The sequence below is a fragment of the Pelodiscus sinensis genome, chromosome 16 (genome assembly GCF_052426305.1).
Source record: "Pelodiscus sinensis isolate ZL-2025 chromosome 16, ASM5242630v1, whole genome shotgun sequence".
Classification (NCBI taxonomy): domain Eukaryota; kingdom Metazoa; phylum Chordata; order Testudines; family Trionychidae; genus Pelodiscus; species Pelodiscus sinensis.
Window position 1 is genome coordinate 27,632,452 of NC_143067.1, and position 137,150 is coordinate 27,769,601.

The following is a 137,150-nucleotide window of genomic DNA, read 5'->3' on the forward strand; positions in this document are numbered from 1 at the left end:
TGGGGAGCAACCTGTAACTCGGGGGTCCTTGGTCAAATGACCCTGCACTTGGATCACTAGTGCTACTCTGCCTCCTATGAGAAAGATTTCCAAGCAAAGGACCCATTCAGATTTTAGAGCACTTAGAAAGGTTAAGTTGTAAAGCTTATAAAATGGTGGGAGTATAGGAAACCCTCTGCTGTTTTTCTGTAATTTGCCGTTCCTGGTGGGTGGTTTGTGGAGTTGTGGGCCTCTAGGGGAAGGAAACCCCAAGGCTAGAGCCTGTTGCTGGGGAGCTGAAAAAGAGAAGGAGGATGCTGAGGCAGGAGGATGATAAAGGCTGCCCCTCCCCCTACCCCTCAGTCTACAACCTGGTGGCAAAGACCCCCTCTCACACACAGAGTGCTAGGAGGGGAGAAAGGGCTGTGGATGTGGGGTGCTGGGTGACACCAGCTTTGGGCTACAGGTAAGGGGACCTGATGAAGACTGGCTGTGGTACTCCCCTGGGGAATGGGCCCTCTGTACTGGTGGAGGACCAGGCCTCACAGCTGGAGAGAGATTTTGATGCAAAATCCTGTTTCCATTAACTCAGTAGGAATTAAAGAGAAGGCACGTTCTTTTGTCACAGTTTCAGCTAGTGCTCTGCCCAAAAAGCTCTCTTGGCTTTTTGTCAGGGTTTCACTGCAAGTGCTTCTCCTGGGCTTTCTGGCTGCTTCTCTCTATTTCTGCTCTCCTACACACACATCCAGTCAACCTGTGTTTGTATTCAACCCACGGTGAAACCCTTCCAAGCACAGAGCTCAGCTTCTGGCCATGCTCACCCATGACTGCATTTCAGTTCTCTTGCTGCAAAAAGCTTAACTGCGACAGTACTTATATTTGTTCTGAATGAAGGGTATCTAACACCACCAGGAGCTTTAACAAGGTTTTACCCACCTATGTTATAGCACTGGCTGCAGGAAAGCCAATTTATATGGCATAGGCCACATGTAACTTATGTGCTGGTTTTGCTCAACTCTTTTGTTGCCAAGACTAAAATACATCTTGTCAGAGAACATGCTGAACTTTAACTGGTGAAACAGGAGTCAGGTCTGAAAGCTGTGCATGCTTGGAACCTTCTGCGGCTGCTTACAACAAATAGATTTACCACACGCTTCTGTTTAAATCTAGCCTCCTCCACCATATTGTTAAATGATGGCAAAGCACTGATTTTTTCCTACCCCTCTCTTCAAGAATGCGCCTCCATTTCCACACTATCCTCTCTCACTGGACAACAGACTTGATTTCTGAAGGCAGCTCATCAGATTCAGAGCATGGCTGTCAACAATGGAGACATAAATCACCATCACAATTTCCTAAGGCTGCGGGGTCAATCCTCCAGTAGTGAGTGGTCTCTTGGTGTGTTCACTCAGACATTTTGCTAGCTGTACAAAGTGTTACTTACAACAATCTATTAAGTTATGAAAACTTCCAGCACCGCTGTAAACCTCTGTGGAAAGTCCTTCTCTAGCCCATGAATAATGATTTCAGTTTTTATGCATTTCAGTGTTAACGGGGTCTTAACTTGCACAGGGACACAAAAGTTAAAGGTCACATGATCCACACAAATTTTAAAACTATCAAAGTGTGAGAATAGATGGGAAAGAATGAGTTTAGGAAATTCATTATGCAAATATGAAATGTAGTCACACAAAGTACCTTTAAGACTTGGATATGATACACATAGAAATACAGTTGCAGAGGTGAGAGTCAAGTACTGTACCGAAACAACTCAGAGCCACATTATGCATTCAGATCTTAATAAAAAATTAGAATCAAATTGCCACATTACCTTCACATTGGCGTAAATCACGTCTATTCATGTCAAAATTAATGCAAGAAGGTAAAGGGGAGCACCTAGTTTATGGTTTTCTTTTATTTGCTTTGGAGATACCAAAGAAAAGATTAAAATATGCCCAAATGAAGCTAATTTTTGATGCAGCTTACAAAATTAGATGAATTTGAACTCTGTTTGGGAATATTTGGCCAAAATTCCAGTATTGGCAATAAGAAAATGTTATGTCAAGCTAATTAAAATTCTACTCATACTAATAGTAATACATTCTAGAATGTCACTATTAAAACAGATTCATTTAGAATCATGGAGGAAAAACTATACTTACAGAAGAAAATTAGAAAGTCTATTTTACACACTAATAGGTTGCTGTCAACTGAATGGAAAGGTAACTACTGTTCCTACCCTCTGCCTTCCAAGATGCTTTTATATTTTTTAATTGTGATGTTTTATTAGCCTTGTGAAAGCTCCTACTGTTGAAGGAATGTTAATAAGGGACTGGCCAAATCCCTGCAGGCACTTGAAGTATGTATTGGAGAAAACTACCTCTAAGAAACGTTACACCATGGGGAATCCACTTTCATTCTGAATACTGACTTTTTGGAGGTGGAATCGGGGAAAGGGTAGAACTGGCATAACGTCGACAGAACTCAGCAGTTTTGTCGACGCTGGTAAACCTCATTTTACAAGGCATAACGCCTTCTGTCAACAGAGTTCTGTTGACAGAAGGTGTTATTGCATGTCGGGTTGTGTCTAGACTACAGGGTTTTGTCGACAAAGCAGCTTGCTTTGTCGACAGAACTGAATGTAGTCTAGACGCTCTTTGTCGACAGAAGCTTTGTCGACAGTATCTGTCGACAAAACTTCTGTCGACAAAACCCTGTAGTCTAGACGTACCCAAAATGTAAGGCTGGAGGGGACCTCCAGAAGTCAAATTCTGCTCCATGTGCTATGGCAGGACCAGTTAACCACATGTGTTAACTACTTACATGAAAAGATCTGCACCATCCTGCATTTTCCTGTGATTCTGTAAGTACCTTTCCCAGACTTGACAGAGAGCTCTATGTGGCTCTAAGGCCAGGCCTACACTGGTAGATGTAAAGTGCTGGTAGCTACAGCTCACGTAAGGGAGTGCAGCAGCAAAAACAGTTTTGCGTGTCCACACTGTCAGATGTCAGCACATTAGCATGGCCACACTCATGGCACTTGCAGTGCCTTTGGGCGTGGTGCATTCTGGGCATCTATCCCACCTCTTCCTCTTCTGCCACAGAAGTTTGCAAGGAGGCGCAGGGCATCCTGGTCTTGTCCCAATGCCCCGTGGTGCATCCTTTCACATTCCAGCAACCTCTGTGCTTCTGACCACATTTGGCGCCATCTTACGTGCTTGGCAGGCATTAGGACTGCAGACTGACATTCTGAGTCCCACACTATCAAGCCAAAATGGCCACGTTACAGAGGTCCATTGTTAACACTAGACAGAGCACTGCCCAAACCCTTTGGAACACTTGCACCATCCACATACCCAGCACTGTCCAGGAGTGAGCGTAGATAACATACAGGAACCCACAATGGTGAGTCACCTCTAGAGCAGCAGGGGCATCCCTTGGTGCAGCCGGGCAGGGATTCTCATTCATGCTGAGGAGCAGGGATTTTCATTCGTACATGGCAGTACTCTGCTCTGGGAATGGGGGAGCATTGCAGGAGCCGGACCAAAAGTTAGTAATGGCCACTCATTTCCACAGGCTGTGTTCACCCTGGAAGACATTTTGCTGCTTAGGGTGAGCAGGGAAGCAAAGTGGGTCTTTTACTGGATTGCGGTTTCTTTCCGGGACCACATGTGGCTTGTCTTTGTGCAGCAGTGATTAACGCCCACCCCTCCCAGACAGCACTGTGGCAAATGAATGTCAGCCTTCAGGGGGCAAATACCACGTTTGCTTTGCCAGCTAATTTGAGCAGAAGGGCTGCACAGCAGCTGCATGACACTTTCAGTGAGGTCTGTGAGGGAGATTATCAAGATAGGAGAGATTGCATCAAAGGTCTGTTCACCATCTGACTGATCTTCTGCTGGTAGCAGCATCACACAGAACCAAGGCCAAGTCTCTAGTGGCAAGCCACTGCACAATAAATCAGATGCCAGCACTGTAGCTTTCATGGTGTCCACTTTGGCAAGGCACTTAGTGCACACTAGCTCCACAGTTAGTGTGCTCTAGGGAAAACACCTCTGTGAGAAGGGTAGAGTTTGCTGTGTTCTGAGTGTGCTGAGGTGCCAGTGTAGACACCATGGCATAATGTTGCATCCTGATTGGCTTCCAGAATCCTTCCCACAATGCCTGTTCTGGCCTCTCTGGTCAACTCTTTGAACTCTACTGCTCTGCTCAGATGACCAACCTGGTAACCAAGATCCACCTTTATGTTCTTTTGAAATTTGTAAGTTCCCTTCCTGTTTGCTTAGTGACATGTGGTGTTTTCTTAGTGCATCCAGCTGACTATACCTGCTCCATGCACCAGGAGATCCGCAGCTTAGACCCAGGCTAAGGTTCTAGATTTCGTTAGTATTTTGGGGGAGGATGCTGTGCTTCCAACTATGCTCCAGCTGTCAGAATTATGATATCTATGGGCACATGAAAGGGGCCATGACCAGGATTCACAAAAGCTGCAAAATGCCTACTGCAAGGTGCGGGAAGCAAGCCACCCCTCTAGTACTGTGCTCACAACCTGCAGGTACTTGGAAGACCTCCACTACAAAGACCCCCCATTGTACTCAGAGCCTAGGTAGTCAGATGCCAACATTGGAATGTGCATGGCCGTCTATCATCCCTCTGAAGTACATAGAATCACAGAACACTAGAACTGGAAGGGACCTTGAGAGATCATCAAGTCCAGTCCCCTGCCCTCACAGCAAGACCCAATAACGTCTAGACCATCCCTGACAGATGTCTATCCAACCGGCTTTTAAATGTCTCCAGTAATGTCTCCATAACCTCTCTAGGCAACTTATTCCAGTGTTTAACCACCCTGACAGGTAGGAAGTTTTTCCTAATGTCCAACCTAAACCTCCCTTGCTGCAGTTTAAGCCCATTGCTTCTTGTCCTATCCTCAGAGTCCAAGGAGAACAATTTTTTTTCCCTTCTTGTGACACCCTTTTAGATACTTGAAAACTGCTATTGTGTCTCCTCTCAGTCTTCTCTTTTCTAAACTAACAAGCCCAATTTTTTCAGTCTTCCCTCATAGCTCATGTTCTCCTTTAATCATTTTTATTGCTCTTCTCTGACCTTCTCCAATTTCTCCACACACCAGGAGCTCCCCTGCTCCTCACGTCCATCAACACAAGTCCAGTGGTCAATTTTCCCACTCCAAAATGATTGGTGACAGAGCAAAAGCTGTCTGGAGTAGCCAGCTTCCACAGTGAGGTCATCACGTTCTTCTCCACTGGCAGGGCAGCTCTCATTCAGATATCCTTGCCCTGCAGGGTGGGAGCGAGCTCAGCACATAGTCCCATGAAAGTGGCTTTCCTCATCCGAAAGTTCTACAGCCTCTGCTCCTCATCCCAGCTGTGCCTGACAATGTGATACCATCACCCAGTGCTTGTTTCCCAAGTCCAAAAAGACGTACTACTGTGGTCAGCACCTCCGTGAATGCCACAAGAAATCTCGTGTCATTTGAATGCTGCTCTTGAGATCTATCAGCATCTGATCTGTTCCTGCACACAGAAGCAGAGCACACAGCACACAAGCCATTGAAAGATGGTACTATATGTGGATGAAAGCAAAGGAGTTGCTAGGACCTGAAGTAATGCACTATGGGGCATTTGGATAGGACCCAGGATGCCCATGTCTCCCCACAAATCTCTGTAGCAGAAGAGAGAGCTCGGTGAGATAGCGGCCCAGGATGCATCACTCCAAAAGATACTGCAAGTGCCACAAATGAGCTCATGCTAATGCGCTGGTGGCTGACAGGATGGATACCCAATAGTGTTTTTCTGTTGCGCTTCATCAGCAGTGCTGTAACTGCCAGCACTTTACATCTGCCACTGTAGACATGGCCCAAGCCTTCTTTCTGTAACCCAGCCACTTCCTGAGGCCCAGCTCACTTACCAGGCACACCCTCTGAAGACTGAGAGTGGCTCGCCTTATTAGGGGTATAAAACACCTCCTGACTGAAAGCCTCTAAGATGCCAAGTCGTCCTCTGGCTCTGGGCCTCTCTCCCCCTCAGCACAGCCGGGTACAACTTTCTCCTCCTGTCTCGATCCAGTGTCAGATGGCCCCTGAGGTATCCATGGGTATGGCTACACTACAGCACTAATTCAAACTAACTTAATTCGAATTAGTTAATTTGAACTAAGCTAATTCGAATTAGCGCATCTAGACCCAAAAACTAATTTGAATTAGCGTTTTGCTAATTCGAACTAGCGCGTCCACACTGATTGGACGCTGGGTCACATTTAAGGGCAGCTGAAACCAGTTCTGGCAGGGCATCAGGTCAGTAGTTGCTTTGTGTGGCTGCTGTCTGAGGCTATCTGAGGCTCGTGCTTAAAGGGACCCCCCTGGACAGCGGATTCTCAGCTTTTCCGCTTGCTTGCCTACCTCACCGAGGGACAGCAAAGAGTTTTTCTCTCTGACTGCCTGTGTCGGTGCTTCCTATTGGAGACGCCACCGTAGTTGGCACCATGGAGCCAGAGCTCACCCTGGGCATACTGCTCCAGTTTTTGGACTTGCTGCTGCAAGCCTGCCAGCAATGGATGAAGGCTGCTTTGTACCACCTGGTGCACGTCAGCCCCTTGCCTCTCCCCCTGGCCTCCCCGGGGGTTGTGGAGGAGTGGCAGCAGCGCCTGGATGCCAGCGTGCCCCGCTGCATCCTGCGTCTGAACACCAGCAGCGACTGGTGTGACCTCATCGTCCTGGAGCACTGGGGAGACCAACAGTGGACCCAGAACTTCAGGATGAAGAAGGACACCTTCCTGGAGCTCTGTGAGTGGCTTGCCCCTGCTCTGCGGTGACGGTACACTCACATGAGGCCCACCATCCCCCTCCAGAAGTGTGTGGCCATCGCCCTGTGGAAGCTTTCCACACCGGACAGCTACCGATCCGTCGGGACCCGGTTTGGCGTGGGGAGATCCACCATCAGAGCAGTGCTCATGCAGGTATGACACCCACCGGCCCCTGGGCCGGTGGAGAGATGGGCTGCAAGGAGGGGATGGGCCGCTCCAGGGAAAACGGGGGGGAGGCGGGAGGAGGCGAAAGTGCCCCACACGGGAGGGTTCGGTCTGTCCCGGCCGTACGACATGCCTCCAATGGGGGTTGCTTCCAGGAGTGGGGTGTGGGGCAGTGCCAGGGAACGAACACTTCCAGCGACCTGGGTGCCCCAGAGATTCACAGTTTGCTGTATCTCTCTACAGGTGGTCAAGGCCATCAACCGGGTGCTGTGCCACAGGGTGGTCTGCCTCGCCGACCCGGACACGGTCATTCAGGGGTTCGACACCCTTGGCTTCCCCAAGTGCGGAGGGGCCATCGACGGGACGCACATCCCCATCCCATGCCCCGGAACACCAGGCCTCCCAGTACATCAACCATACTTCTCCATCCTCCCAGTACATCATCCATACTTCTCCCAGTACTTCTCCATCCTCCTGCAGGCCGTGTGTGACCTGGACATTAATGTGGGCTGGTCCGGCAAGGCACACTACGCCAGGGTGTTCCAGAACTCCTCCGTGTGCCAGAGGCTGCAGGCCGGGACCTCCTTCCCCGACTGCCACATCAGGGTTGGGGACGTGAATATGCCCATCTGCCTGGTGGGGGATACGGCCTACCCCCTACAGCCCTGGCTGATGAAGCCGTACACAGGGCACCTCAACCCCTCCCGGCAGGCCTTCAATGCCAGGCTCACCAGGGCCCGCATCGTGGTCGAAGGGGCCTTCGGATGCCTGAAAGCCTGATTTCGATGCCTCCTCACCCACCTCGACCTTGCCGAGCACAATATCCCTCCCGTGGTAGCAGCATGTTGTGTGCTGCACAATTTATGTGAGCGGGGGTGGGGGGGTGGGGGAGGCTTTCCTGCCAGCCTGGATGGCTTAGGCTGAGTGCATGGCTGCCCAGTGCGTGCAGCCCCACACCGCCGTTGTCCAGGAGGCCCAGCTGGAGGCCGTCTAGATCCGGGAAGCCCTGCGGGAGAGCTTAACAACCCTTCCTAATGTAAAATAAACACACCTGTTTTGCCAACAAAAATCTCTCTTTATTGTACATAACTGGGGTGGGGGAGGGAGAAGTGAGGGTGTGAGAGGGGAGGGGGAAACCTGGGAGGAGGGAGCTGGAAGGGGGCGGAAGGGGAGGAAGGGAAGGGAATGCTCAGGGTTGGGGGTCCTGCTGGCTCTCCAGTGTTGCAGCACTGCGGGTGCGAGGGCATCGGGGGGAGTGGGTGTGGAGGGTGGGGCAGGAGGGACGGGGGTGCGGAGGAAGCGGGAGAGGGAGCAGGGGTAGAAGGAGGAGCAAGAGCTGGGGTGGCCGTAGGGGCTGGAGCAGGAGGAGGCAGGAACCTGTCCATCAGGGTCTGGAGGTGACCTCTGAGGGCACGGCTCTGCTCCTCCAGCATCTTCAAGCTCCACTGCTGCAGCCGCAGGTCCTCCCGGACCCAGTGCTCCTGGATGCGGATCTGGTGCTCCAGTAGCCACAGGTGCCGCCGCTAGTAGTCCTCCAGATTCCTGGCACGCCTGCTGGCCCGGGTGCGGGTGGCTGTTGCAGGCAGGGTGGTGTGCCCTGCAGTCCCAGGTGCTGCGGCTGTGGTGAAACAAGAGCAGTGGTCAGTTCTCCCTGGGGATAAGGTGGGTGAAACCCAGCCCCCCTCTGCAAGGCGAGGTTGGCGTGTGGGGAACGGGCCAGTGCCCCTGCATGACACCCAGCTGCTGCTCCATGGTGGGCAAGGCCCAGGCGCATGGTCTCTGGGCTCCCTCTCCCCCCACTTCCCCCATACACATAGGGGGAGCATGATGGCACTCACATGTGGAGCCCTCCCCGGCCTTGGACGACACAGCCGATGTACCCTGTGGGGTGCTTCTGGGGTCCTGGGTAAGCTCCCTGCAGGTTCCTGTCTCTCAGCGTCCTCCTCCTCCATGTCCAGGATGGGTCCCTCTGCTCCGGAGTCGATCACCACCCGGGGGCATGCACTGCGTCAGTCCCCAGGTTGTGGTCCAGGGCCTCATAATGGGGGCATGCCTGCAGGTCAGCCCCTAGCTTAATTTTGCAGCAGACCTGCTCCCGGGTCCGCATGTGGCCTCTGGTGGCCAGGCTGTCAGCCATGCGGCTGTAGACAACCGCATTCTTGTGACTAGTGCGGAGATCGTGGATGTTGGAGGCCTCCCCCCAAACCTCGATGAGGACCACGATCTCCGCACTAGACAGGTGGGCGCCCGCCTCTTGCAGCCCCGGGCAGGCTCCCAGGAGCCGGCAGCCTGGTCCCGGGAAGAGGCAGAGGGCTGGGTGGCAGCGGGTGGCTGGTTCATGCTGTGCCAGGTGCAGGGTCTGCTGGCTGGGTGCTGGCAGGCTTGCAACTGGAACAAGCACTGTAGCCAGACCGTGCCCCTTTAAGGGCTCCAGGGCTGGGAGGGGAGCAGAAGAGTTTCCCTGGTGGTGCCCAGAGTGGCCACCAGGGAAAGCTGGGGAGGGCTAGCCTCCCAGTAGTTCGAATTAAGTAGCTTCACAGCCCTTAATTCAAACTACTTTATTCGAACTAGGCGTTAGTCCTCGTAGAATGAGATTTACCTAGTTCGAATTAAGCGCTCCGTTGCTTGCAGTTTGCATGAATAGACGCTTTGAAAGTTAATTCGAACTAACGGCTTTTAGTTTGAATTAACTTTGTAGTGTAGACATAGTTCCATAGGAGTCTTCAGAGAGGGAGTGGGTATATCATGCAATGCTTTGTAGTAGTGCCTTCTGGTCATTGGTGCAGCTGTAACTGCCACCATGTGGAGCTGAACCTGGGACCTCTGGAGCTTAGTGAAGGAGCCTCTACCATTCTGACCTAAAAGCTAGGTCTCTTGGGGTATGTCTACGCTACAAAGTTAATTCGAACTAATGGACGTTAGTTCGAATGAACTTTGATAGGTGCTACACTAGCGCTCCCCTAGTTCGAACTTAATTCGAACTAGCGGAGCACTTAGTTCGAACTAGGTAAACCTCATTCCACGAGGATTAAGCCTAGTTCGAACTTACTAGTTCGAATTAAGGGGTGTGTAGCCCCTTAATTCGAACTAGTGGGAGGCTAGACCTCCCCAACTTTCCCTGGTGGCCACTCTGGCCAACACCAGGGAAACTCTATTGCCCCCCTCCCGTCCCCAGACCCCTTAAAGGGGCACGGGCTGGCTATAGTGCCCGTGCCATGTGCAAGCCTGCCAGCACCCAGCCAGCAGACCCTGCACCTGGCATGGCTCGAGCCACCCACCCGATGCCCCCCAGCCCTCCCCCTCTTCCCGGGACCAGGCTGGCGGCTCCCGGGAGCTTGCCGGGGCCTTACAATGTCTATCTCAAGTTCATGGATACTCCTAGTCTGTCACAATTTGTCATGTAAACCCTTATCTTTGTCACAGTTTGCCTTGTAGACTTCTCCACTCCACATTCTCATGTGCCTTTGTTTTGTAAAACTTACTTCTAGCACTCCTGGGGTGAACAGAAGTCTCAGAGTACTTCTGCTGAGACTTTGATATGTTAAAGAATAACAATCAACAACTGAACTGTCTAAGCATTCTGTATATAGGATACCTGAATCTGTCTCTCAGTGCTGCTTTCACTCTTGGTGTGACAGCCTGCATACATGCATCATAAAGTTTTTCCTTCTAGATTCCTCTCCTGCCTCACTGATTTGACCTCCGGCCTCGGACCCTTCTGGGGGCTCTGTACCCCAGGGGAGCGAGATTTCCCCCTCAAACCTCCTGTCCTGAGCCTCTTACATCCCCACACTCCTGCATCCCCACATCCTCAGTCTTCTGCCACAACATTCCTCCACCATCCACACATCACAAATCTGTGTCCTGAGCCCATCATAATCACAAACTTCTTGCCCTGAGTCCCTCACATATCCAGCCCAAACTCCTGCACTCTCACATCCACAAGCCCTGGCTTGCTCAGCACCCCAACCTTCCACCTGAACCCAACACTCCCCAGCCTAGAGCCCCCTCCCTGAGTCAACAGCCCCTTCTCCTGCATCCAAATTCCCTCCCAGAGCTTGTACTTCTCACCCCTTCCCACACCCAAATCCCTCATTCCCACCCCACACCTCACTCTCACTAGGTTGAGACAAGTATAAGGGCTGGGTATAGCAAGTGATGGAGAGGAGGGGAACAGAGCAGATGAGGCCTCACAGAAAGGAGATGGGGGGGGGGTCTTGGGGAAGGAATGTGAAATTCATGAATTGGTGGGTCCCTCTCTCCTCCCCCCCCCCTTTTTTGCTTGACAAACCTAGGGGTTCCTTGACATTTTGAAAAGCTGAAAAGGGTTCCTCAGCCAAATAAAATTGGGACACACTGCTGTAGTAAATGACAAGCATGGGCTTTCAAAGACTTGTTACAGCCTTTAAGCTTTAAAAACATTAAGCTTTTTGTGCACTTATGCAAGTCCCTTCAAGTGCCATTATGATAGAATCAGGTTTAGAGTTACATTACAGTTGTCTGAGCTTTCCTAGTTATTTCCAGAGGTGGTGTATTTTCAATTACATTAGGTGGAGCTTAATTTCCACTGACAAGGAAATTGAAGTGGAACTCCTATCAGCATTCAGAGGCATTGCAGAAGATGTGTTCTCCCCAAACAGGAGGCAAAGGTGGGCTTTCTAGTTTGTGTATTCTGAGAAACAGCTTTATGCTTCTTTCAGAGATTTGTTTTGATGCTCACACTCCTCCATCTTTCAAACAAGACACAAATACAGCTGAATTGAGAGAACCCAGGGGAAAAAATGTGTAGAAAAAAGTGATCATGAAGGAAAGTAAGAAATTGCAGAGACATTCTCTTCAATTCAGAATTAAAATTATATAAGCATTGTGATAGTGTCCAAGAAATGCACTGGTCACATCACATCAAAAACTGTAATTTCACCATAAGACTTGTGCATCCTTTCTAATTGCTCCTTAGACTATTTTCCTGATTCACTTCTTGCTTCTTTGTATGCTTCCACATCTTACACGTGGAATAGTTCGTTCTAGAAGTCAATAGCACCTCCCTAATCCTTCACAATTCTTTTTTTTTTTTTTTTTTTTTGCAAAGTCTTCCTAAATAGGTTTCCTAACCTACCAAAATGCCATGTGTTAATTCATCCTGAATATCATATTTGTCGAGTACTTTTCTGTTGTGTCCCACAAAGCACTGTCAACAGCTATAGCTTCTACACATATAGAACAGACTACTTTTTGCAAAGTGGAGACATCAGTTCACTGGCCTGTCTTAGGAGAAATATACTGTGAGAATGAAAACACCATTAACACATAAGGATGTCAGATGCAGGGCATTTGTTTATTGGAGAACCTTCATCAAGCTCGTAGTAGCAATGGTCATTAAACAGTTACTTCACATGACCTGTTCTGACAAGGTTACAAAAAAACCCACATGGATTCCACAATCAGAAATGCCACAGTACCACAATATTCCCCATATGTTAAAGAGGTACTTTACAATTTGCTGAATGACTATAACAGTCATGAAGATACACTAAAACCTTGTGGAAATAAGTTTCATATAAATATGCAAACAGGGAAATAAAAAAGTGAACTAAAACCTCTTAGTTGCTAAACTAATTTCTGCATGACATTGCCTCTTCAATTTTGTTAGGATTCGTAGTTTAAATAATACAAAGAAATAGATTTTAAACTTTCCTAGCCTGTTCTCCTAAGGACACTTATCTTTATGTGACACAAAATTATAATACACAGTATGTTGTCAAAACAAATATTAGGTAATTTTTTAGACAGATTTGCCCTTTACCCAAACACATCCCAAAATAAACTATCTAATAATATAGTTTCAGCAGCAATGTCTAACATGGTATTTAAAAAAACCGCACTGGCAAGTCAGATTAAAAGAATATTGCACATTGTCTATACTGCTGTTCTGAGAACCTTTACAAACCAATAATACTGGCTTCCAGCAACTACAGAATGGTGGTTGCATATCAAGTGAGTGTGTTTGACACCCAGGTAAAATTCTCTATGTTACTTGTAACTATTTACGTTATTATACAAATCCTACATAGACTTTTTAACCAAACATAGGTCAATGATTTTAAAAACATAACCCTTTGGATACATGGTAACAGGTATCAGTCTCATTGCAGTTAAATGACTAGTTCCCTTAACCCAGTTTTACTTTATTGCTCTAAGATGGTTTTTAAAAACCAAAGTTGTGTGCAGCCTAATATTGCAGCCCTAGAATAAAGGCAGAACTATTCCTACTTTCATGGTAGAATTCACTGGTTTCCCTCTCCACCCCATCCTCATTAAGTTCTTCAGTTCTAAACTTCACTTCGACCACTGAACTGTAAGTCCAAAAATGCTAAACTGACGTCAGTAAACCCCTTCTGTGTATATATAAGAATTTTCTTCCAAAGGGTTTTCTTCAAGCAACATTAAATCCCTGATGTAGGTTGTAAACAAGTTTACTAAACACATTATATCCAGTCACATAAGGCAGCAGCAGCTTAAAAATCTAGAAGGTGATTTAAGATTGAGGTTTTTTTACATGAAGGCAGACAGAGGTTTTGTTCAGTGGCAGAGCACCCAAATCCAAGAGGACTTTTAAGGCAAAGAGGATTTGATGGTCATCTGGGTTGCTTTTATTCCAAGTCAAGGAAAGGGAAAGCAGCATCTTACATAGAGATTTTGCACAGTCTAGGATTGTTCACCCAGATATCATCAAGAAGCTTCTGTATCATCATTTTAGTGATAGTTTCCTGTAGGATAAGCTACCATCAGAGAGACCTTGGGGTAAAGCTCACTTTCAACAATACCCTCCAAGAATGTTATTTGACCAGAAGCCCTTCCAAGCATGCCTGCTTGAAGTAACCCTTTAAATCACAAGTTTCAGCATGATTCATTGAAGCTTTTAGTATGGAAGCTAAAAAACCCCACAGAGTATAACTTCTTACACAAGATGCTTTTCAAAAGGGACGATCTAAAATAAAATGTACGTTATTGCATTTCTGTTTCTCTTAGTCTCATTAAAAGCCCAATCTTTGCAGGCACATCACCCATATTAGAAAGTTTGATCTGGAGGCCCATCATCTGAATGAACTTGAGCCTATGTGAGTATGTTTCGCCGCACATACACATTTGGCTCACATTCCACTGGGCCCTCTGTTCAGACTTTACTCAGATCATCACTTTTTTAGATGGTCATCTGTCAAAACACCTGGCAGTGTACGAGTGGTGGCCACTGAAATAGCTGCTGCCGTAGGCCATGGAGATGCAATGTCTAGGTTCTGTTGCTATAGCCACCTGCATTGTGATAGGTGCCTGGAGGGGAAGAGTCTGCACAGCAGATTGAAGGCTGGCCTGCAGAGCTGAATAAGAATGCAGTGAGCTGCTAACACTCCCAGAAAGCAGGCTGCTGGGCCTGTGAGCCTGCAAGGAGTCACGGTAAGCAGAACACAAATCCTGCACTGGAGACTGGAACTGGGAAAGGGTAGCTGAGTGCTGGGCTAGTGGGTGATAACTGGATTGTTGAAACAGGACCTGAGTCGTGGTTTGGTGGTCCATACTTTCCACTTCTTGCTGCTGCAATGTCACTTGCTTTTTCATCTTGCTGGCTTCTTTGACATCATTCTCATAATATCTATAGAAAACAAAAATTAAAGCACAGTTTTGTCAAGCAAATGTAAGCTACTAGAACTGGTCTAAATATATGAGGAGTTTCTAGAAATTGATTTTCAACTGTTTCCTTGACAGGCTGTTCCTACACTGTCAGTAGGAGTTATCCTGAATGCAGGATTTGGGCAATGGTAGCATGCATTGATCAGAGATAAGACTTATCATAATCAATAATGTTCATACGTCACCTGTCTTGGTGTGATCTGTAAGCACTAAGTAGATAGAAATGGTCAATTTATTCTAAGGGTCACTCTGCACTGTTAACACATTTAGTGGGCACCTTGCTATATTGGTCTACAGCATGAAGAGATCTTTTAGAACATGCAGCCATATTGTGTAGCAAGGCCTCATAATTGCATAATATCAGTAAAGGGAATACTGTCCGGTCTCTGCTAGCAGGAGTTGCCTGTGTCCACATAAGTTGTGTAGTAATAGACCGGGGGTCAGCAACCTATGGCTCACAAGCCAAATATGGCTCTTTTGGAACTCAAGCCCAGCCCCCTTCTTACTCCTCCCACAGCAGGCAAAACACCCCCCGCTGGCCAGACTGGGCCCCCAGGAAGCCTCCCCTGCTTGCTGTGTGCCATGCAGAAAAGCAGCTGCGTGGCCGTTTGTTTTCCACACGCAGTGAGCAGGGAAGGGAGGGGGATGCTCCCGCCCCCAGCACAAGCTCTTTGGCCAGTTTTGGTCAATGGCAACTGTGGGAACCACAAATCACCACTCCTCTCAGGCTCTTAGTCACAGAGTACATGGCCAGGCAGCCTGTGGGGGCAAGGCTGGCTCCTGCCAGAGAAATTAGATGAGCTGCAAGTCTCACTGGTAAGTGTCCCGGCTAAAACCTGCCTCTGGCAGGCCAGTCTCCCCCTCCCCCAGTTTTCTGCCCCTCCCCCACATAATGCAAACCCTCTGCCCCCCTCCTGAGCCCATGCCCCTCCCAGACACTGCACTGCAATCCCCTGCCCTGGGTCACCCTCACAATCCAAACCCCTGGCCAGACACCCATCAGCACCCTGCCCCTTTCCCATGGCCAGACACCCAGGAACACCCTGCTTCTGCCTCCTCCCCCTGGCCAGACACCCACCTACACCCTGCCCCTTCCCTGGTGAGACACCTATTCCTAGTTTGTTCCTGCACCCTATCACCCACCCAGATTCTACACCCCATCCCTATCCCGCTCACTGGCAGCTATCTCACATACTGGGCCCCTCATTTTTGGCCCCACCCCAGAGCTTGGGGAGAGGGGCACAAAATCCACTAACCCTGGAACCCCAGAAGAGTTAACTTGGCCTGAAACCTTGAACCTCAATCCTACCTGCCCTTCTCCCCTTCCCCACCATGAGGCTGGAGTACCAGGGGAGTAAGGGTATCTCAGCTGGGGACCATACCAATGATGGTTTGAGGTTCCCGGAGGAGTTGTTTTTTTGCTTCTCACTTGTATGGTCCCCAACTGATTTTTCTATAGGGCAGTGGCTCCTAACCCAAAAAAGCTTCCCCACCCGTGCCACAAATAAAGACAATGTTGAAAGCTTTTGTGTTGGACATAATATTTTACTTTATTTAAAAATAAAGGTTGGCCAGCAAGCCCCCAATTGGGGCTTAGCCCCCATCTGGCTGCAGCATCATAACACTCCTGTACCCCCAAACGCCCCATCCCAGAGCCCATCATACCCCCACATCTCCAAACTCCTGCACCCCCACCTCCCCAGTCTCCTGCCATAACACTCCTGCACCACCCATATACCCCAGACTAACAAGATGGTTTATTAGATGATGAGCTTTCGTGGGCCAGACCCACTTCCATCATCTAATAAACCATCTTGTTAGTCTTTAAAGTGCTACGTTGTCCTGCATTTTGCTTCAACTACCCCAGACTAACACGGCTACATTTCTATCACTATACCCCAGACCTGTGCCTTGAGCCCATCATACATCCAGCCCCTCTGCCCTGAACCCCTCATACACTCCAATCCAACAACTCCTGCACCTCCATATCCCCAGCCCCCACAAGATTGACAGAAAACAACCTAACTGCATTGCATGAAGCTGGATTTGACCAGTTATGATATAAACTTCAAAGAATTGTGCTAAAAGATGCAACAGCAGAAGTCCCATTAAATAAAATCTGAGAGTGCAAGATTTCATTTGTTCTATTGTTAACCATTATGCCAATTATCAATAATATTAAGTTAGATATTTTCACTCATGCAAATGAGCATTCTTACACAGCTCTTTGTTGACCACTTGTTCTGAATTTTGATGTCATTTGGCTCTTTGGTTTGAAAAGGTTGCCAACCCCTGTGATAGATCATGACAGTGGCCCAGAGGACACAAGACAAACAATATCCTCTACTGGAGAGAGAGTGAGAAGAACAGTTCTGGAATGTCTCTGTTGTAAGGGGAATATCACTATCACTTTACAGTATTACTTCATACACTAAAAGCGTTATAACATCACAAAGGATGGATTACTACTTCCACAAAACTATAGGGGGAGCCAAATTTTGTATGGCCTACCTACTCAATTGCCTGAATAATTGCATAGTTGAGGTAATGGATTCACATACTGTACTACCATTGCACCAATATTTACAAAGATTACCCCAATCCCCAACTCTACTGATATGGATTGAGATGTACTGATCTCATGTGATCTCGATTACGGCTAATCAAAATGCCACTTGGAGTCTTTACAGCTCTACTTTTCTGGAGAACAGAAAGTCTACTAAGAGTTTGAGAAATTGGTTACTTTGGTCCAGCAGTCTTACATTAGCATCATTTCGATACACTGGGCAAGATGCTCCCAGGAATAACATGTTAGCAGCTGGAGCTGTGTGGTCCAGGAGGGAGAAATCTGCATACAGATGCGCGATGCACACACACAAGCAGCAGCAATCAGAGATGGTCGAAAGCTGAGGAAAGCGTAATCTAAAGAAATTAAAAAAAAATACTTTGACCTATCGCCATTCACTATAATGAATTCTACTCACTTTGTCCATATGCAGCGAGTTGGACAAAGTTACATGGACAAATGCCCACAGAGTTGGACAGTTAAGTCTCCATCTTTGATACATAGGCCTCAGGTTTGCATCTGATGTCCAGCAAATACCTTCTGAAAACAGGATAGAACATTTCAGACCATGACACGTTTGTGGATTTATACCTCTGCAAGACATTCTCATCTGTTCCATATCATGCAAGTTGAGCACATTCATTGACTCCTTATCAAGTTTTCTATGAAGGGTCCCAACTGCAACAAGGTTGGGCCACTTAACTTTAACCAACTTTTTCAAGAATCAAAAATACACCATAGTTCAAATCTTGCATCAGTCAAGACAGTAAGCCTCTTTGGCTTTTTAACAGCTATCCAAAATATCTCTCTCTCTCAAAGGAAAAATCCACAACCCCTTATTAGGGGCATCACAGAAGTTCTAGGACTGAATCATTCCAATCTAGTTTTAGATGCTTGCAAAGAGGGCCATATAGACTCTTCTAAGTAGTGCTGCCAGATGCTTTCAGAAAAAATACTGAGACCCCGAGAGTTGTTAATCAAAACAAAAACAAAACAAACATACAAAACCACCCCACTACTGGGCCCCTTTAAAAAAATGTGTGAGAGGCTTTTTGGCCCTAACAGGCTGCCAGCGGCCTCCCACCATCTTGCCTTCTTGTGCCGGGCCAGACAGCTCCCCTGCGAAACCTGGTAAGCACTAGGATTGCCAGGCTGCCTCCGTATTGAACCGGACAGCCTGAGATTTTCACCTCCTGGCCAGGAAAAAATCAGAAAGTACCGGACATTTCAGGTGTTGGGTATTTTTTGAATTTTTTTACCTGATAGGAAGTGAAAATACTGAACTGTTCAGTTCAGTACTGGACACCTTACAACCCTACTTTTAAGGGAAAGGTTCTTCCCTCAAAAGTGCCTTTGATAATATATGCCATTTGCAGTTGGTAGCAATACTGAGGAAAGATACTGCTCTTTGGCCTGGCCTGTTCTGTGACAGTTTTAAAAGCCTTTATTTGCCTTGGATTTTTGCTACTAGCCCACTGGAAAACCACATATTAAAGCTGAACATACCCAACCTCGCACAGTTGGCCCGAGAGATTACCTTGCACTGAGAAATCAAGGAAATAGTAAGCATATTTCTCCATGAAAGCTTTGACTTTGCCCAGGGATGTGATAGGCCAGCCATTGTGAAGGTCGTTCTCACCCACAGAGGCGAAGAGGTAGTAGTCGATGTAGTGTGCTGGAGTTGGCAGGCACAGATTCCAGTTGAAACTTTCCAAGAGAAGCAATTCCATCTTGAGCAGGTCTTTCTTGTTTAGCACCATGTTCACGTTGTACAGGTAAACCAAGTTATTTAACTGCTCCAGTTTGGGAACACGAGCCTCCTTTTCTTCAAATTTGCCTAAAAAAAATTAAAGGTGGATTTCAAAACTGACTCAAAAATTCAAGCCCAAGGTCACCAAGATGCAAAGGATCCTGGCACTAGTTGTACACTAGCAAGCCTGTAGAATTCACAGATCCATCATGCAGCACGGGGAACAGCTAGCCAGAGTTTTGTGGATTTGAACACAAAAGTAATTGGGGAAGGGGGTAAGCAGACTTTCAAGGGGATGTGCAAACACGGTTTGATCTATCTGTACAAGACAAAGTTGTGCAGTGCTAGTACACCAGTGAACTATGAGTTCCAGAAGTTAAGGCAGGAAGTGAGGTCTGATAAGAGTCTTGCCTTCTGAATAAAAGATATCTTTCAAATTGAAGCTTTCTTGTCTTTAAGAGCTACTTTAATATGCCAAACACCAACTCTAGATACATGCAAATGGAGGAGACCCATACAACTTAGAACAATAGCAGCAAACTTGATAGTATGGGTACATACTTGATTATGAAGTTGTGTCTTACCTTAAAAACGTAGGGCATGTTTACACTACCAGTAGTGGTGGCACTAAAGATTGAGCTCTTCAACTCTTAGGAGAGCATCACTGCCACCCTCTCATGAGGTAAAATTCCTAGGCACTGTCTGGATGGGAGGCAGGAGGATGGTCCCGAATGAGACAGTACAGGAACTTAGCCAAGCACCATCCCCCGAGGATAAAACACAGTTGAGACAATTGCTAGGAATTTTGGGGTTTTGGAGGAAACATGTACCTGGCTTTGCGGTCATAGCTCGACCATTGTACAATTTGCTTAGAAAACATGCTAGATGGGAGTGGGGTCCTAACCATGAGGAAGCTATGAAACAGCTCATAAACGAAATACACACTTATCAGTCCATGGGCCCCATACACCCTAATGCCCCATTCCATTTGTACCTTACCGTGGGAAATACAGGAATGTCCCATGCCTTATGGCAGGAAAGTGAAACTGTACCCCGTCGTCCTATACAGTTTGGCTCAAAGTCATGGCAGGGGTCACAGTCAAATTACTTGCCTTATGAAAAGGTGCTTCTGGCAGCCTACACAGCCCTAAGGGAAACAGAGGAGCTAACCCAAGCTCAAACCATAACCCTACACACTCCTCTTCCAATCATTAAGCCCATACTAGAGGGAAAGGAATTGCCACCACGCATAGCTCAGAAAATGACTGTACAGAGATGGGCACTTTATTTGCACCACAGGGTAGGTGGGGCAGATACTGCACAAAACCCCACCATGATTAAGGAGTCCCTGTGGAGGGTAGGAATGCCTGAGGAATACCATCAGCCCCCACAGCAATCTCCTATTAAGGATGCAGCCCCATTTAACCCGTCACAACCCGAGGGAGTATGGTTCACAGATGGCAGTGCCAAACTAGTGAAAGGAAAGTGGACAGGGAAGGCCGCTGCTGTATCAGCAGACACATCTGCTACACCCCTGACCACAAACATAGAGGGATCAGCCCAGCTTGCAGAGCTGGCAGCAATTAAACTTGCTTGTGCGGCAGGCGCTAGAACCATCTATACTGACTCCTATGCTGTATGGGCTGGAGCCACTCAGTGGATAACTAACTGGAAAAATAATAACTGGGAAATAGGAGGAAAGCCTGTTTGGGGAGTAGAATATTGGAAGTGGATATACCAGCATGCAACCCAACATGCACTGAGCATAGGCCATGTGGCAGCTCACCAAAAGAATAACACCCCGACTGCACGGCTGAATAACCTGGCAGATGCAGTAGCACAGATCTCTGCTGTTCAGGTGGATTGGAACCGCCTGTACATTTGGCTACATGAAACCTTGGGACACACAGGAAGTGATGAACTAGTACGGCAGGCACATGCCAGGGGGTGGCCTATTACCCACAAACAAGCCAGAGATTTGGTCCAAGCTTGCACCCTGTGTGCTGAGCTCAGGAAACATATAACAGAAGGACAACGGTTTGCCAGACTGGGGGTATGTCTACACTACCCCGCTAGTTCGAACTAGCGGGGTAATGTATGCATACCGCACTTGCTAATGAAGCCCGGGATTTGAATTTCCCGGGCTTCATTAGCATAAGCGGGGAGCCGCCATTTTTAAATCCCCGCTGCTTCGAACCCCGTGTAGCGCGGCTACACGGGGCTCGAACTAGGTAGTTCGGACTAGGGTCCTATTCCGAACTACCGTTACTCCTCGTGAAACGAGGAGTACCGGTAGTTCGGAATAGGCACCCTAGTCCGAACTACCTAGTTCGAGCCCCGTGTAGCCGCGCTACACGGGGTTCGAAGCAGCGGGGATTTAAAAATGGCGGCTCCCCGCTTATGCTAATGAAGCCCGGGAAATTCAAATCCCGGGCTTCATTAGCAAGTGCGGTATGCATACATTACCCCGCTAGTTCGAACTAGCGGGGTAGTGTAGACATACCCTGAGAGATGGAAAGGTACTATGGGCAACTTGGCAAGTAGATTATATTGGTCCACTACCCACCAGTAAGCAAGGGTGGAAGTACGTTTTAACTGGAGTAGAAGTTATTTCAGGAATTGGGTTTGCTTACCCAACTCGAGTGGCAACAGGATTATCTACAGTCATGGGACTAAACCGCTTAATAGCCCTTGTCCCAACGCCCCAAGAAATCCAGTCCGACAACGGCTCACATTTTAAAAACAAGCTGGTAAATGAGTGGGCCCTCCGCAATGGAGTCCAGTGGACTTTCCACCTCCCGTATCGACCCCAGTCTAATGGCATAGTCGAACGCTGGAATGGACTGTTAAAATCCCACCTGAGGCCTACGGATGGCAAATGGGGAAACAGACTGGATACTGTGGTGCAGAGATTAAACAACCGGCAGACCCCTACGGGCAGTCCACTCCACAAGGGATTCTTCCCTACAGGGAGAACCCCTCCTAGCCCCACTGTACCACTCAAGGATCCTAAATATGCACCTGGAGACACTGTGGTAATCAAGCACCCCAGCTTGGGGACACAAACACGTGTACTACACTCCTACAAGGGAAAAGGAGTCTGGACCACTGCCGATGCTGAGCTAACACCAATAACCATTACTGAGGCTTGGATCGTATCCAAGACCGGCTGACCTTATGTTTTATTCCAGGAAACTGAGGCAATGATCCCGGACAGTGCTCCAGCAGAATGGACCCTTCCCAATGCTGACTTGAATCCAGGAAGCTGCTATGAACTTGTTGTATATACATCACTCCTTGCTGTGACACTTGCGACTGCCATTGCTAGCCATAGACTGAACTTTGTGAGAAACCCTAAGCTGAAGCAAGATGTGGTACTCCGACTTGCCATGGTTTCCATCCTCATCTCAACTGTTGCTGCTACACCAGAACATCTGCTCAAAGGTGCCATTCAAGCCATCGCCTCCGCTGCTGGGGCCACGAACTGTTGGATGTGCACCTTGCTCAATTCATCCACTGGACTAGGAATCGAGTTCATCCCTCTCAGCCCAAATGACTGGTGGAACAAGAGTGATGTTTTCCGATGGGGGCTGGTATGGTTTGACGACAGCGACCACCACACTCCTAAAAATGACTCTCGGGGGGAACTCAGGGGGTGGCAAGGAAAGTGGCAACAGACGGTATGGGGTGAGCCAATAGAATATGTAACTGGAATCTCCACAGACATGTACCCCATTTGTTTCGAGAATAAGGAAGGCAGTGGACCTCAACTAGGTAGTTTTGAGGACCACCAATGCACCCACATTGCAACTTTTAATAAAGGATCAGGGGCCTGGGATATGTATTCACATCAGGATAGCCACACCCACCAAGACACCCTAAACTGCTGGGGGAACATTCTCAATGTCTCCCTTGGCCACAGACTTTTGTTTGGCATTAGCAATGCCGCCATTATCCCCCTAAACTTTAGTCAATACCCAGAAAGTAAGACCTGGCATAATAATTCCCTCTTCATAGTCCCTAGCACTGGATACATTTATAACCCTACACTGGTGAAAAGCAATAGCCTGCTGCCTGGCCAGTGTGCTAAGGCAAATCTTTTTCGACCAGACCAGATCCTACAGGACCTATTAATTGCCCTCCAGTGCTCCATCACTAACAACAGCTACTGTGCTGCATATCATGCCCCCAAAGAAAAGCCCCTGGGGAAGGGATGGTACAAGGGACCATATTCCCCTATCCTTAACAAGGAACCTGGACTATTTTTCATTTGTGGGGAAAAGGCCTATAAATACCTGCCAGTAGGCTGGACAGGACGGTGCTCCCTGGGACACACTGTGCCCGGAGGACTAACAGTACACCCACACATCACGGCTCCAGGTATTACCAACCTCGGATCCAGGAGGAAATTCACCCTAAACCCTCTCATAGAACACCCCTCAGGTTTTCACGCATTTGCCCGTGCATTTTAGCCTTGGCTTGGAGTAATTGAGCTTGAACAAGCCTTAGTAAATGTTTCAGGACAGCTGGAAATAGCCCTCAACCACACTGCAGATGCTCTAGGCATACTCAACGAGCTGATTCAATCTGTAGCACGCTTTGCCCTGCAAAATAGGATTGCATTAGACGCAATTTTGGCTCAAAAAGGAGGAGTTTGTGCTGTAATCAATCAGTCTTGCTGTTTTTATGTAAACCATTCAGGGCAGATAGAACAAGATGTGTCTGCCATAAAAGATGCAGTTAAAGTGCTACATGCTGTAACTAAAGATGGAGAACTCTCATGGCTGAGTTGGTTAGCCCACCAGCTGGGACTTTCTTTATCTCCCCTTCTGCATTTTATTATAACCACTATTCTGATTATTCTGATTGTAATAATTGCCTTTTGTGTAATATTGTGTGTTGTAAAATGTTTAGTTAATACAGCCGTTTCCTCTGCGCACATTCGATATACAGCGCTGGGAAAGGATCCCAGTCAATTCCTCGACCCCGAACCCTCTAATCAGGCCATTGGGTACTTTTAAATTCCTCCAAGGTGGGCAAGAGGTACTGGCAAGCCACCATCTTGCATTCCTGGGACGTGGTGTGTCGTATCAGGGGGTGGAATGTAGCCAGGCAGCCCCCCCATCTCAAACAATCTTGCTTGCCCTCTGAGATGTCTGTATACAGAGCAGAGAAGGAACAATAAGAAGATCAGCATAGCCATTAAGCTTTGATCTGCTTTGACCAGGATATGCAAGTTTCTGACTCTGAGTAACGATTAAGGAAATAAGCTAAGCTCGAGGCTGCAAGAAGTGTCGGCTGGCACCTATGTTGATTCGAACACACACAGTCCCTGGAAGAGGAATTTCCCACTGAGAAAACAATGTCCAGTACTTCAAATTTAATCATCTCAATTCTCTCTTACAAGTGTAAATTAAGTTCACAACTCCCTTGTAAGAACTGGTCTCACAGCAGACAGACCAGCATCAATTGGCATTACAGATAAGAAAGAGAAAATACGTGACCCAATGGGTATATAAGATGGGCCCAGCACACACTCACTTTGAGTGTCAATCTACCATTTACCTGCTGGTCGGGTTAGGTGTTTGACCTCCCGAGGTCCACGGGGACGCCCACCTCGTATTTTCGTCTTTCCGAGGAATTGAGGGACCGATCCTGGCCTGACACGCTGGGACCGAGTGACGCAGAAAGGGGTAAAAATTGTACCTGTATGTGTCCTTTTGTTTTTAGTGCATGCATAGAATAGAGCTCTTTAAAGATTAAGCTGTCATTTGGTACCATTATTTTCTATTTCCTATCTTTATTTTCCTTGTAACCATTTTTTTTAAGATCTATCTATCTATATATATATTTGCCAGCAGTTAAGAAATAGAACAATAGCCATTGCAACCACATGATTTATAAGCTTCCTCAAATAAACCTGTAACTGTTTAAGCTTTAACGTGACTCCTTCAGTTGCTGTAATAGAACCAAGCACAATTTAAAAGAACTTCAGCCGGTCATAAAGGGACAGATATAGGGAGAGCTTGGGCGTTTGGATTTGTGTCACACCCAGGTGGCAAATTCCGTTGGGGCGCTTCTCAGCCTCCCCGAGGCTGCCCGCTGCGAAGGAATTATGAAATTCTAGCAGCTGAAATCTGAAGCGTAATAAGCTCTTTCTACACTTATTGGGGCGCCCTTCAACCTCTTCCAGGTTGCCCACTGCAAGGGACCCCGGTCTCAGCAGTTAAAGTCTTGGGTGTATAGTACACATACACATACCACTCACTGCCCTGACCGTCGGCTGACAGTCTTACCTTAAAAACGTAGGGCATGTTTACACTACCAGTAGTGGTGGCACTAAAGATGGAGCTCTTCAACTCTTAGGAGAGCATCACTGCCAGAGCCAGCATTGACGTTCATGCCGGTGAGGGCAGCACTGCATGTACTGCCAAGCCTGAGGTCTTCAGTAAAGTCGCAGCCACTGCTGGTCTTGACAATCACCTGCCAGGGTTCAGAGCCTGCATCTTGGTGCAGGCAAAAGACTGCAGTGATCTGAAGATGGTGAGGGCTGGCTTGAAGTGAGCTCTGTCAGCTCTTAAAATGTGTCCAATGAGGAGGGCTGATCCATGAGCTCCTCGTCCAGGCTACACTCCCTGGCCACGCTCACTTGGCCATGTGTGGGTTCAGAAGCAGCGAGCCTTGAGACCTGTGCAGGCACATTAGGGGTCCCTGACTGAGGGCGCACCACGGACACGTGCCGAGATGGCGATCTGCCCCTCTCTGACCTCCTCTTCTTATGAGGCAACAGCAACTGGGAACAGTGACAGGTAGAAGAGTGTCTTGACACTGTCGAGGCCCTGGAGGACTTTGGTGCTGTATCTGTAGCTGGTGCTGGTTGGAGTGTTGATTCCATTAGGAGCACCTTCAAGAGCGAGTCTCTCATGCGCTGAATCCAGCGTTTGAAAGTACAGCAGATCTTGCAATTTGCTGGGACATGAGTCTCATCCAGACACTTCAGACACAAATCGTTCAGATCCCAAAAGGTCATAGGCTTAGCACAATCTGGGCAGGCCTTAAAGCTGTGAGGCCCTGGCATGCCCTGGGGACAGGATGGGGACACAACAGGTGAACCCCAACCCAACACAAACACTAACTAACTCTAAAGATGAAACAGAACAACTTAATGAACAGTTTAAAAAGGGAAAGCAACTTGGAGAACAATGGTACTGAACGAGGTGCTAATTAACTGCCAATACTGCTGGGATCATGCTTGCTCCAATAATCATCACCAGTGCTAAGAAGGAACTGAGTGGGTGGAGGGCCAGCAGGGGGATGTATGCGCCAATATAGCTGCGCCACTCCAGGGGGCTCCCCTGCTGACCCAATGGGTACCACTAAGGGAAAACTCTCTGACAATCCATGCATGCAGCACGTGTACACCTAAGTGGAATGGACACGAGCAAGCACTAGAAGAAGAATGAGCTAACATGGAAGGAACTGGGGACCATGGATCACCGTTTTCGGTCCTTTGGAGCTGTGGGAAGTGGCACAGACTGGGGCACTACTTCCCGCAGCTCCCATCAGCTGGGAACAGTGATCCACGGCCAACTGAAGTTGCAAGCACCCGTATCTGCAGAGCTGCAGGTAAATAAAGGCCGCCAAGGGATACATGCAGCCCATGGACTGGTTATTGCCCACTGCTGTTGTAGTGATCCAGGAGCTGTGTTAGTAGGCAATGACTGGAAAAGCTAAATACATACCACTTAGCTCTGTGATGTCTATGGAAAGCAAATGACAGTCCAGGTTATACCACAGAGGGATTACAGTATGGCAAAACATTGGGGAAGAGTCATTAGAAGTGGATTAATTTAAGAAAGGGAGAAAAACATTTAGGCAGATCAGGAACAGCTTTGTGAGTCCCAAAGAGTGAGTGAAATATGATTGATTTCCATTGATTGATCTGTGGGTGGTAGCTTGGGAGCGAGAACAGTCAGACTTAACTGGCCAATAGCATCCTTAAAAAAAAATCAATGTAATCTCCACTGGCTGCTTAAAATATTTGGATTTAGCATTGCCTGGGAACATGTAATACAGCCTTGAAATTTGATTTGCAGTATCACCCATGTCTTTTCTAACCTGTCATGTCCTAACCCCAGCTCAGGGGCTGTGGGGGCCAGTAATGTTTTGGAAGATACTTTATTTTTTAAATCAACTTTTCCTGAAGATTTAGTGGTCTATGCTAGGAGTAGGTTATTAAACTGGGTCTCTGGTGCATATTTTGTTATGCTTTCACTTAATGGCCCTGACTTTATTTGTATTTATTTAGCTGTTTTTAGTATGCCTTATTTTGGTGTTCACGAGCTTGAGTTGTTAGAAAGGACAATAAAATACATGTACTTCTAGGGGAGTGTACTACTCCCCTCACGCACCCTCCCTCCTGAGACTCCATGCTCCCAGCCCACTCCTGAACTCTGCTATCCCCCCACCCTCAACCTGCACCCTTCCCTCTCACCCAGATCCCCCACCTTGCTCTTGCACCCATCACTTCCCCCCAGCCATCCCACTCCCATCCAGCTCCTGCACCCTACCTCACACACAGACTTCACCTCTGACCCCCTCCTGGCATTTTGTCATCATGGATGGGTGGTGGTCTGCAGCAAGGTTTGCATTGAGCAAGGTGGGCTGTGGGCCATAAATTTTGAGAACCATGGTCTTAAAAGCTATTCTAGCACTTGGCATACAAATTTCAGGAGAAGAGCACAAGATTTCTGAGAGCCTCTGTGTTCTTGTGGAACTAAGGACAAGCTAAACTAACAATCACATCTATAAATTCTAATTCACTCCTCCTTCCTACCCAGATGTTTTCAAAAGCTTTTGTCCTAGAAGGTATCAAGAAAACAAAGTTCTTCCTAATAGGTTTTAATCACGATGATTTATTACATGCTTTAAATTTAAACAGAAACAGCTTAATTCAGTTGTAGTGTTCAAATATCAAGTATTTTGAATGCTCTTAGAACTTCCTTTTGCTTCTTAGCACTGGTAGTTTCTAAATTGGGTGTTAAATAAGAAGTAGCAACCAGAACAAAACCATGACCAACAATATGGACTTGAGCTTGGGGGAGTTGAAGCAACACTCTAAACAAAGCCCTCCAGATTGTCACACTGCATGAGATTGAAGTCAAATCACAAGTCCTATGATGAACAAGTTACTTGATCTATTTTCCAATACAACGTCCCATCAGTTGTATCAAGTTATGCATAGGTAAGAGCAAACTTGTCTAATTCCAGCCTGACCCACGAATGTGGCTTCTCAATTCATTGAGCACCTGGTGTAGTTAACTTCCATTGTGAAATCACTTCAATTTGAAAATAGGAACACAGTTACTATATCTGGTTTATTAGATGACAATCAGGGTGAAAAGTCAAAATATGAATTAAGGTGTTTTTTTAAAAATGTATACGTTACTAAATCTATTCCTCCGCCACACACCATCTCGTAGCCTTAATTGTCAGAGTAGGGGTACGTCTAGACTACACGCCTCTGGCGACAGAGGCATATAGATTAGACTACCCGGCATAGGAAAATGAAGCGGCGATATAAATAATCTCCACTTCATTTAGATTTACATGGCTGTCGCGCTGAGCCGATCAGCTGTTTGTCAGCTCAGCACAGTAGTCTGGACGCTCCGCGGTCGACATCAAAGGCATTTGTCGACCTCCCAGGTATGCCTCATCCTCTCTCATTAACATGGAAACAGTTTCGTTTTGAAGTTATGCCTCTAAAGAAAATAAATACAGACTCTGATGCTACACTTAATGCACATGCTTAACTTTAAGCACATGAGCAGTCCTATTGAATTCAATAGAACTACTTGGGTGAGCAAAGTTATATACCTGATTAAATTTGTGCGGCATCTGGTCTTTAATATTCAATATTTTGTTCTTTTCCTATAGCAGTTTTGTAAAATACAAAGAAGATGTTCTTCTTAAGCAGCAGCATGGGTAAGTAATGTTAGCTTAAATTTTACAATAGCAAAAAGTTGTAAGTTAGGTGTATGAAGCTGCAACCTCATTAAATAAGAGTTAAATCATTGCACTTTGATCATGACCTGGGACGGGAGGGGTTCGAGCAAGGGGGAGGGAAGGGGTTTCCCAGTGTGAAAAACTTGCTTTCTTTAAAAAGACAAATATCTTCAGCTAGTTGGAGTGAAAGCCTGACACAGTGTTGCCAAGAGGAATGGATTTAAGTCAAAGAGAAAAGAACATTTAATTAGCTTATTTGTCAGCCAGAAAAGATTAAAAGGCCTACCCATGCTGGCTTTTAACTAGAGGGGAAAAAAGGGAGTACCACGGTTGTCCAAAGGTACCCAATAAAGCAACAGTTGCTATGCAATCCTAGCTATAGGGCGCAGATCAGAGTGTTTACTTGCGGGTTTGCAAGGGGAGAGAAGAAGGAAGATCTTCCTGTGGTGTGTTTCACAGTGATCAAAATAAAAGAACACTGGCAATTAGTTTTTATTAGGGTTTCAGAGTCCAGAGAAGTGGGGTAAAAAAAACCTAGCAGTTGAAAGACTCATTACAATGCACACGCTTTTCATTTCATAAATACTTAATTCAATCCTAACCAAGTGAGGGATACACAGATCAAGCATGTCCAGCCAGGCCAGAAAGAAATAATCATACCATGCTAAAAAAGTGCAGTTAAACACTGAGACTACATTTTTCTTTATTCCTTGGCCCACTAAATGACAATGCACATATTAACGAAAGTTTCCCCAACTAGTTTGGTTCAGGGTGTGTCTACACAGCAAAGTTATTTCAGAATAAAGGCCGTCATTCCGAAATAACTATGTGAGCGTCTACAAAGCAATTCTGTTATTTCAAAATAAGTTCAAAATAACAGACGGCTTATTCTGACTTCTGTAAACCTCATTCTCTGAAGAATAATGCCTATTCAGAAATAGCTAGTTTGAAATAAGGCATGTGTAGATGCTCCACTTCTGCTATTTTGAAATGGCCCCTCACCAGAGCTATTCTAAGTTATTCCTCCTGGGGCTCTAAATAGAGATAGCATGTCCACATTAGGACTAATTTTGAGGCTTCCCTGCAGTGTAGATGTGCTATTTTGAAATAAGCTATTTCGGAATAACTGTTCTGGAATATCTTATTCTGAAATAACTGTGCAGTATAAACATAGTCTTACTGGCAAGTGTGCATAGTTGACAAGATTAACCAAGAATCCCAGGCTTATTGGTTAATTACGAAATCATCTACATGTTGACATCCCTAATGGCAAGGGTGGGAAATCTATTTTGGATCAAGGGCCACTGATCTACAAACAAAAAGCAGTCTGGGACCATACAAAAAAAAAAAAAAAGTGACAGGCAAAAAACTCTCCAAACAAAAAAATCCCACCAAACCCTCACTGATGTGGCCCCAACCGAGACACCTCACTTCCCTGGCACTTCAGCCCCACGGGGATGGCGGTGGCAGTGGCGTTGGGAGGGGGGCAGGGAGGACCAAGGTTCAGGACTTCCTACAGACCAGGTTAATTCTTTTGGGGTCCCAGGGTTAGTAGATTTTGTGAGAGCCCCCCTAGGCCAAAAATGAGGGGCTCAATGTGTGGGGAGGGGCTGCCGAGGAGTGGGATAGGAATGGGGATATAAGAGGGGGTGAGAGTGGAGGGTCTGGATGGGAGGGAGGGTCAGTAGTGGGCTGGGCCAGGAGAGAGGATGCAGGAGCAGGGTTTGGGCATGAGAGGGATGGGGGGGCATTTACCTGACTTGGCATCCCCTGCCACTCCCAAGCACGGCCTCCGGCTGCTCCTGTTGGTCATGATTACTGCCAACGGGAGCAGTGGGGAAAGCCTCCAGGCAGTGCGTCTGTGTGCAGCTATTCCCCAAGCTGGAAAGAGAGGGAGCAGCAGCATGCAGAGCTGTTTGCTCCCCCCATGAGGAGGATCCCGCAGTGAGGCTTAGTGCCTTCTCTCCACTCCTCCCAACAGCAGGAAGCCAGTTCTGGTACTCCAACCTCATAGGGGAGTGGTTGGCACAGGGATGGAGCACCAGTGTGGGCTCCCTGCTTCAGAGCAGACCAGGCCTCAAGCCATGGCCCACTGTAAGGCAGCTGCAGTAGTAGTCTGTGGACCACAATTTAAGAACCACTGTTCTAGCTGCATCTTGCAATAACCTTGATCAGTGTTTCCCAATTGGTGCTCCAGGGAACCCTGGGGTTCCGCAAATCAAAACTAGGGGTTCCGCGAGGAGCTGACGCTCCCCCATCCCCTCTGAAAGAAAGAGAGCTGGCTAGCCAGGAGAGGCATAGGCAGCGAGTTGTATGGGCTCGTGGTGCCCATGCTCCACCAATATTTGGAGCTGGAGCAGGCCCCAGCCTCTCCCGCGCGTCCTCCCACCCTGGCCCCAGAGCGTCTCTTCCCCTACCCCATCCCTGTCTCATCCCTGCCATGCGCAACCTTCACTGAGCTCCCCCTTGCTGGCTGCCGCTGCCCTGTGCAGCGTGCTCAAACCGGTAGGCAGGGAGACGCCCAGGCGTGACGTAATGTCACGACCCGAGATTTTAAAACTGCTGGGTGCTGCAATGCTGTGTGTGGCTGAGTTGCAGGTTAAGAGTCCGGGGACGGAGCGCAGACTCCAGCCCCGCAAAGTGGAAGGTAGAGGAAGGGGAAGGGCTGGGAGAGGAAGGGGCTTGTGCAGAGGGGGAGGAAAGGGGAAGGCACCAAAAGGACAGGGTAGAGGAGAGACAAATGCCAGGGAGCCAAGTATAGACAATGAGGAAAAAGGCAGGAGGGGAGGTGTCAGTGGGAGGGGGGACAGAGTGATGCTGGGAGAGGAGAGAGTAAGGACATTGGGGGCTAGAGGGGGGAGGGGGAGGTGCTGGGAGAGGGCTTGAAAGAAGGTGTGGGCATGAGGAAGGTGGGGATGGAGCAAGTCATGTATGAGGGGAATGGGGGCAGAGTGTAGTGAGAGGGTGGGCATCAGGGGAAAAAAGGGCAAAGGAGGTAGGGGCAGTGAGGGAAGTGGGAGGCACCAGGAGGGTGCAGGAGTAAGAGAAGGCGCAAGTGCCAGGGGATTCTGGGGGTGAAACAGAAGGGCAGACACCTGCAGGGGAGGTACCAGCACCAGAGGAGAGAGGCAGGGCAGGTTTGTAGAGGGAGGTGTTAGAAGAGGGGATGAGGAGGGGTAGCTCACATGAGCAGAGTGGGGCTACTGGAGAAGTGGGCACAGGGAGAAGAGAAGGGCCGGTGGAGGGAGGCAGGTCTCAAGAAGGCTGAGGGCAGTGAGAAGGGCAGGAGTCAGGACAGCAGAGGAGAGTGAGGAGTTGGGAGGAAGAAGGCACCAGGGGAGGAGACATGTCAGCAGAGGGAAAAGGTAGAGGTTTATAAGATATTTATTAATAACTTGGGAGCCACAGTGGCACATCCAGACAAGCCACATGAATTCAGTACTGGTGCACAACACAATTCATTTTACTCATGCGAGGAAAGTCTTACATCCACAAGCCCTGGCTTGCTCGGCACCCCAACCTTCCACCAGAGCCCAACACTCCCGAGCCTGCAGCCCCCTCCCCAAGCCAACATCCCCTTCTCCTGCATCCAAATTCCCTCCCAGAGCTTGTACTTCTCATCCCTTCCCACACCCAAATCCCTCATTCCCACCCCACACCTCCTGTCTCAAGCTAGTGAGAGCGTATAAGGCTGGAGATAGCAAGTGATGGAGAGGAGGGGAACAGAGCGGATGAGGCCTCAAGGAGGGGTATGTGTGTTGGGGAAGGAATGTGATTTTCATGCATTGGTGTGTCCCTCCCCCCCCCCTTTTTTTTTGCTTGACAAACCTAGGGGTTCCTTGAAATTCTGAAAAGCTGAAGAGGGTTCCTCGGCCAAATAAAACTGGGAAACACTTACCTAGATGGAAAGGTCTTTAGAAACTCTTTCCTGCCTCTCTGTTCAGCATATTCCACAATGGGGCCTTGATATCTGTCTGGTGCTTCTAGGCCAGTGGTGGGCAATAAGCAGCCCACAGGCCAGATGCAGTTCACCATGGTCAGTACCCTGGGCAACTTATTGCTCACCTCTGCCATAGGGGCTTCTTAAATTTGGAGAGGACAACAAGAAGTTAGCCCAATGCAGGGACAAAGCTGTTCCTTGTATGGTACCAGGGAGATTTCAAATATATGCTTAGAAAGACCAGTGAAATTGCATGTAGTTAATTTTTACTGTGAGAAATGAAATGTGGAGATTCGCCTGTACCTTTATCATGTGCTTCTTGCTATTCTGTCTTTCTAAGTGAAGATACTTAAGTGCCATTAACACGCAGCATTTCCAATTTACACAACTGTATGTTGAATCTCACCTTTTAGTATCTTTCTTATAGCCCCAAGCTCCTGCAGTCAGACGAAAAAATGAAAAATCTGTTGTTGTTTTTTAAGTGATGGTGCAGTCCTCATGACTGTGGTGAAAAAACTTGAAAAAGTGAGCCCTAGAGGTTCAAAATCCAGAACACACAGACAGAGAAGCCAACATGTATTTGTGTCGTGGAGGTGTTCTGAGGCCTGACATTTATGAATGTTTGAGGCTGGCAATAGCCCCTTCAAATACAAGCCTCCAACTTACTGGGGTCTGCAGAAGCCAAGACAGGAAAGATCTCTTACTCCCTATGAGATGTCCTTCCTCTTGGCTATATCCATAAATCCACCAATAGTTTTTATCTTTTTTCAAATGCCTAGTGAGCGGTCTGTAAAACTGCTCATTTGCATACAGCATGTACCTTCTTCTAATTTCGGTAATCAGCTCCGCACACCTGGGTGTTGATTACCACCACAGAACAGCTCTTCAGGCTCACACACACACAGGCCCATCAACAGGAGGGTGGGGTGGGAGTGGAGCATGGAGGTAGAAGGGGAAGGGGGGCAGTTGTTCTGAAGCTTGATGATTCAAAGAGGCCCGAGACCCCTGCTGCTGCAGCAGTTGGAGCTCCGAGCCCTTCAAATTAGGGATGTTAAATATCGGTTAATTGAATAGCCGAGTAACCTCATGACATTTTATTGGTTAGTCAACTATTCTATAGTCCCCGGGGGCAGGGCTGGCAGCCACCGTATCAGAGGCAGCAGCGTGAAGTGCCAGGTGGGAGCTGGTCTGCGAGGGGAGCCAGTTTGAAAACCAGCTCAGACTGGCTCCCCGTTGCCCTGTGCTGCTGCTTCTGGGAAAGAGGCAGCAGCGTGGGGGTGGCAGCAGTCCCTGTCTGGGAAGGGACGGCGGGGGGGAGGGAGGGCTCTGAGCTCCGAGAACCTGGCAAGAGCCTGCCCAACTCCTAACGCATTTTAAATGCAGAGTGGCAGCAAGGATAGCTGCTGGACCTGTTACAAAGCCAGGACTGATCCAGCCTGCTAAAAAATGTACTGGCAGGGAGAAGGGGAGAGGGAAATGCATGTAGTCTACAGCATTAACCTATAATCTTTTGTTTACCAGTTAATCTACACTATTACAACCCTACTTCAAATTGCTACCTGGAGCATCACATCGTGCGCTTCGTGTAGCTCTGAGGGCTGGACGAAAGACTGCGCTATACTGTGTGGTGCGGAGGGCTGGCTTCCCCGGTCCCAGCCTCTTCTTGGAATGCAGACCACCCCTCCACTTGACCAGGGGCCCATGGAGGTTGTTGTGCTCCTGCACCCACAAATATTTGCCAGATAATCTATTATTTTTATGGAGGCGTGACCGCACCCAGCAACTTCAGCTCTAATCACTGCTGATTTTGAGACTGTTAATGTACTGCTCCTGAAAATCATTCAATTTCCTGCATTTACTTTTGACACGTTGGCGTTTGGAAGCATTAAGTGATAAAGGAAGCCACTCCATCCCTGATCTATAACAAGGGGCGGAGGCCTTGGCAGAAGTGGCACACCTGGGGGCTTGCCTCCGCCAGCCCAACCTTCACCAATCGCCCATGGCCACAGTTATCTTACTATAAAATCTGAAGTGGAGATAAGGTATCTGTAGTTTATTCCATGGAATAGCTAGGTGATGTCCACACTATAACTTCCCACACCTCCATCACATTGGTCAGATAGGGTACGTCTACACTACAACGTTAACTCAAACTAACTTAGTTCGAATTAGTTAATTCGAACTAAGCTAATTCGAACTAACGGATCCAGACTAAAAAACTAGTTCGAATTAGAGTTTTGCTAATTTGAACTAGCATGTCCACATTAAGTGGACCCTAAACCGGGGTTAAGGATGGCCGGAAGCAGTGCCGGCAGGGCATCAGAGGAGGACTTAGAGCATGGAGCTGCTGTCTCAGGCTGGCCGAGGGCTGTGCTTAAAGGGTCCCGACCCCCACCCCGGACAGACAGTTCTCAGGGGTGACCCGCTTGCAAAGCAGTCCTGGCTTGGAGTGCCCGGATTACCCACACTGGGCATATCACAGCACTCGGCCATCAGCCCGGCTGCACTTGCCGCAGGCTGCCATCTGGGGAGAGGGGGCAATTAGGGGGCTGCAGGAGAGCTTCCACCCCCAGAAGCCCGCAGAGCCAGCCCAGTCCTCCCCATCGGGGGCTCGTGCCCCATTCCTCCCTCACTTCCTTCCACTTACCCTTCCCTAGCCCCTCTTCTTGATGTACAAAATAAAGAAAACATGTGGTCAAAAATAGAATCTGTCTTTATTGAACAAAACTGGGGGAGACTGGGAAAAGGAGGTGGGAGGGGGAAGAGAGAGGCTGGGAGAGGGGAGGGCAACTAAAATGATCAGGAGTTGGGAACAGGTCCCAGATGAAGAGAGGCTAAAGAGACTGGGACTTTTCAGCTTAGAAAAGAGGAGACGGAGGGGGGACAGGATACAGGTCTCTAAAAGCAGGAGTTGGGTAGAGAGGGTGCATACAGAAAAGTTCTTCATTAGTTCCCATAAAGAAGGACTAGAGGACACCAAAGGAAAGGAATGGGTAGCAGTCTTCAAACTAGTAACAGAAAGTTGTTCTTCACAAAGCAAAGAGTCAACCTGTGGAACTCCTTGCTGCAGGAGGTTGTGAAGGCTACAACTGGAACAGAGTTTAAAGGGAAGTAAGATCAAATCATAGAGGTTGGGTCCATGGAGTGGTATTAGCCAGGGGGTAGGAGTGGTGTCCCTGCCCAAGGTTTGTGGAAGGCTGGAGAGGGATGGCACGAGACAAATGGCTTGGTCACTGTCTTCGGTCCATCCCCTCCAGGGTCCCTAGGGTTGGCCGCTGTCGGTAGACAGGCTACTGGGCTAGATGGACCTTTGGTCTGACCCAGGATGGCCATTGTAAGCTCAGGGCTCAGGGTCGGGGGTCTCAGTGGACCCCTTTGATTCTCTTGCACACCTGCTCCTGGGTGGCCAGGCTGGCAGCTCTCCTGCCCAAGCCGGCCACTTTCCTGTGCCTAGTGCGGAGATCGTGGACGAGGTCCACGATGTCCGCACTAGCTCAGGCGGGTGCCCGCCTCTTGCGGTCCCGGGCAAGCTCCCGGGAGCAGCCAGCCTGGTCCCGGGAAGAGGGGGAGGGCTGGGGGGCATCGGGTGGGTGGCTCGATCCATGCCAGGTGCAGGGTCTGCTGGCTGGGTGCTGGCAGGCTTGCACCTGGCACGGGCACAATAGCCAGCCCGTGCCCCTTTAAGGGGTCCGGGGCCGAGAGGGGGGCAGTAGAGTTTCCCTGGTGTTGGCCAGAGTGGCCACCAGGGAAAACTGGGGAGGGCTAGCCTCCCACTAGTTCGAATTAAGGGGCTACACACCCCTTAATTCGAACTAGCTAGTTCGAACTAGGCTTAATCCTCGTGGAATGAGGATTACCTAGTTCGAACTAAGCGCTCCGTTAGTTCGAACTAACTTTGTAGTGTAGACATACCCTTACTCACTTAATTTACCTAATAGTAAATCTGCAGGGTCTTGCCTCCCTGATGTTCTTACAGCAAGATAATCAACACTGGTTAGTCATCCTGTAGTGGACACACACACCAATAGTGAGGTCTTAAACAGAATGCCAGTGTTAGGAGCTGTCTACATTATTACACTGATATTGCCATACCTCTGTAATAGTCTTGTATTGCAGCATAAGAGGAAATGGTTTCACCTTTAAAAAAAAACAACCCTCAACCTTACACTAAGCGATAAACCAAAAAGAACCACTGAAACAAGAATAAGACAATTTACATGTGGGGCAGGAGAAAGAGTAGGAAAAGTTATACTGATAAGTTTACCGGTTTAAATTCACACTTTAGGTCAGTGGTCACCAACCAGTAGATTGGGACCTACTGGTAGGTCTTGGAGCCTCTGACAGGTGATCCTGACAGATTTGGCAGGAAGTTCTCAAGTGCTGGCACTTCCAGGGGAGGCAGGTTTGTATAATTTTTGGTGGTGCCCCATTAGCCACACCTCCTGACCCCTGTTAACCACGCTCCTGACCCCCGTTAACCACACCCTCTGACACCTGTTAACCACGCCTTTGGAGGTAACATGCTCGGGGCAAGATGGACACATGACCATAGACTCATAGACTTTAAGGTCAGAAGGGACCATTATGATCATCTAGTCTGACCCCCTGCACAATGCAGGCCACAGAATCTCACCCACCCCCTCCTAGAATAATCCTCTCACCTATATCTCAGATATTGAAGCCTTCAAACAGTTTGAAGACCCCAAGATGCAGAGAATCCTCCAGCTGTGACCTGTACCCCATGCTACAGAGGAAGGTGAAAAACCTCCAGGGCCTGTGCCCTGGAGGAAAATTCCTTCCCGACCCCAAATATGGCGATCAGCTAAACCCTGAGCATGTGGGCAAGACTCACCAGCCAGACACCCAGAAAGTTCTCTATAGTAACTCCTATTATCCCTCCATTGACCTATTTACCACTGATAATGAATGGTCAATTACTTACCAAGATCATGTTATCTCATCAAACCATCCCCTTCATAAACCCATCTAGTTTAATCTTGAAGCCAGCTAGATCTTTTGCCTCCACTACTTCCCTTGGAAGGCCGTTCCAGAACCTCACTCCTCTAATGGTTAGAAACCTTCATCTAATCTCAAGACTAAACTTCCTACTAGCCAGCTTATATCCATTTTTCTTGTGTCCACATTGGTATTAAGCTTAAATAATTCCCCTCCCTCCCTGGTATTTATCCCTCTAATATATTTAAAGAGAGCAATCATGTCTAGAAGTAAAAGGTGTCATGTCACCCCTCTGGAAGGACTTTGCCCACCACCCTCCTACCAACAGGGATTAGTTTGGCCCCCACCAAACCCCCCTCATGCAATTATCCTGCAATTGCATTAACCCAATGGGTGTGACATTAACTCGGGGGCAGAGAGGCTGGGGGAAGTGTTCCCTCTAAGACTATGTCGTCACTTGCGGCTTCTTGAGCACAGAGCATCCACAATGCCCGCCTGCTCTTGCACAAGGAAATTTACAGTACGGCGTGGTAAGAGAGGGCGTTTTGCACAAGAGCTATGCTCTTTTTTAACAGGTGTAACCCTAACCTTTACCTTTTCTCTCTGCTGCCATGTCTCCTCCACTTGCTCCATCAGTTCCCCTGGTGCCTGCTGCCCCCCAACTCTTCTCCCTCCTCTGCGGTCCTGACTCCTGCCCTTCTCACTGCCCTCAGCCCTCCTGAGACCTGCCCCCCTCCACCAGCCCTTCTCTCCCGCCTGTGCCCACTCCTCCAGTAGCCCCACTCTGATCACGTGAGCTACCTCTCCTCATCCTCTCTTCTAACACCTCCCTTTACACACTTGCCCTGCCTCTCCTCTGGTGCTTGTCCCTCCCCTGCAGGTGTCTGCCCTTCTGCTTCACCCCCAGAATCCCCTGGAACCTGCACCTTCCCTTAGCCCTGCACCCTCCTGGTGCCTCCCCCTTCCCTTACTGCCCCTGCCCCCTTTGCCCTCTTTTTCCCTGATGCCCACCCCCTCACCACCCTCTGCAACCGTTCCCCTCATGCCCCTGTGCCCTCACACATGAATTGCTCCATCCCTGCCTTCCTCATGCCCACCCCTTCTTTCAAGCCTTCTCACAGCACCTCCCCCTCTCCCCTCTAGCCCCCAATGCCCTTCCCCTCTCCTCTCCCAGCATCGCCCCATCCCTCCTCCCACTGACACCTCCCCTCCTGCCTTTTTCCTCATTGTCTGCACTTGGCCCCCTGGCATTTGTCTCTCCTGCACCCTGTCCCTTGGTGCCTTCCCTTCTTTCCCCTCCGCACAAGCTCCCTCTAGTGCTAACTCTGCTCTTGAAAAGGCACATTCGAGGATTAAGAAGTCATGTAAACTGTGATATGGTAATACATTGTTAAAACGAGAAACTGGATGGCTATGTTCCTGTATAATGTCTCCTTAAACAAAACATTGTGGCAGTAATGGTTGTTTTGTTTCTGATATTTACATGGTAAGAATTAGTGAACATGTTAATTGTGACGGGGTCACGGAACTAAATGCATCCCCGCCACTAGATCTCCGCATGGAGTGGGGCAAGTCGCTCCCGCCCCTGGCCACGGCGAGAGCAAAGCCGGTGGCAGGAGCAGAGCCAGCGATGGCAGCCCATCCCCGAGCTGCGCAGCAGAGCTGGCGAGCGACTGCCCATCCCCAGGCTGCGCAGGCGCTTTGGACTCCGGGAGCTGCAATGCCAATGCAGGCGCAATGGGAGGCAGGTCAGGCAAGAACACTGGGGGCAGGGAAGGGAAACTGTCTCCGGACGCCAGCGCAGGGGGAGGAGCGACAGCCGTAAAAAGGAAAGATGAGGAGGACAAAAGGGGGGGGGGCAGGGATCGTGGAGGAAGGGCTGAGGACAAAAGAGCGGAAGGCTGAAGGAGAAGCCAGGACACTCGGGGATGAGGAGGTAGCCCAGGGCGGGCGGGCGGACGGACGGAGAACTGCTTGCGGGCTGACGCGTTTAGGCGGTTAGCCCCGTCAGCCAGGTGGGTGGCATCCTGAAGGAGCACCCTCACCTTAGGGTCCTGGGCTGGGGCCTGGAAAGAGGGTGGGCCCAGGTCCCCCTCAGCTCCCGAGCGGGGTGATCATGCAAAGAAAAAGCGTTCATGACCACACTGACTGAGGGAGCGTGGTCAGGAGATGTGAGACAAGGATCGAGGAGAGAGGGGGCCCCAGGGTAGGGGGGCGGATCTTTTCACATTAATACTTCCTAAATAAACAATACTAAAAAAAAGAAGTTCAGTAAAAACCCTCTGAAAAGTCAGAATGTTCTGGAAGCAACACAGCTATGAATGTAGTGAAGCGGCCAACAACATATTGGCCAAACTCCATGAGCAAACAAAACAAGTTACTACATTGCAATAAAAACAGAACCCTCAAGGGGGGGAGGAGAGGTGCAATAACTGTTGGGTGGGCGTTCAAAACTACCCTGTGTTAACTCACTGGAGAAGAACCATGAGTTAGCAATTCAGGAAAGAAAGGAGAGCTCTGAACCACGGTGGCTCTGCATTTTAAGGTAATAGGAGCTGCCGGGCTCTTATTACATTTAAAATGCAGAGGCACAGCATCCCAGACTGGCGCGAGCTGGGACTGCTTGGTCCTGGCTCATGATGGGTCCAGCAGCCCGTTCGCAGCGATCCAGGCTGACAACGGGCAGGGGCTGCTTCAGCAGCCCAGGCCATTGTGAACAGGGGTTGCTGCAGGAGCAGCCTCCCCTATGTTTCCCACAGCTGCCTCTGATATAAGCAATAATGTGAGAGGGGAGATGGTGCTGGGGGAAACTGGCTTTTAATCCAGCTTTTAAGCTAGCTCCCCCCAGCACCGGCTAATGCTTAACCCCTCCCTCCCCTTACTGCCTCTGATATAGAGGCAGCAAGGGAGGGGAGAAGGTATGTGAGTAGTCGACTCGACTACCCAATAAATCTAGGCTTATCAGCTATCGACTATTAGACCACTCTTTTACATCCTTATTCTATACCCACACATACATGCTCACCATCAAGTAATCTTTTCCCTCCATCATTCTGCCCTGTAAAACCAGCTGTGACTTTAATAGCTGGACATTAACACCATTGTGAGGTTTTTCAATAACCTTACCACCAAGCATCCTGATTGAAAGACATCAATAAAGACCAATTTTAAAGTCATGAATTTATTGTGTAACAATCCACACCAATCACTCTGGCCCCTGTAGAAACTTGAAATATCGCTTGGGCTTCATGGGAATTCTTCACTCAGGATGAGCAATGGAATGATGCAGGGAAGCAACCCCAACACACAGAAATGTCAGTGTCCCTCATTGTCAAAGTGTCCTCAGCTTCCCCAATATTGATGGCCACACTATGGGCCTCTGACTGCAAAAGTGTCTGGCTGCTGAAACTCTGCATCCAGGCTCTGTGTTTCACTGTTCTGCCCACAGCCAAATGCTTCACCCTTACTCACACAAATTATGTAAGCAAAAGCATACAGTCACCGCCTTGGGGATATGATCCTCCAAGAGGTCCAGCCTGCCAGAGACACCTCTCTCTTGCTTTCAGTCTGCCAAAGGCATATTCCACAACCTAGCAACATTGGCTTAGCCTGTTGTTGAACCGCTCCTTACTGCTGACCATGTGCCCTGCCTAGGATCACTATGAGCATTTCCACATCTCTCTCAGTAATTTTCTGGACTGGAAAGAAAGTCCCTGAATAAATCATGCACTTTCAGACCACCCCACATTTATGTCTATGAAATGCCCAGTGATCCACACCTCAAGCACCATGGAAAAGTCCTTCTTGATATACTCTGAGGTAAGGTGGGGTGGTGCTACAATGGGAATATGAGTGCCATCGACGGCCCTGCCAGTTTGGAAAGCCAGATACTTCGTCAGCCAAATTTCCCAGAATCACATTCCTATGCAGCAAAATGTGATGTGTTGCCCTACATACTGCCCTGACAGTAGACTTCCCCAGTCCAAATTGATTTGCAACTGAACGGTAGCAATCAGGAGTCACCAGGTCCACAAACCAATGGCGCCACACTTCTCTACCAAAAATGCAACTCTCATTTCGGTGTCCTAGTGCCGCAGTTCAGAGGCCAGCTCATTACAGTTCCAGGAAAGTTGTTTATACATCCAAAAGTTTTGTAGTGACTGATCTTCCTCCCATATCTGCATGACAAAGTGATCCCACTACTCTCACCTGATTTCTCAATACAAAAGCAACAGTATGGTTCACACGTGATCTCTCATAGCCCAATGCAATACCAATACATCAGTGTCATTCTTGTCCTCATCCGAGATGCTATAAAATATCAAATCCAGATGCAGCTGTGCTGCAAAGCATGATGGATTAAGCACACTGATCACAACATGGAAAAGAACTGTGGGATCTATGTCGTCTCATGGCCAATGCAGGAGTGCATAAGAACTGTCAATTTAAAACAGTGCAAAAGGAAGCTGGAATACCCAGGAGGATTGGGAAGCAAAGAGGTGGTTGACAGGATGTTTTCTCACGTTCGCAAGATGCATAACACTATGTTGCACATTCCCACGGTGCTTAGCAGCTGAGGGTGACCAGGCACTATGGAATGCTTATCCACATTGCTTTGCTTTATCTGGGTGCTAACAATGTGGCCATGCAATGTCGACTTTTGCATATCAACAGCACATTTATTGCCAAATCTTCCCAGTGTAGACATAGCCATAGTGATCATTCAGCAATCCCAGATCTGTATTTGTAAGATGATATAGCAAACCACCTTTCTCAAAGCTAGGAAAAAAAATGGGGTAAACCCACCTCTCACTAGCTTTAGAGTGTCAAAAACTGCCTTTTAGCAACAAAACAGCAAGAATATTCACAATGCAATGTGACTTATGATTGGAAAAACAATCAGTTTGGCATCAAAAATCTTCCACCCCTTGAGCGTTTTTTTTCCCCTCCTTTCCCCCTCCCTTTATTGTCAAAAAAGAGCCAATGTAGACACTGCTGTTTGTTTTGTCAACAAAACTGGCTTCCACCAGTATCCCAGAATGCCTGCCCTGATGGCTCTGCTCAGAGTTTGATCTTTGGTGCCCTGCACGCATCTGCATCTCCCCTTCCAAAGCTTTGGGAAGTCTTTGACTGCTGAGCGAGCTGTTCCATTGAGGAACAAAGAACAAACCACTGGGCCGCTCCTGTTCTGCTACAATAGGAACAGTGGCAGGTAAACTGCTGCTGCAGGAGGAGGGAGATGGATGCAGTGCTTTGACATTCCTCAGCAGGGAGAGCTCACATAATGCTACAACCAACAACAGGAGAACTTGGAGGAAATCCTAACATTCTCAGGGTTCAGCTCTGCCATCTCACAGTGCACTGATCACACTGTCCATGATGGTGCCCCCAATGTGGATATGATCAGCAAACAGAGGGAGAAAATGTGAACACCCACTGGTGATGTTTGTTTTGTTGACTTTTGGGCAGCAACATACATTTTGTCAAGAAAAACTTGGTAGTGTAGACATACCTAAGTCTGTTGTCTGGTACACCATAGTGTTACATTGCCTTGTGTGTCTTTTGTATGCTAGAATTATCCTAGTACAATCCATTTCAGGAGAGAAAATAAGTAGGATCCTTGTGGCTGCATTGGTGCAATCCACTATGTGCACAGCTGAGTGGAAAACAAATACAATTCTTTGTCGAAGGCTCATTTTCAAGACAAACCAAGACATTTTCATCCACTGGACATTAGTTGCTGTGTAACATTTAAGTACATATTCTCTGGTTCTTCGAGTGCTTGTTTACGTCGATTCCAAATAGGTGGATGTGTGTCGCGTTAGTCAGAAACCTTTCCCCTAGCAGCTCCCATACTGTGGGGACCCCTAGAGTGGCGCTTCAATATTAGCACGTATATACAACTGTCGACTCTATCCTCCCTCCATTCCTTCTTACCGTCCACGATGGTGTTGGAACATCCTAACGATCTTACCTCAGCAATCTCCTAGTCCCTAGTGTATAGCTCTCATTGTCTTATTTTGTGTAGCGAAGCTGTTGTCATTAACTGGAAAAGCAGGCAAGTGCCCAAAGAGAGTAGCCCTTCTGGGGTGCCAGGGCATGCCTAATTCCCCAGGCTTTAAGTCATGTGGAGTGTGTAAGCCCCCTATACCCAACTGCAACCCACATGACACATGCCTTCGCTGTTTGCGTGAAGAACATCTCATTGAAAAGTGCAAAATTTGAAGGAGTGTCAAGCTCTGTACCAGGGAGGACCAGGAGTATAGATTCCAACAGCTCCTTATGGAGGTGGCAAAGAAACCTTCCCAGGCTAGCTCGGTACGGAGTGCTCCAGCCTCGATTCACAACACTCACTGAAAGTGGGTGCAGTTAAGAACTCCCGGCGCCAGAGTCCCACACCGCCAAGGCACCAGTCCACCTCACTGGCACTGCAGGGCAGGAAAGAGGCGAGAGGCAGATCTGCTCATAAGTCCCAGCCAAGACAGGACCAGGAGTGGTGGGAACAGATCCCAGCACAGGAGGTCCAGGACTTGCCATGAAGTCCAGCATGCAGCCTGCCACCGAGACTGTAATGGGTAGGAAGTGTGCTGACCAGCACCTGGTGACTAAGAGGTTAAACACAGGTAGCTAGTAAGGGTGTTGGCAGGGAAGCCAGAAGAACTGATAGGAATAAAGTGCTGAAATTTGAATGGTATAGGGTACTTTGCTTGCTTGCTTTGTGCAGGAGAGTTAATCCAGGAGTTGAGACACACAGAATGATTTAAACCCAGGCAGGACTATCATGCTTCCAGAGAATTCAGGGCATGGAAGTGGACTGAACCAAGAGAAGATCGTGCGTAAATAAAGGGAAAAAATGAATCTAGTTGTGATCAAGGTATTTTTCTTTATAATGTGATTTGATTGCTCTGTGTGAATCTATGCCTCCCCTCCCCATTTACCATCTCAGAACTGTTCCCAGAGATTTTTTGTTTTAATTTGTTTTCCGCTCTGTAACATCTAGCAACCAAGTATGCTTTATCAAGTATATCTTTTATTTGTAATAAAAATCACTTTTTAAAGGTGATGATTTGATTCTTGTGTCCTGGAAAACACAGGAGGTCTGTCTGTCTGTGTCTGCATGCCTCAGACTAAGAAGTCAGCTACCAAAGACTGTTTTTCTCTTTTCTTTTTTCTAAGCTCTTTTGGGGCAAAAGAGTTTGGGGTAACCCTGGGGGAGAATTCAAGTGTTCGCCTCTGGTTTTAGGGGTAAAAATCACTTGATCGTGGCAGCTCAAAGTCAGTGAATCTGTGAACCCGCCCTTCAAAGTCAGTGAATCGGTGAACCCTCCCCTCAAAGTCAGTGAATCTGTGACTCTGGGAGAATTTTTGTAATCAGAGCTTGTAGCGGCAAGGTATATTTAAACGCCCTCTTTGTGGGCCCTCACCTTCTGCACTCAAAGTGCCTGAGTGGGGAACAGCCCAGACAGGGACACGAGTCCGATCTTGAACTCTCTCTCGATGCCCAACACCTATGAGGCAGCCTGAAACCTCAGAGATTTCAGAAACTGAAGTGTCTAGGGAGTGGGATAAACCACCAGCACCGCCAAGACCACACCACTCAAGGGGGAAGCCAGCGATGCTCCATTGGCCATAGTCCACAGAATGACACTGGGACGGTCATCATTCCCGTTGGAGGGGTCACCACCACCCGCAGTGTATGCCCCCTGTAAGACCGGCAGAGATTCCAGCGCCGAGTTCCCGGGAGGCACCAAGCGAACCATGACCCTCAGTGTCAAAGTCGAGTTCCCGCTCCAGAACAAAAGTTGAGGTCCAGGGGCACTTGGCACCATCCAGGTCTGATTCTCCCAGTACCACACAAGAGTTCAGAGGAGGTCTCTGTGTGGCGGCACCAACATCGTCAGCACTGCCATAGTCATCACAGAGTCTGAGTTGGATGCAGAGCTGCACCAATCGCAGAGGGAGCATCCCCTTGGTACCATGGCAACCACAGTGGCTGCTGCCTACACAATGGCCCTTCTGGACACCCTGAACATACCACCAATCCCAGAGTGTGCCCAGGTCACTGATGTCAACGAGCCACCAGTGCCAATCCCCCTGGGAGAGGCGCCATTCAAGAGCACCAGCAATGGAGTCTCATCCCCTGAGACATAACAGCCCATCAGCTGAGGCCTGAGACCAGCCATCCAGATCAGGGCAACAGGGTCAGATGAGGGGGTCCAGACCCAGCATCCTCCAGAGCCCGTGGGTGACTCCACACGCCTACTCATCCTCATCCCCAGACGAGGCAGTGGCGAGCGCCTCTATGGCTGGTCCTTTTCCAGTCTTACCAGGAGCTATTACACCAGATTGCACAGAACATGAGTCTCCTCTTGGAGGAGATACAGGAGTCGGAGGACCCCATGGTGGACATTCTGTCACATGAAGGATCATCAAGTGTAGCTTTGCCGATAATAAAGACTACACAGTCAAACTACATGAATTTGTGGCAAACCTCAGTGTCCAGCCCCCCAACAGCCAACGGGGTTGAGAGGAGGTACTTCATTCCCTACAAGGGGTATGAGTTCCTTTTCTCACATCTCCATTCCTCCTCTCTCATGGCATGAACTGTCAACAAAAAGGAGAGTCAAGGACAGTAGGCCAAGGAGGCCAAAAATAACGACCTGTTTGACAGTCTACTCTGCTGCTATTTGTGGCAATAGCGGAGTGGACGAGGGAGGAACCTGGTCTAAGCATGTTAAGGACTAGATGGCTAGTTGAATATCTGATAAATATTTGCTTAGCGGATAGTCTATCAACAAGTTGACCCCCCCCTCCCGCCACCTCTATGAAATAGATGCAGCAAAGGACGGGGGAGGAGGAATACTTCAAAGTGGTAGTGCCACACAGCTGATCTGCAACTCAGCTCTGCAGTGACGCCGCCCTGTAAAATACCAAAGCCCTAGCAGGGGCTCTTGTACATTTCAAAGGAGGAATGCAGATGTGCCTATCAACTAGTCGGTGGAAATTCCATCAACTACTCGACTAGTCAATTAACCACAATTTAACATCCTTAATCTGGTCTCTGCAAAGGGTACATCGCCCTGGATAGTACAGTGCATACACACATGTTATGACATAGTGGGGTCCCGCCCCTACCTGTCATGGGCCACTTGACTAGAGCACATGCCTCATTGATTAAATTGGTGGTGCAAGTTCCCCTCCATGAGCTCTGTAGGGCGGCCATGTGATCCTCCAGCCATACGTTCACAGCTCACTATGCCATTGATAAATTCTCCAGAGAGGATGCAGCTGTGGGTAGGGCAGTGTTTCAATCTGTGATTCCTAACTCCAACCCCACATCTTTGGGGTAGCAGCTTTGGAGTTACCTGATTGGAATCGACATGAACAAGCACTTGAAGAAAATAGAGTTTCCTGTTCTTGTAACTGGTGTTCTTTGAGATGTGTGCTAATCTATGCGCTAATATAGCGGTGCCACTCTAGGGGTCTCCAAACTGACCCTACAGGAGCTGCTAGGGAAAATTTTCTGAAGCACAGACACCTGACTGGAAAAGACATGAACAACATATCTCAAAGTATACCAGTTACAAGAGCAAGTAATTGTCTTTTATATCTTCAGAGAGGTAGCTGAGTGAGTCTGTAACAGAAAAAACTTAAAAACCAACAAATAGTTTAGTAGCACTTTAAAGACTAACAAAACATGCAGTTGGTATCATGAGCTTTCATGGGCAAAACGCACTTCTTCAGATGACCGGATGTTTTTTAGCCAGGTTCTCACTAAAACCTGCATCTATCATCTATGAAGACATCACTGTGAGAAAAGTTCTCCAATGGCACATATGTTTAGAGTTTGTATAAAGCTATTGGCTAGGAATGCTGAATTAACTTTGCCAAAGAAAAACTCCCATCATTTAAGATGGCTTCTTAAAAACTTCCTGAAATGCAAGAGTTTAACAATTCAATTTGTTCTTCACTTTGGTTACTAAACAAAGGTACTTAAAAAAAACCCACACATACACACACACTCTTAACGTTGGTTCAAACACATACAGCTGCTGCTGTAAATGCCCTCAGCTGAGACATTAGGTGGTCCTATTCTCCAATGTCCTGAGTGTTACCAGCTCTGTTTCATCTCAAAGCAAGCCAAGCATTGCACATTTTCAGGCCCCACTTGATGAATTCTAGAAGTTTTTCTCTTTTACTAAAATTATCCCCTTCTGAACAGAGAATAGGAGCTTGTGTGTTACATAAACAAGGCAACTATCTATTTGATCAGAAAAAACAACAAGCAGCAGCTAACTTACTTGCTAGGAGAAGGCAGGCAATTGAAATGACATATAGTTGCTTGACAGTAATATCATAGTGATCCATAAAAAGGTCCAATAAGTAGACTGCAAGATGCCGTGCTGTAGGGCAGAGACTGCAGCGGCTGCTGAGGAGACCCAAGAGATCAGTGAAGTAGCGGCGCATCCCAATCTGAGGTGAATGGGCCTTATAGACAGGCAGTTTCAATTCCTACAGATACATAATAGGAGGGGAGAGGTATTAAAATTAAAATTTGTTTCAATGGCTCGAATACCCAAACCAGCACCCATTGCCTATTATGGTAGGGTACGTCTACACTACAGTGTTAATTCGAAATATCTTAATTAGAAACAGTTAATTCGAAATAAGATATTTCGAAATAACGTGTCTACACACAAAATGCAGTTTGAAATAGCCTTTTTCTATTTCGAAATACTGCGTCCACACTGAGTGGACACTGATTCGGATTTAAGGCTGACCGGAACTAGGTCAGGGGTAGGGCATCAGGTCAGGAGTGTCTTTTGTGTAGCTGTTGCCGGAGGCTATCTGAAGCCTGTGCTTAAAGGGACCCCGCATCCCCAGACAGCCAGTTCTCAGGTGTCCCTGCTTGCCTGCCTGCCTTGCTGAGGGACAGCAAAGCATTTGTGTCTCTGCATGCTCTGGTTGCCCTCACTCGGGACATCATAGCACTCTGCAACATGGAGCCAGAGCTTCCCTTGGGCACTCTGGTGCTTTTCGTGGACATGTTGCTATCAGCGTGACTGCACTTGCTGCAGGCTGTCATCTGGGAGGTCCATCGGGGGGCTGCCAGTAGGCAGGAGGCCCTGCGGGAGAGCGTCCACCCTGAGGAGCACTCAAAGGAGCACTCAGAGCCTCCTTGGTCTGCCCCACTGGGGACTTGTGCCTCATTCCTCCCTCACATCCTTCCACTTACCCCTCCCTAACCCCCCTTCCTAATGTCAAATAAAAAACACGTATTTTCAAAAATATAAACTCTCTTTATTTAACAAAACTGGGGGGGGGGGGGGATGAAACTCTGGGGAGACTGGGGAAAGGAGGCAGGAGAGGGGAGAAGAGACGGTGGGAGAGGGGAGGGGGAAACCTGGGGGAAGGGAGCTGGAAGGGGGAAACAAGGGGAACAAGGGGGAGGGGAAGCTCAGGTTTCAGGGTCTCGCCGGGCCAACGGTCTCCCAGTACAGTGGGTGTGGAGGCCTTGGTGTCCCCAGGGTGATGGGGAGGAGGGTGTGGAGGCTGAGGAGGGTATGGAGGGAGATGCGTGAGGGGGAGAAGGAGTGGGAGGAAGAGCGGTAGCTGGGGAGGCAGCAGGTGCTGGAGTGGCACGAGGCAACACACTCTGCACCAGGTTCTGGAGGTGTGGGCAGATGGCACAACCATGGGCAAGCAGCTGCCGCTGGAACTCCCGATCATCTTGCACCCAGTGCTCCAAGGTGCGGTTCAGGGCTTGCAGGGCCCCCAGGTGCTGCTGTCGGTACCCCTGCAGTGTTCGGGTGGACCTGTGGAGTCCTCGGGTGTGGGAGGATATCCCGGGAGGGGTGGTGTGTCCTGCACGTGCAGCTGGTGTGGCTCTGGAGAAACAAGAGAAGTGGTCAGTTCTCCCTGGGGACACAGTGGTTGAAGCCCAGCCCCCCTCCAAGAGGTGAGGATGACCGTGCCTTGCACTGTCAGAGCTAATGTGCTTGCACAGAGGCCATGGTCGGAACGTCCGGCTATCCCAGGGAGTGGGAGCTGCCCCAAGACTGTACCCATGCCCCTGTGCTGTGTGCGGCTGAAGTGGTGAGGAGATGTCCTCTGCTTCTGTGTAGAGGGGGCTTGTGGAGGGAGGGTGTCCTGCTGTGTCCCGCCCCAGGGTCAGGAGCATGTCATGTCTCTTCACACACACGTGTGGCTATCAGACCAAGGCCCCTGTGTGGCAGGCAGCTAAAGCCCAGGGGTGGCACGGCACATGCCCAGGGGTGGCACAGCACATGCTCGCATGTGCACAGGTGGCTGCGTGATGCGTGGTAAGCAAGGCCCATGCGCACGGTCCCTGGTCTCCCTCTGCTCCCCCCCCCAGAAGGGGGGGGACAGTGATGGCACTCACATGTTATGGCCTCCCCAGACGACCCTGGTGACTCAGCTGCTGGGACAGCTCGGGGGTCCTGGTGGCGTGGCACCCTCCGCAGCAGCTCCTGCGACTCCTCCTCCATGCTCTGGTCAGGGCCTTTTGCTCCCGGATTGTTGCCCCCCGGGGTGGCACGGACCATCCTGCCCCCCCATTATGCGACCCAGGGTGTCAAAATGGGGACATGTGTCTGCCTCTGGTGGGGAGCTGCCCCGTGTGGCTCTGGCGTACGCCTACCGCAGCTCTTTAATTTTCATGTGCCCCTGCTCCTGGGAGTACATGTGGCCTTTGGTGGCAGCTATGAGGCCGTACACAGCTGTGTACCTCCGTCTAGTGCGGAGATCGTGGACATTGGAGGCCTCCCCCCAAACCTCAATGGGGTCCATGATCTCCGCACTAGTCCAGGAGGGTGCCTGCCATCTCTGGTCCCTAGCTGGCTCCTGGGAGCTGGGGGAATGGGCGGTAGACAGCTGGCGGACACTGGCTGTCCGGCTCTTACTGGGGCCACTAGGTCAGGGTCAGTGACTGTTTGCTCTGTGCAGGCAGGCCTGTAACTGGCACATGCACTGTGGCCAGAGTCTGCCCCTTTGAGGGCTCCGGGGCCGGGGGAGAGGAGAGGAGTTCTCCTGGTTTGGCCCAGAGTGGCCACCAAGGGAAACTGGGAAGGGCTGGAGGCCCCCTATTTTGAAATAAGCATCTAGATAAGCATCTAGACAACACTTATTTCGCATTAGCTATTTCAAATTTGGGGTTATTCCTCATAGAATGAGGTTTATCAAATTCAAAATAAGTGCCCCGCTATTTCGATTTTATTTCGAAATAGCGGTTTGCCTGTGTTGATGCTATTAAAGTTAATTTGAAATAACGGCTGTTATTTCAAATTAACTTTGATGTGTAGTCATACCCGTAAGTGCTTAGCAAAGAGATTTACACAGTAAGCAAAGTTAAGTTAGTGCCAACATGTTTTGAAAAATCTAATATGTTCAAGTCATTCACTTATTTGGTTGTGCATTGTAAATTCTGGTTTAAACACAACAATAATCAGTTATTGTTTTCCATAAATAGAGCTTCAACACTACCTAGGCTTGGATAAAAACAACCATGAATAACTGAAAAGGGCCACTGTCAGGTCAAATTTTGCATCAAAGTCACATTCTGTACTATATTTCTCAAGATGTAGAAATTCATTTTATGTTTTTATGCACACACATTTTTCACACAGAGAACCTAAACTTTGTTTTATAAAGTATTTAGCAATGACAGAGTTTTATTTTTTAATTAAAAACATTCTCTTACTGTGTTCAAAGCCCAAATATTACAGAGTAGTGGAAATATACAAAAAGGACAATACTGATTATAAAGAAAATAATTTAATTCTACAGGCCAAGGAGAGAAACATTCATCCTATACCAATAAAATAGATCAAGTTTGAACTAATGAGATTTTAAATATGATTGTGCAATCAGAGCAAATAGGGCACGTGACGTGAATCCCAGAGTAACCCACAGCCAGCCAAACATTTTCAAAGATGACCTTTTTCCTAATTTAAATGTAGCAACAAGCCAAAATGGAGGAAGTGGCTGTACTCAAACCAGAATGGAATATATGTTCTATGGTCAGGAATAGGGATGTTAGATACCAGGTAATTGAATATTTATGGAACCACATGCTATCTTAGTGGTTACACAACCATTGAATAGTCCCCGGTAGTGGGGCTGGCAGTCAGTGCACTCCAGGCCCCATTCTGAGGGAGCCCCCTGCCACCTCATGCTGCTTCTCCATCTGCCCTGGATCTGTTGGCAGGAGGGGTAGCAAGAAGCGATGGTGTGGCCCTGACTCCCCATCCGCTTCCACCAGGCAGCACAGGGACCCCTCACAGAGCCAGGATCCCCCTTGTGGGAGAGGTGGGATCATGGGAGTCAGGACCAGGAGAAGGGAGGGGCCAGGCTGAGGAGGTAATGGGGGAATTGGGGACTGGGGTGTCAGAGGGTTGGGGGTTTTGGACACACTGGGGTCACCCCCGACTCACCTTGCCCATTTCCCTAACCCCAGTCCATATTGGCGATCTAGCATCACACACACACACACACCCCCCAAGACTGGAACCAGCACTGGCTTTCTTCAGGGGTAGGGGAATCCCCGAGGCTCCGTGCTGCATCCACATGGAGGCTGCTCCTCCCCTCCCCAGAGGAAAAGCCAGAGTGGAGCCCAGGGCAGATCAAATGTGGCATGTGGTGAGTAGAGCCCCTCCCCTTCTCCAGGGCAGGAGGGTTAAAACTTGGCACACCACGTGGGAAAGATTGCTGATCCCTGTCAGAGGATGAGAAGATTTTCAGTCCCGAGCAGGGCCACTGACTGTGGTGATGGGGGTTGGGCGAGGGATGCAGAGGGGGCAGCTTCTCCAGGCCTGGTGATTTTAAGAGGGCTGGGGGGTCCTGGCTGACACCATTGCAATCTTGCCAGGGGCCAGATCCCCGGGCCCTTAAAAAAAAAAAATCACTGATGGAGCACCTGGCAGCACTGAAGGAGGCTAGCCTGCAGCCCTGCCCTACCCCTGAGTCAGCTCCCCCCAAAGCCCTGTGAAAACTCTTGTCAGCCCAAGTGCCAAGTAATGTAATTAGATTGTGTTAACTTAAAAGCACAAACCAGGCCTTCGTCATTATACAAGCTCTTCCTCACTCAACTCTATCTTCTAGGAACTGGTAGGTTGCTGAAAACATGGAATGGAATCCTTTGGTACTTGATTAAGTCCTGCTGCTTAATTGCCAACATGCACACTTACTTGCCATAATTACACTAACACCACAAAATAGTTTTATGAGCTGTACTTGACAGCTCTAGTACAGGGACTGAGGCCTGATTTACATTAGGAGTTTAGGTCAAATTAAGCAGCACAAGGTTGATTTTCTAAACAATGAGTCCACACTGCCACTTTAAGGACCACTGAAGTCAATTTTGGTACTCCCGCTTTTCACAAGCAGTAATGGAAAATTTGACCTTGCATGGTCAAATGTATGGTAGTGTAGACTCAGCATTGCTAAAGTCAATGTTCTTGGCCTCTTGGAAGCATCCCATAGTGCCCCACTGTGACCACTCTGGGCAGAATTTGTGACTCAGCTGCTCTCCAGGTTACCAGAAAAAAAAACCAGGAAAGTTTGAATTTAATTTCCTGTGTGGCCAGCATTGCGAGCACTCCTCAGAACAGGAAGCACACATGAGCAGCACACATGGCCATGAGTTCAAGTTCCCTGCACACCAGTTCCCGGGGAGAGGAATCCATTCATGCAGAGCTTCGAAACAGCAAAAGAAACACTGATATCTATGCAAAGGTTGCAAAATGCATGGTGGAGATAGGGTAGGCCAGGGGCTCCCAAAAGTGCTGTGTTAAAATCAAGGAGCTAAAGCAGTCCTTCCACAAGAAAAAGGAGGCAAACGGATAGTCTGGAGCATCGCCGCAAACAAGCCACTTCTACAACCAGCTGCATGTAATCCTGTCAGAGCTGTTCCCCACTCTGTCACTCTGAGTGCAGAAAGTGGGGGCCCGGAAGTTAGTCCCTGAATCAGTAAGGATCTTGCAGGACCAACTGACCATGGCAAAAATATATGTTAATGCCTGGCACAAGCTCTTGGCTGTAGTGTTCCCTAGAGCTACTGAGTCAGGCCATCAGATGGCAAAATCCATTAAAGTCAGAATACAGGAAACCCCCAAGATGTGACTGCCTGAGTTGCGACCCCCCACCCTTACAACCATTTTTGTAAGTGCGAAAGGGGTCGAAAACCCCCAACTTACATCCTCAGCCCGCATTTACAATGGTGCACGAGTTATGACACTCCCGACTTGTGACGCTTCCCCAGAAACTGATCATGGCGCAAGTCGGGAGCCACCTGTATATTGTTTTTCTCTGGGTGTCTTTTTAGGGAAAGGACCCAGAATATCCACAGCCACATGCTGGAATGGAACCTCTATCATGAGGAGTGGCTGGAGAGATGCCTTGACCCAGTCTTGGGGCTTTCCCACCACTGGCACACCTCAAGATCGGACATAACTAGACACATCCTTGCCTGGCCATTCCCAGCTGCCACGGACCCACCTGTCCTTTCCCCTGCACCACTTCCTCCTACAGAGGGGGGCACACAGGAGCCAGTACTGTGGGGAGCTGGCTCCCCCCACACCAGCTCCACAGTGCCATGTGGACCCCCGCTCCACTGCCTCTATCATGCATTAGTACATGGGGGGACGGGGCAGAGGAGGCTGCTCCGAATTATCCCACAGTGCAGCCTCTGTCTCCGGTGAGCATGGGCCTGACTGCTTTGTGGCAGCAGCCGTTGTTCACAGGGGGTCTGAGCTCCTCAAAGACAGAGGCTGCTTTGCATCCCACCTGTATCAGAGGCAGCAGCGTGAGTTGGCGCACAGCCTGCCCACAAAGGGAGCTGTTTTTAGAACAGGGGGCCTGGAACAGCTTGTTAACATGTCTGGAGACTGACTTTTGCACAAGAGAGTGTCCACACTATCAGACACTCGCACATAAAGCCCCCCGGAACCGGATCTACCTGGGCTTTAGGTCACCAGTTGCTCTTAAGTGCTATTGCCAGAGCCCTCAACAGACTTGCGCTTAAAGGGATACTACCTGGACAGCCACTTCTCTGTTTCTGCTGCCAGCTTGCTAGCCTCTTTGGCAAAGCAAAGCTTCAGCAGTGCCTGCTGTGTGTGCCCTGCGCTTTTTTGGGGGCAACACAGCTTTTTCCTCCTCTCCCTTGTGTGCTACAGAGCCGGAGCTGCCCCTGGGCATGAGTTCAGGACAGGGAGGCTGGGGACTGTATGGGGTGGGGAGGGAATCCCAGGCCCAAGGGGTTTATGCCGTCTCGTCCTTCTGGGGGGAGCAGCAGACACACACGGGCTCTCCCGGAGGGTGGGGGGAGGCACATTCCACTGGGATCACACCCCTCTCATTCTGTTTTAAGTGTTTTTGTTGTCCTGAATGTCCTGCAGGAGACATCGACTCCCTGCTGCGGTGAAGTCTTATCTGTGTGGAGGACCTGGAAACCATTATGGGCAGCTTTGCAGTCCTGGGATTCCCCAACTGCGGGGGAGCCATCAATGGCATGCACATCCCCATCTAGGCCCTGGACCATCAAGCGGCCCAGTTTGTGAACCAGAAGGGCTACTTCTCCGTAGTGCTGCAGGCACTAGTGGACCACCGCAGCCACTTCATGAACATCTACAGGGGGTGGTTAGGCAGGGCACATAATGCCCGCATTTTCAGAAACTCCAGCATATGTGCCCAGCTGGAGGCAGGCATCTTTCCCTCCCCCCCTCCACCAGGAGTTTCAGGTGGGTGAGCACACAATGCCAGTGTGCATAGTGGGGGACACTGCATAACCGCTAATGCCCTGGCTGATGTGTCCCTACACGGGCCAGCCTGATGTGTCCAAGGACATTTTCAATTCACACCTCAACAGAGCCTGCATGCAGGCGGAGTGTGCGTTTGGGAGCCTCAAAGGACGCTTCCACTGCCTCCTCACTCTCCTGGGCATCGGGGAGCAGAATATCCCTGAGGTGGTGTCAGCCTGCTGAGTGCTCCATAATCCAGTGCAGCACAAGGGGGAGGCCTTCCTCCCAGGGTGGGTAGCAGAAGCTGCTCGGGAGGGCCATGGCTTTCAGCGGCCCCGGACAGCTGCTACCTGCCAGGCCCATTAGTTGGGGGTGTACATCCAGGAGGCCGAGGGACAGGTTCTCTCAGGACCCACAGTAACTCTCCCCAGGGCCTCCCCAACAGGGACTTCGGCTTTTCTTCTCTTTCCCTTCCCCCCCCTCCACCAGTTCAAACTAGCGGGGGTACTGTAGTCATCCGCAGTTGCCGGCTAGTGTAGCCACGCGGCACGGAGTAGATAGTTCGGATTAGGCTTCCTATGAGGAAGCCTACGTTCCACGAGGAGTACAGCTAGTTCGGATTAGAAGCCTAATCCGAACTAGCTACTCCATGCCGCGTGTAGCCGCGCGGCACGGGGTTCGAACTAGCCAGCATTTAAAAATGGTGCCGGCGGCTTCATGCAAATGAAGCCCGGGAAATTCAAATCCCGGGCTTCATTTGCAACTGCGGATGGCTACACTATCCCCACTAGTTCGAACTAGCGGGGTAGTGTAGACATACCCTAAGAGACTAGTCGACTATCTGATAAGCAGTAGCTTATTGGACAGTCGACTAGTAGCTCCCCCTCTTCTCCCCCCTTGTTGCAGAGACAGGCAACGGAAGCAGGCGGAGGGTGGGGAGGGGGGAGAGGAGAGCAGGAGCCGGTTCCCACCAGCACCATCTCCATAGGCGTCAGGGCAGGTAGAGGCACAACAGGAAACAGCTCGAGCAGGGACTGGAGCAGTCTCTGCTCCTGCTACTTCTGCTGCGATTCTGCTTTTGAAACCTATAAGGCTACGTCTACATTCGCCCCTTTTCCGAAAGGGGGCATGCTAATTTTCCAGGTCGTAATAGGGAAATCCGCGGGGGATTTAAATATCCCCCGCGGCATTTAAATAAAAATGTCCGCCGCTTTTTTCCGGCTTTTAGAAAAGCCGGAAAAGAGCGTCTACACTGGCCCCGATCCTCCGGAAAAAAGCCCTTTTCCGGAGGATCTCTTATTCCTACGAAGTAGGAATAAGAGATCCTCAGGAAAAGGGCTTTTTTCCGGAGGATCGGGGCCAGTGTAGACGCTCTTTTCCGGCTTTTCTAAAAGCCGGAAAAAAGCGGCGGACATTTTTATTTAAATGCCGCGGGGGATATTTAAATCCCCCGCGGATTTCCCTATTACGACCTGGAAAATTAGCATGCCCCTTTCGGAAAAGGGGCCAATGTAGACGTAGCCATAGAGCCCAGCAGGGCTCTTGTACATTTTAAAGGCGGGGAGTCCCCGGCTGGCCCCGTGCTCCCCACAGGACTTCCTTTTGAAATGTACAAGAGGCCTAGCTGGGGTTCTTGTACATTTCAAAAGGGAGTCCCCTGCTCATTTTAGACTTCTAGACTAAAGAAATAGTCCATGGAAATCCCATTGACTAGTCGATTAACTAATCTAAATTTAACATCCTGAGTCCATCAGTTCCATTAAACAAGTTTTATCAGTATTCTCCACACTCCCCATTGCTAACCAAGCTAAGTTCTAGAAGACTGTGTGATCAGAGTCTCAATTGGGTTCATCCCCATTGGCCTCACTTAAGCACAGGACTGTGGGGGACACTAATCTATTTGTGTCATCCTTTAAAGAGGGTGTCAAAAACACAGCTTTCTTGAAATGGAAGATCCTATCGTACTGTTTGGCAAGGTTACTGGCCAGCATTCTTCCTCCTTCAACAGAATCCAATAATGGATACAGTTGCGTGCAAGCTAATGTTCAACCACCACCTTTACCAATTTGTGAAGTGTGCCACCCAGTTACCAAGAAAGCTATAAAAAATAAGATCTATTCAGCGCTACCAAGTACCTTCTACAATAGAAAAAGATGGCGGAGACCTCTTTTTGAAGAGTACACAAGTTGTCCGAAGTTGAGTACACCAGAACTTTCCACATCCAGTAAGCAATGCTAAGTATTTTTAAAACCAGTAGGTGCAAGACGACAGACAAACGCTATTTAAATTAAAAATAAATTATTTCAAAGGCAAACTCAGAAGAACCTCACAAACAAACCAGCCTCTAAAGCAAACACGTGGTTCTTATCTATTGACTTCAAATGGCATCATTGGGCGAGGGATGTTCCGTGTTATGTCTCTGTGCCAGGGCTCATCCCCTCTTCTCCCCAGCACTTCTGGTTGTTGCATCATCTAAGTGAGAAAAAAATTGCTTGAGCCGCAGCACCTTTTTCTGTTACAAATTAACCACTGCTCTCAACTCCTCATCAAACTTGCAGATTTAGGTTTTTCCTGATAGACCTTCACATTCAGACAGCCTGTGGGGAAAAAAGCCGAAAGATGAATTTTCCAAAATTTAGTTAAAAGTTCCTAGCATACTAGCTGAATTGCTCTAGCATGTCCAAGCCAATAAAGCTAACATGAGTAAACCAAAATAAGCAGACATAGGAAATCACATAGCTCTTAGATAGCTCTTTTTCATCAGCAGACCGTCATCCCCATTTTATAAGTGAGGAACTGATTCATAAAAAGGGACATGTCTTGTCCAAGGTCAGCCAATAGGTGACTGAATCCACGTTTAATGACCCACTGCTACAGATTCTTACCTCACCTTTAGAAAGAAGTTGCCAGTTCAGGTACTCACTTTCAGAGAAGACAACTTCAGAATTGCCATCCCTCCCTCCTTCATCCAGAAGAAAAACTACTTCAAATCACATGTGTAATTTTTACTTCATCTTTCTACTGTACTGCCAGACTGCTGCCCAATAGCAATTCCTTTCAATTTATGCAATTAAAACTGCAGACACCACTGCTTAGCCTTTCACAAATATATTTTTATAGCCTATTAAAGAACACAGACAAGAGTTGAAAGACCGTTCTTATGTAAGTGGAGTTATTTGTGCTTGAGTGCATTCCACACTAGGGATGTAATAGTATAACCATTTGAATGGTTAACCAAGAAGCATGAGCATATTGGTTACCATAAGTTACACACTGGCTCCTGGACCAGCAGCTGGTTCCCCATATCAGAGGCAGCAGCACAGGATAGCAGCCAGCCTTCAGGTGGGAGCAAGTGTGCACCAGGAGCCAGCCTAAAAGCTTATACCACAGAGCCCACAGTGCAGCCATCTTCCTGGGAGTGGAGCTGGGAGCCGTCTCCCATGTGCTGTGCTGAGGGATCTGCAGTATAATCTTTATACTGCAGTGCCCGCAGCATGTAATCCTGTAACCACTGAGCCTTTCAGTAGTTACTTGGGTACCTAATTAACTGCTTTTAAACAGCCCTACTGCACACCAAGCATTTTAATTACAATATTACCAAATATTTTAATTTTGAAGGACAGCTTAATTGCTACTGTGAGTAAAAATCTTCTCTTTCTAAAATACCCAAGTAGAACACATGGGAGGGTTTCATTAAATTTTCCTTACTCAGTTCAAATAATTGAAATGCTCAGCATCTTATCTGAAGCAGGATCAAAGAAAGTAGTGTGAAAACTGAAATTCCAACTTTCAAGAAAAGATGAAAGAGAGAGATCAGGAATAATGACGTAATTTATTAGGACACCTGTTCCTTTCTGCTCCATTCATATGCTGCTGTCTATACTATAAACACAAACTAAAGCTAGTAATGCTATTGTTACAACTTTCAAAAGCTGGAGTTTTTAAAGTGGGAATTTGTTGCTAAGCAGACAATCCCTTCAGAGGCTTTAACATTGTCAGTTACTCACTGCTGGTTATGCTTACTTTCATTCTACAACTGATTTAAACTAGAGGGGCATATTAAAAGTGAATGCTGACATTTTTTCCGGTTTATCAAGATGAACTGAAGAGATAAATAGCATCTCATAGATACATATGCTGGATCCCAAAAATCAAGTTACATTGCCTTTTTCATTGTCCTAGTGGCCTGCTACCCTTTGGACAACAAACCCAAACAAAAAAAATACAATTGTCTGATTTACTAAGCTGTGATGTTACAATGCTGAATTCAATTATCTGTGCCACACATCTATAAGTTAAAGAAAAAGCACCTATTAATTAACAGGCAAAAAGTGTATTTAAGAGGCTACAGACATGAAACAATGAATTACTATGGCCTCGTGTAGTAAGATTTTGATTAGTTAATAGTACAGGGAAGCCAAGTGTTTAAGGCAGTGGTCCCCAACGTGGTGCCCACGGGCGCCATGGCACCTGCCGAGGCACTTAGGTGCGCCCGCCGAGCGCTGGCTCTAAGCATCAGCAAACCAAGCACGTACTTGGGGTGGCACATTGCCAGGGGTGGCATTCCAGCCGCCCCTGAGAGACACTGGTCGGAGAACTCCTAACCCTTACTGCCTGACGCGGGCCTCCCTGTGGCTGCCCAAGGCAATGGGAGGGGTGGCAGAGTGCATGATGGGCCAGTAGCGAGCCACCCTCTGCAGGCAGGGTGCACAGGGCAAGTTGTGCTCACAACCCTGCCATGATTGGCTGAGGCACCATGACATCACTTCAGTGCTGGTTGGAGGGATGGGAGAGCTGCAGCATTGGTGGGGCCGGGTAGAAGGAAGGCCCTGCCCGGGCCAGGATGATTCAAGCAGAGGCGCCTAGGCTAGGGGGAGGGAAGAGCTACTTTGCAGCCCGATCTGGTTGGTCTGATGCCGAGGAACCGCTGGAGGGGGCCTCGCTTGCCCCAGCTCAGAGATTTGGAGGTGGGAGGGGGAGCGGCGAGGGAGAGAGGTGTCCCTGGCCTTGCCCTTTATGTTTCCTGGCTGTGTCTGCGCACATCCGCAGGGGGACCCGTGCCACTTTCACCCCTCCCTCAGGGTGCGCCAACATTTCCGCGCGTGCTGGGGAGAGGGGACATGAGGATTTGTCGGGGAGAGGGAAAGGAGTTGGAGTTCGGTCAATGGAGGGAAGTGGGAGAGGGGAGCGGACTGGGATTGGTGGGCAGGAAAATCAGGTTTGGCTGGGAGGGAAGAGAGAGAGTGGATCAGGTGGGGGGACAGAAAGGGGGCAGACTGCATCTGGTCACTGAGGGGTCGAGTTTGCCTGGGAGGGGAGAAGAGGTGGAAACTGGGTTCGGTGAGTGGGTGGGTGGGGTCGGGATGTGTGTAGAGGGGAGACAAGATGTAGGCTGGGTTTGGCTGGAGGGCATGGTGGGAGTCAAAGAGCTGAAAGGGGTGCTTTCCTCCTCAGTGCCTGTCCTGCAGCCGGGGGGGGGGGGGGGGGGGAGCAAAACTTTTTTTGCTTGGGGCGATAAAAAAAACCTAGAGCTGGCCCTGCGCGCGGCGCATGTGTGGCCCCCACCCCAGGCACATGGCACACACATGGCCCCGCCCCCGGACGCGCGGCACATGCCCGGCCCCACCCCCAGGTGCCTGGCAGCCCCAAAAGGTTGGGGACCACTGGTTTAAGGGATCCAGAAAATGTGTGTAAAGAATACCTGGAAACATTCCCCCTCCCCATTCATTGGGAGAAAGGTGGAGGTGGTGTGTTTTTACTGAGGAATGGTGTCCATAAACCTGTTGCTTTATAGTAATAAAACAATTAGTCAGAAATACTATTAGGGTTCTCTCTTAGTTAGGACTGCCAGGTGTCCGGTTTTGACAGTCCAGTATTTAACTTTCTGTTCTGAAAACAAATTGATAAAATATAAATGAGAAAATTTAAACATCCGGTATTTTCTAAATAAGATGTAATGTAGATTGTGATGTAATGTCAAATGTGTCTGGTATTTTTGTTGAAACCATTTGGCAACCCTACTCTTCATTGGGGGAGTAACTTCTAACTAGAGCAAAATCTCTATCCCACAGACATAGTAAAAATTTTTGTTTAGAAGGCACCAGCTCTCTTCTCAACTAGCCACCTGGCTAGAAAGACCATAGACCACTCATTTGCAAAGCAATTAAGACTGCCTTTGAAGGATTAAGTTACAATTCAAACTCTTAAAGCTTGCACGCTCAATGGCCTTTGTGAAATTCATCCCTGCTGTTACTCATACTGCTTTCAAAAAAGTCATGCAAGAGGTGAATAGAGGAAGAAATACAAGAAGATCTACAGAACTTTTAAATTGTCGGAAGTGTGCATATCCTGGAAGGAGGAAAGCCAACATTCCCACAAAAACGGGGAGAGGGGGGAGACAACCAGAACTCTGTTTCCAAAACAAGATTTTTTCCTCGTTAGGCATTTAAGTGCAAGGAAAATGCTAACTTGCTATTTAATTTCCTCTTTCTAGAGTATGAGTTGGACCTCCCAGATCCAGCCCCTTGGAAACTGAGCAGTCCTGGATCAAGGAATTTGCCAGACCAGGGAAGGTCCCCGCCACTGGCCCCCTCAGCCTGCTCCCCCTTCCCATCTCCTGCTCCTTTGGCTGGCTGGGCTATATAGCTACCCCAGCATGGCAGCCAGCACAGCAGCACCCAGCCCTGGCCCTGCTGCCAGCGAATCCATGGCTTTGATCCAGCTGCTGATCTGCCACAGCCCCAGCTGGGTTGCCATGGCCCCGGCTCTGTTGCCACAGCCCCAAATGGGCTTCTCCTGTGGGACTGCCGTGGCCAGGCTGCCGCGGCTCTGTCCCCACTGCAAGGCTGGCATGCACAAGCTGCCCTGAGTCCAGCTAGGTTGTTGGGTTGCACCCGCCCCACTACCACTGCTGGGCTACTGATGCCCAGTCTCACTACCACCAGCCTTGTCTGGGGCTTTCAGCTGCTGGACCTCCTCTCCCAGGGCTCTCTCGTTCAGCAACATCTATGATGTTGCCAGATGAGAGAGTCCCAGTTTAGGGAGGTGCAACCTGTACTAATTACTGCTAAAACAGAGGTACATGTTTACACACACTTATGCATCAGAGGGCACAATTTCTATGATCTTCTACCCATCTGACAGGTTCCAAAAGCCTCTTGCAAACTGAAGGAATTAAAATTCAAGTCAGGCTACTAGCACATTGTCCTTCCACTACTGACTACACTGCACAGGCTACCAAAAGATCCTGAGCACCAGCACAAACTGTGCCAGGTGGGTTGAGTGTATTACTGAATTGTGCCCTGAAGAACTGCTGGAGCTGGTAGAAAGGCACTGGTGGAATGGAAGGCAGAAAGCCTGCCTTGTAGCCTTCAATGTTCTCTTCTATACTTTTAATCAGTAACACACTCAACCCACCCGGCAGAGTATACCAGGCAGCAGCAGATAGTTTAATTTGACATTAGAATTAAATGTTAAAAATAAATCATTCAGGTATTTTCTGGTAGTGGCAGGCAGGATAGAGGAGAATATTGAAGAATACAGGACAGGCTGCCTTCCACTCCACCAATGCCTTTCTACTGCCTCAAGCAGTTCTTCATAGAGATGTTAAATTGCGACTTATTCACTAATTGAATAGTCGATGCATTTTGCATCAACTATTCCATTAGTCAATAGGGCGCCTCTGCCTTTGAAAGGCGAAAACGCCATGTCGAGCCCAGGGTCAGCTGGGGACTCCCCCACTGAGCCCAGGCTGCATATAGTGCTGCTGCTTTGAAACGCTGCAAGGAGCGTGACACTGGGCACTTTGCAGCATTTCAAAGCGGCAGTGCTGTCTGCAGCCCAGGGAGTCCCCAGCTGATCCCAGGTTCCACAGCGCTGCCGCTTTGAATTGCCGCGTGTAGCCTGGGTATACCCCAGCTGGCCCTGGGCTGCACGCAGCATTTCAAAGTGACAGCGCTGTGTGGAGCCTGGGGTCTGGGCCCAGGCTTCGTGAGGCGCTGCCGGTTTGAAGTACCCCCTTCTCTTCCCCTGCCTTGTTGCCTCTTTCTGATAGAGGCGGGGGGAGGAGGGGCACTAGTCAACAGGCTACCGTCAACTAGTTCTTCACGGCACAATTCTGCAAGGCAGCACATTTTGTTTTAAAACAAGTTGAAAAAAAATTCAGAAAGTTTCCCATCAGAAATCCTTCTGTTGTTGAAGCAGGAAATGTCTTCTCCCCTATTAAAAACAAACTTTAAGTATATTCTTCCAATGAGGGGATAATCTAAAAAATTTGTACTGTAAGTCATGGGATACATAAAGTGCATTTTTCCCCACTGCCAAATACAATCTTTGCATTGCTTGTTTTCTTCTCAAACTCACCTGCTCAGATCAAGATTAGACTGTTAATGTGTTCTTCCTCTTCCCCCATCTCAAACACACATACCATCCGTTCTTCCTCTTCCCCCATCTCAAACACACATACCATCCATGACCAGATTAACATGCTGTTCCAGACAACAGTACTGAAAATGTTTAGAAAACTCCTCGGAGATCTGGGGGGTAGGGAGGAGGGGGAGACTTGGTTTTGTGGGCAACACCATCTGCTTTACCATTGTCTAAAACATAGCACCATACCATTCCATTAAGACTCACAGCAATCTTAATTGAAATAGAAAAGTAAGACTAAATAAATTTGCTTTTCTTGTTCTGTGCTGCTGTTGCAGAATTCCCCATCACTGAGTAGTTCAACATAGTGTAGTCTTCCAGAACAAAATCAGATGTGCTTCATCTATGTGACCAGAAATACGCCATGATTAAAAAATATAAAAGTAATTGTAAAAAATATAAAAGTAAAGGAAGGATTCCTGTCAAACTCATACCCCAAAAGCACGAGCAGGCAACATCACATCAATACTGCAGAGTTTCGGAATTCTGCATTTACATTTCCCTTTAAGGGAAATGTGCAATTTAAAAAAAAAAAAATGGGTTGGCATCTTTTTTTTTATTTTATTTTTTTTTATTAAAAGGGGCTCTCTATTACATATAAGGAAAGCCTGAAAGAGTTGTGGGGAGGTAGAGGTTTATGGTTAATTTTTTCCACTTACATACCATGTATATCAACTCATTTTGTTAGTTATGCTAAAGGACAGTGTTTTACTATATGCTCTCATTCATTTCAATGACTCTTTTTTCCAAAACGTTAAAGGCATCAACAAAAAGACTCAACAAATTGTAAACAGATTTCAAAGAGGGTCTGAATAGGGACAATAAGTTATTTTCTAATTTAGATATTCTCACTTTAGAATCATAGAACCATAGAGCTGAAAGAGACCTCAGAAGGTCGAGTCCAGCCTCCTGCTCTAAGCAGGACCAATCCCAACTCACCCTTGTTGAATTACCTCTGATGTAAACACTCCCATCTCTGTACCCCTATTTTGTTTTTTCTTTCACTTCATGCATTTGACGAAATGAGTTTCAATTCACGAAAGCTTATGCCATAACAAAATTGCTAGTCTTTAAGGTGCCACTAGACTCCAAATTGTACATAGCAACAGCCCTTTTCCTTCCTAACATATACTCTGAGCTCTTAAACATTTTTAACCAGAATCTTCTAACACAAGATCTGAAAAAATAATGCAAAAACATGAATACATACAGGATAGTTCATGCCTTCCTTACAAATAAAGTAGCAAAGGAAAAGAACAATGCAATTTCCCCCATTTGCAGTTTAACCTACAAATTCAAACAATGAAACCTATTCCCATTATAGCAACTGGTATCTATGTACACAAACAAAGAAAAGGTGTTAGCATTCTAACACAGTCCATGCAACTATGTCCCAAAAGTATACTCTTTCTAAAGATAAAGTCTAAGCCAGATATACAAGGGGTAAACATGGCAAAGAAATTATGCAGGCCTCAGAAGAAACTCACAAAGCAAATAGCGTGGGCTTCAGTAAAAAGCTTTTAGATCAAATAGAATTTTCAGTGGCTGCTGAAGTCTTCGGACCTAAAAGCTCGTGTGGGGTAAAACTCATTTTCCTGAGCTTTGAATCAATTTCGTTGGGGACAAGGGGGCTAATATAGAAAAATTAGTTTTAAGTAATTTCATAAATAAGTTCAATGTTTTGTTTTACAAGAAAAAGAAAAGTCGTTAATCTAAAATTACATGCATCAATTATCCCTCCCCATCCCACTTCAGAATCACAAGGACCTTTCCCACAACATGACAGCAAGAGAACAAACAACTCACTTGCAAAAATCTGATCATGATTAAGTCACCTGATGTAATTATTTTTACATGGCTATGGGAAAGACAAAAAGCAGAATATCCAAAGTGTTAATTTTTTTAAAGAGTAGCTTGAAAGGGAATAAAGTGTAGATAGCTAATCTTTGCTGTGATCTTCTTCCATGTTATGCAGCCAAATGAATTTAGTGATTTAGTATCTGAAGTATAGTTAAGGAAGTGCAACATGTAAATGAACAATGCTATTATTTCTACCTGCTCAAAACAAGCACTTTAAAAAAATTAATAGGACAAGACAATGCCCAGCATAAATTGATTCTAATACCACCTAAATATTGCTCTTTATGTATTTTAATATAAAGCTTTTTTCTTCCTATCAAAGCAGACAGTCAGTATTTATACTATTTTTCATCCCCTATACAGTTGAACAAGAACAAGTGTCTGAAGTAAAATTGCCTCTTACTTTGTATGTTTGAAAACAAATAGAGCTACTTCTTCAGACCTTAAAATTATTTGATTGTGAGTAGCATAGGCAATAGTATCTCCTTTTCATTTAACACAGAATCATCACCAGCTTGCCTAAATTAAAACTGCTGAACAAAAACAAGCTAATTTTTTAGCTTGTAAATAAGTTTTTGCAGATTCTAAATTATGATTAAAGCATTTTTATAAAACAGAGTGTTACCAGAAGCCTCTACTTTGATTAAATTAAGTAACTGTCTTCACCAGTTCAGTCAGAGATTAAACATTTGTTTTCCTTATAATGCTTGATGGGGCTGCTAAAGATTTTTAATGAATTGAAAACAGGGAAGGTCAAAGAAGGGAATTAAAGTCTAACCTTCAATCTCAGAGTCTGATGAATGTCTGCTGCAAGCTCCCCTTTCCACCATTGCTCTTCCAACCTCATTCTTCCCATGCAAAGGTGTGGAAGAGAGGGATTTGGCAACTCTGCTAGAAAGGAAAGGAACCAACTAAATAAGTCAAGCAGCTTGTACAAATCAAACCAGTGCCATCAGTTTTTCATAGCTATTTTAGTGTTAGTTTCTTGTCTTTGATTGGCAACACTCTAATAAAGCATAGTCACCAGTTTGATTCAAAGACAAAAATACAAGTTATTCAGAGTCATCATAAGACCATGAAACTTCTGATTAGAACCTGTAGGTTCTGCCAGTTATGACACATTGCCAAATCCTTCTAAGGAGTTTTGCACAGCATTGTGCTGGACGGGGGAGGGAGGAGGCATTTAAAATTTCATGGAGCTTCTCCAATTTAATAAAGTATTTCATACACTATTGTTGCTTCCTTCCCATAAGATAAAGTGGCATCTTTATCCTCAGCCACCATTATTGGCTAGTTTTTAGGGTACTAACTGCTTTTTCTGAGTAAACTTTTCCTCTTCTAAGTTTTTTTTTGTGGGGACCGGACGGGAAGAATGAATCCCAGCTGGAGAAGTCCTGGAAGACTTCTCTCACCTGATCAGATGAGGACAAGAAGTGCTCTACACTGATTTTACCTCTATTGGCTCTAGCCCTTCCCCCACCTGGTTGTGTAACTGGGGTTTTAAATATCCTTCTACCGTGCAAGCCCAGCCTCCAGGTTGGGTCTCCCTTATTTTAAGTAACACCGCTACGCGACTTCAGGAGCCTGAGAAATGCAACGTGTTACCTCCGCGGGCTGCCTCCTCTGTGCCTCTCACACGGGTCAGCAGCCTTTGTCCTGCTCCCACGTCCTGCGGATGCTGCGGCAGCGGGAACGCCGCAGCCACCGGGGGATCTGCCCCTGCCCTACAAGTCGGAGGGAACGACGGGCCGTAGATGCCCCTCCCAAGGGGGCACCATGCAGGAAAAACAGCTACGCAACCTGCCCCTGCGCGAGCCTCTCTCCCCCCCGCCTCCCCCGCTGCCCTCTTGCCCCGAGTCCCTATGCACGGCAGCAGGCTGCTGCCGCTCTATGCAACCGCAGCAGCGCTCGCGGGGATTACAACACCGTCCGCGCAGGCGCAAGGCTTCCACCCGCAGGACTCTGGGGGATGTAGTCCCCATTCCCCCCTCCCCCCAACACACACACACACGCGCGCGCGCGCGCGCGGTGAGGCTGGTGGGAACTGGCAGGTGAGGCGGGGCTTGGCTCGTGCGGCGGGCGCTGGAGGCAGAAGATGTCCCGCGGGAAAGCTGCGCCTGCTAGCGCGCGGGAACCTGCTAAGCACGTGCTTGCAGCAGCGCCCGCCACAACAGGCTCACCAAGCGTCCTGTCGGGGCCAGCGTGAATTCCTTATGTCAATCATGCGATGAATGAATCATATTTGAAAATAATGTGCATCTAATCATGCATTGTAGTGCCAGTGAGAGCTTGGCGTGGCAGTTTGGGACTGGGGAGTAAAGTCAGTGAATGGCAAGCTTCCTCACAACTTCAGGACCCAAGAAAAGCAACTGCTGCCATAAGCGGTGAGGAGTCCTCTGGCACCTTATAGACTAACTCAAGTGTTGGAGCATAAGCTTTCGTGGGCAAAGACCCACTTCGTCAGATGCTTCCATAAGGTATAAAATACTGAGGACTAAATTAGCTGTTACCTCTAAAGAGAAAGACCTTGGAGTCACTGTGGGCAGTTCTCAGAAAATACCCACTCAACAGGCCACAGCAGTTCAAAAAAGCAAACAGAATGTTAGGAATCATAAAGAGTAAGAGAGAATAGCTTATTGCCTCTGTATAAATCCATTGGCACATCCACATCTTGACTATTGCATGCAGATGTGGTTGCCTAATCTGAAAAAAAGATAGTTTGACACTGGAAAAAGTTCAGAAAAGGACAAAAAGCTGGTTAGGGAAATTAAAAATGGCAGCCATCTGAGGATAGATTAAAAAGACTGGGATTTTCAATTTGTAAAAGGGATAACTAAAGGGGGATATGGTAAATGTCTATGAAATCATGACACACCGGTATGGAGAAAGTAAATAAAGAAAAAGTTATTTACTTGTTCCCATAGCACAAGAACTAAGGGTCACCAAATGATAATTAATAGGTACCAGGTTTAAAATAAAAGGAAGTATTTTTTCATGCAATGCACTGTCAACCTGTGGAACTCCTTGCCAAACGATGTTGTGATGATCAGGACTTTCACAGGGTTCAAAAAAGAACTGGATAAATTAATGGAGGTTAGGTCCATCAATACTTATTAGCTAGAATGGGTAGGAACAGTGTCCCTAGCCTCTGTCAGAGGCTGGGATTTGGTGAAGGAGAGGGATCGCTTGATGATTACTTGTTTCTGTTCACTCCCTCTGGGGCACCTGGCATTAGCCATTATTAGAAGACAGGATACTGGGCTAGATGGACCTTTGGCCTGACCCAGTATATGGCCATTCTTATGTTCTTAACTCTTTTGCCAGCTGCAATCACACAGGCTACATCTACACAGCAGCATTATTTTGCAATAACTGGCGTTATTCTGAAATAATGAAGAGCGTGTCTACACAGCAAGCCATTATTTTGAAATAATGTTGAGCTGGAGGACTTTTTACTCTGACTCCTGTAACCCTCATTTCACCAGGAGTAAGGGAAGTCAAATGAAGAGTCTTCTTCTTTCTATTTTCTACTGTATAGACAGTGCCAAAAGCCAAATTAAGCTATTTCAATTTCAACTACGTAATTGAAGCTATGGAGCTTAATTCGACTTTTGACCTGCTGTGTAGATGTGTCAGGGGATGCCCTGCTTACCATTATGAAGTTGGCTTTAAAATCGTGACTTTTTTATAATAAATTTGGGGCTCTTTATTTGCCTTTTGATTTTTTAGACTTATGGCTTATGTTTTGGTGTTTTCTTAGAGATCCCTGAGATCTGGAAACTCCGCTCCCCCCCACACACACTGAAAACTAATATGAGCGAACATCCACTGTGAGCCACACAACATCCTGTACACAGAAAGAGAGATAAGCATCTGTTATCCCTTGCATGAAAGGAACCTAGGACATGTCACCTCTTGGTTACCTGCCTTAGGAACATAATTTTCAGTGTAGATCAGGGTGGACAATAATTGTTTATGGGGGGGAGCACTCCAAGATTTTGATAAGTGGCTAAGGGCTGCACTTTTCAGTGGAGTCGGTCCCCAGCCTGTAACAATGCTTGGGATTCTCCCGTCCCAATTGCAGGACTCTACAGTTGTCTTGAACCTCTTCAGATTTCTTTTGGCCCAGTCCTCTAATCTGTCTAGGTCACTTTGGACCCTATACCTGCCCCCCAACGTATCTCCCTCTCCCTCTCCCTTCGTGTCATCTGCAAACTTGCTGATGATGCAATCCATCCCCTCATCCAGGTAATTAACAAAGATGTTGAACAAAACCGGCCCTAGAACTAATCCTTGGGACACTCCGCTAGAAACCAACCGTCAGCCTGACATTGAGCCATTAATTACTACCTGTTGGGCCCAACAATCTAGCCAGCTTTCTATCCATATTACAGTCCATTTGTCCAATCCATACTTCCTTAACTTGCTAGCAAGAATACTGTGGGAGACCATATCAAAAGCTTTGCTAAAGTCAAGGTATATCACATCCACCAATTTTCCCATATCCATGGAGCCAGTTACCTCATCACAGAAGCTAATGAGATTGGTAAAGCATGACTTGCCCTTTGTGAATCCATGTTGACTATTCCTGATCACTTTCCTGTCTTCCAGGTGCTTCAAAATGGATTCCTTGAGGACCCCTCCATGATTTTTCCGGGGACTGAGGCAAGGCTGACTGGTCTGTAGTTCTCTGGATTGTCCTTCTTCCCTTTTTAAAAGATGGGCACTACATTTGCCTTTTTCCAATCATCTGAGATCTCTCCCGATCACCACGATGTTACTTCTGCACACCCTCTCTGTTCACCCTCTTTTTGGGTGAGACTTTCACATTTCAGAGTGGGAGTAGACTGTACTGCAACAGTTACCAAATGGTTAATGGATAGAGTCAGTGCCATTATTTTTCCACTTGTGGCTAATTACTTGACTAACAAGCTGCAATAGTTGGGGTAAAAGGCTGCAGCTCAGCTAGAGATGGGCTAGTATTTGAAAACCTGAAAAGGATTTGGTACCAGATGCAGTATGGAAGGAAGTAAAGTGAGTGCCTGGATTGTTCTAAGAGTTAAGTACTAGAATGAGCTGTTCTTGAAGAGGGACTGGGAGGTTAATGAATGTAGGAAATTCAAGTAACCAAGTGCTCTATGGCAGTACATCTGAGGAAGCAAACCTTGGCTAAAACTAAGAGTGAGTAGGCCAGAGTTCTCCTATCTGCCCCCAAGGTAAAGGATGTAAAGCTCTCCTGATGCACGAATGTGGATGAAGACATGCCATTAGATAATTAGCCTATTTTGCTTTTTTTTTTTTAAATTCATCTGGAAAGGTTGGGATTACAAGTGATCTGAGTGGAGGGCTGAGTTGTGAGAAGAGTCAAACCATTGCTTGCTATTATTGGTTGTTGATAGAGGGTGCTGGAGTTGAAGAGACACTACATCTGTTTGGCCATAAAGAAGTCTTCTACAGAGGATATGAAGGCCTATTCAAGAATATAGGTTAGGAAGTACATGGAAAAATATCAACAGAAGTTTTAATCTTTTGAATTTTATGGTTCCTAACTTGGGGAGGTATTCCACAGGCTGCAGGATAGTGAGCAACCTTGTGAGGAAAAGTCTAAGTCTCTCTCTTCAGGGTGGATTTCTCTGTTTCCCCATCAGTAAAATAAAAAATAGTTTATGCTTGGTTCTCTTATAAAATGCTTTGAAGTCTCCTGATGAAAATTGCATGTGAAGTGAGTGGTATTTATAGTTTATTTTAGAATGCGCAGCATACTGGGGTCCTGATTACATCTAGACACCCTGGGTATGTCTACACTACCCCCCTGGTTCGAACTAGGGGAGGGGGGTAATGTAGTCATACGGAGTTGCAAATGAAGCCCGGGATTTGAATTTCCCGGGCTTCATTTGCATAAAGCCGGCCGGCGCCATTTTTAAATGCTGGCTAGGTCGGACCCCGTGCCGCGCGGCCACACGCGGCATGGACTAGCTAGTTCGGATTAGGCTTCCTAATCCGAACTAGCTGTACACCTCGTTCCAGCTGTGTGTAAATGCCAGACCTTATCTCTCTCACCAACAGAAGTTAGTCCCTTCTTGTATCTCTCATGTTGTGACCAATACCGTTACAACAACATTGCATACCATACGGATGGCAACAATAGCTGAGTCCTGGATTCAGAGCACAAGTGAATGGGATTCTATTCCCCAGGTCCTGGAGTTCCATATTGAGAGAGTTGGAATCTGTTCATCACCCTGCTCCCACCTCCACACATATGCTTCGAGGGAGCTGTGATTTGATTTACACCCTAGCAGAAATTGCAATTGACTGTGTTCTAATCCTTCAATTTTCTGCTCTACTGACTGCAAGGAAGACCAGTAGTTCCTGCAACTAATAAATCAATGTATCCATTAGTTTATTCCAAAATCTAGTTCCCAATGAAAACGATATGAAAAAATGTTATTTCCAAGTAAAAATTCTACTAGGTAGACTATAACTTCTCACACTTGGGGAAATGTGGTTCCATTCTTACAGATAGAGCTGGCTGGGAAAACTCCAGGTTTTTTTGGAGGAATTAAGGGGGGGCATTATATTTCCTATTGATGTTTTGGCTTTATCACTGGAAAAATAGGAATTTTTTAAAGTTAACCAATTTTCGGAAACACTGGTCCATACAATGAATCAGTTACTTGCACAGGAGCCAAATTGGCACATAAGGGGGTTACATACTGAGCAAGGCAAAAGTCACAAGCCTAGAAAAGCTGTGCCAGGGTTTCCTTGCTTGCCCTGAACAGGGAGATGTCTGTCAAGAACAATGGTTGGAAAGGGAGATGTGCAACAGTAGGGACAAAGAGACAAATGCCAGGGGGCCAAGTGTAGACAATGAGGGAAAGAGCAGGAGGGGAGGTGTCAGTGGGAGAGGGGACAGGGAGATGCTGGGAGAGGAGAGGAGAGGCGAAGGGCATTGGAGGATAGAGGGGGAGGTGCTGGGAGAAGGCTTGAAAGAAGGGGTGGGCATGAGAAAAGTGCAGATGGAGCAAGGCATGTGTGAGGGCACAGAGGGGCAGAAGGGGAATGGGGCAGAGAGTGGTGAGGGGGTGGGTATCGGGGGGGGGGGGGGGAAAGAGGGCAAAGGGGACAGAGGCAGTAAGGGAAGGGAGAGGCACCAGGAGGGTGCAGGGCTAAGGGAAGGTGCAGGTGCCAGGGGATTCCTGGGGGGTGAAGCAGAAGGGCAGACACCTGCAGGGGAGGGACAAGCACCAGAGAAGAGAGGCAGGGCAGGTGTGTAGATGGAGGTGTTGGAAGAGGGGATGAGGAGGGGTAGCTCACATGATCAGAGTGGGGCTACTCGAGGAGTGGGCACAGGGGGGAGAGAAGGGCTGGTGGAGAGGGGGCAGGTTGCAGAAGGACTGAGGGCAGTGAGAAGAGCAGGAGTCAGGACAGCAGAGGAGGGTGAGGAGTTGGGGGGCAGCAGGCACCAGGGGAGATGATGGAGCAAGGAGAGGAGACATAGCAGGAGAGAGAAATGGTAAAGGTTTATAAAATATTTATTAATAACTTGGTATGCTGCCCATGGCCAGTTTGTTTGTGCCTCGTGGTGCAGTTTGGGTTTATGTGGGGATCAATACGTGGCCGGCGAGTGGGAGCCGAAACAAAAAAGTAGTTCGTGTAATGATCTTCTGTTGAAATGCGTTTTAGTAGATAAATTCTTGGACTGTCATTGCTCATGAAAAGTGCTGTCACATGGGTAGAAATCGGGTAAATATTGCATTTTATTAATATCAGCAGAACTGATTTAAATGGGGCCTGTGTGTTGTGTAGTCTTGCCTTAATCTTTGTATTCGTTCCTGTCAGTGTGAGAGAAGCTGTTTGTATATATTTGCTTACATATGTGACCACACTTAAGTTGAGGCCCTCAGCATGTTCTGTAAATATCAGTGTGGCCCCTGGAGCTTACAAAGTTGAGTTGCCCTAGTTCATCCTGACAGGTGTCTGTCTAACCTGGTCTTAAATATCTCCAGTGATGGAGATTCTGCAATCTCCCTAGGCAATTTATTCCAGTGTTTAACCACCCTGACAGGCAGGAAGTGTTTCCTAATGTCCAACCTAATCTCCCTTGCTGCAATTTAAACCCATTGCTTCTCATCCTAACCTCAGAGGCCAAGCAGAACATTTTTTCTTCCTCCTCCTTATGATACTCTTTTAGGGTATGTCTACACTACAGCACTAATTCAAACTAACTTAATTCGAATCAGTTAATTCGAACTAAGCTAATTCGAACTAGTGCATCTAGACCTACACTCGGCACATCACAGCACTCAGCTATCAGCCCGGCTGCACTTGCCACAGGCTGCCATCCGGGGGAGTCAATGAGGGGCTGCAGGAGAGCTTCCACCACGAGGAGCCTGCAGAGCCACCCCAGTCCTCCCCATTGGGGGCTCGTACCCCATTCCTCCCTCACCTCCTTCCACTTACCCCTCCCTAGCCCCCCTTCCTGATGTAAAAAATAAAGGACACGTGTGTTCAAAAATAGAAACTCTCTTTATTTAACAAATCTGGGGGGGAGGGGATTAACCTCTGGGGAGACTGGGAAAAGGAGGTGGAAGAGGGGAGGGGGAAACCTGGGAGGAGGGAGCTGGAACAGGGAACCCAGGGGAAGAAGGAGGAGGGGAAGTATCAAACTATGGTACGCCATATCTTCAGTACTGTATATAGATGTGATCTCCTCACCCCAGAAAAGATATTTTGGCGTTGGAAACGGTTCCAAAAAGGGCAACTACAATGATCAGGGATTTGGAACAGGTTCCATATGAAGAGAGGCTAAAGCGACTGGGACTTTTCAGCTTAGAAAAGAGGAGAATGAGGGGGGATATGATAAAGGTCTATAAAATCATGAGTGGTGTGGAGAGGGTGCATAAAGAAAAGTTCTTCATTAGTTCCCATAATAGAAGGACTAGAGGACACCAAATGAAATAAATGGGTAGCAGACTTCAAACTAATAAAAGAAAGTTCTTCACAAAGCAAATGGTCAACCTGTGGAACTCCTTGCCACAGGAGGCTGTGAAGGCTAGAACTATAACAGAGTTTAAAGAGAAGTTAGATAAAGTCATGGAGGTTGGGTACATGGAGTGGTACTAACCAGGGGGTAGAAATGGTGTCCCTGGCCTCTGTTTGTGGCAGGCTGGAGATGGATGGCACGAGACAAATGGCTTAGTCATTGTCTTCAGTCCATCCCCTCCAGGGTACCTAGTGTTGGCAGCTGTCGGCAGACAGGCTACTTGGCTAGTTGGACTTTGGTCTGACCCAGTATGGCCATTCTTATGTTCTTATGTTCTAAGCTCAGGGCTCAGGGTCGGGGTCTCACTGGACGTCCTTGATTTTCATGCAAACCTGCTCCTGGGTTCTCATGTGGCCTTTGGTGCCCAGGCTGGCAGCTCTCCTGCCCTAGACGGCCACTTTCCTGTCCCTAGTGCGGAGGTCGTGAACGTTGGAGGCCTCCCCCCAAACCTGGATGAGGTCCACGTTCTCCGCACTAGACCAGGCGGGTGCCCGCCTCTTGCAGCCCTGGGCAGCCTCCTGAGAGCTGCCAGCCTGGTCCTGGGAAGAGGCGGAGGGCTGGGTGGCAGCGGGTGGCTGGCTCATGCCGTGCCAGGTGCAGGGTCTGCTGGCTGGGTGCTGGCAGGCTTGCACCTGGCACGGGCACTGTAGCCAGACCATGCCCCTTTAAGGGCTCCGGGGCTGGGAGGGGGGCAGACGAGTTTCCCTGGTGGTGCCCAGAGTGGCCACCAGGGCAAGCTGGGAAGGGCTAGTCTCCCACTAGTTCGAATTAAGTGGCTACACAGCCATTAATTCGAACTACTTAATTTGAACTAGGCGTTAGTCCTCGTAGAATGAGGTTTACCTAGTTCGAATTAAGCGCTCCGCTAGTTCGAATTAAGTTCGAACTAGATGTTTGTATGTGTAGCGCCTATTAAAGTTAATTCGAACTAACGACTGTTAGTTCGAATTAACTTTGTAATGTAGACATACTCTAAGATACTTGAAAGCTGCTCTCATGTTCCTTTTCAGTCTTCTCTTTTCCAAGGTAAACAAGGTCAATTTCTTCAGCCTTGCCTCATATCTCATGTTCTCTAGACCTTTCATCATTTGGGTTGATCTTCTCTGGACTTTCTCCAGTTTCTCCATGTTTCCTGAAATGTGGTGCCCAGAACTGGACATGAAACTGCAGCTTGGGCCTAATGTAGATGGCTCATTCCCTGCTTAGGGGACGTGAGAGTGGGTGGGTTAATTTCCAATTCTCCTGTTTATTCTTTTCCTAAGCCAGGAGGACACGGTAGTTCTGATGGGGGCTCTGGAAGAAGGCAGCCCGCACTGCCCCCTGCCTGAAACCTTGTGCAGGTGTTAAACAGCTGTCCAGCCCACCCTAGAGGTGACTGCATTTCAGCGTGCCTGAAGCAACACTGCACCAGCAATGGACAGAAGAATGGCTCCTGGGCATGGCTTGCTCATGACTGCTTCAGTCCCATTGGATGGGCCTCAGCCTCTTTTCTTCCCCTCCCCTGCTTTACAATGGGGCTGTAGACTCTGGGGGAGAGAGATGGAGGCAGACAGAGGTGTCCCCCTGCAGCAGATGTAGACACGTCTCTGTATTAATCATTCTCTCATTGAAGTTTTTAGCTTGGTAGTGAGTCCTTTTACATGGAAACTTTGTATTACGTCTTGGTAGAATAGTCCCTAGGACAAGTGAGGCAGAGACTGTCCCTGAGGGGTGAATGAGGTGGGAATGGATAAGGCGGAAGGTGAGCACCTCTGGGCAGTTGCAAAGGTTGGAGAGGGGATGGAAGCCAGATCCAAGATCAATGAGCCCTGGGAAGTGGGCCCATTGAAAGGAGACTGGACCTGTGGATGCCTTGGGGGTCTGCAGCAAGGGCCTACTTTGGGAAGCCCCCTCTTTGGAGGTGAATGTGGCAGCATTGAGACACCACCCAGAAGCTGGAAGACACTAACTGCAGTGTCATGGGACGGCTCTCACGGATCTTGCACATAAGATAATAGATCTGCAGGAGAGGGGGCAGTGGCGCAGTGAGGGGGCTGGAGTTGCCTATATAACAAAGTAGGTTGTTATATAGACAACCTACTTTGCCACAGAGATCAATAGACACACTTGCTGTGTCAAGGTGATCAATTTTGGCATTTTTGGGTTGAAATTCACTTAAGACTTGCAGCTGGGAGAATGAAATGTTGTTATCCATATTGTATGATTAAAAGGTAAAAGACCTGATCTTAATATGACCTGGCTTAGGGTCTACCATAACTTGAACACTGAGCAGAGGATAGTGAGTCACATCTAACTGAAAGTCACAGAAGATGGAAACAGGTTTTATTTCTGGTGGTGTAGAGTCTATTTGGGAGTTCTCAATTATATCTCACACTTTACATCCAGGCTGTGTCTAGACTGGCAAGTTTTTCCGCAAAAGCAGCCGCTTTTGTGCAAAAACTTGCCAGCTGTCTACACTGGCTGCTTGATTTTGCGCAAAAGCACTGACGATCTACTGTCCGAAATCAGTGCTTCTTGTGGAAATGCTTTGACGTTCCCGTTCGGGCAAAAGCCCTTTTCCGGAAATGCTTTTGTGCAAAAGGGCCAGTGTAGACAGGCAGCTAAGATGTTTTGCACAAAAGCAGGCTAAATGGAAAAAAGCCCTATGGGTGCTCTGAGGATCCGTAGCCAGGCTCAGCTTCCCGGACTTCCTGGTAACGCAAGCCGTCTTAAAGCAGACGCAGGCTGCTGAGGTCACCAGGCAGGACCCTTGTTCGGACTTCAGGGCTGAGGTCTGCCACGTGGCCCCTGTGTCCTCAGCAGCCACCCCACAGCAAGATGACAGCTCCAGGGGGGCACCAGCCACCCACACCCCCAGCACAGGAGGCCCCCAGGGGCCATAAACAACATGCCCCATCCTGCAACCACGTGCAGCCTAATGACTGAGTGGCATGTGGTCGCGGCAGGCAGCTCCAGGGCACGCCTGGGACCATGCTGCTCACACACATCCGGCGGGACCAGGGGGAAGGGTGGATGCTGGCTGGAACCGGCCAGGGCCCCAGGGACTCAGCCCAGAGCCCGCACCTCCACTAAGTGTGCAGCACGGAGAACAGCACACTGTCCCATGCCTGGTGTGAGGCACGGCCAGCTGCTCCTGGGAAAACCGCAGCGTCACAGCCCTGTGAGCGTGGCCCCCACTGAGCCCCTCGCCTGCTCCCGGTGCCTTGGCTGGCCCCCCAAGGGAAGTCCCCACTGCTGCCACACATGTCCCTGGGCTACATGTGTGAGGGATAGTGGGAGGGAGAAGGGCGGGAAGCACTTGGTCTGCCCCTAGGGCTGCCTGAGTTTTGCTGCAAGGATGGGACACTCCCCAGTCACTCTCCTGGTTCCATCCAGGAGATATCCCACGCAATGGGGATCTGAGAGCCCAGACCACGTCTGCCAGACGTGCTCCCAGGCACTGTGTGGAGTTTCATCTTGCTCCCTGTCAAACACCAGTGATTAGCCCAAAGCCTCTCAACCCCCACCGGCAGGGAGTCCCACAGGTTAATGCAATACAAGCGCCCTCCCACTTTCCACGGGGCCAGGACACAGACCAGTGCTTACAATACATGGAGGAGGACCCTACTCCAGGGGCGGTCCTCTTTGCAAACATACAACACAGGGGGAAGTGGGGGAACCCAGTGGGCCCAAGTCACACTACTGTGGTGTCTCCCGGGCTCAGGGGTGGAGGGCATGAGGTGTGGGGACAGTGGCCGGGCTGCCTGACTGACCCATCCTTTCTTCTCTTCCCTGCAGGAGGACCCTCCATTCCGGCAGCAGTGGCACCCCCAGCTGCCCAACCACAGAGGCAGAGGCTCCGCCACCGGGACCAGCTCCTACGGCACCACATGCAGGCCGTCGAGCGTGTCGAGGCAGCCATCACTCGACGCGTCGAGGGGGACCTGCAGTGGCGCCAGGAGGCCTGGGCCACCTTCCAGGCCCAGTGCACCGGGATGGCTGACTCCATCGCCACCCTCACCACCCACATAGCCCATGCCATCCATTATGGCATGGCCTTACCCCATGCCCGCGCTATCCCTCCCCTAGCACTGGCCATGCCCCCTCCTGCAATAGCCCCTCCTGCCGCTCCTGCAATGCCCCCTCCTGCCCACCTCCCCATGCAGCCTGCCCCGATACGGCCTGCCCCCATGTCCAGGTCCGCCTCCACAGGAGCAGTCGCAGGGGCCACCCCTCCGAGGATTAGCTCCTCCCCCTCCCGGTTGAAGGTGTCTCCCCCCCCCCCCGTTGAAGGTCTCCTCCCCCTTGTAAATAAAAACATACAAGTTTTTCAGTTGAAAACAAAACTGTGCTGGTTATTGTGTTACTCGAGGTAACTTTAATAAATGATTTGAGATGCCAATTAGCCAGCTAAATTTAAGAGGATTACAAAATGCGGACACCAAATACCGTTCCTTTAATTGGTCATTGGTTTGTGGCACATAAATAAATACTGACACTTAAGTAAAATTTAAACCACAACTATATTAACATAGATAACAAACAAGCAAGAAAGGTTAAAAGACGCACACAAAAGAATATGTACATAGTATAGACGCAGGGACAATTGTAGTGTTGCTGGCAACCTCAATCCTTTGGTCCTTCCGGGCCTCGGGAGAGGAACAGCCAGGAGATCCCTCGAAGACAATTAGAATCGGGTACGCTGACTCGAGCCTTCCGCACGAACCACGAATCCTTTTCCTATTCTTCGGGACAGCTCGGGCAGGTGATGGTCGCCTAAACCCTAGCCTAAGCTAAAAGAAAAACCCTAGCTACGTCTGACGCACCCAACGAACATTCACGATGATGGCCGATATGCTTGGAACCAACGCTTCCTGATGAACAGTCACGATGACGATAGCTAATTTAACTAAACTTAACTCTGGACCTAATTTAAATTGGTAGGTGCAAGCCTTCCGCTTGACCTGACCTGACAGACAAGACTACCAAGGGAGTCTTAATAACCAACCAAACAAATATAACCAAGGTTGGTTTCTTCTATGCAGTACATTTAGAATTGGGGGGAGGTAAGGGAAGGAGAGGGGGAAGGGAAGGGGATGGGAGGGAGTTGTATGGGGTGACTGAGGCAACCCTACTATGGGGCTTGTGCAAACATGTCCGTCAGGGCCTCTCGGATGCGCACCCCATTCTGGTGTGCCTAGCGGATGGCAGCTGTGTGGGGCTGTTCAAATGTGCCTCGGCTGCCATCCATGCAGGGAGGAAGGCCTCCCCACTCCGCTCCACAATCTTGTGGAACATGCAGCACACGGCCAGTACCTCCATTGCATTCTGCTCACCCATCTTGAGATGGATGAGCAAACAACGGAAGTGGGCTTTTAAGCGGCCGAAGGAACACTCCACTTGATTTCGGGCCCAGTTGAGGTGGTGGTTGAACCGGGACCGGTTCTGGTCTGGCCGCCCGTGTAGGGCCGCATTAGCCAGGGCAGCAGGGGGTAGGCCGTGTCCCCGATGACGCATATGGGCATAGGCACATCCCCAACAGTCAACTCCCGCCAGGGGAAGTAGGTGCCCGCCCCCAGCCTGCGAAACAGTCCGGAGTTGTGGAGGATGCGGGCGTCGTGTGCCCTGCCAGACCAGCCCACGTAGACATGCAGGAAGCGGCCCCGGTGGTCCACGAGGGCCTGGAGAACTATCGAGCAGTACCCCTTCCTGTTTGTGAAATGGGCTGCTCGATGCTCCGGGGCCTGGACGGGGATGTGGGTTGCATCCAGGGCTCCTCCACAGTTGGGGAACCCGAGGGCAGCGAAGCTGGCCAGTGTAGCATCCACATCACACAGGCAGATCACTCTTGGGAACAGGACATCATTGATGGCATGGACAACCTGCAGAAGGGTGCAGAGAAACACAAGGGAACACTTCACATAAGGCAGGGGTGAGTGTGCGCTCCCTTGCCCCCCACCCCATGATTCCCTCTGTCCTCATGCACGCACGCACACACACACCAGGACCCCTACGGTCCGTCCCCCCCTCCACCAGCAGGCCTGTGCAAGGGAGGGATGGCCCAAACCCCTGGGTGACCCAGCCTGGAGTTTTGGCTGCCCCTGGGCATGGAGTGCAGCACCCTCCCTCCACCCCACTCCCCCTGGGATTTATCTCCATGACGATCACACCAACGGTGGATCTTCCCACCCCGATCGGTAGCTGTCCGGGGTGGCCAGCTTCCATAGCGCTATGGCAACCCTCTTGTCGACGGGGATGGGTGCATGCAGCTGGGTGGTTGCTCTCTGGAGCACGGGTGAGCCAGGCGCACAGCTCCAGGAACGTCCGCTTTCGCATGTGGAAATTTCGGAGCCATTGCTGGTCATCCCATTGCCCAAGGACCAGCCGGTCCCACCAGTCCATACTGGTGTCCAGTCTCCAGAGTGGCCTCTCCACAGTGGGGTAGGGATGCCATGGCCTCCCTGGTGGGGGAGTCCAAAGCAGTCTGTGCCTCCTGGTCCTAGAACACCAGGGCACCAGACTGGAGCACCAGCTGCAGGCACTCCAAAATGGCCGACAGGGGCCAGAGCAGGCACATGGCCACCCGTGGCTCCATGGAAGACTAAGCAAGGCACAAGAACCCAAAACCAGGAAAAAGCACTAGGTGGCAAAAGGGTGGTGTCCAAAAGGCAGAGGGCAACCACCAAAACTGCTAGGGGCTGTCAGTCCCTGCAAGAGGTCCTAAACCACAGAGCAGACCCCTTTAAGCACATGTCTGAAAGGAGCTCCAGCCCCCACCCCCGGAAAGGGCTGGTGCCCTTTTGCCCTCTTCAAAATGGTTCCAGGCTTCTGCTTTTGCACAAAAGCGCGCCGCCAATCTATACGCGATTTTGCACAAAAGCGCATCGTTATAACGATAACTCCGGGACCAATCTAGACGCTCTTTTCTGCAAATACTTTTAACGGGAAAACTTTTCTGTTAAAAGCATTTGCAGAAAATCATGCCAGTCTAGACGTAGCCCCAGTGTTTAAAGGCAGAGCTGACTAGAATCAATTGAGAGTCCTTTGTCTTGTCTCAGTGATCGCTTGAGCAAAAATCATTGATAAAATCTAGTGTAGACTGACCTTGGACTCAACATGCAGGCAATGTGTTGAAGGGCAGTGCAAAGGAGGCAATGGTGGTGAGGTACCATATTACCTCATTGGTGCTGAAATCACTAAGGACTGGAATTTGACCACAGAACTGACACTTTCTTAACTAAGACTCCATTTTTGCTATTTAAAAAGTAAATCAATGTAACAGAAAACTGCAACGCTCTCTGGTAACTTTTTAAAAATCAAACTTTAAACTTCATTGAAAAAATTGGCATTTAAATGTTCAACTATATTGATATACATTTTGATCAGACCTACTTCTGATGTGATATTTGTGCGTGGTTGTGGTTTCTTGTGTGGGTGGTGTGTTTTTCTTTTTTTTTTTCCTCAAAAAATCCTGGGGGGTGGGAGGCTGCCAAAACAGCTTGAATTGGGCCCCGCACTTCCTACAGCTGGCCCTGCTCACTGGGACAGCCCACATGTCAGATCCCACAGCTTGTTGGGTCAGATATAGCCCACAGGCTGGATCTTGCCCGCTCCTGTGGTAGGTGCTGTGCAAACACAGAATAAGACTCTTCTATTTTTAAAATGTAATTTAATTTTTCTATTTTAAGCCTTCTTGGCTGGAAGACAATAATTGAAAACATAAAGTAAGTGCAGTCTAAAGGCTCAGAAAACAAAAAGAACCCATCATTTATTATTTTTCAGCCAAACTCATGATTTTTCAGGGCTTGGCTTATGCCTTTGAAATAATGGAGACTGGCATTGCTGCAGATACCTTTGCCTCTATGCCAGCTGCTTCCCCACTCTCAGTGACAGGTGGAAAGTGAGAGGGGAAGAAACAGCTACAGTATTATTAAATGCTGTTTCCTATCAGGTTTTCCATACGTGTCTTAATTGCCTGTGAACATCCATTCTAAGTAAGTTCCCCCCCCCTCCCAAGAAGTAAGATCGTATGATTATGTCTGAGCGATTGTGGGCAAAATTCACCCTGTTCAGAGGAAACTACACAAGATCAATGTAACACTGAAGTGGATGTATCTGTCTCCCACGGAAATACTTAAGTGGTTCAAAGGCTTTGAGTGGACCCTACCTAGGGGTGAATTTCCTCTTGTATGAATAAATCATTTCTCCCACTTTGCCTTCTCATTTTCATAGTTTCTGGGTTTCCCATTTCCCATTTATAATTCTTCATGTTCTGTACTTGCCTTAAGTTCATACAGAAACTGCAGTCCTAAAGACAAACTCCTTAAATAATTTCTCTGTGGTATATACTGAGGCCAACAGACCTGAACTGGTAAGCATAGAGTTGGTTTTAGAAACATAATTGTGTTTAATTGAAAGAAAGAACTAGTGCTCCCGTTCCTTGGATAAGGACCTGAGAGCTCCAATTTGTTCTGTAAGTTGAAAGCAAAACCTAATGTTCTGTACTAACACTAGTGATCTGTTTATCATTTTAGATCAATAGCACTTGAAGAGCTTGCTCTAAATATTTGCATTCTAATTTTATTAGAAAAAAATGAATTGCCTTACAAGTAATTTCTCATTTCTTCCTGACCAAATGACGTAGAGATAGGTACGTATGTGATGTCCCAGCAGAATCACTGTTGTTCTGAGATGATGGATGGGGACTGAAGCTAATTCTTAAATTATGTGTGACTTTAATCTAATCACTTTCTCTCTTCATATTTTAGTTTACCCCAGATTAGGCATAATACTTCCTGCCTCACACAGTGTTGAGGCTTAAATAATTATTACCTATAAAGCACTGAAAGATCACAGATGAAAGGTGCTTGAGAAGCAAAAATTATTTGAGCAGCCATTGAAAATATGAATACACTAGCCCTTTAAATGATAAATCTCAGGGGAAATTCAAAGCTGTAGTCTCCTGCCTCATAGGAGTTCCTGCATAGAGAACAGAAAACACAATTTCCACTTGCAGTATTTCCTACTTACTCTTCTGCCTCTACTTCCAACTGTAGAATGGGCCAAAGGTTCAACCACCCCAACCCATAGATCTCCAAAGATCCCCCTGCCTACACATGCCCTAAAATAGCAGTGCTGCCATCGACACTGTTCCCTTGATGAATGTACAGCAGCAGGTGCAGGAAGGAAGTCTACACTTATAGGTTCTGCTTCAGACAAATGAATTCCCAACAGCTTTTCCTATGGAAAGTCTGTTGGATGGGAAGGAGAAAAAGCTAAACCCTCTTGCACTCCATTTTTTGAAAAGCTCCTGCCAGGTGGAAGAGTGTCTATGTAAGCCAAAGGAAAAGGGAGAGCATGCTGTAGAGTCAGTGTTCCCCTCCTTCTACTTCTTCTCTTGTTGTTCCTCTCCTCTCAGGGGATCCTATTGCCTATGATCAGTGACTGTTTTATGGTTCAATGATTCGAATTGCACACCAGTCTAGAGATTCTTTATTATAATATCAATATAATTCTAGCAGTGTTTGAATTCAGCTTTATTAAAAAAAAAGAAAAAAAGACAATTCAATGACCTTGCAAGATACAGTCCAGTTACTGTACTTAACTGTCATGTAAATATTGTGACTTGTAAAAATAACAAATGCCTTTCCAACATGGTGGGATTTCCTTTCAATATTCGCAAATTTAAAAAAAGTGGAACTTCTTTATTCTTCATTCTAGATGAACATTCATATAGATGAACATTCATACGGAGACAAAAGAAATGACTGGGGAGACATGAACACATATGTGAGAAGAATTTGGCCCAAGTATAATGGGGAAACAGGTGAAGGGTTTCTCTTGTGTGGCTGTCAAGATAGATATCTGTGTTATGAACTTTTTACAAAGGGGAGTTTGTACTCAGAGCCAAATTGTAACAGCTTTATATCAGGATTGCTATGGACTCTGCTACAGTGTATCTAGCATTAAAGAGCCTCTCTTATCACCAGTTGAAAAAAAAATCTCTAACTCTTTTTATCACCAATACAAAGATGAATGTGGTTGATTGTGGAGCATCAGTAATATTTCCCCAATATCTTTTATCAGTGAGTCACCATACTTCAGAATTGGATATGTGTAACCCACACACCTATGGGATGTGGTTCAGTCTCCCATCTGTTGACACTTAGACCACTTACAGAGAGAGAGAATGAATTTTCTCTATGGCCTTAGCTGAGAACCAACTAGCTTTTAGCTCAAGTGAAGCTCCTGAGGTTCCAAGTTCAGTACCACCTTTACAAAAACTTGGGTGGAATCAGATCCAAAATTCCAGTTCAAGTCTCTCTTAAAATCTGACTTTTTTGCATACTGGAGGCATTCTGAAAGGTACTGAGTGTCATTAATACCCATTGCATGAGAGTTGAGAGGAGCCAGCATTCTATAGGAAGCTATACCATTGGCTATGGGGCTAAGAGGAGGTCTTTATACCAGTTCTGTTTAGGCCAGACTGCTTTGCCCATTAATAATGCACTTATGAGACTGCTGTTAGACTCTTAACTGATAACTGCCTTGGTTACAACTTGGACCTTGCATTAATGAAGATACTTTCCACAGAGGGATAGCTAGGGGCTCTAATAGCAACAATGCTTCCAATATGAGGTTGCAGAAAATACATTTTGGTTCATTTTTTGAAATTAAAAAATAAAATTATAAGTTCTGCATTGGTGTTAAAATAATAGTAGTACAACCCTAGTTTATATGCTTGGTAAAGGAAAATACAAAAGACAGCTCCAAAGACTGTAAATAAACCCCCCCATTAATGGTACTTTAAAGTGGTCTCACTGATCCTAAGACTATTTGTATTATTGTAGAACCTCAGAGACAATTATGCTAGGAGCTGTACAATCCTGGTGGAAAACACTTGAAACCAACCAAATTATAATTGCTTGCCACTTCCAAGTAAACTATATGTTGAGTATCTTCCTTTTATCACTAGGTAAAGGTTATAAGAAAGCACAGCAACTAAAGAGCTTGTGCTAAAACTTAAATGACATTAAAATACACTTGCTTTAATGATTTGGGAGACTTCCAACAAATCGATGTAGTCTTACAGCTCCAAGAAGGCAGACTTCTCTGATTACCTCACATACATATACACACTTTGTTTGCATAAACTCTCATAGTTGCTTCCTATTCTTTGACAGTCTCCTCCTAGATCTCATTGAGATAATCCTGGTCAGGATATATCAGAAAACCAGTAAATAAACTGTCTGTCCAGTAGGGATCATAAAAGAGCCCATTTTGTTCCGAGTAGAAGATCTGCAACCACACTTCATCATCCTGCTTCAGTGAAATAATGGTTGATCCAGAGGCCACGTCATGGTTACCAGTGTTGGCATCAAAAGTCTTTATTCGGTATTGCCCATTGTGGACCAACCCAATGGCCAAGTGTTTATTGGCCAAAGTGATATCATAAGTGAAGTAGTAAATTCCAGGAATGCTGCATATAAATTTCCCACTGGAAGCATTGTAGTGCTCGCCTTCATTCATAAGGATCTTGTCAAATTTGATGGGAAGCCTCTCCCTTGGGTAGCTTTTTGTGACTGCAACTGAAAAGGCAGATTTGGCTTTTTTGGCATCACAGCTGCATGGTCCTGGCATCCCAGTATCACCCTTTCTCCCTTTGGGTCCTTTCTTTCCTTGTGCTCCATTTTTCCCATGATTTCCCTTAATGCCCTTCGGACCCCGTGGACCTGCTTTGCCAATGGCGCCTGCTTTCCCCTTGGGTCCTGGTTTACCTGGGTTTCCCGTTCTGCCCTGGAGACCTAGAAGACAAATTGCCTGCAGTGAGATTTTTAGTGAAAAGTGATCAACGTGAGTGTGGTGTTATCATTACACTAAATTATCATATGGGAAGAAATGGAAGAGGATCCTCATGTACAGAGGATTCTAATAAAATAACACACTGGTCTGGATGAGTACTGTGGTTGTCAATCACGTTACCTTTTCTAACACAAACATTCATAATGTGCATTATAACAAAGAAACCCGTCTCACTTGCATTTTGCAACAAATTTAAATGAACACTGGTGGAAGGGTGTGAATGTGACATCTTCCATTAATCCAAGAACAATACTGATAGAAATAGTGCAGAATCCCTGCTTCCCCCATGACGGGGCATCTGCCCCACACTGGCCCTTTAAGCAGTTAAAACCCAGCCCAGGAGTGGCTGGAGTACTGGGGCTGTGGAGCCAGCAGCTGAAGCCGGTATGAGTCAATTGGGGCTCAGCTGAGGGCAATATAAATAAAGGCTCCTGAAGGGGTTGAGACAGACTCACTCTTGCTGTGGAGTAGGAGGGACCTGGCTGTCAGAGAAGTTGGAGGCTTCCTGACTCAGGGTTGGGCAAAGGCAGGCTGGGTTGGGGAAGCTCTGGCCAGGCAAACACCCAGGCTGCAGAGCCTGAAGCAAGGTCTGAGACTACTAGGGTTGTAGAGAGGCAGCCAGGGTAGGCAAAGGCAGCGAGTCTTTGCTCCTACTGCCTGCCAATGATGAGTGGCCATTTCAGATTGCAGTGTGCTCTGGAGGCAGAGGCTAGATGAAGACTTGCAGTGGGTCACTGAGGTGGGCATAGGGGGTTTGGAGTTCCTGGGGGGGGGGAATCCTAGAGTGTGGGGGCACTGTGGTGGGGCAGTACCCAGATGAAAGACACCATGGCCTGGGGGGATGTGGGTCCTAACACAGAGGTGGAGCAGAATAGGTAAGAGCAGGTGTGACACCAGCCAGAAGGGGGTGCATCAGCACCAAAAAGCTATTGCCTGAGTAGCCAGCAAGGGGTGGCCACTACGATTCCCTTTTGGTGTCTCAATCCTCAGTTGTAGGAACTGTCTGCAGAAACTGCCAGTTAATGCTGCTTTTGATGAGAGTTCCTGTGCCATAGACATTTTGGTCAAAAAAACAGGATGTAAATCTCCAAATGCCTCTTGGGGCTGGTTTAGGTCCTGTGTCAGTACAGGACTAGATGATGTCTCAGGGTATGTGTCTAACTCTAAGGGTGGTTAAGCTCCCTTCCAAGGGAGGCTGCAGAATCCCTGTCACTAGAGAACAGGTTGGACAAACCATTATCAGGGATGGTCCTGATGCTGTGCAGGGGCCTGGACTTGATGACTTTTTGAGGTCCTGTCCAGCTGTATATTTCTGTGACTTTTTAAGGGTGGGTCTACACTGCACGCTTACCTTGAAATAAGCTATGCAATTTGCATTATGCAAATTGCGTAGCTTATTTCGAGGCAACTTTAAAATAGCTTATTTTGAAAGTGCAATTCCAACAAATCCCTTAGCCCTTGTGGAATGAGGGTTTAGAGGGATGCCAGCATACTGCACCTGTTGTTTGGAAATAACAGGTGCGTTTAAAGATTCAGGATAGCTATTTCGGGATATTTCTGCTATCCTGAAATAGTGCTGCTGTCTACACGTAACCTAAGAGTCCTGCAGTACAGATAATGTAAGTAAACAGAGCTTAATTTAAGATGGGATTCAACATATGGGTGTAAGAAGCAAAAGGAAGTCAGGAAAGTGGGAAGGTAACAGTGAGAGAGAAGAATCTGTTCTTCATTACCATAACTGCAAAATATTCAGATATTTAATTTATTGATCCTCACAGCATGTTAGTGAGGTAAGGCGCTGCTCTATCTCCATTTTACAGATGGGAATGGAAGTAGACAGAATCTAGAGGACTTGCCCAAGGTCATAGAGGAAGTTTGGAAGAGCAGAGAAATGAATATAGGTCTCCTGAGTACCACACTAATCCCTTAAATATGCTGGCTCATCCTTCCTCTCTACCTCTAAACATGCTGGCTATGTCTAGACTGGCATGATTTTCCGCAAACGCTTTTAACGGAAAAGTTTTTCCGTTAAAAGCATTTGCGGAAAAGAGCGTCTAGATTGGCATGGACGCTTTTCCGCAAAAGCACTTTTTGTGCAAAAGCGTCCGTGCCAATCTAGACGCGGTTTTGCGCAAGAAAGCCCCGATCGCCATTTTCGCCATTGGGGCTTTTTTGCGCAAAACAGTTTTTAGCTGTCTACACTGGCCCTCTTGCACAAAAACATTTCCGGAAAAGGGCTTTTGCCCAAACGGAAAGGTCAAAGCATTTCCGCAAGAAGCACTGATTTCGGACAGGAGAAAGTCAGTGCTTTTGTGCAAAATCAAGCGGCCAATGTAGACAGCTGGAAAGTTTTTGCACAAAAGCAGTTGCTTTTGCGGAAAAACTTGCCAGTCTAGATGCAGCTGCTGTGTCATGAAGAGAAGACTTTACAAAAGGAAATGCTCCTGCAGCCAGTCGGCTGTGTTAGAGTAATAATGAACTTTGAGGTAATATAGTAAACTCACATTGGAAAGCGTAAGCAATAAGAGATCTCACCTAGGACTTCCTCCACAGGCATGAAAGAACAGAATCATAGATTTCAGTTACTGAGAATTAAATTGGTGTGAAACAAAATTCCATCAGTAGTTTAAACAGAACGGCTGTGTCTAGACTGGCAAGTTTTTCCGCAAAAGCAGTTGCTTTTGCGGAAAAACTTGCCAGCTGTCTACACTGGCCGCTTGAATTTCCACAAGAACACTGATGATCTCATGTAAGAAATCAGTGCTTCTTGCGGAAATATTATGCTGTTCCTGTTCGGGCAAAAGTCCTTTTGCGCAAAAGCTTTTGTGCAAAAGGGCCAGTGTAGACAGCTCAGATTTGTTTTGTGCAAAAAAGCCCCGATTGCGAAAATGGTGATTGGGGCTTTTTTGCAGAAAAGCGCGTCTAGATTGGCACGAACGCTTTTCCGCAAAAAGTGCTTTTGCGGAAAAGCGTCTGTGCCAATCTAGACTCTCTTTTCCGCAAATGCTTTTAACGGAAAACTTTTCCATTAAAAGCATTTGCAGAAAATCATGCCAGTCTAGACGTAGCCAACCTGTTTGGAACCAGACTGCACTTAATTCAGTCTAGCTACATCTAGATAGTGGGGCTATTTTGAGATACTGCAAGAATCCTGAAATAGCAATTCCATGTCTTTAAATGCACCTGTTATTTCAAAGTTATTTCAAAATAATGGGTATGCTATTCCAGTGTCTCTGTAGCCCTCTTTCCATGAAGGTCAAGGGTTTTGTCAGAATAGTGTTTTATTTCGAAATTTGGTGCTGTGTAGACAGTGCCAAATAAGCTATGCAATTTGTGTAGCACAAATTGCGTAGCTTATTTCAAGGTAAGGGTGCTGTGTAGACACACCATTCTTTTTTAAGGTGAGTTTCCATTTAATTTGCTCAATCTGAAGAATCAGATCATCTCTATCTTAAAAATAATTACTTCCATCTTTATTTTGATTAGCTTTGCCTGAATCAGCCTGTTTCTGACTACAGAAAGGTAGTACTGAATTCAAGTCATACCTGGGTTCCCTTTCTGGGAGTTGCTAGATGTGAGACTGAGTGGGGAGCAGGGCTGGAACTTCTAGATAAGTAAGAAACTTCCAGATGAAACCCAGAACTGGGACAATGCCTCAGATGTGGCTTTTGGGAGCAACTGTTTTGGATTTCCCTGTGTTTTCTGAACCTTGACTCTTTACCAGGATAATCTGAAGGGTTAACAAAGCTCTAAGAGGCAGTTTCCTCTTACCTTCCTCTCCATGCTCGCCTTTCTCCCCATCTTCTCCATCTTTTCCATCCTTCCCTGGAAACCCCATCCGCCCAATTGTTCCTGGAGACCCTGGTGTTCCAGGGGGGCCAGGAGGGCCCTGTGGCCCTGGCATGCTGCATATGAGCTGCTGGGAACCTTTCTGAATTTCTCCTTTAACAAAGCCACTGAGAAGGTGATTAGCTACACAGGGCACGGTCCAGATGAGCAGAATTGCAGTGATCATGGTGAAATCTGTCACAATGAAAGGAATGAGGGGTTTACTGATATGTACAACTGCAGGCCAGCTTTCGCACAAAGTTATCCCGATCCACCATGGGGCTGGGACGAGAGAGGGAGTGTTTCACATGCTCCCTTAACTTTTGGGGCTAGTGGTGTTGTTTTGGTGGTGGTGGTCCTTTTGGTTGTTTGGTGAATAGATGTTCACATTTTCCCTCTTACCTACACATCCACTTTCCTCTTCCCCTCAATGAGAATGCTTCTGGCTTGACCTTCTCTCTTGTTCTTGTGACCTCTGCATTGAAATGGACTAGACAGCTGAATCTTATCTACTCCAGATTGTGTTTGCCAGAAACAAAGTGGGGAGAAGCTAGGGTTGCCAGGTGTCCAGTTTTGAACCAGACAGTCCAGCATTTGAGCTTTCTGTTCGGGAAACAAATTGAGAAGATATAATTGAGAAAATATAAATGTCCGGTATTTTCTAAATAAGATGTAATGTAGATTGTGATGTAATGTCAAGTGTGTCCGGTATTTTTGTTGAAACCATCTGGCAACCCTAGGAGAAGCAAAGGGGTAGGAAAGCCAGGTTTAAAGATAACAAAAAGAGCCTTTGCTTTCTCATGTCTCTTACTTTCTCCCTCTCTCTTCCCTACTTGCTACTTCTTTTCACAGCCTTATCATTTTTATCTTCTTTGCTGTTTCTTCTTTTTACTCCTGGCCCATGACGGCTGTGAACTGCAGAGTAGCAGTGATGCAGAGGAGTAAAGGCAGAGGTGAAAGTGAGCAGGTGCACCCTGCTGCTGGCAAGAGCTGGCTGAGCTACAGCAAAAGCCAGTGGGGATCTATGTAAAAAGCTGGCAGAGACCTAGGCTGCAATACATGACTTTCACTGCTGTGTAGAAGTAGTGATTTGCTGAATATCATCAGAGCTAGAATCCTTACTGCTGGACTCTCATGTTTCTCATTACTCAGGGATCTAAAAAGGTAATTCCTGAACCACCAGCAATCCATGTCAAGTGTGGTTGAGAACTCTACCTACTTTCACTAGAAAGTTGCTTTTTCAGATCCACTTAGTTCCCAGTCTGCCAAAACCTCAGCTAAGATTTTTTTTAACTCCCTTTTGCCCACAGGCTATAAATACAACAGCCATCTCTCTTTACTCTGAGACTTTTGAGCAAAAAGATGTCTGTCTGCTTTTCTGGTTCATTATCATGTATCCATCAATTCCAGTCCACATCAAACAGCCTAATAACACACAATCTCTCGAACTCTGAAAATAGGCTGCAGCTGTCATCTTACAGCTGTCAGAGCTGGCAGGAGATCATTGACATTCTTCAGTATTTTATTCTCTGCATCTTCATTTCCCCCTCCAGGATCCCCATCTTGCTTTGCTTCCTTTATATTCTGTCCTCTGATGTTTTCCTAACCTCACACCAAGATAGTTCATTTTCCCTCCCCTTGTTTTTTGTGCCTCTATGTTGTTTGGTTAAGCATTCTAGTTCAAATCTCATGGGAATTGGAAATGTGTACAACAAATTGAAATCCAAATCTTGTTGTGTCTGTTTCCTCTTGTAGTTCTTCCCCTCCCCCAGTCTGCTATACTGAGGCAAATTCTGCACTTAGGCAGAACTTATTTTGAAATAACTTCCATAATAATGTGTCTACACTACTGGGAAGCCTGGAAATTAGTCCAAGGCATGTTCCCTTAATGTGGATGTGCTATGTCAACTTAGAGCCCCTGGAAGCACTGGGGAGTAATTACTTTGAATGACTCTGGGAAGTCGTTATTTCAAAATAGCAGTAGTGGAGTGTCCACACTACCACTATTTCGAAATAAGAATTATTCCTCGTGGAAAGCAGGAATTATTTCGAAATAACAGGCTTGGTAGTGTGGATGCTCTGCTTGTTATGTTGAAATAAGGGGAATTGTTTTAAAGTAGCTCCTTAGTGTAGACCAGGGCTTAGTTATACCCCTGTAATCCCACTCACTTCCATGGTATTTCATGGAAGTTAGCTCATTAGCATGTAAAAAGCTGATTTAAATGTAAAAAATAGCAGAGGACACTACCTACTGATCTGCTCATGGTTTCAGAATATTCCAGATTCTGATAGCCTTTACACCTAATGAGTGATACTATGGAGTAAGCAGCAACATATGAGTGAGGGTGACAGAAGGGGGACCTACCGATATAATTTTGACCTCAGTAAAGTTCTTTGTGCGTTAAGAGGTGGAAGTTGAATTGCAGAAGTGGAGGAAAGCAAACTCTGTATACCCGTTATGCATAGGCAGGCCTTATCTGCTTGGAGAAATTTAACTGCATAGCTGCTGCATATAAGCTATTCCAAAATAACAGTTATAGATACATATTTAACTTCAGTTACGTGTATGGCCCATACAACCGTAGCACCTGAGTGTCCCATCTCTATACATATTAAAGTTTTTCCTGCGGGGTGACAATGTTGCCCCAACCTCCAGCCTCAACAGAGTACCCAGAAGGGGAAGAGGTGGCTATGGCTCAGGCTTCTCTTCCCCTTCCCTTGGGGGTTGCCTTGGGCTCCGTGTGGGCCCCCAGCTCCCCTGAAGGAGGGTCAGGGGGCGGCAGCAGCTGCTCCTCTCTGCGCTGGGGGCCTCGACTCTGGCTGCTCAGGCCAGGCATGCTGGGGTCACCATATGCCTGCAGCTCCAGCCTGGAAATGCCCCCCATTCCGCCTGCAAGATTAGCACGCCAGCGCCGGCTTCCTGTGGGGGAGCGGGAAGAGGAGAAAACCCTGAGGCTCCATGCCGGAGGCGGCTTGTGGAGAAACACGCGCACTGGCGTGAGAAGAGGTGGAGGGTTTCCAGGCTGGAACTCCAGGAACGCAGCATGCCTGGCCCGAGCAGCCAAAGTCAGCAGTTCCCCACTGGGTCCGAGAGTGTCGGGGCCCCCAGTGCTGCCACTCCTGGCTCAGCCCCAGCCTCCTCCAGCAACCCGAGTGGGACCAAGAGTCCAGGGGGCAGGCCAGGGTTGGCTGCAACCAGGGGGAGAGGGAATGGGGATGGGCGAGAGCCTAGGGAGGAGAATAGAAAGCGGGAAGGGTGCCAGGACTGGCTGTGACCAGGGAGAGGTATGGGGGGAAAATAGGAGGGGGGGCTGAAAGGCTGGGGAGGGAAGGTCAGGAGGGGCGAGAGGCCAAGGCTGTGTCCAGGATGGGTAAGAGACAGGTCTGGTGTGGCCCCTGGCCCTCCCCTCCCCAGCAGCTGGGTCTGGCACAGCCCCTAGCCATCTCCTCCCCAGCAGCTGTGGGGGGCCGAGAGGCCAGAGCTGGTGCTGCCTTCAGCTGCTGGGGGGGGAGAGCCAGGCTTGCTTACCCCCCAAGACAGGGGTCTTTGGCAAGCATAGTGAGCAGAGGGCACTGCCCCCTAGTAACCTTTATTGTATTTATCCTCACAACATGTCTATCATCTCCATTTTACAAATGGGGGACTGAGGTTCCAGAAGTCAGGGATAAATCCTTAAAGGCATTTATGTGTCTAGTTCCACTGAAATAGATGGAATTTAGATGTCTAAATACCTTTGAGCAGATGGGTGCAAGTTACTTGTCCAAGGTCACACAGGAAATCTGTAGTGGAGCAGGGATTTCAACCAAGGGTCCCAAATCTAGGCTAATGGCTTAACTGCTGGACACCCTTCCTCTATGTTCAGCAAAGTATTTAAGCTGTGCCATTGCTGTGCTTCAGAGTTGTAGACATTCAATACAGCAGCAGGAACAGTTCTTCTGTCAGAGTTAGTCCACCTCCCCGAGAGGCAATAGCTAGGTTGACAGAAGAATTCTTCCATCAGCCTTTTGCTGTCTATTCCTGGGGTTGGATTGTTTTAACTATGTCACTCAGGGGTGTGCATTTTACATACCCTGAGCAGTATAGCTGGGTTGACTTAACATTTGTGTAGATCAGCCTGCTGTTAGATAATGGCAACTGATTCACAAGGTGTTTTCTTTTCTGTGATCATTCCATAGGAGTTTCTGAATGAGAGAAACACCATCATGATCAAAAATAAGAACATTTGGCTTTATATGTTAATTTTAAATAACAAAAACTCCCCCAGACTCCACTTCTGAATAAATATTAACTTCAGAGGTTCCTGAACCAACCCACTAAATCACCCGTTTATAGCTAGCTTAAACTGATGGTGCAACTGATTTTTGACTACATTTTGGGCAGTCACAGAGCAAAATGTTATAGTCTAGTCATGAGCTTTTTGTGGAGATGGAATAAGTATTACAGAGTCTCTGGAGCCAAGAGTCTGATTTCCTAAAAGCAGAGCTGCTAATCTGTTTTGATTGCGAATCATAGGCTGAGAATAAAATATTAGCCAAGTTACCTTATCCATTTGTATTCCTGTGTAAACAACCTTTTGAAAAGCCCTAAGTCTTCCTTTCCTATTTTTACCATGAGTTTTTAAGATCTCATTTGTTCACTGATACACAGGTCCTGTCCCCTGGTGCTTGTCATGCATCTCTATTCCTTTCATGAATTCATGAACCTGGCTGAAGTACGCTTTGCAACATGATGCGATGGATATCAGAAATTAATATGTATGTGCAGGTAGGATTTGCAGAAGCATGTAAACCTCTGCAAAATTTCCAGCATGGTCACCAGTGTTCCCTATAAGCTGAGCACTTGGGCGTCTGCCCAGCAGAAATTCAGGTGCATCCCAGCTGGTTGGCAGAGTGCCCACAGCTGCTCACAGCAGACTCCTTGTGTTTCTATTAGTGGTGCGCATCTGCATATTCCTCAGTGCACATAACAAAATGTGTTCCACACAAAGATGGAAAAACATATGATGGTCACATGTTTAAATCCCTATAGAGGAGAAGAATTTGACCATCCCTTATTCGGAAGCTTTAGAAAATGTCATTTCACTACATGTTGCTTGTCGCCGCCCTACTAATGTAGAATTGGGGGCAAATTACCACTGTTCACTTGGTGTTTACAAGGTGCCATTTGCCGACAATATGGAAGCTGCATATAGCACAGACCTTTATAATCCATGATACCTCACTTTAGATGCAATCTCCCTCTGCCCTATGCCCATCTCTAGTTAACTTACCTTTCCCACTGCAGATTATTGACAGCACAGAAGACTAGTCACAAAGGGTGGTGTCTAACTCCTATTAAAATCAATGTCAGTCTGGTGCCTAAATATCTTTGTTAATGCAACCCGATGAAGTTAAAAAGATATCACTTTAATATTCCTCAACTATGGTATTTCTTGAGTCTAGCAGGTTAAATGGTTCAGTATGCTTAATCAATGGACAAAGAGAGAGGTAGGCATAAGAACATGATCTCTTTATCATGCAGTTTACTCTTCTAGCTGTGACAGATATCCCTCTTTATAAATATATATAAAATAACAGAATAATCAATCATCCCACTTGGATTTTCTTATCAGATGCTTAAGATATACTAAGATGTAATATAAGATTGGGTTTTGATCAATCTAGCCAGTTTCCAGACCGTTCACTAGCACTCTGAATATCTGTAGCTAGGCAAAGCAAGTGTAGCTAAATGGACAAAGATACAAGCTAGAGCCCCAACTATGGTAGTAGGAATTCTGTTATCCATTACTAGAGTACTCTAGTCAATAAGTGCACAGCAGTCTCCTGAGGCTGTATCCACAGCATATTGGAGTCAAGAGAAAGATTCCCATTGACTCAGAGGGACTTCGAATATCAATGACCTGATCAAATTAGCAAATATATTAGAAACTGAGATTATTATCAGAAGTATTGTGTAAAACACACATCAAATCCTTTCCCACTCATACTCTCTGAAGGGGTGGAACTATGCCATTTTATGTTTTCCAAGAGCCACGTAACTTCTTATTCAAATCCATTGAGAAAATATGCTACACATTAAAATTGTATTGAGGGCCTCACATTATTTCAATGTATATAATTAAGCGCATGCAGTGGAACAAGAGACATAAAACTGTTCTCTGGAAAGGGTTGAGTTCCTCAGATATTTTGATAATCTCATCCCTGTGTTCTTTCTTGTTATATAAGATTTAAGTTATTTATGGCTGGTGAAAGGTGTTGAACTAATAGTATTGGGGATTGAAACCGCAGACCAGATATCAACTGTGGGTAGATGAATAAAAAATTTTGTTTGGTATCCAGCAACAACAATAATAAAAAGGCAAATAGAATGGTAGAAGATGTAAGGAATAACACTGAAAGGAGTGACCACGGGAACTAGTGAACAGGGTACCGCAAACATGAAAGATTGAGGAGAGGAGATTCCCCTGCTGAACACCCCAAACAAGGTCTAAGTGCTAACTTTGGGGTGAGTGAGTATGTTTGACTGTTTGCATTTTTCTTTCTCTTTCAGATTATTTTAGTTACTGTGTCAGCTGGGATTGTGTGTCTGGGCACAGTTTAAGCTTTTGTTCCCTTGATCACCCTCAATCACTCGCCTCCTGTGTGACTAACAAAGAGGTAGGGCTGACCTAGGAGATAAGGTCTTAAAAGCCAGAGGCTAAGTGACCAAGGGAAACTAGCAAACAGGGGACCACAAACATGGCAGTTTGAGAAGGAGTCCTAATATAACTAGCATGGTTAGCAAGGGCCACATGACCTGTGCCAACACTGCTCCTGTCTCCTCCATCTGTGCCTGTATCCAGACAGATAACATAATTGTGGATGCCTCTACCTAGAACCTGGTGTGGCTTTGCAGGGACTGTGGCCTGCATTTCCCACTTACAGAAAACCAGGCTGGGGGGACCAGCTAATGTGGAAGGTGTCTGCTGGCGGAATCACTCAGGAAACAGGTGGGAGAGCTACAGGAGGAGGTTGAGGAACATCCGTGCCCATGAGGAATTCCTTGAGATTATTCTTCTTGAGCCATCCAAGGCTGAAGAAGCTACAGAGGACTGCTGTCACATCACTGGGGGAGGAAGAGGAGATGGTTCTGTCACAGGAAGGATACTGGCAGCTGGTTACTTCTGGCAGCAGACAGCACTTCATCCCTGTCCTCAACCCACCCACCATGTTGCTGGAAAAACAATATGCTACCATATCAATGAGAAATGAGGACTCACCTTGCCTAAGGTGGAGGAAGAGAAGCACTGTACTGCTGGGAGGTCTGCAGCCACCACTCACAAGAGGAAACATAGGGTAGTGGTGGTTGAAAACTCTCTTCTGTTGCCCTGACATGGGAGATACACTGCCTGTGCTGGGAGGTATACTGCCTATCAGGGGTTTGTATCTGAGATGTTATGGAGGGATTGTCAAAGATTATCTGGCCCTCTAATTTTCACACCATGCTACTCATCCATGTGGGCACTAATGATACTGCAAAGTGTGACTGAGCAGACCAGAAGTGAATACAGCATGGGTGAAAGAGTTTGCAGTGCAGGTGGTGTTCTCTTTGATCTTTCCGGTCAAAGGTAGGGGCCCAGGCAGAGACAGATGCATCCTGGAAGTGAATGCCTGGCTGTGAAGATGATGCCACCAGGAGGGCTTTGACTTCCCTGGTCACAGATGCCATTCTAGGAAAAAAGACAGCTAAGCAAAGATGGGGTCAAACTATCAAGGAAGCAGAAAAGAGTATTTGGATACAGATTGACTAAACTAGTGAGAAGGGCTTTAAACTAGATTTGACGCAGGCAGGTGACCAAAGCCCACAGGTAAGTGAAAAACCTGAGACCTGTGAGTCTAGTCAGAAATTGGGAGAGGAGGGGAGCATGGAGACAAAACAGAATTGGGGGGTAAAATCAAATTAGTATTTTAGTAGTGTGTATACTAATGCAAGAAGTATGGGGAATAGCAAGAAAATCTTTAAATACTAAGAAATAAATAAAACTATGACATAGTTGGCATCACAGAGACTTGGTGGGATAATGCATACTACAGGAATATTAGTATTGAATGGTACAGCTTACTCAGGAAGGACAGGTAGGAGAAAAAAGGGAGGAGGTGTTGCCTTATATATTAAAAATGTATGCACTTGGACTGAGGTTAAGATTGAGAACACCAAGATACCACCTTGACTTAACCAGGAGACCTTGAATGATTTAAATTTTTTTTTAAAAGTCCTACCAAAACTAGAAACTAGGTCAAATGATGAAGGATGAATATAAACAAATAAAAGTATGTACAGGCAAAATTAGAAAGACACATAGCACAAAACAAGTTCAGACTAGATAGAGCAGTGGTCTCCAACCTTTTTACACCCAAGATCACTTTTTAAATCTCAGAACAGGCGAAGATCTACCACCCCGCCCCTTCCTTGAAGCCCCGCCCTCTCTATTCTCCTTCTGTCCATCACTTGCCATCCCCAACCCTTACTTACACACTCTGATAAAAGCGACGAGGAGTCCGGTGGCACCTTATAGACTAACTGAAGTGTAGGAGCATAAGCTTTCGTGGGCAAAGACCCACTTCGTCAGATGCAAGACGAAGTGGGTCTTTGCCCACGAAAGCTTATGCTCCTACACTTCAGTTAGTCTATAAGGTGCCACAGGACTCCTCGTCGCTTTTGCAGATTCAGACTAACACGGCTACCCCTCTGATACTTGATACTCTGATAAAGTTTATTTTTAAATTATGCGATACATAAAATTAAAATCACGTGTTTATAGTTATGAAATAAATGGTCTGTTTTTTATTCATGCTATTTACATCTAAAATGAAGCATTTATAATTACACATTTTGTGGGGACAGAGTTCTGAGGCTGGGGGCAGAGGAGAGGGGGCAGAGTACTGGGAGGGCAGAGGACAGGGTTCTGCAGCAGGGGACAGGGTGCCAGTGGGGACAGAGTTCGGGGAGTGGGGACGGGAATGGGGACAGAGTTCGGTAGCTGGGGACAGGAGAGTGGGGACAGCGTTCTGTGGCTGGGGACAGCGGAGTGGGGACAGCGTTCTGTGGCTGGGGAGTGGGGTGCCAGTGGAGGCAGAGAGTCCCCTGCATCTCCCTCCTCCCAGGATTCTCCCCCCCCCCCAGGGAAACCAGCGTGTGCCTGCCCCGGGGCTGACCCCATGCGGCGCAGGGAAGCCCCGCGCATGCCTGCCCTGGGGCCGACCCCGCCCTCTGCGCAGGGAAGCCCCACGTACATGCTTGCCTGCTCAGGGGGCCGACCCCCCCCACCTGCACAGGGAAACCCTGTGCGCGTGCCTGCCCCGGGGCCAACCCCCCCCTCCGTGCAGGGAAGCCCCACACGCATGCGCCTGCCCAGGAGGCCGACCCTACCCCTGCGCAGGAAAGCCCCGCGCGTGCTTGTCCCAGCGCCAACACCCCCACACGCGACACGAAGCCCCGCGCGTATGCCTGCCCCGGGGTCAACCCCCCCGCACGTGCCGGGAAGCCCCCTGCGCGCCTCCCGTGGGGCTGACTCACCCCTCCTGGGCGGTGCAGGGAACCGATGCTCCCTCCAGCAGTACACCCGGCAGAGCAGCTAGCGCACTTCTGGAATCGCCGGAAGTGGTGATAAGCTGCGGGACTTCTGTCCATCCCCGGGAAGCCAACACTACCTCCATTTTCACTTGAGGTAAGTAGTGGGGTTTCTCGGGGGTGGGAGGGATATGGGGCAGACAGGATGCCTTGCGAGCGACTGGTTGAGGCCTCGCGAGTGACCAGTAGATTGTGATCGACCTGTTGGTGACCACGGAGATAGAGACATGAAGGGTAACAAGAAAACTTTCTACAACTACATTAAAAGCAACAGGAAGATCAAGGACAGAGTAGACTCATTACTCAACAAAAAGAAAAAAAAATAACAGAAAAAGTGGAAATGGCAGAGGTGCTTAATCACTTCGTTTTGGTTTTAACCAAAAAGGTTGATGGTGATTAGGTTGGTGGTGATTTGATGCCTCACATAGCGAATGCTGGTGAAAATGAAGTAGTTTCAGAAGTTAAAATAGGAAAAGAACAAGTTAAACATTATTTAGATGTTAGATGTCTTTAAGCTACTAGGGCCTGATGAAATGCATCCTAGAATACTTAAGGAGCTGACTAAGGAGAGGCCCTAGCTATTAGCTATCATCTGAGCCATTCGTTATGGAATGTTATGGAAGATGGCAGAGAATCCAGAAGCCCAGAAAAGGGCTAATAAAATGCCTATGTATAAAAAGGGAAATAAAGACAACCTAGGAAACTATAGACCAGTCAGTTTAACTTCTACACCAGGAAAGATAGTGAGGAAAATAATTAAGGAATCCATTTACAAACTTACAGAAGATAATAAGGTCATAAGCAATAGTCAAAGAACAAGTAATGTAAAATCAACCTGATAGCTTTCTTTGATAAGATAAGGAGTCTTTTGGATTGGGGGAAGTGGTAGATGTTGCATGCCTAGACTTTAGTAAAGTATGTGATACAGCCTCTCATAAGGAAATATTACCTAGATGTGTCTCCTATAAGGCAGATATATAACTGGTTGGATAACCATTCTTATCAATGGTTCACAGTCATGCTGGAAAGGCATAATGAGTGGAGGTCTGCAGAGATTAGTTTGGGGACCAGTTCTGTTCAATACCTTCATCAATGATTTAGATAATGGCATACAGAGTACACTTGTAAATTTGTAGCTGATACCACCCTGAGTGAAGTTGCAAGTGCTTCGGATAAGGTAGGATTATAATTCAAAATAATCTAGACAAACAGGAGAAATGGTCTGAGGTAAATAGTATGAAATTCAATAAGTACAAATGCAAAGTCCTCCACGTAGGGGGGAACAATCAGTCACAGACATACAGAATGGGAAATGACTATCTAGGAAGGAGTACTACAGAAAGGGATAAAGGGTCATAATGGACCACAAGTTAAATATGAGTAAACAATGTGACATTTTCAAAAAAAGTAAACATCATTCTGGGATGTATTAACAGGATTGTTGTAATCAAGACACAAGAAGTAATTATGCTCTATTCTGTGCTGATTAGGCCTCAGTTGGAGTATTGTGTTCACTTCTGGACTCCACATTTCAGGAAAGATATAGACAAATTTGAGAAGGCCCAGAGAAAAGCAACAAAAATGATTAAAGGTTTAGAAAACATGACCTATTAGGGAAGATTAAACAAATCCAATTCTTTCAATGTGGAAAAGAGAAGACTGAGAAGGGACATCACACCTTTCAAATACCTAAAAGGAGAAGGAGAGAGGAGGTAGAAAAAGAGGAGGAGGGAGAAAAATTATTCTTCTTATCCTCTGAGAACAGGGCAAGAAGCAATGGGCTTAAATTGCAGCATGGGAGGTTTTGGTTGGACATTAGGAAAAACTTCCTAACTGTCCAGATGTTTAAGTACCTGGAAATTTTTAAGTGCAGGTTAGACAAATGTAAGCAGAGTCTATCTCAAGGCTTCCATTACAGCCAGCTGGAATGGGAACGAAATCCTGGGTGTGGTAATATAAATATAGTTCTCCCAGGGTATGTCTATACTACAAAGTTAGTTCGAACTAACGGACGTTAGTTCGAACTAAATTTCATAGGCGCTACACTAGCGCTCCACTAGTTCGAACTTAATTCGAACTAATGGAGCGCTTAGTTCGAACTAGGTAAACCTCATTTTACGAGGATTAAGCCTAGTTCGAACTAGCTAGTTCGAATTAAGGGCTGTGTAGACCCTTAATTCGAACTAGTGGGAGGCTAGCCCTTCCCACGTTCCCCCTGGTGGCCTCTCTGGGCACAACCAGGAAAACTCTTCTCCTCTCCCCCAGCCCCGGGCCCTTAAAGGGGTAGACTCTGGCCAGACGGCACTGGAGTCAGACAGCCCTGCCAGCAGTCTCTGCCCCTGAGCCAGTGGCCCCACCATGAGCCAGGTAGCCAGTGGCAGCGAGCCGTCCCCTGCCCAGTCCCCGAGCACCAAGGGGCCAGCCAGGGGCCGTAGACGGCGCGCGGCCTCCTGGTCTAGTGCGGAGGTCATGGACCTCATTGAGATTTGGGGGAAGGCCCCCAATCTCCAAGATCTCCGCACCAGGAGGAGGAACGTGGCTGTCTACAGCCGCATAGCAGCCGCCATGGCCTGCAAGGGACACAGGTGCACCCAAGAGCAGGTGCGAATTAAGTTGAAGCAGCTGCGGCAGGGGTACGCCAGGGCCACAAGGGGCGGCGCCGCTGCAGTGGATGACACCTGCCCCTACTTCGCTGCCCTCCACCAACTCTTGGGGGGCAGGGCGGTCCGTGCCAGCCCGGGGGACAGCGAGCCGGGACCGTTGGGCCCTGACCTGGGCGCACCGGAGGGGCCAAACTACTACCGGGTAAGTAGTTTGAATTAAGTAGTTCGGGGGGGGGGGGGGGAGGTGGGAGGGAGACCAGAGACCGCGCGCATGGGCCATGCCTTCCACGGATCACGCAGACACCTGTGCACGTGCGTGCACGTGCCATGCCACCCTTGGACAGGTGGCTCCAGCTGCGTGACACCCAGGGGCCATTGCCCAATAGGCACATGCTTGTGCAAAGAGACGTGACATGCTCCCGACCCTGGGGCAGGACCCTTCACATGTCCCCTCTACATGGAGGCAGGGGACATCTCCCCCCTCCCCCCTGCTGCCCCGGCCACACTATACATGGCACAGGGACATGGGTGCGGTCTTGGGGCAGCTCCCAGTCCCGGGGAGAGCCAGACATCCTGACCATGGCCTCTGTACAAGCACAGCGGCTGTGACAGTGCAGGACATGGTCACCCTCACGTTGCGGAGTAAGGGAGGGGGCTGGGCATCATCCTCTGCGTCCCCAGGGAGAACTGACCACTTCTCTTCTTTCTCTACAGCTGCACCGACTGCTCGTGCAGGGCGCACCACCCCGCCCGGGACATGCTCCCGCACCCGCGGCCTGCTCCGGACCGCCAGCACGGAGCAGGAGTACCGGGACCAGCACCTGGGGGCCCTGCGAGCCGTGCACCGCACACTACAGGCCTGGATGCGGGAAGACCTGCAGGTCCGCCACGAGCTGCTGGCTGAGCTCCGAGGGCTGAGCACCAACCTGCAGCTCCTGCTGCAGAGCTTGGTGCTCCGTGCCGGTCCTGCGTCTGCTGCCCCCCACAACTGCTGTCCCTCCTCCCACTCCTGCCCCCCCTCCCACCTCTTCCTCCTCAACCCCCACAATCTCTTCCTCAATGTCCACACCCCCCACCTCAACCTCCGCACCCTCCAACCCATCCCCCTGGGGACGCCAAGGCCCCCTCCCTCGCCGTGCTGGGAGGCGGTTGACCCGGCGAGACCCCCACCCCTGATCCTTCAGTTTCCCCACCCCCTCCTTTCCCTTGCTTCCCCCTTTCAGCTCCCTCCTCCCAGTTTTCCCCCTCCCCTCTCCCACCCTCTCTCTTCCCCTCTCCCACCTCCTTTTCCCAGTTTCCCCGAGTTTTGTTAAATAAAGAGAGTTTCTAGTTTTGTCCACACGTTATCTTTATTTTGTACATCAAGAAGAGGGGCTAGGGAAGGGTAAGTGGAAGGAGGTGAGGGAGGAATGGGGCATGAGCCCCCGATGGGGAGGACTGGGCTGGCTCTGTGGGCTTCTGGGGGTGGAAACTCTCCTGCAGCCCCCCAATTGCCCCCTCTCCCCAGATGGCAGCCTGAGGCAAGTGCAGCCGGTCTGATGGCCGAGTGCTGTGATGTGCCCAGTGTGGGTAGTCTGGGCACTCCAAGCCAGGACTGCTTTGCAAGCGGGGCACCCCTGAGAACTGTGTGTCCGGGGTGGGGGTCGGGTCCCTTTAAGCGCAGCCCTGGGCTAGCCTGAGGCAGCATCTCCACGCTCTAAGTCCTCCTCTGATGCCCTGCCGGCACTGCTTCCGGCCATCCTTAAGCCCGGTTCAGGGTCCAGTTAATGTGGACATGCTAGTTTGAATTAGCAAAACGCTAATTCGAACTAGTTTTTTAGTCTGGATCCGTTAGTTCGAATTAGCTTAGTTTGAATTAACGTTGTAGTGTAGACGTACCCCCAGTTTGCTTAGGCCTGCTAGATATCCAACTGTTAGTATGGTGTTTTGCCCATTGTAACCAATTTGGCTGTTATGGGGTTACAAACTGTGTTAACCATAAATGCAGGAACTGTAAGATATGATCACCAATGCTTGTAGTTATTGGGAATGCAGAAAAGTGAGTCAGCGACCAGGGAGCTTGCAAACAGGGGCTGCTAACAGTGAGTTTGAAGAGGGAGTTCTCCAGGTGGAGAAGGAGCTGATACAGGACCCTTGAGGTTTGTAGTGTAGTGTGTGTTTGTGTTTGTGTTTGTGTTTGGGGGTGTCTTGCTGTGTGCTGAGCTTGTGTTTGTCTGTCTGGGGTTTGGGTTTTTTTTCCCCCCTCTTCCCCTCCCCCCAAAGGAATGTGTGCTGTGACTGGCAGGTGAAAGCTGTGAGCTTCTAATAGGGTTTGGAATCATGAAGCTTCTGCTCATTGGTTGAGCCTTAATCAGGGGGAGGAGCTATCAGGCAAACAGGGGCTGCCAACAGGGAGTTTGGAGAGGGAGTTGAGGAGTGGGAAGGGGTGAGATAGACTTGCCATTCTTTAAAATCTTTTCACTACACTCCTCCCCTTCAAGGAGGCATTTAATAACATCTGAGGAATCTCTCAGAAGGAAGCCAGATATGGATGGTGATAGGTCTGCTGTTGCTACCTGCACAGCATGTGCCATGTTTGTCTTCCTCCTGGAAGAAAGAAGGGATTTCATCTGCACTAAGTGCAAGCTGGTCGCCATTTTGGAAGACAAAATTAGAGGACGCGAGACCCAAGTATCGACCATAAGTTCCATCAGAGAGGATGAAGACTTTTTCAATAGAAGGAAGCATTTAATCCTGCAGGCACAGCAGGCTGAAGAGCCAGTGAGGGCAGTGCAGGACAAGGAAGAGAACTGGCAGCACATAACATCAAGAAGAAGAAGGCCAACTCAGGTATCCCCCATTCCTGTAGAGGTTTCAGGCTCTCTCCACAGGCACTGCAGTGGAGAATGCTTTGGCAGGGATCTCTCAGGGAAGAAATCAGACGGGAACTCCACTTACCAGAAGGCATGGGATGCAAACCCAAAAGAAGAAGACAGGTGGTGGTGGTTGGGGACTCCATCCTAAGTGGGACTGAGTCATCCATCTGCCATCCAGACTTGCAATCTTGAGAAGTGCTGCAGGATCCAGCCAGAGGCTGTTCGCAGCTTGACCTCCTGCTCACAAACAGGGAGGAGTTAATAGGGGAAGTAGAGGTGGGTGACAACCTGAGAGACAATGATCATGAGATGGTAGATTTCAGGATCCTGACCAAAGGAAGAAAAGAGAGTAGTACACACCTTTACTACACACCTTTAATTTCAGAAAAGCAGACTTCAACTCCCTCAGAGACCTGATGGGCAGAATCCCCTGGGATGCTAACATGAAGGGGAAAGGAGCCCAGGACAGCTGGCAGTATTTTAAAGAAGCCTTGTTAAAGGCACAGAATTAAACCATTCCAATGTGTAGCAAGACAAGCAAATATGGTAGGAGACCAGATTGGCTCACCGGGGAAATCCTTGGTGAACTTAGGGAGGAGTATAAATGTATAGCTTGAGAATGCAGGGGGTTATCAGGAAGGCAAAAGTGCAATTGGAATTGCAACTCGCAAGGGATGTGAAGGATAACAAGAAAGGTTTATACAGGCATGATAGCAAGAAGAAAGTGATCAGAGAGCGTGTAGGGCCCCTACTGGATGAGGGCAGTAACCTAGTGAAAGATGATGTGGGGAAAACTGAAGTACTTAATGCTTTCTTTGCCTCTGTACTCACAGACAAGGTCAGTTCCCAGACTAACGCGCTAAGTGATGCAATATGGGACGAAGGTGGACAGCCCTTGGTGAAGAAAGAACAGGTTAGGAACTATTTAGAAAAGCTAAACGTACACAAATCCATGGGTCCGGACTTAATGCATCCGAGGGTACTGAGGGAGTTGGCAAATGTCATTGAGGAGCCTTTGGCCATTATCTTTGAAAATTCTTGGAGATCGGGAGATATCCTGGATCATAGGGAAAAGGCAAACGTAGTGCCCATCTTTAAGAAAGGGAAGAAGGACAATCCAGGGAACTAAAGGCTGGTCAGTCTTACCTCAGTCCCTGGAAAAATCATGGAGGAGATCCTCAAGGAATCCATTTTCAAGCACTTGGAAGAAGGGAAAGTGATCAGGAATAGGCAGCATGGATTCACCAAGGGCAAGTCATGCCTGACCAATCTGATTAGCTTCTAAGATGAGGTAGCTGGCTCTGTGGATATACGGAAGTCATTGGATGTGATATACCTTGACTTTAGCCAGGCTTTTGATACGGTCTCCCACAACATTCTTACCAGCAAGTTACGGGAATGTGGATTGGGTAAATGGATGGTAAGATGGATAGAAAGCTGGCTGGAAGGTCGGACCTAGAGGGTAGTGATCAACAGCTCAATGTCAGTATGGCGGTCGGTTTCTAGCAGAGTGCCCCAAGAATCAGTTCTGGGACTTGTTTTGTTCAACATCTTTATTAATGACCTCGATGAGGGGATAGATTGCACCCTCAGAAAGATGGCAAATGACACTAAGTGAGGGGGAGAGGTAGACACACTGGAGGACAGGGATAGAGTTCAGAGTGACTTAGACAAATTGAAGGATAGGGCCACAAGAAATCTGATGAGGTTCAACAAGGATAAGTGTAGAGTCCTGCACTTGGGATGGAAGAATCCCAAGCATTGTTACAGGCTGCTTAAGTAGCAGTTCTGTAGAAAAGGACCTGGTGATTTCAGTGGATGAGAAGCTGGATATGAGTCAACAGTGTGCCCTTGTAGCCAAGAAGGCTAATGGCATATTAGGTTGCATTAAGAGGAGCATTGCAAGTTGATCCAGAGATTTGATTATAACTCTTTGCTCACTCTGGTGAGGCTACATCTGGAGTATTGTGTCCAGTTCTGGGCCCCCAATTGCAAACCTAGTGAGGAGGGTTTTAAACTAGGTTCGTTGGGGGATGGTGACCAAAGCCCTGAGGTAAGTGAGGAAGTCAGATACCGAGAAGAAACACAAGGAGGAATGAGCAACAAGGGAGGCCCCCTGATTTGGATGGAGAACATAGGGTGATCAACTAGTTATCTAAGGTGTTTGTACACCAATGCGAGAAGCCTGGGAAACAAACAGGAAGAATTAGAAGCCCTGGCCCAGTCAAAGAACTATGGTTTGATTGAAATAACAGAGACTTGGTGGGATGACTCACATGACTGGAGCACTGTCATAGAAGGGTATAAACTGTTCAGGAAGAACAGGTAGGGGAGAAAAGAAGGAAGAGTTGCATTGTATGTAAGAGAGCAGTATGATTGCTCGGAACTCCAGTATTTAGAGTAAAAGGCTGTTGAGAGTCTATGGGTTAAGTTTAGAGGTGGAAGCAATAGGGGTGATGTTGTGGTTGGTGTCTGCTATAGACCGCCAGATCAGGTGGATGAGGTCAACGAGGCTTTCTTTAAAAAAGGGAAGAAGGATGATCCTTCTACTACAGTCCAGTCAGCCTTATCTTAGTCCCCGGAAAAATCGTGGAGGGGATCCTCAAGGAATCCATTTTGAAGCACTTGGAAGAGAGGAAAGTGATCAGAAATAGTCAGCATGGATTCACCAAGGGCAAGTCATGCCTGACCCAATCTGATTATCTTCTATGATGAGGTAGCTGGCTCTGTGGATATGGGAAAGTCAGTGGATGTGATATACCTTGACTTTTGCAAAGCTTTTGATATGGTCTCCCACAATATTCTTGCCAGTAAGTTAAAGGAATATGGATTGGATAAATGGACGGTAAGATGGACAGAAATCTGGCTAGACTGTCGGGCCCAGCGGGTAGTGATCAACAGCTCGATGTCAGAATGGTGGTCGGTTTCTAGCGGAGTGTCCCAAGGATCTGTTGTAGGACTGGTTTTGTTCAACATCTTTATTAATGACCTGGATGAGGGGATGGATTGCACCCTCAGGAAGTTCGCAGGTGACACTAAGATGGGGGAAGAGGTAGATACTCTGGAGGGCAGGGATAGGGTACAGAGTGATCTGGACAGATTAGAGGATTTGGCCTAAAGAATTCTGATGAGGTTCAACAAGGACAAGTATAGAGTCCTGCACTTGGAACGGAAGAATCCCAAGCATTATTACAAGCTGGGGATTGACTGGCTAAGTAGCAGTTCTGCAGAAAGGGACCTGAGGATTACAGTGGAAAATCAAGTTCAAGAAAGTCAAAGTTCAAGAAAGTCAAGACAGAAACAGATTGTGAAGAACTTCAAAAAGATGTCACAAAACTAAGTGGTTGAATTTCCGCAAAAGCGCTGACTTCCTACTGTAAGAAATCAGTGCTTTTTGCGGAAATACTATGCTGCTCCCATTCAGGCAAAAGTCCCTTTTGCGTAAAACTTTTGCGCAAAAGGGCCAGTGTAGACAGCTGAGATTTGTTTTGTGCAAAAAAGCCCCGATCGCGAAAATGGCAATCGGGGCTTTTTTGTGTAAAAGCACGTCTAGATTGGCCCGGACGCTTTTGCACAAAAAGTGCTTTTGCGGAAAAGCGTCCGTGCCAATCTAGACACTCTTTTCTGCAAATGCTTTTAACAGAAAACTTTTCCGCTAAAAGCATTTCCGGAAAATCATGCCAGTCTAGACGTAGCCCTCATGAATTCCCTAGCCACCATATTTTTGCATCTATGGGGCAGATATCTTGGTCAATGGGTTCTAAAAATTCCCAACTTGTACTAATTCTGAATCCAGCAATAGAGGCATGGATAAAATTCCTTATCAAGAGAGATTGGGAAAAGAGGGCTGGTTAGTGTAGAGAAGAGATGTATAAAAGGGAATGATAGAAAGTTGTACAAGATAACAAATGGTATCAAGAAAATAAATCAAGCACTTTGATTGGGGGAAGGGATAGCGTTGGCCTGCTAAACCCAGGGTTGTGAGTTCAATCCTTGATAGGGCCACTTAAGGATCTGGGGCAAATCTGTCAGAGATGGACTGGACTTGATGACCTCTCAAGGTCCCTTCCAGTTCTATGAGATAGGTATATCTCCATATATTATATACTTTGTCATAATCCTAGAATAAGGGCACAGTGGATGATGAAAGGCAGCACACTTCAAATTTATAAATTTTACCATTGAGCAATTATCATGTGAAACTCATTGCAACAAGGTACATTTAAAATGGCAATTAAAAGCCAGGATTTTTCAATGGGATATAATGCTTCATGCTTCAGGACATAAATACATCACTATCTCATGAAGTAGAGGATGAAAGTCTCCCCGGAGGCAGAATAGATGCCTGTGGAGTAGGGATGTTAGATATCAGATAATTGAATAGTTGTGTAACTGCAAGAAATCTTTGCAGTTACATGACTATGTTACAGTCTCCAGGGGGTGGGACCGGCACTCATTGCACTCCCAGCCTCACTCCTGGGGAACCCCGGGCAACCCTGCACTGCTGCCTATCAGAGGCAGCAGCGTGGAGTTGTAGGGGGAGCTGTTCCACAAAGCAGCAGCACAAGATGGCAGCAGCCCCAGTCCATGGAGTGTCCAAGCTCCCCAAGGACAGAGGCTCCTCTGTGGGATGCAAAGCAGCCTCTGTCTGCAGGGCATTCTGACCCTCTCATAGACAGGGGCTGCTGCCATAAAACAGCTTCTGCCCATGGCAGGCCAAGGCTCACAGAAGCCTCTTCTGCTCCCCTCCCCTTGCTGCTGTCTCTGATAGAGGCAGCAGTCTGGGGGAGGGGACAGGAGGAACCATGGAGACGGTGCTGGGGAGAACCAGCACTGGCTCCTACTTCCCCCGCTCCCCCGCTTGCTGGGAGGAGCTGATAGATTATGCTGGGGTGGGAGCAGTGCGCAAAGCCTCTTCCCTCCCACCCGCACAGCACAGAGAGCCAGGGAGCAGCCAGCTACTTTGAATAGCATGGGGCTGCTCTGTGCCTGAGGATTCTGGCAGATTGGGCTGTGGGCTGGATTGAAAGGCTTAACAAGCCAGATCCAGTCCATGGGCAGTATCTTGCCCACCCCATGCTATGGAAGGATTCTTAAATGTACCTATGAAGCATCTGATACTGGCAACTTTTGATGTGGGGCAACTGGACTAGATGGACCACGGATCTGATGCAATTCTTGTGCACTATTGATTAGAACCTCAGCAGGACTTCAGAATGCCACACTGCAGTACAGTGGCTCTAAAGGAAAAAAAATCAGATTCACAAAAGAGTAGAACTGACCAATTCTCTCTCACTCACTCAGCTTCAAATGCATATTGGAACCAGATCAACGTATGTCCCTGGCCTCTCCAAACTGCAGGCAATGCTCCCAGTAGCAAAGGTTAGAAATAAAACAGTTTGGCTTATTACAAGGTTCCATCTGACATTTTACAGTTTGCATAACATTTCAAGGAGAATATTTTCTATATTCAGAGCGGTGTTAAACATTTGATAAAAAATGCATCCCTTGTCTTATGTGATAATGCTCGACAGTTACATAGAGTTTGACAAACATCAACAAATTATTACAAAAGCTTCCATGTTAGTCTGTAACAGCTGCAGTGGTCCACAACAGCCTGCAGGACCACAGAAAAGTACCCCTTCCGGTTGATGTAGTCAGATGTCCAGTGGTTGGGGGCCCGGATGGGGATGTGGGTGCCATCAATGCCTGCCTCTCCACCTCCCTGCAGTTGGGGAAGCCCGTGGCGACAAAGCCAGGGATGATGTGGTCCATGTCACCCAGGAGGATGAGCTGGTGCTGCAGGATGCTGTTGATGATTACCTGTAGAAGAAGACAAACAGGGAATCACAGGGTTTCTAGGGCCCTTGGGAAGTCCCTGAGCCCAGCCCCCCTGTCTCCCCACATACTAAGAGCATCCCCCAACTCACCCCATCCCCCAGCAGGGCTTTGTGAATGCAGGGCTGAAAAAACTTCCGGGGAGAGAGCTTCCACTCACCCCTTCCTTAGGAGATCCCATTCCAGCAGTTCCCCTCCCTCACAATAACAGAGAGTCATACCTGCATGATTACGACCCCAACGGGTGATCTCTCCATGCCAAACTGATTCCCCACAGAGCAGTAGCTGTCTGGCATGGTAAGCTTCCACAGTGTGATGGCAATCTGCTTCTGAAAGCTGGCAACCTGAGGGCAGGGGTGGGCCATTCTCACAGCTCCAGGAAGGTGTCCTTCCATCTGCGGAAATCCTTCTGTCTGCTGGTCATGATGATCCGGTCCCACCAGTCAGAACTGGTGTCCAGTCGCTAGAAGCGGAGGTGTATCGTGTGCAGGGGAGGGTGGAAGAGTCTATGCCTCATGAGCAGCATGTGGAGAGAGATGAAGAGGTCCCCCATAGGGAGTGTCAGGTCCTCCTCCTGCAGAGGCACGAGGGCAGCCTGCGAAAACTGCACCAAGAGGTGCATCATGAGATCCAGGAGCTTGACAGCAGGTCCAGCTCCTTGGCTGGAGTGCTGTGGTGTCCGCAAGGGCAAGTAGAGCAGGCAGTGAAAAGGCTCAAGGAGGTAGGCAAAGGTGAGGTGCCTGAGTCACAACTTTACAGAGGAGCCCCTTTAAACACGAGGAAGTAACGTCCCGATGTCCTGCCCGGAGTGCTTCTGGGGAGGCTTTAAATGTGACTGAGGCTCCAATCAGTGTAGACACTCTGTTTTGAAATAGCTCAGTGCTATTTTAATGGGCATTTTCAGTGTAGAGGCGCTATTTCGAAATAAGCTATTTTGGAGGTTTTTATTCTAAAATAAGTTATTCCAAAACAACGCTACTGTGTAGCCATACCCTATGTGCTTTACAAGACCTAATTAGGAAGATCGCCTTTTCAGCCCCAAATTTCCAGAAAATAAACAATCCATTAACCAATTTATTTTGAAATTATATATATTATCGTCTGCTGGCTGCATGTATTCATTGCTGCTAAGGCTTTTCAGATCACTTATTCAAAAGAAAAGGGGGGGGGAAATCTCATCATAGTTCGAGTCAAAATGGAGGTTCAAATGCAGCCTCAGCCCCTCTGAGAAACCAAGAGGTTTCTATGTGATCCACACATGGAGAGGGGATGAGTCGGAGCTCCCTGTCCCCTTTCCCACATTGCTACTTAGCTGGATCCCTGGGAGTCACTGAAGCCAGAAGGCCAGTACAGTGGGGCTGGGGGAGTACAAGGTTTCTGTATGTCCCCTGGGATCTGACAGGGTTTGGAGGGTAACCTTTCCCCTGGAGGGTGGAGGGAAATGTCAGTTCTCTGCCCCCAAAGGGAAGATACAGGGGAATCTCTAGGAGGAAAGAAAGCATTGGGCAGAATTCAAGTCACAAAGTCCCCTTGCAAACACTGAACACACAGATTCTGGAGCATAATTATACCACAAATTTAATTGGTTTGGTCTGATATGGATCGGTGCATAACAAGCTTGTTGCTTGAGGACTGCTGAATTCTGCCTTCCGACTTTGCTAAGTCCGTCAAGACAACAACTGCTCCTAGTCTCTGTATTACAATGAAGTGCACCTTTCTATGGCTCTGGAGTGACCACGAGGCCCTGAAAACTGTGCATTCACATTCCCCTAACTATAGTTCCCTCTCCCCATCTGCCCCCACTCACACTTTTGCAGGCCTTATGAGTCCCCCCGCTCTTTATCCCATTGCCCTCCATGAGTCCTCAAGGCTGCTTGCCCTTGCAGATAGAATCAAATCCACAAGGGGGTGGAGAAAAGAATAAGTAGGCAATTGCTTTCCTGATAGGTGGAAGAGGCTCTCTCTCCCTTCTTCTCTAAGGCTACATCTACACTGCAGGCTTTTGCCAGCAGCGAGTTTGCTAATGAAGTGCTCATTAGCATTTGTCACGTTGTCATTTGCATATCTCTGCCAATACTTATTGCACAAAAACAAGCTGTGTAGATGGGTCCGTTATGCGCAAAAAACCCTCCTTTTGCGCAAGATTCCTTATGCCTCAAAATGGAGGTATATAGGATCTTGCGCAAGAGGGGGTTTTTGCACAAAATGGACCCATCTGCACTGCTTGTTTTTGTGCAAAAACCTCTTGCGCAAAAAGCATCAGCAGAGATATGCAAATGACAATGTGACAAATGCTAATGAGCACTTCAAGACCAAAAGCCTGCTGTGTAGACATAGCCTCAGGGTATGTCTGTCTACACTACAGGATAAAGTCAAATTTAAGATACGCAACTTCAGCCACGTTAATTGTGTAGCTGAAGTTGAAGTACCTTAACTCAACTTTTGGCACTGTCCACACTGCAGGAAGTCGAAGAGAGACCATTCTCCCTTCGACTTCCCTTGATCCTCATGAAAGTAGGACTACCAGCATCAACTGGAGAGTTTCTCCCAGTTCCAATTAGCATATCTTCACTAGACCCACTAATTGGATCGCTGGAAGATCAACAGTGACAGCTTCTGTCTTCTCTAAGGGTGTGTCTGCATGGCAACCTTACCTTGAAATAAGCTACGCAAAATTGTGTAGCTTATTTTGAGATAATTTTGAAATAAAGTGCTATTCCAACAAGTATCTTAACCCTCAAGGAATGATGGCTACAGGGATAGCAGAATAGTGCGCCCATTACTTTGAAATCTATTTTGAAATAATGGGCGCATTGAAAGATGTGGAATAGCTATTTTGGGATACTGAACACTCCTGTTTATAACTAACCAAGTCGAGTAATCAGTGGGATTTGAACCCTGAATCTTCAACACTAAAAATGTGTTTTACCATTTGAGCTAAAAGAGCAATTGCCCAAGTAGATTCTGTAGCAGATTCATAAACCACCTAACAGGGACCAGCCCCTTGAAGGAGACCTAGACCAATACTCTTCTAGCATGGTTCCATATGTGCACATTTCTGAGTTCCTAAATAAAAGCATTTTCTATATGCCTACCATAACAATTGTCCTGAGTTAATCACTTTTAAATTCTAGCTACTCTTCTTGGCTTATACAATCAGGCTACGTCTAGACTGGCATGATTTTCCGGAAATGCTTTTAACGGAAAAGTTTTCCGTTAAAAGCATTTTCAGAACAGAGCATCTAGATTGGCACGGACGCTTTTCCGCAAAAGCACTTTTTGCAGAAAAGCATCCATGGCCACTCTAGACGCGCTTTTCCGCAAAAAAGCCCCGATCGCCATTTTCGCGATCGGGGCTTTTTTGCGGAAAACAAATCTCAGCTGTCTATACTGGCCCTTTTGCACAAAAGTTTTGCGCAAAATGGACTTTTGCCCAAACGGGAGCAGCATAGTATTTCCGCAAAAAGCACTGATTTCTTACAGTAGGAAGTCAGTGCTTTTGCAGAAATTCAATCAGCCAGTGTAGACAGCTGGCAAGTTTTTCTGGAAAAGCGGCTGATTTTTCGGAAAAAATGGCCAGTCTAGACACAGCCTCAGTCTTATAAAAGGCAAATGCTGTCCTGCCAACCTGGAATTTTATTCACAATAGGATTCCAAAGCAATTCTACAATTAGGATATAGGATACTGCAAATATAAATTAAAAAGAGGAAAGGAAAGCTGGATATAGTGACGGAAAAGTTTTGCCCAGGCAACCAAGAATGAACCATGGATGAATGGTTGGAGGCAAATCCTTTTTGTTGTCATGTACCATAGGATACATTCCTTATTGCATTTCAGCTGCCTTGGAAATGTAAAATCAGAGTAAAATTCCTAAAGGTGTTTAGCCGAGCAGAATAGTAGTTGTGCAGTTATTTTCCTTCAAGGAGGCTAACAAGTACACGTTGGAGGTGGAAGTGTTTGAAAGTAATAGGTCTGAGGGAACCTTCGCCACACAGTAATTGACAAATGAGTCTGAAAAGATCGGGTATTTTGTATTGCATGAATAACAATAGTAAGTTTTGACCATGCAGGCTATAAACTGATTTTGTTTGAATTATATTTCCTCCCTGGTGCCTTATGACCTTACAGTGTTTTCTCTCACAGATTTGTAAATTAAAGGATTAGCTCTATCTTTACATTCCAGTGTTTCCCATAAACATTTGGCTATCTATCAAATAAAACAACTTCCCCACCCCAGATTCTTGCACTGTAATTCAAAATGTCTTAATGTTCTAAATACTTTTAATATATCATTATAATAAATGATCACCCTGATAATAGCAGCAAGGCACTCATCCACACAAAATTAAATAAAGTGTGCTATTAGTAACCATCGTGGTATGTTTAAAATGGATGCATTTAATCACTGGTGTAATTCTTTGAAAGGAACAGTCACATCAGGTCTGAATCTGGCCCATAAGCTTTTGCCAGGCAAAATGCTGATAAAGTTACACCTCCAAAAAGAAAGAACAATACCTCTTACCCTTCAGGTCACATTATTGTTCCTGCCATTAAGCAAGTAGCTGATGCCTGTGGCAATTCCTCAGTAACTTTGTGTAGAACAGTTTGCAATACAAGTCACCAGTTAAAGAACAGAGAAAAAAGGTTGCAGTTAAAACTGCCCAGACATGCGGAGCTCAGAAAACATTCAAGACTGTTGCCATTAAGGATTCCTTTGAATGTCTTGGAAACCTGAGTGCTCAGTAATTTAGACATTATTTACTAATTGTTTCAAAGTTAAGGTTAAAAATAGAATGAGGAAGGGGAATTCTACTTACCAGGACAAATCTTGTCAGTAAGATTTTGATCTGCACTGGAAAACCTACTGAATCTTAAGCAGATGTTTCACTGCAAATCATCACACAGTTTAGCATGAATCTCAGTTGTTTCTGCAAACAGCTTCTTTTCTGAGGGTAGCTTGAAATTTCAAGTCCTCAAACTGTGTTTTAAAAAGTTTATTCCTTTCGCTTCTATTCCCAGTTTCCTTCAGCAGCTTCAGATTTTGGCTCCACTTTGCCAAAGGCATATTTTTATTATTGTGTAATGGGTCTGAGCCTCTTCCTTGTGTCACGTGATATGGGAAGAAAAATTTTACACACATATGGCTGTAAAACTCTTGATGCTTGGGATTTTTCCCCCCTTTCTCCCCCACAAACTCCTCTTTCCCCTCTCTGTTTCTCCTTTACAGACTAGTCTAAAAGGATCAGACCTTGACGGATTCATGGATAAATGGTTGAGAGTTTGCCTGACACAACCTGTCTGTGCAAAGAGTGTTTTTAAGGGGAGAGATTAGCTTATTGACCCAAGGGAAAAAAATCCAGGCTTGATCCTTAGCTGAGCACATTGGCAGGAGAGGAGGATCTTATCCTGGAGACTGAAACTCTGTTATAAATTTTAAAATGACTTTGGCAGGAGATTAGTTCCATTTCTGGAAGTGAAATAAGTTATTCCATTTCCATCATGGATTATTGACATCATCATTAACCAGACAATGCAACTCAACAGCTTTACAAATCTTATTTAGTTGTGCAGCCTCATTTTCTGTTATACATCTCTATTACATATACACATACATGCTACAAGAAAAATGACACTCTTTACTTTATTATTTGTTACCGGATGGTGTATTAATATTTTGAAGCTGATACAGTGATGATAGTATTGGAATTTTCAAGGAAGTTCTCTCTGAAAATTATAAAACAAAAATAATTTTTTAAAAGTAGCCACAAGGAAAAACAAACACAGAAATGATGTAGTGGATAAGGAAGACAAACAGCAGCGCAGTAATCTTAATTTATAGACCTCAAAATGCATTACAGAAGTAAGTATTTTCATCATCCATTTGCTTCACAAGAGAGAGAAGTGACTTACTTATGGTCAAACAACAAGTCAATGACAGCCAAGAATAGAATAGTTGTACCTCTAATATCTGCCAATGGCAAGTGTCTGGAATGACTAGGGCCTAGTCTACACTTAAAAACTTCAGAGGAGTAGCCGAGTTAGTCTATATTTGGAAAAACTTAAAAAAACAACAAATAGTCTATCAGCACCTTAGAGACTAACAAAATATGTAGATGGTATTATGAGCTTTTGTGAACACAACAAAATTGGGGTGAGTAAGCAGTAGCTCCCCAATGCACACAATAATCTCACACATCTGATGGCAGGAACTGATGTTCAACCTTTAGAAAAGCATCCAGATACGAATTGTTTTCATGCTTGTTCATCTTTAGCATGGACACAGAAGGTGTCTCGTAGCTCCTCTACAAATCCTAGATACTTAGGGCCCACATTACCAGAATAATGGACCACCTTGCAATAGTTGATGTATAGATTGACACAGCAGCCCTGGAAGATAGGGCTGTGTTAGAGACCCTATTTTACAGATGGGGACTGAGGCATAGAGACACTATGTACTGCCCCAAAGAAGCCTGTTATAGGGCAGGGACTTGAATCCAGGTTTTCTGACACCCTAGCCACTGGGCTGTGTACTCAGTGCCACTGGCACATCAGAAATTCCTCTCCCCACGCAGCTGGAATGCCATTTGCCTAACACAGGGCTTTCGGAGTTTTCTCTGGCTGGCCACTATGCTTACGGTGACTGTACGTCCCTGTTTTTCTGGGACAGTCCCAGATTTAAGGGTTCTGTCCTGATGTCCTGTAAAGGTGGCAAATGTCCCAGAAAACCAGTTGGGATCCAGCTACAAATGGCACAGTCATTTCCCCCCCTCTCCGGGACACTCTCACAGACAGCAGCGCTAGCGCAGAGCAGCAGCAATGCCCCGCCTCCACCCAGCACGTAAGCAGCTCCCTTGCTGCTTTGAGCAGGCACCCAGGGCCACTGCTGGTGGCGCGTAGTGTCCAGAGCTCCAAGCTCCCATGCAGTGCATGCTGCTGTCCGGCACACCCCCTGCTCCCCCGGCACTTCCCTCCTGCTGCAGGAGCAGCAGTGGATGGCCCTTTCTCCCCCTGCCCTTTCCCACTCCGCTGGGGGAGCATCAGGGCATGGACCCTCTCGCACAGCCGTGCTTCACAAGCCAAGTCTGGGGGCTTCCTCCCCCCCGGGCTCCTGCTAATGTGAGCCAAAGCTAGTGTGGGGACTGCAGGAAAATTAGCACCATGGGTGGCCCAGCTCCAGGCCTGGCAAGCGATCCTGCCATGGAAGCAGCTGGGGCTGGGGCAGCAGGGACTTCTGGGGCCTGACCACAGACTCCAGCCCCATAAACTGGAAGGCAGAATGTGGGGGAGGGGCAGGGGGAAAACTAGGAGGAAGGAGGGTGGGAGAGGAAGGGGCTTGTGCTGAGGGGAGGGGGGCAGGGCAGGAGAAGAAAGGGAAAGGCACCAAGGGACAGGGTGGAGGAGAGACAAATGCCAGGGGCCAAGTGGAGGCAATGAGAAAAAGGACAGGAAGAAGGAGGGGAGGTGTCAGTGGGGGTGGGAGGTTGGAAGGGACAGGGTGAAGCGAGGAGAGGGGAGAGGCATTGGGGGGGGCAAGAGGGAGAAGGGGAGAGGAAGGTGCTGGGAGAAAGGTTGAAAGGAGGGGTGGGCATAAGAAAGCCAGTGATGGAGCAAGTCAAGTGAGAGAGCACAGAGGGGCATTAGGGGAACTGGGGCAGAGGGTAGTGAGGGGATGGGCATTGGGGAAAAAGAGGGCAAGGGGGCAGGGGCAGTGAGGGAAGGGGAAGCACAGGAGGGTGCAGGGCTAAGGGAAGTTCAGGTGCCTGGGGATTCTGGGGTGAAGCAGAAGGGCAGACACCTGCAGGGGAGGGACCAGCACCAGAGGAGAGGCAGGGCAGGTGTGTAGAGGGAGGTTTTAGGAGAGGGGATGAGGAGAGGTAGCTACACATGATCAGGAGGAGTAGACACAGGGGGGAGAGAAGGGCTGGTGGAGGGGGGGGCAGGTGTCAGGACAGCAGAGGAGGGTGAGGGGTTGGGGGACAGCAGGCACCAGGGGAGCTGATGGAGTAAGGGGAGGAGACAGGACAGCAGGCGGAAAAGGTGGTGGTTTATAAGATATTTATTAATAACTTGGGTGCCACAGTGGCACATCCAAACAAACCACATGAACTCAGTACTGGTGCACAACACAAAATTCATTCTGCTCATGGGAGGAAACTCTTAGAGGGAACACTTCTCCCAGCCTTCCTCCCCTCTCCCCAGTTAATGTGACACAAATTGGGTTAATGCAATTGCAGGATAGTGGCATGGGGGGGGGGGGTTCGGTGGAGGCCAAACTCATCCCTATTGGTAGGAGGATGGTGGGAAAAGTTCTTAGAGGGGGTCATATGACACCTTTTACTTCTGGTCATGTGTCCATCTTGACCCTGAGAGTGTAGCTCCAGAGGCGTGACTAATGGGGATCAGGGGCATGGGTAATGGGGGTCAGGAGTGTGGCTAATGGGGGTTGGGGCATGGTTAACAGAGGTCAGGGGGTGTGGCTGTGTCCCTAATTTTGGTTCCGAAAATATGGTCACCATAACTATGCTGGCATTGATCAAATGTCCCTCACATGGCAGCTGGCAGCACAAATGCCCACCTGTATCAGGCTTGCTTCACTGATTCTCAGTGTTGATTGAATAAATCAGAAGAACAAAACATTTTACATTCACAGGCAACTGTGCCCTTCTTCCAGGGTGATAATGTGAAACTGCTGTTTGCAAGGGGCTGACAATTGTTGGGCCGCTGGGAAAGGTGGAGAGAGGTGGCTCTGTGCTCTGGGAAGTGGGGGGCCTCAAGTGGAAAAGAGGAGACTGGGGGCACGCCACACAATCACCCAAGCTAGCCCTTCATGCCAGCCAGAGTGCAGCAATTGAAATGGCATGGGGCCCCAGCCACCACCACTGCTGCAGCAGTGGGGGTGGCAGCCAGGAGACCCAGGCCCTTTTGAATTCTGGGGCTCTAAGCAACTGCCCCGTTTACCCACCCCTGTCAGCAGGCCTGACTGTTTGCACCAAAGAAAAAAGGGATAAAGGAAATCCACGAATACAATCTGTTCTTTGCGCTCAGCCTCTCGCTCTCCCTTTGACCCCGCTGTGCAAAGTTAATCATCTGGTGAACATATGGTGTGTGATAATACTATTACAGTTGGTAAGAGTCCACCACATACTGTTTGTGCTGAGGGCCGACTTTGCTAGGGACAATGAGAGCAATTCATACAGCCACGTAGATAGCTTTGACTAATTATTTGATATTTTTCATGCTAAGGAGAAAATGTAGCCTTTTGAGCCTCTACAGGAACTAATCTCTCTCCAAGGCTACGTCTAGATTGCAGGCTTCTTTCGAAAGAAGCTTTTCCAGAAGAGAGCTTCCGGAAAAACTTTTTTCAAGAGAGAGGGTATGTCTATACTACCACCCTAGTTCGAACTAGGGTGGTAATGTAGGCAACCGGAGTTGCAAATGAAGCCCGGGATTTGAATTTCTCGGGCTTCATTTGCATAAAGCCGGGCGCCGCCATTTTTAAATGTCCGCTAGTGCGGACTCCGTGTCATGCGGCTACCCAGAGTGTCTACACAGCAGAAGTGCATTGAAAAAGTGAACTGCTTTTTCAAAAGAGAGCATCTGTACTGATTAGACGCTATCTCACATATAAGGCCACCCGGAACCAGTTCAGGCAGGACATTAGGTCAGCAGTTGCTTCCAGGTGCTGCTGCCTAAGGCTAGCTGAGAGACACGCGTAAAGGGACCCCCCTGGACAGCCATTTCTCTGGTTCTGCTGTGTGCTTGCCTACCTCTCTGAGGGACAGCACAGCTTTAGCAGTGCATGCTCTGGTTGCCCAGCTTTTGGACATGACAGCACTCCTTGCCATGGAGCCAGAGCTGCCTTTGGGCATTTGCTGGCCCCACACTGCCATGATGCAGTTTCTGCAGCAGTTTGTGCAGGCTGCCTTTATAGTCCTGCACAAGCTCAACACAGAGCTCATCCTTGAGACTCTCTCCCTGTGCAGGAGCAAGCCCCTTGAAACCGAACCCCACAATGGAGAGACGGTTTTGGAGGCTGAACACCAGTTCCGACTGGTGGGATTGGCTGGTTATGGTGTGGTGGGATGACCAGCAGTGGCTACAAAACTTCCACGTGTGGAAGGCCACCTTTATAGAGCTATGTGCCTGGCTCGCCCCTGCTCTCCGACAACGCGACACCCACCTGTGGCCGGCCATCTCCCTAGAGAAGCGGTTTGCTGTTGCCATCGCCATCTGGAAGCTTGTCACCCCAGATAGCTACCGGTAGGTGGGCAACCAGTTTGTCATGGGGAAGTCCACCATCAGGGCCCTCCCCATGGAGGTAAGGCACTCTTGGGCTGCAGTCCCTGCAGGGGAGGTGGTAGTCCTGGAAAAGGGGACCCTAGAGAAAGGGTCTGTGGGGGCTCAGGGATGGGCACAGGAGTTGGGGGGAGTCCTGTCTCCAGGGGGTTGTGCCATCCTACCTTCACAGTGCCCTGCTGCTGGGGGGGGGGTGGCCTCATGGGGGGGCTCATGGGCTGTTTGAGGGGCATGAAGGGAGCAAGCACCTCCCAAGGGCTCAGGCACTCCCTCTCTCATTCTCTGTTTTGTGTCTTTGTTTGTCTCCTTCTGCAGGGGGTGACGGCCATCAACTCCATCCTACGGCACAGGGTCGTCCTCCTAGGAGACCTGGACCTGATCATCGCAGGATTTGCCACCCCGGAGTTCCCGAACTAAGGGGGAGCAATAGATGGAACCCACATCCCAATCTGTGCACCAAGTCATCAAGCAGCCCAATACATCAGTAGTAAGGGCTACTCCTCAATGGTGCTGCAGGTCCTGGTCAAACACCATGGACAGTTTACAGACATTTTCTTCGGGTGGTCGGGCAGAGCGCATGATGTCCATGTATTTAGAAACTCCAGCCTCTACCAGAAGCTTGAGGCTGGCACATTCTTCCCCTGGCGTGACTTTGGGGTTGAGGACGTGCAGCTGCCACTGTGCATTGTGGGGGACATGGCCTACCCCCTGATGCCGTGGCTGATGAAGCTGTACACTGGCCACCTGGACCTCAGCAAAGATCAATTCAATTCCCACCTCAGCTGGGCCCGAATCCAGGTGGAGTGCACCGTGGGTGCCTCAAGGCACCGTTCAGGTGCCTCCTGACCCACCTGGATATGGGGAAGCACATCCCCAAGGTGGTGACGGCGTGTTGTGTCCTATACAACATTGTGGAGAGGAAGGGTGTGGCCTTCCTTCCGGGGGAGGGGGCTGAGGCCAGTCGTGAAGGGAGGTCCTTCAAGCAGTCAGGGTATGTCTACACTACCCCGCTAGTTCGCACTAGCGGGGTAGTGTAGACATACCCTCACGGACAGCTGCCATCCATCAGGCCCATCAGTTGGGGGTGCACATCTGGGAGGCCCTGAGGGAGAGTTTCTCCCAAGGACCCCAGTAACTCTCCCCAGGGCCTCCCCACTAGGGGCCTGTGCCTTGCTCCACTATCTTTTTTCCACCACAACTCCTCCCTTCTCCCCTTCCATGAATGCTGAATAAACACACCTATTTTGATTTCAACAAAATGAACTCTGTGTTTTTCTTTCAATAAAATAAACTGGGAGGAGGAGGGCTGAGAACCTGGAGGGGGTGTGCTCAAGGTTGGGAGTTGTGTGTGGAGTAGCTGGAAGTGCCACCTTGGGTCCGGGGACCTTGGCAAACTTGGGGTCGGATGGGGCCTGGGACAACTGGCGGTGGACAGGACGGGGGAGCTGGAGCAGGGTCAAGGATGGCAGTGTGAGGGGACATAGGCATAGCAGGGGGATGGAGCAGAGGCATCACTTGGAGGGCAGAGGGAAGGGGAATGGGCATAGCAGGGGGAGCAGGAGGATGGGAGGCAGGAGGAGGGACAGCAGCCAGATGTGCTATCATTTCATGCATGATGGCACACATGTTGTCGCCCTGCCACACAAGCTGGTCCCACATGCGAGTCTGCCACTCAGCGTCCTCCCGGACCTTCTGCGCCAGGATGCTGTACGTCGTGCAGGACACCCACATGCTGCCTCATGAGGTCCTCATGGACCCTCGTGCACTTTCAGGTCCCCCAGGGTTGGGCAGCTGCCTTGGCTGGCGTGGATCACCCCTCAGTGACGGCTGGTCCGACTGTGGAGAATAGAGGGAGAGGTGGTCAGTCATCCATGCAGAACCTGTCCCTGAGGCTGTGCCCTTCTCTGTGAGCAGCGACCAACAGTCCTCAGGCCAGAGGACGGGGATGTCCCAGGAACAAGGCCATGTGTGGCCTGCGCAGCAGGCCCTACTTCACAAAGGCCCCAAGGTATCCAGGGGACCATGCTGCCCTCTTCCCCCATGAACAAGCAGACAAGGGAAGTGTCCAGCCATAGTGGGGTCACATGGGCAGGAGAGGGGCTGGAGCAGCCTGGGCCTCCACGGGGCCCATACACAGACCTGCGCCTCACAGCGCTGTCCACAGGAGCAGGTGATGTCTCTCACGCAGGCAGGCATCCCTGTGTGCTGGGTGTGGCACTCCTTGTTCTGTGTGGGGGTCATGTGTGCGCTCTTGTTCCTAGACTGCTTCCAGCAGTGGGCTGCTGGTGGGAGGGCGTCCCTCCCAGAGGCCAGATGTGTGTGTGGCCTCCCAGGCCTCTGAGCAGGATCCCAGGAGTGTTTCGGGGCTGTCTCCTGAGGCTGCATGGCGCACACTGGTGCTGCATGTGCTTCCATGTGCCCTGACTGCAGCATGATGTGCAGGCTGAGGAGGCCAAGTGATGATCAGACCCCTCTGTGCCCGCCTCCCCCGCCCTGTGTGTGTGGAAAACTGAGAGCACTCGCTTGATGATTCCTCCCTGCCGTCAGAGGATGCCTGAAACATGTCCAGCGGTACTGGCTCCAGGGTAAGTGTCAAAGTGCTGGTAGTGTCGTCCTTGTCCTGTCCCTGCTCCTCTTCCTCCTCCTCAGCAGTGAGCTCCAGGTGGGCAATGAAGGGCGTTTCAAGCCCCAAGTCCACCACCACGTGTGGGGAAAAGGCTTCCCGCCCCCCAGGATCTGGTGGAGCTCCTGATAATAGGGTCAGGAGTGGGGTCCTGCCCCAGAGCAAGAGCTGCACTCCCTAGCGGAGCTTTTTAACTTTACTCCAGACCAGTTCTAAGGTCTGAGGGAGGTGTCTCTGCTCCACCAGGGCCTTGGACGTGCACCCATAGATATCGGTATTTCGGCACCGTGAGTGGAGATACTGCAGGGTCTCCTCCACCCCCCACAGTTCAAAGAGGGACTGGATCTCCACTCTGGGCCAAGAGGGCATACGCTGCTTGCTACCCCGGCAGGATCCTGGGAGCCCTGGTGTTGCTCCCTGTGAGAGCCAGGGGTGCTTTCGGGGGGCTTGTGGCTGGGCCAAAAGTGGCAATGCCTGTGCCAGGGAGAGCTACATGGTCAGGTGCTGCTCCCAGGACCAGCTTCCTGAGGGTATGTCTACACTACAGCACTAATTCGAACTAACTTAATTCGAATTAGTTAATTCGAACTAAGCTAATTCGAATTAGTGCATCTAGACCTAAAAACTAGTTCGAATTAGCGTTTTGCTAATTCGAACTAGCATGTCCACATTGAGTGGACCCTGAACCGGGGTTAAGGCTGGCCGGAAGCAGTGCTGGCAGGGCATCAGATTAGGACTTAGAGCGTGGAGCTGCTGTCTCAGGCTAGCCGAGGGCTGTGCTTAAAGGGACCCGACCCCCACCCCAGACAGACAGTTCTCAGGGGTTCCCTGCTCGCTTGTCTAACTCGATGAGGGGCAGCAAAGCACATCACAGCACTCGGCCATCAACCCGGCTGCACTTGCCGCAGGCTGCCATCCGGGGAGGAGGGTCAATCGGGGGACTGCAGGAGAGCTTCTACCCCGAGAAGCCCACAGAGCCACCCCAGTCCTCCCCATCGGGGGCTTGTACCCCATTCCTCCCTCACCTCCTTCCACTTACCTGTCCCTAGCCCCCGTTCCTGATGTACAAAATAAAGGACACGTGTGTTCAAAAATAGAAACTCTCTTTATTGAACAAAACTCGGTGAGACTGGGAAAAGCAGGTGGGAGAGGGGAAGAGAGAGGGTGGGAGAGGGGATGGCAACTAAAATGATGAGGGGTTTGGAACAGGTCCCATATGAAGAGAGGCTAAAGAGACTGGGACTTCTCAGCTTAGAAAAGAGGAAACTGAGGGGGGGATATGATAGACTGGTGTGGAGAGGGTGCATAAAGAAAAGTTCTTCATTAGTTCCCATAATAGAAGGACTAGAGGACACCAAAGGAAATGAATGGGTAGCAGGCTTCAAACTAATAACAGAAAGTTCTTCTTCACAAAGCAAAGAGTCAACCTGCGGAACTCCTTGCTGCAGGAGGCTGTGAAGGCTAGAACTAGAACAGAGTTTAAAGGAAGTTAGATAAAGTCATGGAGGTTGGGTCCATGGAGTGCTATTAGCCAGGGGGTTGAAATGGTGTCCCTGCCCAATGTTTGTGGAAGGCTGGAGAGGGATGGCACGAGACAAATGGCTTGGCCATTATCTTCGGTCCATCCCCTCCAGAGTCCCTAGTGTTGGCTGCTGTCGGCAGACAGGCTACTGGGCTAGATGGACCTTTGGTCTGACCCAGTACAGCCATTGTAAGCTCAGGGCTCAGGGTTGGGGGTCTCAGTAGACCACCTTGATTTTCATGCAAACCTGCTCTTGGGTGGCCAGGCTGGCAGCTATCCTGCCCTAGATGGCCACTTTCCTGTGCCTAGTGCGGAGGTTGTGGATGAATTCCACGATGTCTGCACTAGACCAGGCGGGTGCCCGCCTCTTGCGGACCTGGGCAGGCTCCCGGAAGCCACCAGCCTGGTCCTGGGAAGAGGCGGAGGGCTGGTGACAGCGGGTGGCTGGCTCGAGCCGTGCCAGGTGCAGGTCTGCTGGCTTGGTGCTGGCAGGCTTGCACCTGGCACGGGCACCGTAGCCAGCCTGTGCCCCTTTAAGGGCTCCGGGGCCGGGAGGGGGGCAGAAGAGTTTCCCTGGTGGTGCCCAGAGTGGCCACCAGGGCAAGCTGGGGAGGGCTAGCCTCCCACTAGTTCGAATTAAGTGGCTACACAGCCCTTAATTCGAACTACTTAATTCAAACTAGGCATTAGTCCTCGTGGAATGAGGTTTACCTAGTTCGAATTAAGCGCTCCGCTAGTTCGAATGAAGTTCGAACTAGCGGTTTGCTAGTGTAGTGCCTATCAAAGTTAATTCGAACTAATGTCTGTTAGTTTGAATTAACTTTGTAGTGTAGACATACCCTGACAGAAGACTTGTCCAGGGTGCCTGCAGATTTAAGAGCTGGCAGGAGATAGGAGCTATAGAGTTCTGATTACTTTGGATGGTGTGTCCACCAGGGCATCTGTATTATTTCCTGGAGGCCTCTTTAAAAAAAAAGCCTCTTCCGTGTCCACACACGCCTGTTTCTGAAAGAGCTTTTTTGGAAAAAGGCTTCTTCTTTGTAGAAAGCAGTTTACCGCTGTCAGAAAAACCCCTCCGTTTTTTTGGCTTTCTGTTGAAAGAATGCAATTGCAGTATGGACTTAAGTGTAGTTTTTCCAGAAAAACACTGCAGTGTAGACATACCCCAAGTGAAGTCAGTGGAAATGGTGTATATATAGTAAAATATCTGTGTGCAAAAGCTGGAGACCTTGGGTGGCATGTGAACTTCCAAGTGGGGAAAGACTAGCTCCCAGACTTGCCCCTTCTGCACTCTCCCACCAGTGTCCACATTCTCCCACTCTGTAGGCTCTGGCTCCCACCCCACACTAGAACCCCCAACCCTGGAGAGCCAGGGGGTTGGGTGATGTGGTCCTAGCCCCAGTCGAGGTTAGCACTGGGGTTTTGGAGCTCCATGCAGACTCAAAGTGGGAATCGGGCGGTGGGGAGAGACCAGGAAGCACAGCCTATGGTACCCACTACTCATGCTGGAGATGATACAAGAGCTGTTGCAACATAGATCGTAAGCTTTTAGGGGCAGGGACCAACCATTTTGCTATTGCTATCTGCATAGCAGTTAATACCGTGGGCTACTGCACCATGACTGAGGCTATTAGGTGCTACCACAGTACATGTAAATCATAATAAAATGCTAAAGAATTTATTATTTAAATTTAAATTGCAATCTACTTTGAAACGCCTCATTCTTCTGGACCTTCCCTCAAATATTGCATCAGTGCAGAGGGTGTCACAATGTTGTACACTATTGCTAAAACATGCCTTCACCACCAGTTGCAAGCTCATACCAGATATGAGTTAAACACTGAGGCACCAGAGTTTATTCAGTTGTTGAAACTGGATAATTACAGCTAAACCCTTCCACTTTGTTCCAAGCATGAAGCAGGCCAAGGGCACAGTGTACAAGGGACGTAAAAACAAGCAGTTCCTCACCTTTGCAACTATTGTTCTTCCAGAGGTGTTGCTCGTAGCTATTCCAATTAGGGGTGGACATGTGCCATATGCACGACTGTTGGAATGTTTTTCCCTAGCTGCTATCTAGCGGGTCGGCTGGGGAACCCCCTGGAGTGGTGCCTGTACAACTCCCTGTCTACGACCCTGCTGACCCAATTGCCCCTCAGTTACCTCTTGTCTGCGACTCTGACTGTGGGGAAGGAAGGGTGGGAATGACAAGTACAGGATCTGCTGAAAAAGCTCCACATTGTCCGCAGAACCGTGGCTACACTTTACTTTCACTTTCGACACTGAGCCTGATATTTAAATCCCGGGTTCATATGCACTTCCAAAGTGCTTGATTTGCATCCCTCCGTAGGCAGAGATATGCAGTCTAGGCTTAGCCTATCTGATGTTAAGGACAAGAACAGACCCTTACGATTATTACTTGAACTCAGACTTGAGAGGAATATTGTGAAAAAGATAAGTGTCTGGTAAAACTGTAACTGGAAGTCCTTGCCTTAATGCTTATAGTGTTTCTATGTTAATGAACATGCCCTGTTGTATGAATGAGGAATGTGAATGAGGAATGTGGTAGGAGAGAAGCAGGAAAGCCATCACCAGGTGTTCTAGGGAGGGACCAGGACAGACGCGAGGTGCTGGGATACCACATCAAATCGTGAGAAGGGGGCATATTGATGACTTTGAAGGAGGAAGGCAGGCAGTTCTCAATTGAGACAAGATAGCAATAATCAAAACCAGGCATGATGGGACAACAGATGAGGGATGAGAAGAACAACTTGAGAAAACAAGCTCTCATTAAGACAGTGCAAAACCCCACTGGTCTCAATGCAAGAAAAACTGCTATAAGAAAGGACTGCACTGCCACAGACTTCTGGTTCATCTGCCACTTTCACTGGGATCTCAGCCCGGGCAGAAAGGAGCTGGGTCCTGATCCTCATACTTCATTAGCTTGGCCAACTAGTGAAGGCGAACAACAGGCTGATAATTATAAACATCAACTGACAAGTCGGTGTGTGCATGTCTGTGTGTGCGCGCATGTATGGGTGAGCAAATGCTAACTGCTTCTCTACTGTATTCTCAATAAACATGGCGTATTGCCTTTTCCCCTGAAAAATATCCCGTGTGCTTCTTATAAGCATCACATAGTCCAATGTGAAGATAGGTACCAAAGACCAAGTTGCGGTTTTGCAGATTTCCTGGAGGGGAATATAAGACAGGAATGCTGTCAAGGAAGCTTGCACTTGTGTGGAATGCACAGTGAGCGGTGATGGAGGGCCCAGATCATGTCAAGTGCGGATGCATGGAGTGCTCCAGAAGGATATACAGTGTGATGAGACTGGCTGTCCCTTCATCCAATCCACCACTGCTACAAACATTTGCACTGTCTTATGAAAAGGTTTGGTCCTTTCGACGCAGAATGCCTAGTGCACGTCTTATGTCAAGGGAGTGCAGGTGTTGTTCCCAGGCACTCTAATGAGGCTTAGGGTAGAACATGGGAAGAAAGACATCTGGCGTGGTGTGGAAGCTGGAGACTTCCTTCGGGAGATACAGGCAGAACAGGGTCTGCACGTCCAGGACTATGGGCTTCAAATGAACCTATGGAGATCCTTCCAGGAACAAACCCTTGGTGATAAACCCACAGGATCCAGAACTGCCACTAAAGTGGCCACTGTGGGACAGGATGTTCCTTTAGAGAAGGACCAGCAGATATAATCCAATGCTACCAAGAACTCCTTTTAGAATGACTCCAGCGAGCCAGACTAAGAAGGTCATGGTGGTGCTGTTCTGATAGCAAGGGAGGGGACATTCAGTGCCATGTCCTGACGATCGCTCAGTGACATGCACGGACAAGCAGATTGTCCATGAGACAGTGACCAACATGGGGACTGTACTGGAACGTGTGAGGGAGGCCATGGAGACAGGGATTGGTGCCGGGATTGAGACCAACACCTACACCTAGATCGGGATGGTGTCGTGAGCAGGAATGCCAACTAGAATGGGATCGGTGACAAGAGCGAGACTGAGACTGATGCAGTGACTGTCATGCCGAGATGACTCAACGTGCTTTGGAGAGCAGTGCCAGGAACGCTCCAAAGCACAGTGCCGATCTGAAGAGGCGCAGTCTGAAGAGTGGTGGCAGGGCAAAGTACAGCGCTGCAAGGAGCTCCAGGTGGGATGACTGGGGCTGCGCCAATGCCTCTGGCCAGGGCCGGATTAAGAGCTTTAGAGGCCCTGAGCACTGAAAAGATTACGGTGCCCTCCCATATGCAATTCAAAATAAAAACAATACTATACCGTAAAATCTCTTTTTTTTTGGTGCCCCTGCTTTGCTGGTGCCCTAAGCATGTGCTTAGTCTGCTTATTGGTAATTCAGCCCTGCATCTGGCAGCATGGGGTAACATGGTGCCAATCGCTATGGGAACGGTCAGCGCATTGAGACCATGCTGAATTGGACTGGGACCGGCTTGCCACAAAAGCTCCCAAGCAGGAACAGTTCTGGGAGAACCAGCCTCGAGTCTGATGCTGGGAGTCAGAACAGTGCCACAAATCAAATTGGCAGTGCCAAGACTCCAAATGGCACCGGGACTCCGAGCAGTGCTGGGATGCCGAGACAGGAGTAAAGGGCCAAACATGGCAGGCTTTCCACATGAAATCTGGCGGGTTGCTGTATTGAGGAAGAGCTTGAGTTGTCTCAATGAGCAGCCTCAAAGGTGTGGAGGCGGAGCTACAGGGACTGCCTCCATTCTTGGAGAGTTCAGACAATGTGGCTCACCGCATGGGCAAAGCCCAATGCTTTGATGTCGAGGGTTCTCGATGCCCGTCCAGAGTAGGGATGTTAAGAAGCAGATAATTTGCTAATCACATAATTGATAGAATTTTTATTAACTACACAATTAATTGATAAGGAAAGGCAGCCCGGCTGAGTCCCAGCTCGGACCAGGTCTGCGACCAAACTCCTACTCTTCATTAAAAAGGTAGTAGGAGTCAGGCAGGCAGCTTGGCTCAGTCCTGGCTTGCACCAGATCTGGGACCAAACCCCGCAGCAGCTCTGCATTTAAATGCATATAGTCCAATAAACTAGCATTAACCAATAAACTTTTGATTTTGCTAAGCTAACTTTTTGCTTACCAGTTAACTGGCTAATCGACTATACTATTACACCCCTAGCCAAGAGTATTGGGCTCAGAGTCATCATCTTTGCTGCCAGCATAGACTTGGCTGCCTTGGACAACTGTGCTGGGGAGTGAGAGCAGTGCCATGCTGTCACCTTGGAGACACCGGGAGTCCATCTTTGGTGCTGATTCTAGGGCCCCAAGGCTGAAGATTGTGTGTTGTGCATCAACGAGCTCAGTGCTGGCCCCAGGCAATGTGGATCCCAAGTGGATTACGTAAGGAGCTGCCTTAAATGATAGACCTGCTCCTTTTTAGTAGCCTTGCAGATCTTGCACCTATCTGATGAGATTCCAGCAGGCACCAAATGCACAAATCATGGGAGTCATTTGTTGGAATATGTTTCAGGCAAGAGCTGCATTGCTGAAACCCCTGGGTAGCTGGCATGCCCCAAGTCCCAGGAGGGAAATGGGGAAGGAAGAAAGGTCCTTTCACTCCCACTACTACACTATGTAACTGGCTAACAATTAACTATTGTTGAACAAACAAACTAGCGAGCTTGGGAGGGATGAATGGCGCTTGCAATGCAAGACAGACACGGTTCCAACAGCCACTGGCAGTAAGAAGGCACCGAGGGTGATCGGGTTACCCACATCATATGGGGCGTCACAGCAGCACCTATGCAGTGGGCTCCACAGCCAACCCAGTGGGTAGCAGCTAGGAGAAACTTTCTGATTGTTGTGCCTGCGACACACATACCTGTTTGGAATATAGACATGCAAGCACTTGAAGAAATACACTCAAAGGATAGAAAAACAATTCTGGATAATTGAAGGCAGTGGGTGTTTGTAGCCACACATCAACCCCATCTTGGCTTCCGCCCCGTCCCTCCCCCCAGAGAGCAAGAGAAAGGCAGTCAGCTTTTGATGCCCTGGAAATGCAGGTGTGCTGTCTGTCCCTGACTCTACCATAAACAGAAACCAGACAGTAAATGGGCTAGCTGACGACCCGGGGCCTCCCGTCGCCCTGATGGCTAGTACCAGTAATTACACGCCTGAACTGTCCCAGGAGAGGAATCTTCGCCCATCACATACCAGAGGTGCCCATTGTCTGCATTTTCCCAGGTGTGAATTATGCTTTGCACCCTTCGTGGGAAACTTGGCATTCAAAGCCATTTTTCCTAATTGGCCACTTGAGACCAGGAAGAAGCCTACGTGACCCAAGGGGTATAAAGAGGGGTTCAGTAGCCCACCCCATTTGAGCTCCAATCATCTACACCTGCTGGCAGGTATTGATTGTCTCCCAAGGTCTGCGGGACGCCCAACCTCGCCCTACTTCTTCCCGAGGGATTGAGAGAAAGACGCTGGCCACGCCAAGTCTGGAATGCAGGGGTGAGACTATATATACCTGCTAGGTGTCTATTTGCATGCATTTAATAAGAGCTCAGAGAACCAAAAGGGTTTCATGGTTCCTGTAAGTGACTTATTAGTGTAATTTCTGTCCTGTCCTTTGTAGCGGCTGTGTTATCTGTAACACAGTAGTAGCATTTAACAGCTAAGTTTACCCTGTAACAATAAAATAGTAACTGTTTAAGCTTTAACCTGACCCCTTCAGTTGCTGTAACAGAACCAAGCACAATTTAAAAGAACTTCAGCCGGTCATAAGGGACAGGTATAGGAAGAGCTTGGGCGTTTTCGATTGTCACTCCCAGGTCACAGATCCGTTGGGGCATCTCTCAGTCTTTCCTGGACTGCCCGCTGCGAAGGGGTCCTGTATCCTAGCAGCTAAACTCTGAGGTGTAATAAGCTCTTCCTATAAACTCGGGGCATCTGAGAGCCTGTTGGCTGCCCTCTGCGACGGGACCCCGGTCCTAGCAGTAAAGTCACAGACGTTAAACTCTTTCTCGGGGCGCCCTCCAGCCTGTTAGGCTGCCCACTGTGACGAGACCTTGCATCTCAGCAGTTGAAGACTTGGGTGTAACACACATGCACTCACTGCCCTGACCATCGGCTGACAGTGTTGCAGGTGGGAGAAAGCACTGCCTTCCCAAACTGCCTCACCCCGCCCTGTTCATGCTCCACCAGGGTCCCCCAGACTCCACTCTCCCAACCTGCTGTTGTGATTCCAGAGTCTGGGGCACTCTGGTTGTCCAGCTCTGGGGCTGATGGCTTGGTTACGGGGAGGACCTTGCTAGTCAGAAGTGCAGGCTGCATGGTCCCAGCCCCATGTCATACCTGGTGGCCAGTTCTCCAGTCCTTCAGACCTGGGGCAGTCTGTGACCATGCCACCCACTGGCTCTCTGGGGCCAGGGCTGGCTGTGACCACATCGCCCACCAGTTCTTCAGGGCTCTAGGGCAGGGGTAAGCTGCGTCCGCATCACTTGCCAGCCCTCCAGGGCCAGGGCAGGCTGGGGCCACTACTGTAGGCCAGGGAGAGGGCAAGGGGCAGCGCCCCCCTGTGGGGGAGGGGTTAGAGGGTAGGTTGGGCAGGGGTCAGCAGTGGCCACAGGGGAGAGGCCTGGGCTGTGGTGGGTGGGGGCAGGGAGGGACTTGCCTCTCCAAGCTATGGGGTCACCCACTGCCCATGTGGATAATTCAAAATGCTCAATAGCACTTGGGAGAAAAGTACAGTGTGGAGATGGGTGTGGATGCTGTAATAATTGATCCAGGATATTGCTACTTCTCAGTAGTTGGTTAGTTCATGCTCAGATCTGCTGTACATCAGATGCAGAGAAATGGCTGGAGTTCTGCTCCACTTAGATTATGTGCACAGAGATAAAACAGCTTTGAGTAGTTGTGCTTTTCTCAAGCACTTTCATCTGCAGATGGAAAATATGTATGCACTGCTGTGTTGTGCGTGGCTTAGTGTGTTCTGACTTACAGGATTTCAGAAAGTTCTGCTGGAGCACATATTTGGCAGTGTACTTGCATTAAATAAATAAACTGGCCTTTCATAATATGAAACAGAATAAACATGAGATTTAGCTTTCTGAATATTTAGCCTTAGTCACTGCTTAAGAGTTACATGAGGAGATCAAGGCTTTGTCTACACTCAGAACATGTTAGCAAAAAATCCCATCACTGTTAATACTGGTTTAGTAGGTGGAGCTTTGGCTGCTGACAAAGTTTTCAGCAGTGTATCATTACAACCAAGTCTAATCCATATACAGCAGAAAATTGGATCAGCAGCTAAAACCCCATCTATGCCAAGGTTCCCAACCTAGTTAATTTTGCAACATCACTGAACAAGTTTTAGCAAGGCTGATAAATATCCCTAGTGTAGACTGTGTTCCACAGAACCGTGACCTTGAATCTGTAACTTTCTAGTGGGATTACAACTTTTAATGAGCATACAGACTAATTTATGACAAGAGGCAGGAACATAACCTGAGGCAGGATTAACTTCAGCTCAGCTCCCTCCCCTTTTAAACATACCTGAGTACGGGAAGGGCTGGAAGTAGCTGGCTGGAGACAGACGAGAGTAATGAGTTCCCTGCCCAGAGATAATAGGATTGGACTGAGGTGGGGTATTTTTTGTTTTGTTTTTTCCTCACTTGTACTCTACGATTGTTAATATATTTTACTGTCTTGTTAGAAACACCGTGTGGAAAAGATCTTATTGACTGCAGTTCTTTTTCTTCTGCTGAGTCATCTCACTATCTTACAGATGAATTGCAGCTAGCCTAAAATATAGATGTATGGCACAGAATGGGAAACAGAAAAGGAAGTAGGGAAGTGTGTATGTTTTCAGAGATAAATGGTAGGACGTGGGAGATTGACTCTCTATCTGCAGCTGTTAATGTGGCAAAGCATTTTCTGTCTGCCAGAGTTGGCGTTGAGTCATTTTTATTGTCCTATCTAGAAAGAGTTTCCAGGTCCCTGAGCAGTCTTTAGTGAATGATTGTCTTTGTCCAAAACCTACAAAGTGAATTGAAACTCTGCTTTAACATAAATGATGCCACTGAAAATACCAGGCCTGCTGTTTAAGAACTACAGGCTTAACACATACAAGCTATATCTACACCATGAGCTACGGGTGCGTGATCCCAGCTCAAGTAAACATACTGAGCTAGCTCACTGAAATTAGCAGTGTAGCCATATTAGTATGGGCAACACCAGTGGCAGTAGAGCCTTGCCACAAGCACATCAACATACCGACCCCTGTACTCGGCGGGGTAGCTAGTTTGTGCTGCCACTGCTGGGCTATTGGGACTACACTATTTTTAGTGTGCTTGCTCTATGCCAGCCAATACGCAAGCTGGGAATCACGCCCCTACTGGTAGCACAGACATGTTTGGTAATGTAGACAATACTATACAACAGGGGTGGGCAGTAAAAAAGCAGCAGCCGGGTCACTGCTGTTATGTTTACCAGCTCCTTTACAGATATTGGACAATCACAGCTCTCATGGCTGCTTCCTGCCACTGCAATTAGTTGCAAACAGCAATCCATGGCCAACAAAAGTTGCGATTACCCGAGAACTGCAGAGGCACAGGTAAACACAGAGGTGGAGACCCACAGGTGGACCGGATCCAGACCGCAAGCCAGTATTTGCCAACCCCTGCTATACAAGTGTAAGCAGGGGCTGAACTGCTGCTTGCTGTCAGCCAGCTGAAAGGAGGGGTGGGTGTGCCCACTACAGTTGTTTAGCTCTACAAGGTAATTAACTGTTAACTGTTGACATGTAAATACTGCTCAGGAGAGAATCCAAGGTGTGGCTATGTAAATCCCATTCAGCCAGGGCTGATGGAGGGTCAGTGTTGGAATGGAATGTGGAGAATTGTATATAATTTGGGACTGTTGTGGGGGTCACTAATCATGCTACCCCTAACTGTGGGAACTGTCAAACATGCCACCAGTGCTTGCAGGAGAGACACCACCATCATGGTAAGAGGTCTCGGAAGAACAAGCCTCCCCCCTTCCAGAGTTGAGTGAACAGAGCTGGGGGAAAGGGTTAAAGGACTTGAGTCAGCCTGCTTCACACCTACCAGGTGTGAGCTGTAAGACTGGCCCAGCCTGCACCTTTCCCCCCTGTGTTTTAAGGACAGACCTAAAGCAGACTCCCTGAGGAGTCTTTTTGTTTGCTAGTCCAGTGAAAGCTGGATTCATTTGAGAGCTGAAATCACTGGTTTGGCTGAGAGTTGAAATCACTGAGCTGAAATCACTGGTTTGGCTGAGAGCCAGACCTACTGCAGCCAGTAGAGTGGCAGCAGGCGAGGAGCGGCGTGGTGTGGCGTGGTGGCAGGTGAAGAGCAGCCATCAGCGGTGTGGTGTGGTGCGACAGTGGATGAGGAGTGGCCATTAGCGGCGTGGCGTGGAGCGGCGGCAGGCGAGGAGCGGCTACCAGTGGCGTGGCGTGGAGCGGCAGCAGGTGAGAAGCGGTGACAGGTGCCCAGCGGAGCGTCCAGAGGTGCGGGACGAGACAGCTGGTGAAGCATAGCGGAGTTTCGTATAAGGTGCCCCCTATCTATCTCCCCACCCCCATCTCTACCCAGGTTGGGAGGTGAAACCCTGTGGGTGAACTTTGGGACTCTGGGTGGCACAGAGACTTGTGGGGACAGAGACTTTTGGGGAGTCGGTGGACTTCGGGTGAATCTTGGCCGGGGTGGGGGCTCATGTTTGGGTTATGAACTCTGTTTGTGGTGTTTTCCCCAAGCTAATGCCGTATGAATTCTTCCTCTGTTTCATTAAATGTTCTTTTCCTACACTCAGACTCAGTGCTTGCGAGTGGGGAAGCATTGCCTCTCAGAGGCGCCCAGGGGTGCGTGAATTTCCCAGATCACTGGGTGGGGGCTCGAGCCGGTTCTTTGTGAGATTGACCCCAAGATATTGAACCCAGCCCTGGTTCCTGCCAGGCCTACCCGGCAGAAGGGTTACACAAGGCTGAAGTTTGTGTCACTCAGGAGTGTGACTAAGCTACTAGCCTGAGTGACGCAAGTTACACCAACCTAAGTACTGGTGTGGCAGTGCTATGTTGGCAGAAGAGCTTTTCTTGCCAGTATAGCTACTGCCTCTCGGAGATGTGGTATTATCGTGCTAATAGAAGAGTTCTCTCCTGTGGGCAGACATCATCTTC

At 48.1% G+C, this 137,150-nt stretch overlaps 3 protein-coding genes across 6 annotated transcripts; 1 reads left to right on the plus strand and 2 right to left on the minus strand.

Annotated features, from left to right (window-relative positions):
- Positions 1 to 11,876: 11,876 nt before the first annotated feature.
- On the minus strand, positions 11,877 to 67,826 carry CCNJL (cyclin J like). 4 transcript variants are annotated; one of them, XM_006137143.5, is made up of 6 exons: positions 67,518 to 67,825; positions 66,691 to 66,800; positions 48,171 to 48,381; positions 18,756 to 19,055; positions 17,415 to 17,574; positions 11,877 to 14,614 (listed from the first exon to the last, which is right to left on the minus strand). In XM_006137143.5, the coding sequence occupies exons 2-6, from the start codon at positions 66,766 to 66,768 to the stop codon at positions 14,176 to 14,178; spliced, it is 1,188 nt and encodes a 395-aa protein (XP_006137205.2). In that variant the 5' UTR covers positions 66,769 to 66,800; positions 67,518 to 67,825; the 3' UTR covers positions 11,877 to 14,175. The 4 variants fall into 4 exon arrangements, with proteins under 4 accessions (XP_006137205.2, XP_089625660.1, XP_006137207.1 ...); XM_089769534.1 differs by having other exon boundaries at positions 66,691 to 66,803; XM_006137145.5 differs by lacking the exon at positions 48,171 to 48,381 and having other exon boundaries at positions 67,518 to 67,826.
- LOC142818707 (endogenous retroviral envelope protein HEMO-like) lies at positions 22,172 to 24,711 on the plus strand. The gene is given in 1 exon segment (XM_089769624.1): positions 22,172 to 24,711. A coding segment is annotated over 1 exon segment (1,818 nt). The 3' UTR covers positions 23,990 to 24,711.
- Positions 67,827 to 84,408: 16,582 nt separating the features above from the next.
- Positions 84,409 to 116,633, minus strand: C1QTNF2 (C1q and TNF related 2). The gene is made up of 4 exons (XM_006137140.5): positions 116,349 to 116,633; positions 94,695 to 94,806; positions 90,568 to 90,819; positions 84,409 to 86,738 (listed from the first exon to the last, which is right to left on the minus strand). The coding sequence occupies exons 2-4, from the start codon at positions 94,723 to 94,725 to the stop codon at positions 86,125 to 86,127; spliced, it is 897 nt and encodes a 298-aa protein (XP_006137202.1). The 5' UTR covers positions 94,726 to 94,806; positions 116,349 to 116,633; the 3' UTR covers positions 84,409 to 86,124.
- Positions 116,634 to 137,150: the final 20,517 nt, after the last annotated feature.

Coding starts and splice junctions, on each gene's coding strand:
- CCNJL (XM_006137143.5), bottom strand. CDS start 66,768: ATGGGAAGAATGAGGTTGGAAGAGCAATGGTGGAAAGGGGAGCTTGCA. Junction 48,382..66,690: donor ATCAGACTCTGAGATTGAAG/GTTAGACTTTAA, acceptor ATGTATCTGTAG/GAATTGAAACTGCCTGTCTA. Junction 14,615..17,414: donor TGTATCGAAATGATGCTAAT/GTAAGACTGCTG, acceptor TGTTTTCTATAG/ATATTATGAGAATGATGTCA.
- C1QTNF2 (XM_006137140.5), bottom strand. CDS start 94,725: ATGTTAAGTCAACCCAGCTATACTGCTCAGG. Junction 90,820..94,694: donor ACCCAGCTATACTGCTCAGG/GTATGTAAAATG, acceptor TCATTGTGACAG/ATTTCACCATGATCACTGCA. Junction 86,739..90,567: donor AGGCGAGCATGGAGAGGAAG/GTAAGAGGAAAC, acceptor TTTGTCTTCTAG/GTCTCCAGGGCAGAACGGGA.